This window comes from Gopherus evgoodei, chromosome 2, assembly GCF_007399415.2.
Source record: "Gopherus evgoodei ecotype Sinaloan lineage chromosome 2, rGopEvg1_v1.p, whole genome shotgun sequence".
Classification (NCBI taxonomy): domain Eukaryota; kingdom Metazoa; phylum Chordata; order Testudines; family Testudinidae; genus Gopherus; species Gopherus evgoodei.
In genome coordinates this window covers 260,741,830-260,847,721 of record NC_044323.1, presented here as the reverse complement: position 1 = coordinate 260,847,721, position 105,892 = coordinate 260,741,830, and the positions used below count along the sequence as shown (strand labels likewise).

Sequence of the window (105,892 nt, the reverse complement as noted above, 5' to 3'; positions counted from 1 at the left end):
ATCCATTTCAAGCCGGACCCATTTCTAAGCAGCATAGCTGATACTAATTATTCAGCAATCTAAATTAAACAGAGACTTTCATCATAAGCCAATTCGACACAAACTCACATCCAAGCTTTCATCATATTAAGCAATAATAGCTCTACAAAAATAATTTTAAAATTGAGTATTTGAATATTGGTTCCTGAGCTCTGATCCAGTGGATTTGCCTTTCTGATTTAATATTGTTTTAAGTGTGCAAAAGAAATATCTTCACATAAAATAAAATAACCATTCACATAGGGACACTGGCAAAAACTCTAAGAAAAGCAGTTTACTTTACCTTGACTTCCACTGATTTATGTTATTTTCAGAGTCTTCTGTAGCAATTTATTTGGTTCTGGAAATGAAGAACATCATAAACACACGCATCCACAGTGAAAAATCTATTTGGTTTAAATTTTTAAAAATATTTTTAAAAATCAGCATATTTTAAATGTGTATTATTTAATCTGACTAGGATAAGATAGGTATAAAATTTGAAGACAGTTGGAAGTACGTACATGATGATGTGGATCTAACTTGCTTGCAAAGCCCTCATCTCAGTTCCTTTAATATATAACTATTTACATTCATTTCCCTGTTGAAACAGTGTAGGGAAGAGTGCCCTTTCTAAGTAGGCTTCAGCCAAGACCTATGTTTGCCGTAGCCAATATTTGTCTACTTCTCCTTCACCACATCTTCTGCCATTCTGCCTATTTATAAGCATTATAATATCATATCATGTAAGCAAAATCCTGGAAACAGGATATCAGCATTTTCTTTTAGTTCAAATAAAATAGAAAAATATTTAAGCTGATATGTATGCATACTATATAGAGAGTTTATATGCATGCACACAGTTTCTGTTGTCCTAAGTTGTAAATTCTATAAATCCCTACATATCTCCTTTAGCTAGTGTAGATTTTCATATAAGTGGCCATGACTGGAAAAAAGTCATTTTTAATATTTCTCGAATATCATTTAAAGGAATTGTGCATAAAAATAATTGGTGAACAAAGCCAAGTCCTCAGAAGCAACAGCCACTAGTTTAATATCCTCCATTTCTACTGGAACATTAGCATAAAATGACCTTTGTACCACTGAGCAAGGTACTGAAAATAAGCTGCCAGATAACATTCTAACAGAATAGTTGTGATTAAATAAAAAGCTGCAGCCCCGGAGCTTTCTAAAAAGGAAGATGTCAGTGGTGCTCAAGATAAAATACTAGATATGCATCCTGGATTTAATTGAATTAAATTAGAGTTCAAGACCCCAAAACACAATCCTTGCCACAATTTTTCCACCTGTAAGAACAGACCACATTTCAGGTGTCTGGTGACAAACTGGATTTTAAGAACACTTCTTGGAAGTACAATTTTTTTAAGCTTCTGCTATGGAGGTAGATATAGTTTTTCAAGTTTTGGTATGTAGGAAGAAAGGGTCACCAGATTGTTAAAGGAGTGAGAGGAACTGGCCAAGTTAATAATGGCCAAAACCCAACATCCTTATTCCTTTAGTTTGAAAATTGTGTAGGAAGAATCCAACTAAGTAAAAATGCACTGAACAACACATCAACCCAGTCCCTCTGCTTTAGTCATTGAGATCTTGATCCTGCTCCATTAAAATTAATGAAAGCTTTGCCACTGACTTCAATGAGCATAGGATCAAACTCTGAAATAATTAGCTGACAGACAGCAATAGAATATACTGGCTTTTTTCTTCTATCAGCTTCCGTGATAGAGAATCTCATGTTGTTTTCCAACAGTTTCATAAATATTTTATTTTTCTCCTCTTTTAAAAACGACATCATGCATGAGCCAATGACAAAATCTACCTCTGTTGTAAGTTGTGGTTTTGGTGGAGAGACAAACTATTCGACACTTCTATAGTAAACTTTTTGGGCAGGAATTGCCTTTTTGTTCTGTTTGTACAGTGCCTCGCACAATGGGGTCTATAGTAACTTTGCACGAATTTCAGAGGAGTTATTTTAACTTTTAATCTAGAAGAGGACCTATATTACCCCACCTGTTATAAAAATGGCTAGTGATAGCTCCATAATGGACCACACAACTGAGCAGTTGGACTAGAAGTCTGGACAGAGATCCAAACACACAAGCCTCCACCACTGAGCTGAATAAAAACCTGTTATAGTTAGTAGCTGTAAGAGGACCTCTAAATAGTCTAAGTTACAACCAGCCAAAATACAACTCCCCCATCATACCATAAGTCAATGGATAGGTCTTCACAACCTGTTGCAGAGAGCCTCCCAGCCCCAGGCATCAGATTTGGGGTTGCGGGGCTTGTACTAGCACTCTAAAAATAGCTGGGTAGATGGTGCTTTGACTCAGGCTAGAGCTCGGGCTCTGAAACCCACCCTCCTGCCTAGGCTTCAGAGGCCAAGCTCCAACCTGAGCTGCAACTTCAAAGCGCCATCTACACAGCTACTTTTAGAGTACTAGTGCAAGCTGAACAATCCCAAATCTGATGACCTGGATTGGTAGGCTCACTGCCTCTACACAGGCTCATGGGCTGTGTAGATTCAGTAGTACCCTAAATTGCCCTTGCATCAAAGGGACATGGGACGCTGCTGTGTGGTTACTTTGAAGTTACAAACTAAACAGAAATCAAGATGGTTGATACCTTTTGCAAAAACAGGCTTATATATACTGGCTGTGTAGATAAGTTGCTCTTGGATCAACCATGGCTTTGCCTTATGCAATGACAGTTAAGGGAGGTTGTGACTCAGTACAGTTCCCCCCATGGCTCTGGAGGAGGAGTAAATTGCATTGAGTTTACAACACAGAGCATGCTCCCAGGCGCACAGGCCAGGATAGCCCAAATCCTATCCTGTCACTCCCACCCAGCTGTGCATCACTCAGCAGAGCCTGCTTCCTTGATGCCCTGAGCCCTCTGATGTGGGTAGCCAGCAGAGCATGTGACATCACATTGCCATTTTTGTTGAGCCACAATTTGGCCCTTAGTGAGAATTAGGGACCTGTCCAGGATAAGGAAAAAAAGAGCAAGCCAGTGAACTCATGGTCTAGCGTACACAACCAACAACTGTAGCTTGAGACTGTTACGAAGTGCAAATTGACAAAGCTACTAGATATGTACGTGGCTATTAGTTTTATAAGATGAATTAGACAGCTAGCATGAACTACAGTAATAAATCCCGATTGATATTTCCCCAAATCTTACAGAAACAAAAAGAATGTGTTCTGGTTTTGTTTCCAAAAGGCTAACATTTGCAATTTAACTCAAATCGACTAATAGACTAATTCTGTGACATTCTTCTGAATGGACTCAAGACTAGAAGTCCCATATACAATGTTCATGTAACAACACATTCACATAGCATTTTTATCCCCAGAAGCAGCCACCAAAATCACTTTACAAACTAGTGACTGAGATACTGGTAGTGCAGTGACTGTACATATAGTACATTTAAAATTTTTAACAATACTATTTAAGTTTCAAAGTACAGCCCTCCAAATCTGGCATTTCCTAGCTTTTAAGTTGCCCATACCACCGTTGATTCTGTTCCCTTTAGTATCCAACCTATGCAACAAATAAGGCAGGAGTTCTGCAAGCGGGAAAAAAAACACAGTATGTGATCGTGTAATTAAAGACTGTCAAAATAAACAGGCAGTTTAGACCTTCTCAGAAAAGACTGCAAAAACTTTTATAACAGACAGGGTTCGGCAGCCTAATATGGGGGTTGCTACCCCTTAATTTGATGTTTGTAGAAGTCATAGATTCATAGACTCTAGGACTGGAAGGGACCTCAAGAGGTCATCGAGTCCAGTCCCCTGCCCTCATGGCAGGACCAAATACTGTCTAGACCATCCCTGATAGACATTTATCTAACCTACTCTTAAATATCTCCATGATGTCTAAGTTACTCTATAGAGATTGCAGCTCTTGCTTTGAAAGACTACTTTGTCCTGAGACTAAAAACAGTAATCTCTGTATCATCCAATCAGGCATTTCTTATTAGCAACTGCTTTTTATCTTCATGTGACAGATACTTTACTACTGCTTTGCCCATATAATCGAGTAAAGGGGAAGAATAAGGGGAACGAGATTACCACGCCCAATTGGGGTTTGAGCAGGATCTGAAGGCTAACTCCTCTGACTTTTCACTGAACGTGTCATGAAGGCATAGAGTTTTCAAAGGTGCCTAGAGTCACTTTTTAAAAAGTGACAGGCATTTTGTGGAATTTTCAAAAACACTTAGCACCTAACTCCTATTGAAATTAATGGGCGTTTGGTAGCTATCTGCTTTTGAAAATCCCTCTGGACCAGTGGTCCCCAAACTGTGGGGCGCCCCCGCCTAGGGGGGCACAGAGGAACACTCAGGGAGGTACATGGCAGAACCCAGGCCAGTTCCCATGGGGAGATGGGGAGAGAATGCCACCCAGCCCCCATGTGGTGTGGGGTGGGGAGGGGAGGGAACGCCACCCAGCCCCCAGTCTAGCTTCAGCCACAGCTTCACTTTCCCCCCAGCTCTGGCCCCAGCCACACTCCACCCCATTCCGCCCCCTAGTCCCTGCTCCACTCCACGTTCTGCTCCCAGCCCCTGCTCCACTCCACCCCCAGCCCCTCTCAGCCTCCAGGCCAGCCCCTCCTCTATCCCTAGCTCCGCCCCCAGCCCAGTTCAGCCCCCAGCTCTGCCTTCAGCCCAAGCTCCTCTGCTGAGCCAAGGAGGCACTAATGGGGTGGGAGGGGGAGATATTCAATTACTGGTAAGGGGGGGATGCAAGAGGAGAAGTTTTGGCACCACTGCTCTAGACACCTTTCTGTATCTTTAGACACCTCACTGTCTGTAAAAATTGGACCCTGAGGCATTTAGGCATCTAAGCCTCATTGAAAGTCAATGATGTTTAAGTCACATCTCAAAATGGGACTTGTGTGTTTTTGAAAATTTTACCCTGGATTTTTAATAATCAAAAGTGATTAGGGCCTCAGTTAATACTCACCCTAAAGGAAGTATCTCCAGCAGCACAGTGCTCCTTAACACTAAAGCAATGAATATTTGTGGTCATTAAATATCTCAAAATTTCTGCAAGGACAGAGGTATTAGATCAAGTAGCCTTGTTGAATTCCATTGTGGATAATTACAATCTGCCCAACTAAATTACTCTGTCATTTCAATAGGAAGCCACTTCCATTTCGCTGCTGGGGGTGAAGTGATATCCGCATACAAATTAAAGAACTTTGGGATGAAAGTATGTTATCAGAGTGGGGGGATTTTATGCAATCTTAAACAAAAGGTTTACAACATATCTCACATGAAGGGAAATTTCAAGGTTTTCTAAGACCTAAATGAGAGAGATACACTGAATCATTTTAAGAGGTTTTAATTAAGTTGAGAAGTAAAGACATTTATTCAAACAACTCTATTAATATTATTGGGATACAACAGCCCTTGGAGGTTTTGACTGGGTACACAGGAAAAAAAACCAATAAAGTCCTGTTATTTATGTTAGTCAAAGAGTGCTGTTGCATCCCTTCTAATCAAAGAGAAACAAGAGCATGTTGCGCGGTAACAAGTATCGTGCAATGTATAGTTATTGAGCATAATCCTGATTTACCTAATTGTATGCAATATTCATTTTCTTTACTTCTACCAAAAATGTTTTTCCTTTTATAATTACCATTGTAAAAAACAAGGTAGTTTGTAATTTCTAACATCAGGGGAAGTCTATTTGCCACAGGCAATGTTGAAGCACGTTCACCCTTTTTCTGGTAGGGAAGGTGGCAGGGGAAAGGGCTGATACACTGATGTACCACTCCTACGGTCAAATTTTCTGCTTGTATTACAAATGAAGTTCCACTGGGATATATAGGGGTGGATCAGTTTACATCAGCTGCAAGTTTGATTATAGGACTTTAAAGGAGCCAATTCTTCTGACCTCCCAAACTGGATGATGACCTGAGAAATGAAGGGGGATATACAGAGAAGAAAAGTGAGCCGCACCATTTGTGGCAGGGTCTGCAGCAGATCCTCTTACTTTTGTACAGTGTAGCTAATTATGTAAATAAAAAATTACACACAATACTGTAAGCCAGCAAGAAATTATTTCACTACAGCCACAATGTGCTTCTTCTTTTCTGACACAAACGGTAAGGATCCTGGCTTGCTGTGTTTACGGCGATTCAGTTCCCTGGAAACAGACAGGAGAAAGAGAAAAGTTAGATTGAGAATGTCAGCAGTAGATGTGTTCAAGTTCAGAAACACTAGCTTCTTGCTTGGGTACTACAGCAAGTGTTCCACCGCTTCTAAAAATTAATGTCTTCAGAGTCAAAATCAATTGAGATGGCTAAAATTTAATACATTTTTCCCTTTAAAAAGGAATACTGTACATCTGAAAATCCTTTAAACTGCAAATTTAGAAGAGTTCACATTTTTAAGAGTTTTCTTTCTCGAGCACGCCCAGCTTTATTTATTTATTTTAATTGTAAACAGAATTATCTGCAGGGAGCAGATATTTATAAGGGTCTATCAGCTGGGAAGAGTGCCCAAGCCAGAGTGTAACGAATGCATTCAGCCCCACCACTTCCCATTTCCTCTCCATGCATGTGCCAGCCAACTTCTCTTTCAATACCATGGCACCAGCCATGCACAGATGCTTTCAGCTCCCTCATTCCTTTCTGCTCCCAGGGACCTGTAGAGATGTCCTGGGGAACTGAAAAACTCTCACACTGATCTTGAGGCCTAGCACCAACAAGGAGCCAGAAGACCTTCATCCTCCCACACCAAGACTAATCCCTCTGATATGACGACACATAAGGCTGACAGGGGGTATTTCCTCCCCATATAACCTTATGTCCTTTCCCACCCTTTCAGAGGGCCTGGGAAGGAAACTAGTTCTTGCTACTACTGGCAGCTTGGTCTGCACTTACCACTCCACAGAGTCCAAAACAACCAGTCTAATAACTGATTTATTCACTTGGCCAAATTGATACCAGTCAGTCATTCATAAGAGCTGTTCCCTTGTTAGAGGCCCCATGCATTAGTGCCACAGCAATGGGACAGCATACGTTTTACTAAGACAAAATGAAAACAAAGAGTCGTACTTCCGCCGACGAGCTTCTCGCATGATGCGCAGCTCCTTGGCCTGGTTGTAGATGGGTTTGGGCAGGTGACGATGACGAGCTATGCGTTTGATCTGAGGGTGGTGTTGGAACTTCTCTTTCAACTTTTGGTTGTAATTCATAGCTGCTCTCTCTCGTGGTACAAGCTACAGAAGACACAAGCATGTTATAAACAGCATCGGTTGCAACGACGTGACCTTCTCTGAAAGCAAACTACAAGTTTAGGCAGCTTCAGTGGTTTCTTCTGGCCATTTCTCTCTATGCATTATAAAACTAAAAGCAGAGTCTTTAAGGCTAGTAAATATTTTTACAAGTGTTACATTTTGTCACCCTACTGCTCAAATGCAGAATATAGTACCATAATTTTAAGTTTAACAAAAGTTACAATGCAAGTTCATTTTTCTTAGAGCAGACTTCATTCTGCCACAGAGGAGGGAGAGGGAATGGAAACTGATGACCTGCCAGTATCTTGCAGAGCAAAGGATTTGCCCTCAACGTAGGGGAGAATGTGGAGCATACAACAGCAAACAGGGAAAAAATATTCATAACTCCCAGCTAGTGATGAGCTTTTCCTATGAAACAAAAAATTCACAGCCTTTTCAGTTCTTATGTACTGTAACTAGAGATGCTGCTAAGTGTCTAGCTATAGCCCCTCCTTACAGCAGGAATGTTCTCTTCACTGGGTTGGAGGCATGCTCCAACCTTACCCAGCATCTTCATCCATTTTAATGGAATTAGTCCATTGGGAACTGAAATGTGCACATGATAACTGTAAATTTTAACATGCCCATATTGCACATGCCATATTGCACATAATTTTTACTTCTCACTTCGCATTCTTTACTAAAAAGCATTTTAATTGGTCAGTCTCCTGCTCCATTTTCAGTCTATACCTTACTTCTATAGGAGAGGGAACAGAACCAGCTATCGGTGAGTTCTGCAGCTTTTACTTTGGTGAGTAATCCTATTAAGGATTCATCATGTATAGGTTGCTGAATCATAAGTTACCAAATGTCTTAACAATTCCTAGTTTAGTAAACATCTTCAAAGCCTCAGTGTAGGTTCAGTGTATACTGTTTTCGAAAATTCAAAAAAAAAACCAACAAAAACAGACCTTTTCGAAGATATATTTAGAGAAGTCTTACTTGTTTGATTCCATCAATGCTGCCTTTTCCACTTCTCAATTTAAATGCTCATTTCCTCCAAATCAAACTAAAGGCAGTCCCCTTTTAAATTCCTAGACCTTTACAAGACTAAGGTATGTGTGCATTAGAAATCACTTGAGGTACTCCAGATTATACGTTAATAGGACTCTAAAGTACCTGAATTGTAACTTATAGTTTTTATGACACACATGGTGAATGTTTTTTTACCCTACAAAGTCCTGTTTTAAAATGTATTTTTCTGTAGCTACTGAAAAGAGTTTAACTTCTATTTTGATGTGTCAAAGTGCTAAAATTGTATTTAAAAGGCCAACCTCTCCTGTGGCTCTAACGACTAGGTTTAATTTAACTCCAATCCATAAACAGAATCATGTAGATTTAATTGTCAGTGGAGTGTAGACATGGTATGCCTCTGGCTTCTGCAGAGACTTTTATTCTTGAACGTTTCACTGATTTTGCGTAATGAGAGCAATACCAAATGCATTAACAAAACAAAGGAAACATGCATGTCAGAACTGATGAATACTTGGCAGCCACAGTGCTGCAAGTACAACTTTCCAGTCAGACAAACTTTCACCAGCCACAAGACACAAAATAAACAGTGCACTTTTAGCCTCATTTATATTGCGGCAGAATGGGAAGTAAAACACTATGCACAAGCCAAAGAATAATTCTCCAATTAGAGAAAAAAAACCCAAAACTTAAATTGCTATTAGCAATAATAAAACATCATGATGACCCAGGCCTCCCCAGCATAAGTAAATCTCAATTCAACAAATTACCTCATTTTACAAGGTGCTGATATATTAGAAATGCAATGATATTTGTATGCATCATTCAATCAAATCCTCCCACCTAAGAAAATAGTGCAGCCCAAACACCTCCAGTATTTATTACAAATACTCTGACATTTTTTTTTATACAGAATTGAGTTCCACAGCCTAACTTCATGTTGTGTGAAAGAGTATTTCTTTTTACTGGTTACGAATTGACTTTCAGTTTCACCCAGGATCCCATTGTGCTTGTGTTATGAGACAAGAAGAAGAGGAGCTCCAAATCTAACTTCTCTGTACCATTCCTTATATCTCCTCTTATTTTTCTCCTTTCTAAGGTAAACAATCCCAACCTTTCCAATTTTTCTTTATCTGAGAGTTTTTTCATGCCTCTAGTCATTCTCATTATCCTTTTCTGAACCCCCTCTACATTTTGAAGTATCCTTTTTTGAGATAGGGACACTAGCGCTGCACACAGTAGTCCAGATGTGGGCACACCACTGATTTTCTGATTGATATACAACAGCATTATATTTTCCTTATTGTTCTTGGTTCTGTTCCTCGTGCATTTTAACAGATACATCTATGCACTGAAGTGACAAAGAACCTTAAACTCAGGGCTTGGCTACACTGGAGAGTTGCGGCACAGGTGGTGGGTTTACAGCGCTGCAACTTAGTAACTGTCCACACCTGCAAGGCACATCCAGCGCTGCAACTCCCTGGCTGCTGCGCTGGCTGTACACCTGGTCTGCTTGGGGTGTAACAATTGCAGCGCTGGTGATGCAGCGCTGCCCGACAAGTGTGGCCACCAAAAACGCTGTTATTGGTTTCCAGGGTATTAGGAGGTATCCCAGAATGCCTGCTCACAACAAACTGGAAGAATGGCTGAACTCCGAGCTCCCCCGAGCTGCTTATCTAAAAAACAAACACAGCTCCTGTTTGCTCAAGCGAGTGAGCGGAGGCAGGCAGGGGAATTGCTTTGGAAGGTTCACAGCTGTTTGCTTGAAGAGAGAAGTCACATGGCAGAGGGGGAGGGGGGAGTCCGTGTTGAGAAGCTGCTTATGTGGTCTGAAGGCTATTTAGGAGTGCGTAATTTGCATTTAGTGAATAAGAGAGGGGTGGGGGAAGGGCTCGAAACTTTTAAATTGATTGCAGGTTGGTGATGTGTATGTTGCAGTCCTTAGAACTTGCAAGGCAGGGAGCTGACAGATCCAAAAATCCACTCTCTCTCTCTCCCCCACGTTCTCCCTCACCCCCCTCTTTTGAAAAGCACGTTGCAGCCACTTGAACGCTGGGATAGCTGCCCACAATGCACCACTCCCAACAGCGCTGCAAATGTGGCCACACTGCAGTGCTTGTAGCTGTCAGTGTGGCCACACTGCAGCACTTTCCTTACACAGCTGTACGAAGACAGCTGTAACTCCCAGCGCTGTACAACTGTAAGTGTAGCCATACTCTCAGTTATACAGCAGGTGATGGGGCCAAATTCTAGTTAGCATACACCCCTACAAACAGTCATGCATACATGGTACAAAAGCTGTGTGAATAAGAACACGTGGTGGATTGGAGACTCACAAACAGCCTCCAATTTCAACGCACTACAATGCTTAGATATCATTCAGAGAGGCACATTAAGTATTAAACATCTAATCTGAACAGGAAAAAAATCTGTGCAGGGTATTTTCCACACAAGTTGTTGCTGGGTCAGGAGCGTAACTGCACTAAGTATGCAGACCACAGCCCAAAACCCCTTAGCCAGGCTTGGAGATGCCCCTTTTGTAAAAGCAGCTTCTCTACAGTCTTTGGGAGGCCAAAATTGGGGAAGCCAGCTTCCAAGTGCACTTCTGCTATCTAGCCTTGTGTTCTTTGAAATGTATCTATGCATCATACTGGCTAGAATTTAGCGTTGTATTCCATTTCAGAATTTAACTTCATCTCTCTCACTTGTATACACATAATTCCCTCTTTATCCTACTTTAACATTTTCAAAAGTGTCTAAGTGACTCAGATTCCTAAGTCCCACTGAAAGTCAATGGGATTTATGCTTTTTAAGATATTTAGGCACTTCTGAAAATTTCCCCCAGAAGTAATGCTCTTATACAATCATAGAAATGTAGAGTCGGAAGAGACTTTGACAGGTCATCCAGTCCACCCCTCTGCACTGAAGCAGAACCAAGTAAACCTAGACCAGGCCTGCATAACTTGTAAAGCGGCGAGGGCCACATTACTCCAAAGGAAACAGGTGAGGGCCGAATCCTCCCGGCCCCGCAGAAACACCCCGCCCCAGGGCCGCCCAGCCCTGCGGAAACAAACCCTCCTTTCCCAGCACCGCCCCACCAAAACAGCTGTGGGCAAAAAAGGAAGGTTGGGGGTGGGGAGGTGATACTTTATTTTAAATCAGCCAGGGACTGCCAGCTGAAGAGGTGGCTGGGAGCCCTCAGGGCAAATTAAATGGCCAGGAGCTCCGGCAGCTGGGGGAACCCGGCAGAGCCGGCTCTAGGTTTTTTACTGCCCCAAGCAAAAAAAATTTGGCTGCCCCCGTCCCAGCCCTGGGCTCCCCCCACCCCCCCCGTACCACCCTGCTGCCTCAGCCCTGGGCTCTCCCCCCACCTACCCACACCCCCTGCCGCCCCAGCGCTGGGCTTCCCCCTTTCTTCCCCACCAGTGCCCTCCCACCACCCCGCTGCTGCCCCAGCCCTGGGCTCCCCTCCACCAGTGGCCCCCCGGCCTCCTGCCACCTCAGCCCTGGGTCACTGGTAACTCGCTCCCAGGGCAGATCATTCAGCAGGAATTTTGGATGTGCACAGAACACAGACAGGATTGGTCCCCATATGGTTACAGAGCTGCAGTAAAGTGGAACAATTTTCAGCATGTCTGACTGGAGGATATCTGGATGCATATTATAAGACTGTCCTGCATAAATGAGGAAAAGTTGAGGTGCCTTTATTATACTTTTGTTCCACTCTTTCTTTCTATGGGGAATTTGCCAATGCAATATCACTGTCTTCCTTTCAAACAAACAAAAAGGCAATGGCTGTTGAAAATAGCAATTCCAGTCCTATTATGCATTTCTTGCTCAATTTTATCCTACTTTTTCTACGCCAAGTTACAGTGGATCAGTATATTTGATTTGGGAGAAATGAAGTAACAGCTGCCCAAACTGAGCTTGAGCACTCCTGAATTTTGTGGTGTTCAAATCTGGAAGGCAGGTGCTGGCAGGGGGAGGGGGAGGCAGGGAGCCTAGGCACTGCGGGGGAGCATGGCAGCAACGTTTCTGGAGCTGCACGGAGCCAGACACGCTGGTCTCAGTGGCATGGTAAGGGGGCTGGGGGTTGGAGAAGGGGTAGGGGGCTCCGGGGGGCAGTCAAGGGACAGGGAGCGGGGGGGTTAGATGGGGAGGAGGTTCAGGGGGGCAGTCAGGAGACAGGCAGTAGTTGGATAGGCATGAGAGTCCCGGGGCTTATCAGGGGACAGGTGGGGGGGTGGGGTCCTGGGGGGAAGTTGGGCGAGTCCTCAGGAGGGGGCAGTTGGGGACAAGGAGAAGGGAGGCTTAGATAGAGGCTGGGGTCCCAAGGAGCAGCGGCACTTAGATAGGGGGTGAGGTCCTGGGGGGCAGTTGAGGCAGGGGTCCGGGGAGGGGGTAATCAGCAGCCGGGGGCCGGGATTCAAAGTGCTCTGGGCTGCCCGCAGCTATGGGGAGCCCTGAGCCTTTTAAATCTCTGTGGGCGGCCCAGACCCCTCTGACTCCCAGCCACGGCTGGGATTTAAAGGGCTCTGGGCTCCTCGCAGCTGCTGGCAGCCCACATCCCTCTGACTCCTGGCCATGGCTGGGATTTAAAGGGCTTTGGGCTCCCTGCAGCTGCGGGCAGCCCACATCCCTCTGACTCCTGGCCATGGCTGGGATTTAAAGGGCTTTGGGCTCCCTGCAGCTGCGGGCAGCCCACATCCCTCTGACTCCTGGCCATGGCTGAGATTTAAAGGGCTCTGGGCTCCCCGCAGAGCGCCTTGTGCGGGGGATTTAGAATCCCCCCGTGGACCGCACAGTGAGGCTCTATGTTGTGCAGGCCTGACCTAGACCATCCCTGGCAGGTGTATAACCTCCAATGATGGGGATTCCCCAGACTCCTTGAAAGCCTATTCCAGTACTTAATTATCTTAATAGTTAGAAAGTTTTTCCTAATACTTAACCTATATATCTCTGGCTGCAGATTAAGCCCTTTACTTCTTGTCCTATTATCAGTGGATAATGAAGAACAATCAGTGACCTCTTTATAAAAGCCCTTAACATATCTGAAAAGGGTTAGTGGGTCCCCCCTCAATCTTTTTATCTCAAAACTAAATATGCCCTTTTTTAAATCTTTCCTCACAGGTGAGGGTTTTTTAAACCTTTTATCATTTTTGTTGCTTTCCTCTGGATTCCAGTTTGTCCACATCTTTCTTAAAGTGTGGTGCCCAGAACAGGACACACTACTCCAGCTGAGGTCTCACCACTGCCAAGCAGAGCAGAACAATTATCTCCCGAGTCTTACATTCGACTCTCCTGTTAATACACCGCAGAATACTAGCCCTTTTTGCTACTGCATCACACTGATGACTCATTCAATTTGTGATCCACTATAACTGCTAGATCCTTTTCTGCAATACTACTGCTCAGCCAGTTAATCCCCATTTTGTACACGGGCATTTGATTTCCCCTCCGAAGCATAATACTTTAGCTTGTCTTTAATTAATGTCATCTTGTTGATTTCAGGCTAATTCTCCAATTTTTCAAGGTTGATTTTGAATTCTAATCCAGTCTTCCAAAGTGCATGCAAACCTTCCCAGCTTGGTGTCATTTACAAATTTTATAAGGATACTCTCCATTCCATTATAGAAGTCATTAATGCAAATGTTGAAGTGTACTACACCCAGGACAGACCCTTGCCGGGGCGGGGGGGGGGAGGGGGCTCCCAGTTTGACAGTGAACCACTGATAACTGCTCTTTGAGTACTATGTTTCCAATTAGTTATGTGTACACTTTATGGTATTATTAGGGCCCTACCAAATTCATACTCCATTTTGGTCAGTTTCAGGGTCATAGGGTTTTTAAAATAATATATTTAATGATTTCAGCTATTTAAATCTGAAATTTCACAGTGTTGTAATTGTAGGGGTCCTGACCCGAAAAGGAGTTGGAAAAAGCACTGCAAAAGTAAGGATGGTATGATATGGTATTGCCACGTCTGCACTGCTGCCTGCAGAACTGGGCACCCCGTCAGCAGCTGCCACTCTCCAGCCACCCAGCTCTGAAGACAGCAGGGCAGAAGTAAGGATGACATGGTATAGTACTGCCACCCTTACTCCTGTGCTGCTGGCAGGGCACTGTCTTCAGAGCTGTGCGCTCAGCCAACAGCAGCTGCTCTCTGGCCGCTGAGCTCTGAAGGCAGTGAAGTAGTAAGGGCGGCAATACTGCAAGCCCCCTAAAATAACCTTGTGACCCCCTGCAACTCCCTTTTGGGTCAGGACCCCAATTTGAGAAACACTGGTCTCCCCTGTGAAATCTGTATAGCATAGAGTAAAAGCACATAACACCAGATTTCACAGTCTGCAACGTGTTTTTCATGGTTGTGAATTTGGTAGGGCTCTAGTTATTAAATAAAGATATATATATATATTATATATAATCTTGATATTCTGTTATTCAATTTTGAATTATTCAGACATATCAGCTTCTAGCAGGGATTTCAAACCCCACATATCCTGTTATTGGGATATATAAATTCCACAAGGCATTCGTACTATGTGTTTGTAGAGCACCTGGCACAAAGTAGCTAGACCATGATTAGATCTGTTGGACACTACAGTGATACAAATTATAAAATAGTAATCAATGTAGCATCCTCAAATTAAATAATACAAATGGTATAGAAAATGGCAGATTGTATACCAAGCTTACAACTTAACTATTTTCAAATAGTTCAGAATACACTAAAAGCTTTGTTAACCAGCATGTTGGGGGAATGGAGGGTGCTGATAAGTAAAAAATTTTGGTTAACTAAGAGGGAGGGAGTTTGGGAGTGGGAGGGGGCCCAGGGCTGCGATGGAAGAGGGCTTGGGGAATGGGCTCTGGGAGGGGTCTGAGCCATGGGAGGGAGTTCGGCATTCCGGTTCCCGGCCAATAAGAGCTGTGGAGCCAGCACTTGGGGCAGAGGCAGCACATCCGCCTAGGAGACAGCAGAGACATGTCGCTGCTTCCAGGGAGCCACACAGAGCCAGGTAGGGAGCCTGCTGACCCCGCACCAACCCGACTTTCAATGAAAATTAGAAATGCCGGTTTACAGAGTGTTCCAGTTGGTAAAGTGCTGGATAACACAGCTTTTACTGTACTTAGTGTTAAGTAGCAGTGTTCATTACATGCAAAAGATATGCTGCCTTTGTCCATAATTTCTTAAAACCAAGTACCCATCCTATTAAACTCAAAGCAGCAGTTCTTAGACTGTAATCCATTGCCACCAGTAGTTAATAAAATGAATCTCCAGGAAGCTGAACCTAAAGATTCTGCAAAAACAGCCTAACTCCAGATCATGTATTCTGCCTCTGTCCCTCTACCAGGGATAATGGAATATTCTACATTCTGCAACAAAAATACCACATCATCATTCCTATCAAATGTTAGTCATTCTATATGTATATCAGTGGTCCTCAACCAGGGGTATGTAGAGGTGTTCTAGGGGGTACAGCAACCCATCTAGATATTTGCCTAGTTTTACTAAAGGCTACATAAAAAGCACTAGTGAATTCAGTACAAACTAATATTTCATACAGACTATGATTTGTCTATACAGTTCTATATACTATATCAGCAGTTCTCAAATTGTGGGCAAGTTTGTTTTAATGGGGTCACCAGGGCCAGTGTTAGATCCGCTGGGGACCAGGGCAGAAAGCCCAAGCCCTGTGACATGGGGCTGAAGCCAAAGCCCAAGTTTTTAAGTGAGGTGAAACTTGGGATATGCAAGACAAAGCAGACTCTTGAAAGGGGTACAATAGTCTGGAAGGGATGAGAATCAGTGCTTTAGCTACTCATCCATGTCCATTGTGTGAGCGTGCAAAGTAAAGGTGCACATCAAACCTGTTTCTGGACAGCACCTGTTTTAGAGCCATATGGGGGATGTAGAAGGTAGATATAGTGCTTTTCTCAGTCAGTATACAGATGATGAATGAAGCAGATAGAGTTCTGGCTCATACTGTGATGCAATATGTGACAGGGTGCATCTGTATTGTATATGATGAACAACCAGTTGGATAAACAAGTTATTTTTAGCGTGTTGTACTTCCGTCCATCACTGCAGTAGCTGCACCCCTTCCACACTACATCAGCAGCAACAGAGAAGTACACAGTGGATGTCACACAGTCCCTACAACTAGAGGTGGTTTTTTGTCTGATACTTACAAAAGACACTTATATGGACCGCTACATATAAAACTCCCTATAAATACAGCCAAAACATAGACCAAAGTGACTACTGCAGTAGCCTAAAGAAAGAAAGTGGCCAATCAACATTTTATAGAAATTTAATTTCAATGATAATTTGTTACTATATAAATGTTCATAGGCTACATATATTCTGCTGGTCAGATTATAGTTTAAGATTCCTCCCTTCCTGGCTTTTACAAAAGAAAAATGCATTACTGTGAAAAATATCAGACTGACAGCTTTACAGACTGATATAGAATAAGCAGTAGCAGCGCAAGCATCTCCTAAGTACCCTACTAATATGCCAACACCAGGACCTGAAGGGACTACTCCAAGAGAGGGAGAGGGCAATTTCACTCTCCATACCCGTTCAAACCTTGACCTTCTTACTAAGTCTGCTTAGGAGTGTACAAAATTAGCATCAACTGCGATATCAGATTTTGCCTTTTACTGTATTACACAGCTTGCACTGAGGTAAATAAAAAGTCTGTCTAGTTATGCTGGTATAAACCTCTAACTGATATGTTTAAATCAGTTTTAAGTCACACTTAAAACAGATTCTGTTCAGTGTAATAAACTAATTACACATACTTGTATTAGGGGTTCAGAAAGACTAACTAGACAGATATTCAGTTACACCAGAGCAAGTTGTTCAGTATATACGGATCTATCCCACTAGGAACTATACAAAGGGCATGATCTTACTTCACACAGATCACAGAACAGTTTTTGGCAAATAATGACACTGCACTCTAATAGACATAGGTCATGCCAGAATGTGTATGCAGTGTTGTTGTAACCATGCTGGTCCCATGATATTAGCAAGTCAAGGTTGGTCAGGTAATATCTTTTACTGGATCAACTTCTGTTGGTGAGAGAGAGAGACAGACAGACAGACAAACAGAATCTGGTCTTTTGTCACTACTGCTCAGGGCTGAATTCATACCTGCATCGTAGATGTGAAAGGCTCAAATCCTGTTCAGACTGGTATCAAGCTGAATAGTATACTTTAATAAAATATAACAAAAAAAGCTTTACAGGGCAAAAATGCATGATTCTAATATTATAAACAATGGAGGAAGCAGTAAAGGTCACAGTGAGTGAAATATTTGCCCATACTGAGTATGCTGATTTGCATATTATTTCAATTTTCAAAAGAAATTTTCAATTAAGTTTTCCTTTTACAAGTTCTGAATTTTTAGACGTTTATTTTTAATTTTGAAAAAATACTGTTTCATATCTTAATCTGTCTTGAGATAACTGGTAAAGCTAGCACAAAATCTTACCACGCCCAGTTTTTCAGAAGCATTAGCTTTCCACAGACGAATGTTCATCTCATCTGAGCCACACAGAATATACTTGTTGTCAGAGGTCCACTTGACAGTGATGACATGCTGCATTCGCTTTGTATGATATACCTCTCTAAAAGAAGGCAAAAGAAACATTAGAAAATGTGTTGTAGTTATTTTCCTGGTCATTGCTGCCTTTCAAATATCATGACGTTCTCTCTTCAAGGTCTGAATATTGTTCTACAATAACTATAACTGATTAAAATGGTTTTGTTTACAGGGGAATAGTCTCCAAACTGATAAATGGCAAGTTCTCCAATTAAATTCTGCCTAGAATATACTGACAAAACATTGTCTAGATAATACTTAAAACAAAACAAACCCTCATCTTTTCCATAACATCTAATTAGAAGAAGAATTGCTCTCTTTAGATTACTAAAGTCGGTCATACAGACATACACTAACTACAAATCCTAGACAGCTGTTTCTTTATAAATTTCACTCAATATTTTTTAGTATAATGTCCTGTGTAAGCATTACAGATATGGGAAATGTAGCGCTAAACTCAGTCTGTCTGACACCAATACCGTGAGTGAGAAGATGTCTGAAACCTAAAAGCATTAATACGAACGCGGAGATGTGTCAGTTACTATTCACAACAATTTTCCTCCTTTATCCCCCAAAAAATAGCCTCCTCCTTTGTCAGTCAATGAGGAATTTGCAAACCATACGAGAAAACAGCTTAAAATAAAAATGCTTCAGCACACACTGGGGAGTGACCATTGTTGACAAATAGGTGAAGGATTTAGAACAGTAATGTTGCTTTTAAACCAATAACTAAATTTCTGTAGACAAATAACAGATCAACCTTTTGTTCAACAACGCTAGCAATATTTGAAAAATAAATTTGCACTGACCTTCAGAAATGCTTCATTTCTTTGTTCAACAAACTATAGATTTTTCAGCTAAATTATGAGTGAATGCTTCTAAATGTTACATTTAAATCACTATTTAAAACAAACTCCTATTTGGATTTCATTCAATACTTACCAAGCGAACAAATGGATCAATAACGTTCACATAAAGCAATAACTTGGTTTCAGCTACATAAATAATTAAACAAACATTTACTATGTCTTATATATTTACCAATGTTCTAGAGTTTAGAACATTTTTAGTTTAATCAAACTTCATGTTTTAACCTTTAAACTTTAATTTTTGTATTATTTAAATCTATATTACATCAATAAGCCAGATAGAAAATAGTTTTAACAGATAATTAGCATGTATTGTGCCTTTTACACAAACATGTGGGGTCTAATTACCTCAGTGGACCTCAGATCAGGCCCAAAATACACTACAGTGGTGGCCAAGTATCATTATTGCTATTTTAGAGTTGGCAAAATAAAGGCTTATGTACACTTGAAAATTAATTTAATTTAAGTTAGGGTATGATTTAAAAGCACAATAGCTATTCCTGACCAATTCCATTTGTGCACATTCTTATTCCAAAGGAAAAGTGCCTTTTTTCCCTGTTTTGCTTAATACTCTGGGCTAAACTAAATAAGACCAAGGCTCACTTATTATGGAATAAGAGGACACATGGAGCTAGTCCTGAATAACTCCATATATAGATAAGCCGTAAGGCACACAGAAGTTAAGTGATTTGAACTAGCTACACAGGAAAGTAATTGCAGAGCCAAGAAAATGCCTAAAGTCTTTTGACTCACTGCAGTATCCAATACACTGGACCAGGCTGCCTCCATTAAAGTCCAAGCTACTGGTCTTGTAAAACAAGTCAACAACTATAAAAAGTTAGTTAGTATCCTGTATCAAGGGTTACAACCTCACCTGGTGTGAACAGACGTAGCTCCATAAACTTCAAAAGAAATACAGATGCTCCCTGACTTATGCAAGCATTCCATTCCAGAATGCCTTGCGTAACTCAAATTTTGTTTAAGTCGGGAATGTATACCTGACCATTACGCAAAAAACCCACCACTTTCTAGCTTACGGAACTTACAGAACTTTTTCCCTAAGTGTGGATTTGCGTAACCCGGGGAGCGTCTGGACACCAATTTACATCAGCTTAGGGCTTGGCTACACTTGCAAGTTAGAGTGCATTAAGTCAGCCCTGGGTGCCCTAACTCCCGAGGTGTCCACACTGGCAAGGCACATAGAGCGCTCATATTCCGCAGCTGGAGTGCCCTGGTAATCCACCTCCACAAGAAGCATAAAGCTTGCTGCGCCCTGGCTGGAGTGCCGTGGTACCAGTGTGGATGCCCTGGTCTATTAATGTGCTCTGATCAGCCTCCAGAAGTGTTCCACAATGCCTGTTCCAGCCATTCTGGTCATCACTCTGAACTCTACTGCGCTGCCCTCAGGTGACCAACTATCAGACCCACCCTTTAAATTCTCTGGGAATTCTGAAATTCCCCTTCCTGTTTGCTCAGCAAGGCATGGAGTGCTCTCAGCACATCTTTGCATGTGACCATGCCTCCACGCGCCAGGTGATCCCCAGTATGAAGCAACGGTGAAGTACTGGACCTCATCAGCATTTGGGGGGAGAAAGCTGTCCAGTCCCAGCTGCACTCTAGCCGTACGAATTACGATACCTTCAGGCAGATATCAAGAGACATGATGGAATGGGGCCATGACCAGGATGCACAGCAGTGCAGGGTTCAAGTGAAGGAGCTGCAGAATGCCTACAACAAAACGTGGGACGCAAACTGCTGCTCCAGTGCTGCCCCCACGACCTGCCATTTCTACAAAGAGCTGGACACAATACTTGGAGGCAGCCCCACCTCCACTCTGAAGACCACCATGAATACTTCAGAGGCCGTAGCAGTAGAGTTCAACAAAGCAGGAGCAGGAAAGTGGGAGCAAGGGTGCTGAGGAGGAGGGGGACAACCCAGCATCCCTAGATGCATGCAGCCTGGAGCTGTTTTCAAACCAGGAGGAAGGGAGCCAGTCGCAGTGGACGGTCTTGGGGAAAAACAAACAGCAGAGGAGGTACCCAGTAAGTGGCTTTTATTCTGGGAAGGTAGTTATTTGGTGCGGGCTCTTGGGGCGAGGAGGGTTGCAGAAAGAAGGGTTAGGGTGGTGTGCATGCCTAGATGCGGAATAGCACGTTGATGTGCTCTCTCACATCATGGTAATCAGCCTCAGCACTCTTCAAAGGTCTCATGCAGAAGCTGGGCAATCCACTTGCGCAGGTTCCTTGGCAGAGCTACTGTGCTCCTTGTCCCAGTAAGGCTAACATGTTCACGCTACTGTGCCGTGACGGGTGGAGGGACCATTGCTGCACACAGGCAAGCGGAATAAGGGCCAAGGCAATAGCCGCATTGTAGTAAAAGACCCTCCCTTGCTTCCCAGGCCACCCTCAACATTGAGATATCTTCCAGGATGAACTCATCCTGTGGAAAATGTGGGGACAGTGTTCAGTATGTGGGCCCCCTGCAGCTGCTGGCTCTCCCCAAGGCACTGAACCCCAGAGGATAGTACAGCCGTGAAACAATCAGTCCCCCTTTCCCCTGTGCTCACTCACCATTTTGGAGCTCCTGTGGGTCATGTGCGCTCGCTTTGGGATGGGCAATTTCTGTTATTGTGTACACCATACTTGTCTTCAAGTATGGCCAAATCATTGCTCTGTTTGGTGTGAACAATGCTGCCTCTGTTAAATGTTGCATTTTGGCTTTACAGATGCAACCCTGAGATCCAGCCGTCCTTGTTATCAATGGCCAAAAGACTCCAAAGAATCAGGAAACGTCTGTGAAGAACCAAAGAGGACCTGCTGTGCGAAGTCATGCAGCAGTCCCTGAATGAAAATCAAAAAGTGCAGGAGTAGTGGGAGACTGAAAGGAGGCTACACCAGCAGAATGCGGATCACCAGCACCATAGCACAGAGCAGCTGCTAAGCATCATGGAGCACCAAGCGGACTCAATACGGGCGATCGTAGCAATGCAGACGGAGCAGATCCGTGCCTGCCCCCTACTGAAGCCCTTGTCCCAAAACTCTATCCCTTGTGCCCCCATGTCACCGCCAACTCACTTTCCCCAACATCCAGGTTCTTATCGCCACCAGCTGCCTCCACCACCTATAGCTTCACCACCCAGCCCTGCAAACTACGACCCTTACCCACTACACTCAACCTCCACCACCATGCATTTTAGTGAGCCTGAAGTGTAGCACTCATTGCACAGCTCTCTAGACAGGAAGGCCGAGTATGATAACAGGACATACGCAAAACTGTGATTGTCCTGTTCCCTACCCCGCCCCCTTCCCTTCTCCTACACAGCACAGATGTGTCGTGCCTTTTCTGTTTCCCATGCAGTTGTGTTTCTTTTAAAAAAAATGAATTTTTTGACTTTGAAAACATTCTTTATTGCATTAAGTAAAAGATATTATAGCCCAGGAAAGCAACAGGCATCGCAAGTCAGTGCATCATACGTAGCAAACACAGATGCCTACTAGCACTGGAATCACTGCACTTCACTCCCATGCAGGGCACCAAACATTACTCGTGGCTTTCAGCATCGAATTGCTCCCTCACGGCATCGCTACAGCCCCAAGCTGGGCCCCTCTAATAGCCCTGGTCTCTGGCTGTTCAAATTCAGCCTCCAGGTGTTGAATCGCTGAGGTCCATGCCTGAATGAATCTTTCACCCTTCCCTTCACAAAATGTTATGGAGGATACAGCACGTGGCTATAACCATGGGGATGTTGTCATGGGCCAGGTCCAGCTTCCCATACAGACAGCGCCAGGAGCCCTTTAGATGGCCAAAGCCACACTCAAATCATTCTGCACCGATTCAGCCTGTTGTTGAACCGCTCCTTGCTGCTGTCAAGGCTCCCTGTGTAGGGTTTCATGAGCCATAGCATTGAAGTGTAAGCAGGGTCTCTAAGGATCACAATGGCATTTTGACTTCCCTATGTGATGATCTGGTCTGGGAAGAAAGTTCCTGCTTGCAGCTTCCTGAGCAGGCCTGCGTTCCGAAAAATGCATGTGTCATGAACCTTTCCGGACCAGCCTGCGTTAATGTCAACGAAATGCCCACGGTGAGCCACAAGCTCCTGAAGAACCATAGAGAAATACTCCTTCCAATTTATGTACTAGGAGGCTAGGTGGTCTGGTGCCAGAACAGGAATGTGTGTCGCATCTATCACCCCTCTGCAGTTAGGGAAACCCATTTGTGCAAAGCCAGCCACAATGTCATGCACGTTGCCCAGAGTCACGGTTCTTCTGAGCAGGATGCAAATGGCCCTGCAAACTTGCATCAACACGATTCCAACGTTCAACTTTCCCACTCCAAACTGGTTAGGTGTCTGAAGTTGCCAGCTTCCAGATTGCAATAGCCACCTACTTCTCCCCCAGCAGGGCAGCTCTCAATCTTGCATCCTTGCGCTGCAGGGTGGGGGCGAGCTCAGCATACAGTCCCATGAAAGTGGCTTTTCTCATCCAAAAGTTCTGCAGCCACTGCTCGTCATCCCAGACTTGCATGACGATGTGATCCCACCACTCAGTGCTTGTTTCCCCGAGCCCAAATGCGGCGTTCCACTGTGGTGAGCATGTCCATGAATGCCACAAGCAATCTCGTTTTGTATGCATTACGTGAGTCGACATCATTGTCGGACTCCTCACTGTCACTTTGTAGCTTAAGGAGTAACTCAGCTGCAATTCATGACATGCTGGCGAGACCCATCAGCATATTCCTCACAAGTTCAGGTTCCATTCCCGCAGACCGAAAGGGAAGACAGAGTGTGCAGTACAAAAAACATTGAAAGATGGCACCAAATGTGGACAGAAATACAGGCATTGCTGGGATGCAAAGTGATGCATCATGGGGCATTGCGACAGGACACAGAATGCTCTGCATGCCCCCCTTCCCACAAGTCACAGCGCCAGAATGAGAAGAGGTGCTCTGTGGGATAGCTGCCCATAATGCACCACTCCCAATGCTGCTGCAAGTGCCACAAATGTGGCCACACCACTGCGCCTGCAGCTGACAGCGTGAACACACTGCAGCGCTTTCCCTGCTGCGGTCTCCGAGGGCTAGTGTAACTCACAGAGCTCTACATCTGCAAGTGTAACCATGCCCTTAGAATCGAGCCATAAATTCTGCCTTTTCATATCTGTGTAAAATGGGAGTTGTGTCTACCTTTGAGGGCATATGTCTTCAAGGCTGAACTTTGGAATACCAACAAGAGTGTTTACTGCTTCCTCATATCATGTAAGGTCTTCCAAAAAGGCTCCCCTCCGCACTTAAGATATGTCTACACTACAAGTAAAGTGTGATGAGTAGACAATCTATTGCTAGTTTTAATTTAGCTAGCACAGGTAACTATAGTGTAGATGTGGCGGCACAGGCTTCAGCGTGGGCTAGCAACAAGAATATGTACACAGGAGACCCGGCAGGCTTGTACTGTGGCATCTAGCTGTGCTGAAGCCCATACCATCACATCTACACTGTCACTGTTACCTGTGCTTGCTAAATTAAAGCCAGCACAGGTATGCCTGCTCATGCTACAACCACACCTTCACTTGCACTACAGACATACACAAAAAGGAAAGTTCCCTCCATACCCCAAGTAGGAATAATCAGGTCTAGGTCTTCTCTACTGTTTCAACTTTCAAATTTAAGCTTTCCTTAAGAAAAAGAAAGAAAGAAAGAGTTCCTAACCCACCTGACTGTGAATCAAGTCTTCTGAACTAACTGTGACAAGCCTGTGGTCCTGGTTTAAAGATGTACTTAAGTCAAATTGTTCAGTTCTCAGAGCTACTAGTGCACCAGGGACACACACAACACAAATACTTCTGGATACACAAGTGGATACCTTCAGCTCAGACTTCTTTTGGCAAGCTTCCTGGTAGCTGGCACTTAACGCTTTCCCTCTCCCCTCTTCAGTGCTACACAGTTCTACCTCTTTTCCCTCTCTATAGATCTATCTGATGGACATAAGAGAAATAGCTACCACTTTGATTAGCAATACAAAAATAAAAAAAGTAGTCAAGGAACTGTAGTGGGTATCTGCAACATAATTCCAGGACTGAAGGAAAACTCAAGTTTTGTAGATCAATTATCAAGGACTCTAAGGAAAAAAAAAAAAAACTTAGCCTTTAATAAGACAAAGGGGCATATGAATAGCTTGGAGAGTACGCTAAGGAAGCTGTAAATAACCAAATTGACTCCACAGAGTCAGCTGGTCTGGTTAATATGCATTTCAACATCCTAGAGGAAATAATTAATAAACTTAAACCCTGGCAACTATTTTTGAGAAAAGGAAAAAAGAGTAAGTGTTGAAAACGCTTTGGCAAGTCTTCTCTAGTAAAATAAAAGCAGCAAGAATAAAAACCAGAATAATGGAACCAGACACAAACAGTACAGGTTTATGGAGAACAAATAATGCCAGACAAACCTGATAACTTTCTTTGATTTTGATCAAATTGAAAAAATAATTAAGGGAGTGCACAGTCAATGAAATCTAAACTTTAGTATAGTACTTAATATGCTTATGAAATCTTGCACGAAAAAAATAATCCAAACTGTGTTGGAGATAAACACTGTCACCTGGATAAAAACCCAGCTAGAGAAGCATGAACAAAAAGATAAGTGGAAGTTAATTAGATGGGAGAAGTGTCCAGAATGCTTCCACAGGAATCTTTTACATCCTGTTGTATGTAATCAAAGGAGGAGAAAAAACAGCCCATAAAAAGGCAAATGCTACAAAATTGTGGGTGTTCCACACATCAGCGGTGACAAAGATATACAAAGGGACCTACACAGATCAGAAACAAAAGCAGGAAATAAAATGAGATTCTGCCTGGACAAATGCAAACTAATACATCTAGGAATAATAATTCAGAACGGATATTCAATGTAAGACATATTTGGAAAGCAATAGTGTCAAGAGAGGTCTGAGGTGACAGCAGAAATCAAAGGTGTGTTGGCTACAAGATATATTGCTTGACAGGAAAGTAACATTAGCCTGCCTTCCCAAAGGACATCACATCATTAAACAAGGAGTGTATGTATCCCCTGTTCTGTATGAAATGGTCAACTGTTTTGTATGAAATAGACTACTTCTGTCCTTGGCACCTTAGTACCAGAAACATCAGTCAGAGGAGAAAAACAAATGATTTAACAGGCTAGAGAAATTTCATCCATGGATTCCACTTATAATTTTCACTCAAAACCAGAACACAAAATTCACTACTCATTAAATAGGAGTTTCACTCTAATATATTTAATAAAAATTTAGACAGTGATTTAGTATTTGCATTCCTTCATATGATGAGACCCTACAGACATACAATAAGAATCTATTGATTATATAGGTTAATGAGAGCACTAAGCATCTTTTTTGGGGAAAAAGACCCAAGAGAGAGATTTGAAAAAGAAAAAAAAAATCACTGACCTGCTGTGACCTTTGTCTACAGGAAAAATGCGAACAGATTTATCAAAGCTGGCAGATACAAATTCTTTCCCAGTGGGGGAGTAATCCACATCAAGAACTGCAGACACATGATCCATGTGAACCATTACAGACGAGTCAAGAAAGCGCATGTCAAAGGTATATAAGCTGTAAAAGAAATTTGCTATTTAAAAGCAGGCACCATGCTTTAAATACCATCTCATATAAACACGTGAAAAAGATTAGTGCTTTTCAGATACCAATTTCCAAATAAACTGAATTATCAAACGCATGTCATATCGCCATACATTTCTTCGAAGTACATGATTATATGCACTCACAAAGCTCAGCTTTTAGATCCTAGGCCCTAAAGCTGTTTATTTCAAGCCAGACAACTGCTAATAAAGCATGAAAAGAAACTTAGGACTTGAAGAACGGTACAGAACACATACTAGCTGGTAGGTTTAGCTGTACTGCTGGAGTTAGGATTCCTTCCCTGTTCCTACAGGAAAAGGGAGTCTCCATTACTCTACTTCTCCCTCAGCCTGTTTTTGGATCTCTAGCTCAATCTGCTTCATAAGCTACCACATCGTCATCCTCCACTCTGCCCACCTGCAGACTCAAACGTACCATCTACAACTGCTGAGTGTTTCTCTCACTCCATTTGACACACCTTCTGCCCTGCCTGCCACCCTTTCTTCTCCGCTACAATGCCCTCATTTTTGTCAGGTCTACACTATACATTTATATCAATATAACTAAGTCACTCAAGGGTGTGAAAAATCCAACCCCGAGCCACGCAGTTAATCCAACCTAACTCCTGGTGTAGACAGCGCTTTGTCGATAGGAGGGCTTCTCTCATCAACATAATTACCGCCTCTAGCAGAAGTGGATTAACTACACCAACAGGAGAAGCTCTCCCATCAGCATAGTAGAATCTTCACTGAAGGCAGGCCAGCCAACTCCACAGATTTTCCCAGTAGGAGCCTACAGGGAAATCTTTGCCTGCTTGAAGAATGGGGATGGGAACCAATCTCCTGCAGAATGTAGGATGATTAGAATGGCTGCAGATGCTATGGGACAGCCTGGGCCCCCAGCATGTGGAGCAACTACTGACTTTGCAGCTTCATTCTAGTTCCTAGTGTGCTGGTCCTCCTGCCCTCAAAGCAAGGTGGTGGGAAAAAAATTCTCTGTGCGGGCACCTCTAGGCTGACAAAAATACGAGGGAAAGCTATTTAGTATTGAACTGGATTGGGGATGTGCATGTGTGTAAAGTGTCTTTATTTTATTTTTTTAAAACAAAATACAAATTTAAGGGAGGGGGAGTGTGGTTTGTTTGTTTTTTAAAATAAAATCCCTGGCTTTTGGGTCTGTTAGTTAAAAATAAAATTGGATTGAGATTATCTTTTTATAATGAATAAAATTGGTTTATGGGAGAAGAATTTTTCAAACATAAGTTCATTATTAGTGACAGCGAGGAGTGTATTTGAAGAATGAAATGGTCTTTGAGGGAAAAGAAGAATGATGTACTTTGGCAAAGAGAAAAAAAAAGCACTGGGGTTTCTCCCTAGGGGGACCTTTCTCTTTCCTTTCCTGTATCTAAGTATATCTATGCAAACGTATGAACATGCAGATTTACATAAATCTGCCTCCTATTATTTTTGTTTTTGCAACACTGGCAGGTATGACAAGGTCTCTAATTAGTGAGACAAAGTGGCTGAGGCAGTATCTTTTATTGGACCAACTTCTGTTGGTGAGAGAGACAAGCTTTCCAGCTTCCATAGAGCTCTTCTTCAGGTCTGGGAAAGACACCCAGGCTATGTCTACACTACAAAATTATGTTGATCTAAATTACGTAGGCATACAGCCACCACAGTAATTAAACTGCTTTTGCGTATGCACACTACATTCCTTGCGTCACTGGTGACAGTCCTCACCAGGAGCACTTGTACCAATTGTATGGTCTGTGTGTCTGCATCACCTTTGTAACTGCATCAAGTTCAAATCCATCTTTAAAGCCTTCCCCTTCTTTGATCACTTCCTCCTGCTAAACACATCCCTCATTTATGTGCCTCACCACAACTGTCTTCTGCTTTCTTCCACTTCATCCTTTACATATGGAATGCCCTTGAGTGGGCTCACAAGGCCCAGACTCCCAATTCAAACACCTACTCAAGACCACTTTCAACCACGTCATCTACAAGACAGACAGTAATGACTTGCTAGAGCTGAGGAAAGGATAATTAGTACGTGGTTTAAAAAATAAAAAAAGATGGATCCTATAGCACCACACCACCTGGCCTCTCCTCCCCACACATAACATTCATACAGAGTTTTTCTTGATTGTAAATAGCGTGCAGCAGGGACTGTCTTCCTAAATTTGTGTCCAACATTTTGCTCTCTCTGAATACTACTTTAATACATACAGAAACAGCAGTAAATTGCTGCACTGCAAGGTTCTGAATTGTATCAGTAAAAATGAAGTCTTGTTAATTTCATCCTGTTGCTCCTTGAAAAAGATAGCAGGAGTGGAACTTAAAAAAAAAATAATAAATAAAAGCATCTTCACTTATACAGAAATTGGCTTACCCTTCCCCAGTCACCAAGGAAAGCGCCCCAAAAGAGTGGGCAAGTAGATTTTTTCAAACCCTGTCTAGATGGGTTTTGAGAAATTAGTAAGGGCTTGTCTACACATACAGTTATTCTGGAATAGCTACTGTACTTTAAATTCACACCCTACCTAAATCTAAATTAACTTTGCACCCAAGCCCTAAACTTTCAAATATGAAAAAGACAGAACTCTTCACTGAGAGAGAACCTGACACATATCAATCTGTAACAACTAACTGGATTATTAATGTGCATAGTGCCAGCATTCAAGGGTGCTTTATAGACACTGATACAGAACATTTATTGCAGCTAATATTAAGCTATGATCTTCACCCTCTTCACCACAGATGGATAGATAGCTGGAATTAATTTGATGCATAGTCTTTTTTCCTATGTACTTTTTCCTTCTGAATTCTCCCACTCACACCTGCTACTCCACTATTTAATTAACTAATGCTTGTACAATGTGTTGAAGATATACAACAGTACACAAGCACTATTACCCACTGTATTTTTTTAAACACAAATTAGAGGAATTAATAGTGGTTGCCAACTTCATAAAGTTTTGACCACTTCAGTGGTGCCACAAGCTATGAGATGTACTAAACTGCTTAGGAGGCCTTACTTTTCCCGTCACGTGAATAAGGAATAAATAGAGCATCCAATGTATGCCCCTTTTCAAGTACATGGCCAGTTACCGGTTCTTTGGAAGAGTATCCTCAAGAAGAGTCACTATATTAATGTATTCTGGAATAAAGCGGTGATCTCTGTTTTTGGACCACTTGCAAAGAAAGGTATGAAGTGCATCTAGAATGCTTCTGGGTTTAAAACACCCTTAGAGAGAGAAAAGGCTTTTTTCCAACATTAGGTTGACTGTTCAAGTGGCCAATGCCATCCAAAAATAAAAAAGTGCTTTAGGAGACAGGAAGAGCTAGCAAATGATAAGTACTAAAACCTTTTGTAGAAAAAAGAAAAAAAAATCAAGACTTTTTTTTTTTTTTAAAGATATGTTCATGCCAAAATAGCTGATTAGCACACTATGCCAGGATTCATGATAGCTGGCAAGTAAATAAGCACTTCCATTGCGCTGGTGGCTGGATCAATGATGTTTAATTTCCAAGTGCCACTGTAGGTTACACTTACATCAACTCACTTTTTCTTATTGTGAGCTAAAATGGTGACCGAAGAGCTGACCGAAGAGCTGTCATCTTATATTCCCATTTCCTTCTCCTACAGAAATAGTTACCCTGATTTTGATGATCATGCATAACTTTCAGTGCAGATAAGTTACACAGGCATATCAAGGACAGACAGACCTTGTAAATATATGAACAGCGGATTTAGTTTGAGAAAGCAAGTTCAGAGTACAACAGTAGCTGGTGGGTACATAGTACTACAGCCCTCTGTAGTAGTACTATCTTTTGGTCTTGCAAAGGCAGGGGACAAATCATGCAGTCTTTCAACACTCTCACTGAGTTAAAGCCAAATAAGGTCTGCTTCAATAGGCCCTTAGAGAACAAAATGGTGGCTAATTTTTAGTAAAAGACAATGTATTAATTCCAGCTACTGATTCATGTGGAAAGAGTGGTATGTTACTTAATACAAGTTTTATATCCAACAAACCTATGATTCTCTAATTAAGCATTTACTTAAGTGACTCAAACATAAAATGTGAAGAGATTTTATAAAAATAAGATTTAGGTAAATAAACTAACAGGGATCACCAAAAAGTGAGATCATGCTTACTTGTGGTCCTCATTTGCTGAAGTGAAAATAAAAGCTTCCATGGGGTTCCAACAAAGTGTATTTGTCCTCATGTCCAAGATAACCTGAAGGAAGTTATATGTTACTACATCGTTATAAGTAATAAATAGTGGCCATTCTCCACACACATCAAATCTCCAAACACCTCTGGGAAGCAGGTAATCAATTCCATTCTACAGATGCAGAAACTGAGGCAGAAGGGTGAAGTGACATACCCAAGGAGCATTTCAGTAGCAGTGCAAGGATCAGGACTCAGGAATTCCTGTCCCAAAATATGAGGTCTTTCCTTCAGATTATGCTGCAATTAAGTTCTCTGTAGAGACATGTCATGTAACAAGGGCTTTATGCCATGCCATGCTGCCCTCTACCCAGGGAATACCATATCTGAGCTGGTCCACCAAGCTACTTTTAAATTTCCCCTGCAGGCCCACTTCTTCCATAATACCAACAGGAACCTTTCAAATCTATTATCTATTCAATATATTTATTTCTTTAAAAGACATCTTTAATGGATGATGAAATGGATTAGTCTTGCTAAGTAATCACATAAAATTAATACTGCCCTGTCCTTTCTGCAACTACTCTTCGCCCCAGTTGTTATCTTCTTACTATGGCAGAAATTATTGTTCATTAATTCCTCAGGCCAAGATGATACCTTGTCTGCTTTGAGAAGTGCCTACCAGTTTTTGGGTCGGTGCAGTTAGTATAATACCATAGATATACTAAGTAAAAATGGGACCTGTACCGCTGGCAATAAGTTGCTTCACGAGTCAGAAATTTTGCATCCTGAGCTTGTGAAAACCACATGGCCACAGAAGAGACCAGCTTCATCTTAAAGTAGTAGAGATGGAGCTGACAGCTACCCTCGTAAGACAACCCACACATTTTGCTGATAGCCAATTAGGAAGCCATGTGTTCTATTCTCCTACCCTGAAGTGGAGTCCTGCAAGTGTAAAGACAGCTGTGGAATTGTTGGGGGATGAGGAAAAAAAAAAGTCATCGGTCATGTGGTAACAGAGTTAGCCCTGGTCTCTGCTGAGGCTTGGAGGAACTTCCAACCACCATATCAAGAGAGTTATTTGCACATAGTGATTCTTCCTGCCACATATTAAATGGATAACTACACAGAAGTTATTAATAAGTGAGCAATTCAAACAGAATGTTCACAACTCAATGGGTCAACTCTAATCCTAGTCAAAGTTTTGTATTTAATCTTTATTCTCTCTCTCTCTCTCTCTGTCTCCCCCACCCCTTATTATAGGTGGATGAAAATTTCAGGGTCTTCAACTAGTTAACAGTAAGTGAATACTGCATGGCTTATATCAAAGTCACAAAAATAAATTTATAGCCAAATTTTTATTACATATATAATCAATATTCTAAATTTAAAATTTTGGTAAAAAAGTAACTATTTGGTATTACTGGTGAATCAGCAGTGGCTAAACATTTGTTGGTTTTATTTTGGGTCTTAGTATGGGTAACTCCCTCTCAAAAGGAGCCAGATTTGGTCAAAGTCTATGCCTTTGCCTCCTGTTTCATAATAGTTCTTTTCCAACTGAATGTCTAGTATATCTTGAGTCCACTGTTTCATACATGGCATCATTCTACATTTTTCAAGTAAAAACACCAACTAAACAAACAATGTTACCATACATATCTAATATTACGCCTGACCACAGTTGGAGAAATCAGTCTGGGGCTTGAAGAGATTTGAGTTACTGTGGATGTGATTTTTCACACAGCCACTATAGCCAGGGCCAGCTCCAGACACCACCACAGGAAATCTGGCATCTCTGTCTGATAATCAGGCCAAGAGTTCATCCATTCACAGTCACTTTGTTTTAAAGATAGCACAGATTTTTCTACTGATTATTTCTCTCTTAAAAAATAAATCATTTTCAAAGACTTCCAGATATTCTTGAATTGTATCATCAATGTACCACTTATCTTTCTTCAGCAGCAGTGCTTCTAGTTTTGAATTCCTTTTTTTTAAAAACTGTTTTTCTATAAGAAAACAGCACCTCATCATAATTGCTTTAAAAGCTTCTCATCTGCAAGCCAGGATTTTGTGGCAGAGTTTTTTTAATTTTACCTCCTATCATAGTTTTATATTTACTATTGCTAAAATAATTTAGCCACACAGAGCTCTTATCATAGAATATCAGGGTTGAAAGGGACCTCAGGAGATCATCTAGTCCAACCCCCTGCGTTATATCGAACTTGCTTTGATCTGCCGGAGTACACAGCCCCGCCCCGCCGAAGCACTGCTTTACTGAGTTATATCCAAATTCGTGTTATATTGGGCGGCGTTATAACAGGGTAGAGGTGTAATACTACCAAGACTAAGAACTTCTTTTAAGTATGAAAAATAAACAATAATGATGGCTTGGAATAGAGTGAATGTAGAGCTATAGTTATCTCCCACTGAAAGCACTCTCTTACATACTAGAAATCACGAAGTATTTCCATTCTCTTACGAGACCTATTCTGCTGTCAGGATTTTTTAAAATCGATTAATTTATTTTAAATCAAAGAGCAGATATACTGTTCTGTTAGGAGTTTCCAGGCAGATTATTTTGGATCATCACTGAGGATCTACTGATCATTCTGTGCTTGTTTCCCCAGACAAGGCTCCCACTCACATCAACAACAGATTTTTTTTTTTGTGGGGACAAACTGCATAATATACCATAGGGACTCTCAAGTGCATAACAAATAGCCAGAACACTGCGCTCCCATAGAAGCAAAAATGTCATCCAGCTGAGTCAGTCTTTGAACCCAGTAACCACATTATTGGTTCATAAATGCTCAACGGTGAATTAACTTACATTTAATGGTTTGCCTAAAACATGAGTAGGCAACCTATGGCACGTGAGCTGATTTTCAGTGGCACTGACACTGCCGGGGTCCTGGCCACCGATCCTGATGGCTCTGCATTTTAATTTAATTTTAAATGAAGCTTTTTAAGCATTTTAAAAACCTTATTTATTTTACATACATACATACATACATACATACAACAGTTTAGTTATATATTACAAACTTATAGAAAGAGACCTTCTAAAAACGTTAAAATGTATTACTGGCACGCAAAACTTTAAATTAGAGTGAATAAATGAAGATTCAGCACACCACTTCTGAAAGGTTGCCGACCCCTGGCCTAAAATGTTTTTGTAAAGGCAAGTGACAACTCACATGTTGTGTATAAAATAATTTATATAAATATAAATGTTATTCAACAAAGTATTTATTCAGTTTTAACTAGAAATGTATCAATCATACCATTTAACTCAAGCAAGCTCAAGAAAAACTTGTCATTTCCATTTGTAAAATATGTGTAAGCTCAATTTTTCAGCACGGCTTAAACTGGATCTTCTTTTCTGAGTGAAAATCTTTTAAAAGTTAAAAAAATTACTTTGTCTCCCCCTCTGGCAAGAAAAAATATCACGTGTCGGAGCACTGCATTAAATGAACACAACTAAGGGCTTGTCTACCACACCGGGTGGGGTCGATCTAATATATGCAACTTCAGCTATGCAATAGCAGAGTTGAAATCGACGTATTTAGATCTACTTACTGCGGTGTCTTCACGGCAGCAAGTCGACAGCTGACACTCTCCCGTTGACTCCGCTTGCTCTTCTCATTCTGGTGGAGTACTGGAGTCAATGGGAGAGCACTCAGCAGTCGATTTATCACGTCTATACTAGATGCGATAAATCGACCCCTGCTGGATTGATCGCTGTCCGCCAATCCGGCGGATACTGTAGACAAGCTTTAAGACTCTTATGTCCAGTCTGACATCATTCACAATGATTTACAGAGAGAGTATGACCGTCAATTTGAAATGGAAAGAGGACCCTTTTTAATCCCTTTGCATGTCTTAAATCATAAAAATTTACACTCCAGATTAGGCTAAATTAAAGAGGTGACACTCACAGAACTCCCACTTGGTCCAAAATCCCCAACGCTTAGTATGTCAGGGACTAACTTGAAACTGTCTGGAGCCTCTCCATGCTAACATGCTACTTAAGTGTTGATTAGCAGTTTTGGTAATAGAGCAACATTTTATGAACAAAATCATTAAAACAGCAAGAAAACAAAAAGTTACCTTCTTTAATGGAGTTGATTGCCTCATGTCATACAGCACAATATTTCTGTCTGAAGCACAGCTTCCTAAAAGATGCGTCTAAAAAATAATCATGCCATTATATCAGGTACTACCTTCTAAAGTTATGAAAACAAAAAAAATAGGACAGTGAGTATATATTTTACACTAAATATTTAAGCAACTATTTTGCTAACTTAAGTACAGACAGAACCACTTTTTTCCAATATATGACTCTTAAAATTTTAAGAAAATTGTTTGAAGAAAAGCAATCATAGAACAGAAACATGATCTAGAAGCTCCTTTGACAAAACAAAATGTTGGTGTCAAATGTGTTCTATTTGCGTTAGTACTAATGAACCCATTAGTAAAAGGGTTCAATTTTCTTTATTTACAGCTGAACAGTCAATTCGAGGGCTTTTCTCAGAAATAGCTTTGTTTTTGCCAAACAGAAATCAGAATCAATCCATTTTTCCCTACTTGTGAAGTGGTAATTCTCTCACATATTCACCAGCTAATCTAAAGGACAGTACATCCAAAATTCCCCTTAACACGATGTTGGTCATTGATTTAGTATGTATACAAACGGCTATCTTTAGTATTATCTACTGAAGCAACATCACCACTTTAAATCAAATTAAAAAAAAAGCTATAACAAGTGTTAAAAGTACTGTTTTGGAAATTTACAGTTGCAACAAATGGTTGGAGAGTTTCATATGAATCTCTGAATGTTAATATGATTTAATCCTCATATTAATCAAATAAAATATTCACATATAGTATGTATAAAGAACACATTACCTCAATTGGATTAAATTTAACGCTGCTGATGCTATCAACACCCCATGTCAAAGAGCATATGGGACTGTTCCTTTGTTCATCCCAGATGTCTACTTGATGCCCACAAGTTGCAAATACAGCTTCCTTCCAGTGGTGATCAATGCCTGTGTACAGTGTCTTTAAAGGCAAAAAAATTAGTTACAGGAATGATCAATTCAACTTTGTATAATAAGTTTTTCAAGTTGTTACATTATTTAAATTACTGATGACCAAATTGTCACCCCTTGCTGAGCAGTTAACATGTAGTCTTTCACATTTAGCTATTTTAAGAATATTGTAGCCTTTAATTTTTTATTTGCAAGTTCTTCTTTGTAAATTTTCATTGATGATATTTATAGTGAAACCTGTATTAAGTGGTCACCAGTCTGAGTGAACATTTTAATTTGAAGTACAACATATTAAAAAGTGTGGTAATATAACCTACACACACAAAAAAAGAAACCCTTAAAAATGTTTAATATATTTCCAGAGGCAGTCAAATAGGTCCCATATGTTACACAAAAGTGTATAGCTGAATCTTGTTAGCAATTTTCCTTATGGCTGTACCCATAATTCATTTTAAAATCTCTCTCTAGCTCACATACAAAGATAATCCACCAAAACATGTGCACTGTGGTAGAGGATGCCATGGAAACCAATTTTTTTTTTTTTTTTTTTGCATCTCATGGCTGCAGGCCGGAAGGAACCATCATCATATAGTCTGATCTCTTGTATAATGACCTATGATAATTTCACCCAGTTAACCCAATATTGAGCCCAATAACTTCCATCTAACTAAAGAATAACTTGTATTTGACTAAGGCATCCAGTTAATAAAATGACATCAAGAGATGGAGAATCCACCACTTGAATAGGTAGTTTTTTCTAATGGTTAACCACCTTCACAGTTAAAAATCTGTCCTAATTCAAATTTCTCTAGCTTCAGTTTACACCAACCAGTTCTTGCTATGCCTCTCTCTGTTAGAATAAAGATCCCTTTAGTACCGGTATTTTCTCCCCATGAAGGTACTTATATACTGTATTCAAGTAATCTCTCGATCTTTTTGATAAGCCAAACAGATGGAGCACTTTAAGGGCTTGTCTTCATAGTAACGTTAACTAGAGGTATAACTCAAGAGCCACCTCTAACCTAACTCCCCTCCACACATATATAAGAAGGGCCCTACTTGGTCAGACCAAAGGTCCATCTAGCCCAGTATCCTGTCTTCTGACAGTGGCCAGTGCCAGGTGCCCCATAGGGAATGAAGAGAACATATAATCTTCAAGTGATCAATCCCATCGCTCACTCCCATCTTCTGGCAAACAGAATGGACCTATCCTCCATGAATTTATCTAGTTCTTTTTTGAACTCTTATGGTATTGGCCTTCATAAAATCCTCTGGCAAGGAGTTCCACAGGTTGACTATGTTTCGGGTGAAGAAATACTTCCTTTTATTTGTTTTAAACCTGCTGCCTATTAATTTCATTTCGTGACCCCTAGTTCTTGCGTTATGAGAAGTAGTAAATAACAACACTTCCTTAACTACTTTCTCTACACCAGTCATGACTTTATAGACCTTAATCATGTCTCCCCTTAACCATCTCTTTTCCAAGCGGAAAAATCCCCGTTTTATTACTCTCTCCTCATACTGAAGCTGTTCCATACCCCCAATTGCTGTTTAATTTATTAATTTGTTCCAAAACCTCCTCTAATGATACTTCAACATGGGACAGTTCCTCAGATCTGTCAGCTAAAAAGAATGGCTCAGGTTTGGGAATCTCCCGCACTTCTTCAACCATGAAGACCGATACAAAGAATTCATTCAGTTTCTCCACAATGGTCGTATCCTCCTTGAGTGCTATTTTAGCACATCGATCGTCCAGTGGCCCCACTGGTTGTTTAGCAGGCTTCGCTATAACTTTTTGAGTCTTTGAAAAATATAAAACATTCCCAGGAGAAAATGCAGAAAATGTAAATCCCAGACCCACAATCAATCAGCTTCCACCCCACTAGTCGATGCTTAAGTAACCTAAGTAGTAACAAGAAAATAGAAGTGTGAAACCAAAACTAAAGTTTTTATACCTTTCCAAGAATTGTATGCAGTGGTTCTTCTTTTCCCCCATATCCTGGGCCTTCCATTTTCCACTGCTTCACAGTTTTATCATCACCAACCTAGAAGTATTGGAGAAAATGTATACAGCTAGCTCTTTCAGTATTTAACATACATGTATTCTATTTACAAGCTTCAAGCTCCTATGTTATGCAACTACCCGAACCATTTTTTTTCCTCCTCATGACACTTATCTACTTCAGAGCAGTGGATACACACTCCATTGTCAGTAGATGGACATGCAAGATTTTTGTTAACAAGAGGACCCATCAACTCTTTCTGTTCTCCATACTTCATTCTTTTCATTGTTAGATGTTAGTCCTGTTTTCATTTGAACACCAAACACTGATATTTTATCACAGGCAGTATATGTGCACTTGAACCCATTATACTTGATATAAAGTGACAATGAAAGGATGTTTTACTGACAGAACTTTGACTTTACTCACTCATCTGAAACCATCTTGAATCATAGTAACTATTAACGTTTTTCAATTAACACAATTTACCATCAAAACCAGTATGTAAAATAACATACTCAAATTAATTGAGCTGCCCTTATTAAAGGGAGAACACCAGAAAATTGCTAGTCTTGGTTAACATGAAACAGAAAAGGATAGGTTTGCATTATAAATGGAGTTTAGTGGACATTATTCCTAAATATTACTGACATTTTAAACATTCTACCATAGAGAAACTCACCAAATGATTACAATAAGTTTCTGATTGGAAAATCAATGTGGAAGTACACTCTATACGTCATACCAACATTATACTTACAGTGAAGAAAGAGGTACCACAAAAGCGGGTACATATCCCTCGTACAAAGCCCTCATGCGCTTGTAAAGTACGGATGCATTCTCGTTTGGTCAAGTTCCAAATTTTAACCTGTTAAAAGCATACCAAAACATTTTTCCATTTAGTAGTTTTCTAGCTGTAAGATGTTATGAAAAGTCATGTCAAATGGCACCATCAGTCTGAAATCTAGCTAGTTTTAGATAATGCATTCCAATGAGTTTGAAACAAACCTTCCCCTGAATATCCATGTTTATTTTTTGTGGGCTTACAATCACATTTCCTTTATATTTTTTTAAAATTTATTTATTGAAGTGAGTGTCACCCCTACCACTAGCAAGAATTCAATTTTACAAACCCAGTACTGGAAGCTGCTCCACATGAGTACACCTGCTTGCAAGATAGGGACCATAGAAAGTGCAGTGTAAGGATTTACTGTATAGCACTGTTCCTATCCAAGAGTTCATGATATTTTTAAAAAGTTGTAATCTCTCACTGTCCACAAACAAGTTTTTAGAAATTTCACTGTGAGTCACCAATGATCTAGCTCCTTATATAGCCACACTTCAACATAGTAGTTGTAAAAGACGGTTACTCACCTTTGTAACTGTTGTTCTTCGAAATGTGTTGCTCATATCCATTCCAGTTAGGTGTGCGCGCCGCGCGTGCATGTTCGTTGGAAGATTTTTACCCTAGCGACTCCAGTGGGTCAGCAGGTCGCCCCCTGGAGTGGCACTGCTGTGGCGGCAGATATATACCCCTGCCGGCCCGTCCGCTCCTCAGTCCTTCTTGCCGACTACTCCGACAGTGGGGAAGGAGGGCGGGTGTGGAATGGATATGAGCAACACATCTCGAAGAACAACAGTTACAAAGGTGAGTAACCATCTTTTCTTCTTCTTCGAGTGATTGCTCATATCCATTCCAGTTAGGTGATTCCCAAGCCTTACCTAGGCGGTGGGTTCGGAGAGAGATGTCGCAGAGTGCAACATGGCAGAGCCGAAGGCTGCGTCATCCCTAGATTGCTGGACCAGGGCGTAATGGGAAGCGAAGGTGTGGACAGAAGACCAGGTTGCTGCCTGGCAGATTTCCTGAACGGGCACCTGAGCCAGAAAAGCAGCCGATGAGGCTTGGGCCCGGGTGGAGTGTGCAGTCACGTGGCCCGGGGGGGCGTGCGCCAATTCATAACAGGCACGGATGCAGGACATTACCCACGAGGAAATCCTCTGGGAGGAGACGGGTAACCCCTTGACACGTTCCGCCACCGCAACAAAGAGTTGGGGGGTTTGCGGAATGGCTTAGTCCTCTCTATGTAAAAGGCAAGTGCCCTACGGACTTCCAGTGAGTGCAGCTGCTGCTCCCTGCAAGACGAATGGGGTTTTGGGAAGAAGACAGGTAGGAAGATCTCCTGGTTAACATGGAAACCCGATACCACCTTGGGGAGGAAGGCTGGGTGTGGTCTCAGCTGCACCTTATCTCTATGGAACACAGTATACGGGGGATCTGCCGTGAGGGCTCGAAGCTCGAAATCCTTCTCGCTGACGTGATGGCCACCAGGAAAGCTGTCTTCCATGAGAGGTAGAGAAGAGACCAAGTCGCTAATGGTTCAAATGGAAGGGACATGAGCCAGGTCAGAACCATGTTAAGGTCCCAGGTAGGGGCAGGGCGGCGAACCTGGGGGTAGAGATGCTCCAAGCCCTTAAGGAATCTAGTCACCATAGGGTGAGAAAACACCGAGCGGCGATCCCAGCCTGGGTGAAAGGTGGAGATGGCTGCCAGGTGAACTCGGAGAGATGATATCGCCAGGCCCTGTTGCTTGAGAGACCATATGTAGTCCAAGATTTGAGCAATGGAGACCTCGGTGGGAAAGAAACTCCGTTTCACACACCAGCAGGTGAAGCGTTTCCATTTGGCCGAATACGTCGCTCTAGTGGAAGGCTTCCTGCTGCCCAGGAGCACTTGCCGCACTGGGGTAGAGCAACGGAGCTCAGATCGGGTCAGCCACTCAGGAGCCACGCCGTGAGGTGGAGCAATTGAAGGTCTGGGTGATGGAGCTTGCCGTGGTTCTGAGTGATCAGGTCCACATGAAGGGGCAGCGGGACAGGGTTGGCTATGGAAAGGTCCAGCAGCATGGAGTACCAGTGCTGCCGAGGCCACGCTGGAGCTATCATGATCAAGGGGGCCCTGTCCCTGTGCACCTTCAAAAGGACCTTGTGGATGAGCGGAAACGGTGGGAAGGCATAGAGCAGGTGCGTCGTCCACAGAACAAGGAAGGCGTCCGCCACCGAACCCGGTGAGAGGCCTTGGAAGGAGCAGAACATCTGGCATTTCCTGTTCCCGCGGGATGTGAAGAGGTCCATTTGGGGAAACCCCCACCTCCGGAAGAGCGAGAGAGCAACATCCGAGCGAAAGGACCATTCGTGAGACAGAAAGGACCTGCTGAGACGATCCGCCAGCGTGTTCCGCACCCCCGGGAGAAAGGACGCGATGAGGTGAATGGAATGGGCTATACAGAAGTCCCAAAGTTGTAAGGTCTCTTGACACATGGGGGAGGATCTCGTGCCGCCCTGCTTGTTTATATAATACATGGTCGTCGTGTTGTAGGTGAACACCAAGACACAACGGCCCTGCAGATGGTGACGGAACGCTTGACAAGCAAGGCAGACCGCTCTCAACTCCCGGACGTTGATGTGGAGGGCTAGTTCGCGAGGTGACCACAGGCCTTGTGTTTGCAGAAGCCCGAGGTGAGCCCCCCAACCCAGGGAGGAGGCGTCTATTGTCAGGGACACCGAGGGTTGGGGTGGATGGAACGGAGCCCCGCACACACCACAGAAGGGTCCAGCCACCACTGAAGGGAGTCCAAGACATCTTGTGGAATTCTGACAATCATGTCGATTGGATCTCTGGCCGGACGGTATCGGGCGTTGAGCCAGGACTGAAGGGGTCTTAGGTGGAGCCTTGCATAGTTCGTTTCGAACGTGCAGGCTGCCATGTGGCCCAGGAGGGTAAGGCAGGTGTGCACTGAGGTTAGGGGCGCTGCTTGCAGTCTCCGTATGATGGCTGCCAAAGTTTGGAACCTTGAGGGAGGCAGAGAGGCTGTGGCAAGGGTGGAGTCCAGGGTGGCGCTGATAAACTCTATCCGCTGTGTGGGGATTAGAGTTGATTTCTCCACACTGATCAGTAGGCGTAGGCTTACGAACAGGTTCGTGACCATGCGGATGTGCCTGAGGACTTGCGCCTCGGAAGTCCCCCGGATAAGCCAGTCATCCAGGTAGGGGAATACGTGAATATGACTGCGGTGAAGGTGGGCGATGACTACAGCCATACACTTGGTGAACACTCTTGGGGCTGTAGATAGGCCGAACGGGAGGACCGCGAATTGGAAATGTTGCCGGTTGACCACAAACCGGAGGAACCTCCTGTGGTTTTACCTCTGTAAAAGTATAATTAGGCAGGCCAAAAAAGAACAAATATGAAATTGCAGAGCTAACTGTGGCATGTAACCTATCACGGAAATCAGCCTCTGTACCAGATGACGGGAGGATAGCTAATGTAATGTCAATTTTTTTAAAAAGGCTACAGAGGCGACCCTAGTAATTACAGGCCAGTAAACATAACTTCATTACCAGGCAAAGTGATTGAGTTTATGGTAAAGAACAGAATAATCAGACATACAGATAAACACAATATGTTGGGGAAGAGTCAACACAGTTTTTGTAAAGGGAAATCATGCCTCAATCAATTAGAATTTTCAAAGGAGGTCAACTAACATGTGGACAAGGATGATCCAATCGATACAGTGTGCTTGGACTTTCAAAAAGATTTTGACAAGGTCCCTCACCAAAGGCTCTTAAGCAAAGTAAGCGGTCATGAGATATGCGGGAAGATCCTGTCATGGATCAATGATTGTTTAAAAGATAGGTAACAAAGGGTGGGAATAAATAGCCAGTTTTCACAGTGGAGAGAAGTAAATAGCAGGGTCCTCCAAGGATCTGGCCTGGGATCAGTGTTGTTCAATATATTTATAAATGATCTGGAAAAAGGGGTAAACAGTGAAGTGGCAAAATTTGCAGATGCAAAATTTGCAGATGATACATAACTACTCAAGATCGTTAAGTCCTAAGTAGACTGCAAAGAGCTATAAAAGGATTTCACAAAACTGGGTGACTTGCCAGCAAAATGGCAGATGAAATTCAATGCTGATAAATGCAAAGTAATGCACATTGGAAATATAATTCCAGCTATTCATACAAAATGATGGGGTCTAAATTAGCAGTTACCGCTCAAAAAGAGATCTTGGAGTCATTGTGGACAGTTCTCTAAACATCCACTCAATGTGCAGAGACAGTGAAAAAAGCTAACAATGTTAGGAACCAGTAGGAAAGGGACAGATAAGACAGTAAATATCATAATGCCATAAATCCATGGTACGCCCACACCTGAAACACAGTGTGCAGTTCTGGTTGCCCTATCTCAAAAGAAATATTAGAAATAGAAAAGGTACAGAAAGGGGCACAAAAACAATTAGGGGTACGGAACAGCTTCCAAATGAGAAGAGATTAAGAAGACTGGGAATGTTCAGTTTAGAAAAGAGATGACTTAGGCAGGATATGGTAGAAGTCTACACACCAGACATGATTTTGGAGTAAGTGAGTAAGGAAGTGTTATTCACTGTTTCACATAACACAAGAACCAGGGGTCACTCAATTAAACAGGTTTAAAACAAACAAAAGTACTTTTTCGCACAACACACAGTCAACCTGTGGGACTTGTTGCCAGAGGATGTTGTGAGGGCCAAAGATATAACTAGGTTCAAAAAAGAAGTAGATAAGTTCATGCCAGGTCCATCAATGGGTATTAGTCAGAATGGTCGGGGAGGAAACCCCATGCTCTGGGTATCCCTAAACTTCTGACTGACCGAAGTTGGGACTAAACAACAGGGGATGGATCATTCTTTAATGCCCTGTTCTGTACATTCCTCTGAAGCATCTGGCACTGGCCACAGTTGGAAGACAGGATACCGGGCTAGATGGACCACTGGTCTGACCCAGTATGGCCATTCTTATGCACAAAATATTTTTTAAGAAGTGGGGTTTTTTTGTTTGTTTTTTTGAAAATTCACTTACCTCTCCATCACAGGCCCCAGAAAGTACTGTAGATAAACTCTGTGGATGCTTAGCCATACAATTAACTCCATCCCTGTGACCATCCAGCGAAGCAAGAAAAGGTTTTGCAAACACACGTTCTAATTTTGTTGCATTCAGGGCTCGCACATACTCTCGAGGAACCTCAAACGGATGCAATGCAGGATCATAGTTTCTTGGAACTGGAATAAGATGGATAATCGTAAGAACCCATAACATCCTCTGTGGTGCAAGTTAGGTTGAATTAAGATAAAGTCCCCTTTGATTTTCCCTACCATTCTGGAAACAATACATTTTCCTGTAACACTGGAATTTCTGTCACCTTGATAACTGCAAAGTGAGCTGTAGGATCACCTGCTACTGAAATGTTTAAGTTTAGAGTTAGTCCTACTAGCTTTTTTTAAATTAAGAAGTTAAAAGGACAGTGTCAAGTAATGTTTAAAAGATCATACTTTTACATTAGACTTCTAGCTATCAACATTTGTCTTATATTTCAAAAAGAGCTGAAATTCAAATGCCCATAATTTAACTAAACTTTGGATTTATGCTAGTTACGTGAGCAGGCTAAGAACAGAAAGTTAAAAGGCTCTTGATTGTCAAGAGACATTACCTGCTCAAAGAACCAAAAACAAAGCCAGTATTGAGAATACCAATGGACAAGGATATTTTGTAATTATTTTGTTTCTTCCATGATGTTGTGGTTTTCAGTCCTTCCCTTCCCACCCACAAGAATAAGGGATTAATAATTTTCATGCTATCTGCAGCAAGAACTAAATGTCATGTGTTGTTAATACACACACACACCCCACTATATAACCACAACTCTAGCCATCTAAAGGCTAGTTGTGGTTCTAAATACCTATGGCTATGCCTACACTACAGCCAGGATCGACGCTTTGAGATCGATCCACGGGTGGTTGATCTAGTGAAGACCAGCCAGATCAACAACAGATCGCAGATCATTTTCCAGGCGACCCCTGTACTCTACCCCCAACAAGAAGAGTAAGGTAAGTCGATGGGAGAGACCCAGTGGTAACTTGACCTAACGTATGTCAACTCCAGCTACATTATTCACATAGCTAGAGGTGCACAGCATAGGTCAACTTACGGTAGTGTAGTGTAGTGTAGACATAGCCTATGAGACCTCGTCTTCTGCACAACCAAAATAGCCTCTGGTTTAGTTGAGGTAGATGACCATGACTTCTAACCCCACTTCTTCCAAAGAGCAAAAATATTTCCCTGCATTTTATAATACTTTTATTATAATTATAATAATATAAATATAATATAATTACTGAGCAAGGTACCATATCCCTACATTATGAGACTTAGTTTCTTTCTTACCCTATTATACAAATGAGATAACTGAAGGGCAAAGAGTTTGCATACATTCATATCTGACAAAGCTGGGAAAAACCATACAAATCGAATATAAAGTGGAAAACCCAAATCTCATCCACTAGACCAGTCATTTTCAACCAGGAGTCTGGGACCCCCCGGGGGTCCACGAGCAGGTTTCTGCGGTCTGCCAAGCAGGACCTGTGTTAGACTCGCTGGGGCCCAGGGCAGAAAGCCCTGCCATGTAGGACTGAAGCCCTGGGGCCCTGGGCCCCACCACCTGGGGCGGAAGCAGAAGCCCAAGCAACTTAGCTTCACGTGGCATCCTGTTGGGTGGGGTTCTGGGCAACTGCCCTCCTTGCTACCCCTTAATGACTTTGAATATTACTCCTGAGGGCATTTTGTGCCAAAAAATTACAAATTCTGCACACAATATTTTAAAATTTTGCAAATTTTGTCAAACAAATGCAGAGTCTCCAGCATGGAATTGGGGAGCACAGGCCACTGGCTGCACAGAGGTGGGAGATCACTGTGCAGCTCCCCCGGGACACTGACTCAACATGAGGCTACACCTAACCTGACACAGCGTAAGAACTGGACCTGCCCCAGAACACCTCAGGGTCCTGCCCCTCTGTGCCAGGTGCGGGCAGGCAGGCCTAGCAAGTGTGAAAGGCTCAGTATGGGGGGAATCTAGGTGTGGGGTGAGAGGGTTCTGTGTGGGGCAATCTGTGTGTGGGCGGCTCAGTGGGGGAGCGAGCTGAATGCACAGGGGTTTGTTGGGGGGTTCTGGGTGCAACAATAATGGGACTCTGCAGGGGGGTCCAGGTGCAGCTGGTCATGGCTCAGTAGGGTGTGGATCCAGGTACAGGTGTCTTGTCAGAGTGGTCCAGGTGCAGTGGAAGTGAGGCTCACCAGGGAAGTTCTGTATGTGTGTGGCAGGGGTTAGGCTTGGCAGGAGGGTCTGGATGCACGGTGGTTGGGCGGATAGGGGAGCAGCTCCCTGTACAGTGATCCCTCCCCCTGCAGCTGAGGAGCAATGGGTGCAGGAAGGGCAGGAGGGGTGGAGTTGCAGAGCTTCCTACAGCCGGGGGAGAAATCAGGGGTGAGTCTGACACAACCCTGGGTACCACACAGGGGAAAAGGAAGTCTGATCCTCCTCAGCCCAGCCAGGACTAGCAACTGAGCCTGATGCTGGGTAGGCATCACCAGCTGGGTCTTCCTCAGTCCTGTCCTCTGCCCCACAGTGATTAACTTCTTTGTCTGCTGCCCTGGGCACCCAAAATAATACTGTTGGGATGGGTCACATGACCGCTTTTGTAGCATGCCTTTGCTTCCCCATCAGAAAGTCATTTTTCTGCGGGGAAGCAAAGAAATCTGTGGGGACAAATTCTGCGCATACACAGTGGTGAAGAATTCCCACAGAAGTATTACATGCAAAAAACCATTTGTGGCGGCACAGGTGGGCAATGGAGTTTTTATAGCATGTTGGCAGGGCCTCAGAAATAAAAAGGTTTAGAACCCCTACATTAGACCACGTTCACAGCGTCTCTCAAAAAGAACGTGTCAAATCTGACCAGGACAAGACTGTCCGTAACATGGTAATATTCTGACACACCCATCTTTACTAGATGCCATTGGATCCATAGATAAACAAGCATTACATAAGGGCAAACCATCACTGAAAAATAAGTAGCAGGCTGGAGTCATAACTCCCAGACCCTTCCTCTAACCTCAGGGTAGCCAATTAATTTTTGTCAATGTCCAAATTTCTTGGTTAAGGTACAGTCAAGGTCCAGACTCCAGAGAAAAATAGTAACAAGTAATAAGTAAATAAAAATATTTCAGGGTCCATTCAAAACATCTGGTGGTCCAGATTTGGCCTGTGGGCCGCCTGTTGAATATCTCATCTAGATCATGATCCATATCAAGAATCAGAAACAGAACCCTGCATTCCCAATTCCCAATACATTATCGGGGCATGTCCTTATATAGAAAGAGGCAGTCCTCTTCCTATTGGGTAATGCAGAACATTATACACCTGTCTAAAAAAATAAATGCACAAGATGAAAACTCAGCCTGGGAAATTTAACAGAAAAATATATCCCTACACTAAAAGAATACTGATGCTCCAAAGCGAAGCATTCAACTGTTCAGAAATGTCAAAGTTAAGCTAGTATACATATCCTTAATTCTGATATCCTATTCACTAGCATTAGACACCATGATCACAACTATTTTTTCCATAAGACCCCTGACTCATTCAGAACACAGTTTCAGTGGTGAATGAGTTCTTGTTGGGAGTAAGTTGAACGATGGATAGTGGCACAGACTGCAGAAAGGGAATGTAGTGTGTTCTGGTGAAGGTACTTGGGCAGGACCCAGTAGAACGAGTTTCTAATCCAGGCTTTGACACAGACTTTCTATGCCATTGTAAGGAAATTACTTAAACCAGACTTTGCAGAGGAGAACACTAATTTTACGTTCCTCAACTTCTAAGTATCCAATCTGAAACATCAGGAATCTGATTTTCATTCTCAACTCTGACTGAAGTCAATAGGAACTGCATTTCTGTATCAGGCCATAGGTGCCTTGGGCACCAAGCTACTGAGCTATCCAAAATCAGCAGACACTTTCGTAGGTGTTAGCTTTAACCTCCTTGAATGTCATTTACTAATCTATAAAGCCTGCATAATAATACCTCCCTGTCTCACTCAGGTGTTGAGATGGTAAATTCATTAGTGTGTGAAATGCTCACACAGGACAAGGATGTTGGTGTCATTGGCCCACTCGGGAGGGTGGAAAGCCACTGTGTCTCAATGAAGCCCCCTGTTAAGGCCTCAGTGAACCAAAGTCCTTCCATGTTTGAACTCTCAGCGACCTGACAAGCTAGCTTAAAGAATGGAATGTAAGGGGGGCTAACTATCAGCTACAGTGCCGGTACCAAGAGGCACTAATGAGGCCTGTAGGCACCTGGCTAGGGGAGTAGAATAACAAACTAGGATGAGATAGTAGTTTAGAGAAGAGTCACTAACGAAGATAGATCACTCCTGGCACCTACTAATCTATCTACATGGGATAATTGCTTTTGTAACAGTCACAGGAAAGGCGGGAGGGGGGGAAGAGGGGGGCATGGGGGGTAGTAGAAACGGCTTGGCTAAAGTATGTATAAAAAGAGAGAAACTGTTTGTATCAGTGTGCATGATCTGAGACGTGCCTGTCTCCGTGCATCAGGTTTGCTTTGAGATCTCAAATAAACTTAGTCTGCTTCTCCACCTTGGTGTGTTCTTTGGCGTGAAGCACACCGGGCGACGAACACCCCCACTGTTGCTGTCCTCGGGCACCCTGTGTGCTGGCAACAAGGAGAACCACAGAAGAGCGCAAACATCCTCAGGCATTACAGCACTTGGAGGTGCGCAATGAGCGTGGCACCATCACTTGCACCAGACCAGGGGTAGGCAACCTATGGCACACATGCCAAAGGCAGCACATGAGCCGATTTTAGTGGCACTCACACTGCTCAGGTCCTGGCCACCGTGTCCAGGGGGTGGGGGTGGGGCTCTGCATTTTAATTTACTTTTAAATGAAACTTCTCAAAACATTTAAAAAAACTTATTGACTTTACACACAACAATAGTTTAGTTATATATTATAAAGTTATAGAAAGAGACCTTCTACAAACATTAAAATTACTGGCACACTAAACTTTAAATTAGAGTGAATAAATGAAGACTCAGCACATCCACACCACTTCTGAAAGGTTGCTGGCCCCTGCACTAGACAATGACACCAGATGCCAAAGCACAGTCCAGCCAGGCGCTGAATGGGGGCCGGGCGGCTGCCAAAACCAGCAGGGGGTCGTAACATATAAGGGGGGCAGGGAAGTCAGTTTGGCACTGCATCCGCCCCCCGACAGTATTATCATTACTTACTTGCAGCCTGGGACGGCGCCACGTGCGGGGCCCGGGCCCTGCTATGCCAGGCGCTGTACATACACGCACCCCAGTCCAAGAGACTTCTAGGTCAGACCCTCGCCTAGCCCAGCACAAGGCGGGCCCCGGGGAACGCGGCTGAGCACCCGGCCGGCACACGCAGCCATTGCGCCAGGATCAGCCCAAGCCCCTGTCCGTCGCGCGGACCGAAGATTTCCCCAACCAACCGCCTGCCCGCGCGCTCACCGCGCTGGAGATCCTGCTTGGTCTCGCGGATGTAATCATCGGGGTTCCGGCTCAGCACCTTCACCCTCATCCTGCCGCCGCGCCGCGCCGCGCCGCGCTCCTCACGGCGGCACAGACCGGAACCGGCCCGCCACGCTTCCGGGTCGAGTCAGCGCTCATTAGCCACACCAACCACCGGAAGAGCTCACGTACGGCTCACGTGACACGCTCCCCAAACCCTACGTAGCCGCGGAGGCAAAGGTCTTCGTGTCTTACCTCTGCCCACGTGCGTGGCCCGGCTCCACGCACCAGCCAGGGTGCTCGGCCGGCGCCGCGGGCTCGCCCGCCCACGCCCCGTGTCTCTGTCGCGGGCCGGTGGCCGAGTGCTGATGAGTGCGGCTCCGGGCGCGCGGGAGCCGGTGTGCGCGGTGGAGTCCCCGCCGGCCCCGCCCTTGCGGCCTCTGTTCAGACACGTGCGGTACGAGAACCTCGTGGCGGGTCTGAGCGGCGGTGTCTTCTCCACCCTGGTGCTGCATCCGCTGGACCTGGTGAAGATCCGCTTCGCAGGTGAGGCGGGCCCCCTGCTCCCTCCGTTCCCTGCAGACGGGGCCCCCACGCCTGCTGGAGCCACTCCCCCTGGGGAAACTGAGGCATAATTTGTAGCGCAGCCTGGTTTCCGCTCTGCCGCTTCCCACCTTCACTTCAGAGCACAGATTTGCTATGCGGCTGGAGTGTTTCAGCTAGCTGCAAAGGGGCGTAGTGCGTGTCCGCTCTCCTTCACCAGCGCCTGCGGGTGTCGGAAACCAGCCACATCTGAAGACAAGGTTGAAGGGACGGGGAGAGGGGTGCAATTACAGCAAAACCTGAGCTTGAGACTCTACTAGAAGCATGATCCAGCACGAACAAGTGACACTAAACTTTAACTCAGGGATTCTTTGGGGGTCGGGACTCCTAGGAGGTCACAACGTTATTACATGGGGGATCCCGAGTTGTTAACCCCAGCCCCAAACCTTGCTTTGCCTCCCGTATTTAAAATGGTATTAAATATATTAAAAAGTGTTTTAAATTTATATAGGGGGTTGCTCAGAGGCTTGCTGTGTGAAAGGGTTCACCAGTACAAAAGTTTAAGAACCACTGCAATCTTCTTACACTGACTAGGTCTAAGCACCCATCAAAATACACTTAACCTTAATACATCATTATAACAAGTATTTGGCTATCTTGTTTGGATGTGATATCCAATATTAAATTCATATGCATTACATTCACTTCCCCGTGGTACATAGCTGGGCAGTTTTACTGTCTTTAGAGCCAATAAATTAAATAGTAGAGGCAAAAGAATATTTAATTTAGCCCCATTGTTATAGGCTGTGGTGCTGGTCGGCAGAGAATGAAGTTGGAATTGCAGTTTTTCTGCGGGGAAGGATGCCATCCTCTTCTAGATGAGCTATTGTTGGTGTGGCTGATGAGTTGTTCTTCTGAAGCCTCTATTTTATCACAGCAGTTTATATATAGGTTAAATAACTGCTCCATTTCTTTACATTTATTTTAAATGGATTTGTGGATAAATTAGGCTCCAAAATTAAATGTGAATTTTTGAAGAGTTTTACAAAATATGTTTTCTGTATCATCTAAAGATTCAAGTGGAATTGTATTTTTTGGTGTGGATTTAAACTCTCTTTTTCTTACAGTTACAGAGAGAGCATTGTGCCTAGCATATGGACACTGGAAAATGCAACTGACTAAGTAGAAGCAAAATTTACTAGATTTATTTTTATTATGAAAATTTCATTGATACATTAGCACTAGATAGCATAGGTGGTGAATAATAAACTAGTTTCAGTAGTCTTAAAGGTCTAGTAACACAAGATATTTTTTTTAACAGGAGAGTGTCTCTTTCTCTAAATCTTGTCTCCTTCCACCCTTCTAAGTCTTACTTTCCCTGACATCTAATATCACATTTTTGCCTTAGTTTGGCAGTGATAGCTAGCTAAACTTCTCTATCCCTCAGCCCAGCTGTTATTCCTAACTGCCATAGACCCCTGTAAGTTTTGCATTCCATCTTTGTTCTTGAGCTTTGACCATTCCATTTTAGATTGTATTTGTGATTTCCCAAGCCTTGGATGCTGTCTGTTTCTCAAGAGCTTTATTGTATGACTGGACAAAAGTCTGTATCCCAGACCACTGAGACTTGGACTCCTTCCCTCACCGGAATGGCCCCTTCACACGCTCTTTTCTGATTCCCAGAAATAATAGGTGGAGGGAGCATGCTGATGTCTCAGGTTTTTTTCTGAACCAAGGCCTCATCCAATGATGAAAATTCCAGTGTTCCATGTGATTGCTGCTGCTTGTGGCCACAGGTGGTGGGTTTAAGCCCCACAACATCACCAGTCAACCCATGGGTTTTGAGCTGTCCCTTTGAATTATTTATTGGAACTCTGATGCCAAATATGTGTCCACCCAACCAAGATGGATTCTCACTGAAACAATGTAGATGGAATGGAGGTGACAGTTTTCATTTACCTAATAAAAATAATAATATATGGAGATATAGCTATCTCATAGAGCTGGAAGAGACCTTGAAAGATCATTGAATCCAGTCCAGTCCCCTGCCTTCACTAGCAGGACCAAATACTGTCCCTGACAGAGTTTTTTTTTCTTCCTTTTTCCTCCAGATCCCTAAATGGCCCCCTCAAGCATTGAGCTCACAACCCTGGGTTTAGCAGGCCAACGCTCATACCAGTGAGCCAGGGTTGAACCCAGAAGAGTCTCCAGCCTCTGCCTTCAACCAGGAAGTGGAATTAGGGACTGAGAAATTAGGATAGTGATTAAAAAAAACTGTTATTTAAAGTTAAAGTTTAAAAACAGGTTTAGGGTAGGAGCTCCTACACCCCAAAGATCTAAGTAGGTTTAATTAGGATGGTTAAGAAGATGTTTAAAGTGAAATTAAATTGATAATCTGAGATTAAGACTATATGGGTATGTCACAGAGTGTGGGGAAGTCAGGGCCCTGCACCTCTGTTCCTGAGATTCACCATGACTCTCAGCCAGCCAGTAAAACAGAAGGTTTATTAGATGACAGGAACACAGTCCCAAGTGGAGTGTGTAGGTACAACCAGAACCTGTCAATCAAGTCCTTCTGGGGAGGGTTCTGGGAGTTTAGACCCCAGCTTGGATTTCCCTGCATTGCACCACCCGTCCCAAGACTGAAAACAAAAACTCCTCCAGCAGCTCTCTCTCCCCTCCCCCCAGCTTCTCCTCTCCTTCGGTCATTCTCCCAACCCTCCTCCTGGCTCAGGTTACAGCTCAGGTAGCTTCCTTCAAGGGAAGTTCCTCATCCGCATTGTAACTCTCCTGCAACATTCCCAGGTCAAATCTGCCCTGCTTCCTGCACCATCACAGAGTAAACAACAACTTCATGGACCCCCTAATGTATGTTCCAGGCTATGACATCCCTGTTGTTTTGAGGTCCTGCTGAGTCATTTATTTTTTCAAACTTGGTCTTTGTCAGAACATATTATGTACATGAGGCAAGTCAGAGGATGGATGTAATAAACAGAAAATGCTGTCTGTGTTTTAGTTACCAAACTATCATTTCTGATGGGGGCATAGTTCCTCTGCATAAGCAGGGCAGGAAGCCACTCTGGTTGCAAAACTGTGAGCTGATTTCCTAGTTGTGACACAGTCTTGGGAAAGTTTTTGCTTTAGTTTGAAGTTTAGGTCACCCTGAACCCCACCTGTGGTTCCTACTTTCTAGGTAAATTCCTGGTATTGCAAATACTGTAGCCATCAATTTTACCGTCTTATATTATAGTAAGAGCAGTAGCAACTGCTATAGTGGCTATAGTCAAGGCTACACACACATTTCTGTTCCATCTGAAATCTATCAGGCTAAAACTCTCCATACTTCCATCTTTTCTTAAGGTGAATGTCTTTGAAAGTTTGGGCAAAAACAGTTCAGCTGTTGAATAAAAAAGGGCCAAGGATACACTTTTCCAATTAAAAAAAAAAAATTCAATGCAGCCCAGCTAGTGAGGAGTGACAGAGAAAAAATTAGAATTTAGCATGGAAATAGCCTTTGATCTGGTAAAGACTGATTTTGAATTCACTAGCTCATGACTTGTTGAAAATCATACTTCAAACATGGATGATGCATTTTAAATGGGGGATTCTTGCTAAAGTCATAATAAAAATTCCAGTGAACCAAAATCTTCTGGGGGCGGGGAGTACTATTCGTAGAGGACCACAAAAATCTCAGATTATAGGTTAGATGTAGCATAAAACTCTTAGGACCATTAAGAAAAGAAGACAAACTCCATCCCCTATAAAACTGACAAAATGCTTCAAGTCAAGGATGCTACGCATCTATGGTATGCTGCAACAGAGTTACCTTCTAAGTGAGAGGCACTTCCATCCTGTTGACCATAGGCGGTCTGCAGGACAACTGCATCAATCTATTGTAAAGTTCTCCTAACTCTAAGGCCATGTCCAGACTAGGTATTAAAATCGATTTTAGATACGCAACTTCAGCTACGGGAATAACGTAGCTGAAGTCGAATTTCTAAAATCGAGGTACTCACCCGTCTGGACGGCGTGGCATCGATGTCCGCGGCTCTCCGTGTCGATTCCGGAACTCCGTTCGGGTTGATGGAGTTCCGGAATCGATGTAAGTGCGCTCGGGGATCGATACATCGCGTCCAGACTAGACGCGATATATCGATCCCCGAGCAATCGATTTTAACCCGCCGATGCCGCGGGTTAGTCTGGACGTGGGCTAACTCACATACACCTTTGGAATACAGCTACAGTAGAACCTCAGAGTTACAAACACCAGAGTTACAAACTGATCAGTCAGCCACACTCTTCATTTGGAACCCGAGATATGCAATCAGGCAGCAGCAGAGACGGGAGGCGAGGGCCGGGAGTAAATACAGTGCAGTAGTTTATTAAATGTAATGTGCTAAAAATATAAAGGGAAAGTTTAAAAAAAGGTTTGACAAGGTAAGGAAACTGTTTCTGTGCTTGTTTCATTTAAATTCAGGTGGTTAAAAGCAGCATTTTTCTTCTGCATACAATGTTCAGTTGTAAACCTTTGAAAGAACAACCATAATGTTTTGTTCACCGTTATGAACATTTCAGAGTTACAAACAAAACCACCATTCATGAACTTTTTGTAACTCTTGAGGTTCTAGTATAAATAGCTATGCCAGCTGTTTCACTACAACTTTCTTTAATATTGCACATTTCCCTGCTCAGCCTAGAGAAAAAGTTATTTATTTTATAGCTTTTATACAGCTCGCTTTCACTCTTTATGGAATGATGGGTTTTTTTTCAATGTAATCTTTTTTTTTTTTTTTTTTAAATAGTAAGTGACGGGTTGGAATTGAGACCAAAATACAATGGGATTCTACACTGTTTGACCACTGTCTGGAAACATGAAGGACTACATGGCCTGTACAAAGGGGTAACTCCAAATATTTGGGGTGCAGGTGCCTCCTGGGGACTCTACTTTTTCTTGTAAGTGGATCTGTAGAATATTACTATTCTATGCAAAGTGATCCTTGAATGTAGGTTGCACTTTGATTTTTGGGGAGGTGGTGTGGGTGCATAAATATAAACATTTCCCTTTGTCATCACTTGCTATTTTAAGTCTTATTTAGACTGTAAGCAGTTTAGGACAGGGACCTGTAACTTTTGTAAAATATAGTGCATGCCTAGGAGGGTAGCGTGACCTAGTGAATAAAGTAGTGGATTGGAACCAGAGTGGATTGATTTAAATCAGTTTTAGTCATCCTTTAACCAACTGTATTCATTATTTATTTTAGCAAGCAGGAGACTCAGATTTAATTTCATTATTTTTAATGTTGTCTTGCTTTTGTACTTTCTTTATTTTCCTAAAGAAAGTTCATTCTCATTGGTTGGTATAACTATTCAAAAATGTTGATTTACAGCTAGATAAACCTTGACATGCAATGTGGTAGTTTTTGCTACTCAGGAGAATGCACTATTTCTGTACACTTAAGCAATTATTTAGTGTAAAACACATTCAGTGTCTTCGGTTTCTTATGTTTTTATTAGAAAATTGTGAATGATGCATTTTATTTATTAGATTAATTTTTATTTGCATCTTTTCTAAGTATTTGAATGGAAATTGAAATTCAAGTAAAAGTACACAAAACCAGCATTTTAAAGTAGTTTTTATTAGTTAAATAAAGCTAGCTTAAATGTACTGGATACATAAGGAAAAGATTATCAAAACATGTTTTGTATTTAAAACTTATAGCTTTATTAAGGAAATACTGTCTGTAGTTAGTGAATTGACACAATTATTTCTGGTCACCATGTCCTTCAAGATCTTAGAACTAGTAGATCTCATCCTCACACCCCATTTTTATTCATGGATTAGAAGAGGGGAAACAAGTTTTCCTGTTTTTTTGTTTTTCCAGCTTCCAATCAGATTCTTAACTTTGACTGAACTAGTCATTGAACTATTTGAATAGACCAAAATGAAAAATATAGTCTCTACACCTGCAGAAGAGGGTACTGCTGTCAATAGCTGGTTTATCACTTCAGCAAACTCTGGCTCCAGGTGCTTAGCTATTGACTTTGACCAGATCATTGGTTCGACTTTCTTTAAAACTTTGTCAGCAAACATAGAAAACATAGCAGTATAGGTGTAGAACGGTCCTGAAAATCATGTAGTCCGTCCCTCCACACTGAGGCAGGAACAAGTATACCTAGAGTATACCTAATAGTTGTTTGTCTAATGTGTTCTTAAAATCTTTCCATGACAGGGATTCCATAAATTCCCTTAGTAACCTATTCTAATATTTAATTTCCTTAAAGGTAGAAAGCTTTTCTTAATTTGTAACATCTAACCTAAATCTCCCTTGCTATAGCTTAAGCTGATTACTACTTCTCCATATCCACTGACGGTAGGACAACAATTGATCACTGTCCTCTTTATAATGGTGCTTAACATTATTTTAAGACTGTTACTGTATCATGTGCCCTCCCTTCTTCCCCTCTTGTCTCAGGGCTAAATGTAGTCAGTTTTTTAAAACCTTCCTCATAGGTCAGGTTTTCTAAACCTTTTATCATTTTGTTGCTCTCCACTCTCCAACTTGTCCATGTTGTCTTGATGCCTGGTGCACACAACTGGGCACAGTACTCCAGCTGAGGCCTCACCAGTGCTGAGTAGAGCTGAACAATTACCTTCTATGTACCACATTCCTATTAATACACCTCAGAATAATATTAATCTTTTTCACAACTGCATCACATTGCTGGCTCATATTCAATTTGTGATCCACTATGCCCTAGAGTGCCTTTTCAGCAGTACTGCTGCCTAGTCAGTTATTTCCATTTGATTTTTCCTTCAAAGTATAGTACTTTGCACTTGCCTTTACTGACTTTCATCTTGTTGTTGTCATAAAAATTTCCCAGTTTGTCATGGTCATTTTGAATTTTAATCCTGTCCTCCATAGTTCTTGCTGCCCTTCTCAGCTTGGTGTTATCTGTGGATTTTACAAGCATTTTCTCTGTTCCATTATCCAAATCATCATCAGTGAAAATGTTGAGGCGTTCCGGACCCAGGACAGACTGCTGCAGGGCCCAGCTAGATACATTCCCCTGGTTTGACAGTGAGCCATTGGTAACTACTTTTTGAGTACAGTCTTTCAACCAGTTGTGCACTCACCTTATATTAAATTTCATCTAGACTATATTTCCCTAGTTTGCTTATAAGAATGTCATGTGGAGACTGTGTCAGAAGCCTTATTAAAATGAGGTATATCACCTCTATAGTTGTCCCCAACCAGTAGGCCAATAACTGTCAAAGAAGGAAATTAGGTTGGTTTGGCATGATTTGTTCCTGACAAATCTATGTTGGCTGTAGCGTATTACCCAATTATCCTCTAGGTGCTTACAAATTGATAGTTTAATAATTTTGTTCCAGTATCTTTCTAGGTATCAGAGTTGGGGTCACTGATCTATAATTCATTGGGTCCTCTTTGATTCCTTTTTAAAGGTAGGTACTATGTTTGCCCTTTTCTAGTCCATTGGGATCTCATCTGTCTCAATAAGTCTTTGAAGATATTCATTAACGGTTCTGAGATTGCTTCAACTGGTTCCTTAAATACTCTAGGATGGATTTCATCAGGTCCTGCCAATCTGAACGGATTAAACTTATTCTTTTCTGGCCTGTGTGCCTTCCCCTGTTCATAGATTCATAGACTCTAGGACTGGAAGGGACCTCGAGAGGTCATCGAGTCCAGTCCCCTGCCCTCATGGCAGGACCAAATACTGTCTAGACCATCCCTGATAAACATTTATCTAACCTACTCTTAAATATCTCCAGAGATGAAGATTCCAAAACCTCCCTAGGCAATTTATTCCAGTGTTTAACTACCCTGACAGGAACTTTTTCCTAATGTCCAACCTAAATCTCCTTTGCTGCAGTTTAAGCCCATTGCTTCTTGTTCTATCATTAGAGGCTAAGGTGCACAAGTTTTCTCCTTCCTCCTGATGACACCCTTTTAGATACCTGAAATCTGCTACCATGTCCCCTCTCAGTCTTCTTTTCCAAACTAAATAAACCCAATTCTTTCAGCCTTCCTTCATAGGTCATGTTCTCAAGACCTTTAATCATTCTTGTTGCTTTTCTCTGGACCCTCTCCAATTTCTCCACATCTTTCTTGAAATGCAGTGCCCAGAACTGGACACAATACTCCAGTTGAGGCCTAACAAGCGCAGAGTAGAGCAGAAGAATGACTTCTCATGTCTTGTTTACAACACACCTGTTAATGCATCCCAGAATCACATTTGCTTTTTTTGCAACAGTATCACACTGTTGACTCATGTTTAGCTTGTGGTCCACTATGACTCCTAGATCTCTTTCTGCCATACTCCTTCCTAGACAGTCTCTTCCCATTCTGTATGTGTGAAACTGATTGTTCCTTCCTAAGTGGAGCACTTTGCATTTGTCTTTATTGAACTTCATCCGGTTTACCTCAGACCATTTCTCCAATTTGTCCAGATCATTTTGAATTTTGATCCTGTCCTCCAAAGCAGTTGCAATCCCTCCCAGTTTGGTATCGTCTGCAAACTTAATAAGCGTACTTTCTATGCCAACATCTAAGTCGTTGATGAAGATATTGAACAGAGCCGGTCCCAAAACAGACCCCTGTGGAACCCCACTTGTTATACCTTTCCAGCAGGATTGGGAGCCATTAATAACTACTCTCTGAGTACGGTTATCAGCCAGTTATGCACCCACCTTATAGTAGCCCCATCTAAATTATATTTGCCTAGTTTATCAATAAGGATATCATGCGAGACTGTATCAAATGCCTTACTAAAGTCTAGGTATACCACATCCACAGCTTCTCCCTTATCCACAAGGCTCATTATCCTATCAAAGAAAGCTATCAGATTGGTTTGACACAATTTGTTCTTTACAAATCCATGCTGGTTATTCCCTATCACCTTACCACCTTGCAAATGTTTGCAGATGATTTCTCTAATTACTTGCTCCATTATCTTCCCTGGCAGAGAAATTAAACTAACTGGTCTGTAGTTTCCTGGGTTGTTTTTATTTCCCTTTTTATAGATGGGCACTATATTTGCCCTTTTCCAGTCTTCTGGAATCTCTCCCGTCTCCCATGACTTTCCAAAGATAATAGCTAGAGGCTCAGATACCTCCTCTATTAACTTCTTGAGTATCCTAGGATGCATTTCATCAGGCCCTGGTGACTTACAGGCATCTAACTTTTCTAAATGATTTTTAACTTGCTCTTTTTTTATTTTATCTTCTAAACCTACCCCCTTCCCATAAGCATTCACTATGTTAGACATTCCTTCAGACTTCTCAGTGAAGACCGAAACAAATAAGTCATTAAGCATCTCTGCCATTTCCAAGTTTCCTGTTACTGTTTCTCCCTCCTCACTGAACAGTGGGCCTATCCTGTTCTTGGTCTTCCTCTTGCTTCTAATGTATTGATAAAAAGTCTTCTTGTTTCCCTTTATTCCCGTAGTTAGTTTGAGCTCATTTTGTGCCTTTGCCCTTCTAATCTTGCCCCTACATTCCTGTGTTATTTGTCTATATTCAATCCTTTGTAATCTGACCTAGTTTCCATTTTTTATATGACTCCTTTTTATTTTGTAGATCATGCAAGATCTCGTGGTTAAGCCAAGCTGGTCTTTTGCCATATTTTCTATCTTTCCTACCCATCAGACTAGCTTGCTTTTAGGCCCTTAATAGTGTCCCTTTGAAAAACTGCCAACTCTCCTCAGTTGTTTTTCCCCTCAGTCTTGATTCCCATGGGATCTTACCTATCAGTTCTCTGAGCTTACCAAAATCCACCTTCCTGAAATCCATTGTCTCTATTTTGCTGTACTCTCTTCTACTCTTCCTTAGAATTGCAAACTCTATGATTTCATGATCACTTTCGCCCAAGCTTCCTTCTACTTTCAAATTCTCAGCGAGTTCTTCCCTATTTGTTAAAATCAAGTCTAGAACAGCTTCTGTGTCTGGTCACAATTAACCTTTTTAGTGAAGACTGGAGCAAAATAAGCATTAAAGAGCTCAGCCTTCTCAGTGTCAACTGTTATAAGCTCTCCTTTTTCTTGCTTCTAATATATTTATGGAGCCTCTTCTTACTGCCTTTTATGTCCCTTGCTAGGTGTAATTAGCCTTTCTGATTTTTGTCCTTACATGCTTGCACTATTCTTTCGTACTCATTCTTTGCAATTTTTTCATGTTTCTGTGTTTTGTCAGATTTCCTTTTGATTTTCAGGTCATTAAAGAGCTCCAGATGGAGACAAACTGGCCTCCTGATATTATTTTTAGCTTTCCTTGGCATCAGGATAGGTTGTTGTGCCTTTAATATTGTCTCTTTGAGAAATTGACAGGTCTCCTGAACTCCTTTAACATGTACTACTTATTTTTTAATGTTATGTTTATTTGCATTTTGTGGTTATAATTGCAAATTTTAAAATTGAATTTTTTAAAAATTAGTCTAAATCAGCTTTTTCATTTTTTTAATTATTGATTTTTATTCACTCTGACTGGGATTCAGGAGATCGGGATTCTATTCATGGCTCTGCCATTGGCCTGCTGGGTGGGTGATCTTGGGCAAATTATTGCCTTGATGTGCCTCAGTTTCCCCATCTGTAAAATGGGGAGGGTAATGATATTGACGTCCCTTGTAAAAGACTTCTGAGATGTGATGGAAAGTACTATATAAGAACTAGGTTTTATTATTATGATGCTGCAGAAATATTAAATAACTTCACTTGTAGTTTGTCTTACTTCAGTGAGAAATGGTGAACAGCAAGTTCCCCAAGAATCTCTACTGGTATATGTGCCGTTCAACACATTCATTAATGATCTGGAAAAGGGAGTTGTAATGGGGGCACCTCCTGCTGTCATCCTAGGAATTAGCTCTTTCATAGCCTTGGAATGCCCTCTGCAGGCCCCTGTCTTGCCTTGCTAGGGCCCCCTGTTCCTTCTAGACCCCAGTGCCCCTTTCCACTGGGGTTTTGCCCCTTGCAGTACCCCCACAGTCTTGGTGGGTCTTCCCTCCCCAGGGAATCCCCACCCCTCCATCTTGCATAAGTCTTGGCTACTGCCAGTCCCCATCTAGCCACCACTCACTGGGGAAGACTGCAGTCTGATTGCCTGTCATCACTGGCAAGGAGGGTTTGGGCCTACTGCCTCTGCCTACCTGTGGGCTGCCCTCTCTGCAACCCCTTTTGGCCTTGCACTAGGCTGTAGCCTGGGGGGCTTCCAGGCAGGAGCTCCCCAGCTCCTCTTGCCTTCCCTCAGCCCTGCTCCACCATAGGTACCCAGGTACGCTCTCCAGCAGCCAGGCCCTTCTCCCTCTAACGGCAGAGAAATAGCATCTCAGAGCACCTGGCTCACAGCCCTTTTATAAGGGCCATCTGTGTTCTGTTTGGGGCATGGTCCCAGCTGTGGCTGCTTCCCCAATAACAGCCCTCTCCTGGGCTGTTCTAAGCCCTTTCAGGCAGGAGCGGGGCAACCACCCCGCTACAGGAGTGAACTGTGAAGTGGCAAAGTTTGCTGCTGATACAAAATTATTCAAGATAGTTCAGTCTAAAGCAGACTTTGAGGAGTTACAGAGGACTCTCACAAAACTGGGTAACAAAATGGCAAATTAAGTAAGATCTTGGCATAACCATAGATAGTTCTCTGAAAACTTCCACTCCATGCGCAGCAGCAATCTGAAAGTCTCTCAGTATGTTAAGAACTATTAGGAAGGGGATAGAAAATAAGGCAGAAGATATAATACCACTTTATAAATCCATGATGTACCCACACCTGGGATACTGTGTCCAGTTCTGTTTGTCCCTTCTCAAAAAGTATATAGTGGAACTGGAAAAGGTTCAGAGAAGAACAACAAAGATAATCAAGAGTATGGAATGGCTTCCATATGAGGAGAAACTAAACAGACTGGGGCGTTCAGCTTGGAAAGGAGACTTCTAAGGAGGGATATGAGAGAGGTCTATAAAATCATGAATGGTGTGGAGAAAGTGAATAGAAAAATGAAAACTTTTCACACTATCCAAAACCAGGGATCACCCTATGAAACTGATAAACAATAGGTTTAATACAAATGAGGAAGTACTTTTCACACAATGGCAATACATTCCACAGATTAATTGCACATGGGAGGTTTTGATGGCCAGAAGCATAACTGAGTTCAAAAAAGAACTGGATTGGTTTGTGGAGAATAGGTCCATCAATGACTATTAACCAAGATGGTCAGGGATGAAACCCCATGCTCAGGGTGACCCTTAACCTGTGACCATCAGAAACCAAGTGTAGAGAACAGGATAGAGTGGATCACTCTTTAATTGCCCTATTCTGTACTTTTCCCCCTGAAGCCTGGTACAGGCCACCATTGGGGACAGGATACTGGGAAAGATGGACCATGGTCTGACCCAATATGGCAGTTCTTATTGTTAAGTATCATGAATCTTTTCTTCTAGAACCTGAAATAATTTATGCCAAATAAAAAATAAGAACCTAAACTTGGACAGATATTAGGAATTAAATAGGCACTTTAAATTATTTAGTCTGCTGAAGCTGAAAGCATTTAAGATATGCATAAAGAAATCAATGTGTGCAAGTCAGCTTCTCAGAATTTTTTGTGAGCTGATGGTTTTTTGCTCTTTGGGGCCTTTCCTTCAATGTAAAGTGTCTTAAATTTGTTCATTAACTATAAAATGGAAAACTGATTTCCTGTTGATTCAAACAAAGTAGAGGACAGTTATTTGTGCAAAACTATTCTAGAGCTCTATTATCTAGAGCTTATTCTCTTCTGACTTCCACTTGCTCAACTCCCAGTGAGAGTTCATTCAAAATCCAGAATGCAGGCCAGAGGGCATAAGGTCAATCCAGCAGATAAAGACTGAGATAATGTAGTGCTAGAAAATAAATACCTACCACCTAGGGTTTATGAAGAAGAAATCTTTTGTCTTATAAACATCTCACACAGACTAATTTTTCAGTTCTGATCAAAGTTACAGAGTGCTGTCCCATTGTTGTTGTCTAGGAATATTCTGGCACTTTAAAGGGTACTGTTGTAAAAGATATTTCAATAGCCTTGAGCTGCAATTCAGCAGCTTGTATTGCATCTGACTGAGACAGGTTAATCTCTGACTGTGTGTGCTCTCTAAGGGCAATGGTGCATAAAGTAATATATAATCTTTAGAAACCTTTTCCTAAATGATCTGTATTTCTTCTATCTAAACATGGTTTACCTCTTCCAGCTATAATGCCATCAAAGCCTATAAGGAGGAGAGAAAGCTAGAAAGTCTTGGTGCAACGGAGCACCTAGTGTCAGCTGCTGAGGCCGGTGAGGAAAATGCTAATGAGATTAGTGTTTACCTTCAGCCTGTCCATATGCTGTTTTTGCCTTTTGTCTGTCAATGTTGCTTTTTCTTCCAGATGGCAAGTGCAAGTGTTTCAGTCCAGCTGCATTCACTTACAAAGTAATAAATAATTTAATAATGTTTGGTTGGACAGCTGTGTCTTACATTTTTATTCACAAATAGCAATCACTAAAATGTTTTATGGCTGCATAGCCCTCTTTCCTTAATATTTTATACAAATTCTAGTGCAAAACCTATATGCAGCTGTGCAATAAAAGGCCAGAATTTATTAAACACATCCTTGTAATATAATGTATTAATGTTAATTTTGAGTACTTAGAAGATATACAAAAGCAGATATAGGACCCAATTAAGCACCCATTGAAGTCAGTGCAATAACTTGATTGGCTTTAATGAGAATTGGATTGGACCTGTAGTGTCAATCAGATCTTGAATACAGATACATTTAATACTTAAAGAATTAAATGGATCTGAATTCCAGAAATATTAAATGGATCTGATCAACACTACAGGTCCAGTCCAATGCTCAAAATAGCTTACCTACAAAATACAAATATCTGATCTCTGCAATTTTTAATCTAAATCATTTCTAATGTTTTTGTGTTCTTGTATACATTTCTCTGATATAGATAATAATCTTGGCGCTTTGGAGGAGTTCTTGTTGCAATACTACACATTAAGTTGTATCATTAGTTTGTCATTAATTTACAGTAATCTGTAAAGCTACATCAGGTTAATGCAGGGGTCGGCAACCTTTCAGAAGTGGAGTGCCGAGTCTTCATTTATTCATTCTAATTTAAGGTTTCATGTGCCAGTTATACATTTTTACATTTTTAGAAAGTCTCTTTCTATAAGTCTATAATATATAACTAAACTATTGTTGTATGTAAAGTAAATAAGGTTTTTTAAATATTTAAGAAGCTTCATTTAAAATTAAATTAAAATGTAACGCCCCCCGGACTGGTGGTCAGGAGCCAGGCAATGTGAGTGCCACTGAAAATCAGCTCACATGCTGCCTTTGGCATGCGTGCCATAGGTTGCCTACCCCTGGGTTAATCATTCTGACAGAGTTAGGTGGTTCATTACATGGACAATTTATTTCTGTGCACCCTTTGTTTAATTTTGAAATTTTGTATACCATAAGGCTAAATTGAGATTATTAAAGCACATATAAAACTAGCTTCTTATGTCCAGATTCCACCATTTGGACCATGGCGGAGTAAAGGAGGAGATTACATTGGGGCTAGTGGATGAGGATACACAGGGAGCCCTGTGGTCTGCAGCATGCACTTCTGCACAGACTCCCCAAATTATACAAGTTTCCCCTCCCATCCTCTGTTCAGCAGAACTGTTGCAGTAGGATTTGGCTCTCAAAGTTAACAGGAGAAGAGGTGGAATGCCTACATTTTTCTTGTTTAGTATTCTTGTAGGATGGGTGTTTGTTGTACTGAATTGAACAAAATGGTACAAACTTTCAGCGTGGCATTCATAATATTACCCTAACTTCCATCTGTTCTTAGGAGTCATGACCCTCTGTATCACAAATCCAATATGGGTAACAAAGACGCGGCTTGTGTTACAGTATGATGCTGGCATTGATTCTTCAAAGCGCCAGTACAAAGGAATGTTTGATGCTCTTATAAAGATATACAAGCTGGAGGGTATACGTGGCTTATACAAGGTAATATAATTTGACAGAATGGATAAGAATTCTGGAATTTATCATGGGTGTAATAGCACTATGGCTCTTGTGGAATTGGGAAGTTGTTAGGTTACTATAAAAGCTACCTTTCATCGTCTCATAAGCCTATTTCTACCACACCAGAGAATTGCAACAAAAAAGGCTTATAATGGTAAGTAAAGGTTGCAGAAGGATAAGCAGTAGTGGAACTGGAAGTGGGGAGACTATGAGGTACATGGACAAAAACATTGTGGGCAGAAACTCCGGTGAGAGGAATACTATGGCTAAAATAGAAAAGTTGAATCAAGAACTGCTTTTGTTGAATAATCGTGAATTTTTCCTCTGTAGTATTCTCTTCTAATCATTGGAGGAGAGAGGTAGCAGCAACAGGGCATAATTTCTAGGGCAGATTGAGACTGATATTGATCAAACTGTTCCTTCATCCAGTTTCGTGTCTCTGCCTGTCTTTCTGACAACTCATGAATGTCCAACCATCATCTTAAATGCAGTATGACTGAAACAAAGTTATTAATCTTCCCTCCATTACTGTGGACAATACTTCAGTCACCTCTCACATCCCATTTCCAGGCATTTAGGCCTGTAATGTGTTGTCTTCAGCTCTGGATCCACACATTTTGTAGGATTTTAAATTTGACTACAACAACTAGGCTACACAATTGAAAATGTGGCTCTTTTATTCTTTCCATGTGAGAATTTATTTAGGGAAACAAAATAATAGCTTGATTTGAACTTCATTTTGCCTCCCTCCCTTCCTTCAAGCCATGACATTAGGACAGTCATCAGTACCTTGGAGACCTGAAGAACTCTGGTTCTTTTAATCCAACTAATGTGGAGGAACAGGCTTGCTGGCTCTTAGCAACTGTGGGTAGGTTACTGAATGTTCATCTCCCTTATTTGCTGAGGGAAACCTGATCCCAGTACTCTGAGATTGTTCTAGCAGGTACCAATGAATGCCAAGTTCTGATAACTCTGAAACAAAATATTTCACTTACTCCTTAAACTGAAGTTGCTGGGATTCTTTGATGTGCCTCGATAAATGTTTGTTCTGTTCCATGTAGATCCATTCTAATTTCTTGCATCTGTTAGGACTTCTTAAATTCTGTTCCATTGGTGTACTTTTCAGATTTTCCATGTGTTTTGGCCCTGGATGCTTCTCTCTAGTGCTAACCTTACCTGCAAGCATAGGGATCCAAGCTAGGCTCTTCCTTTGGAAGAGTCTATAATAGCTGTTTTCTAAAGAAGGTTACCCACATAACTATCCACATCAAGCAACTTTTGCTTGAGATTAGGGCTGTCTGAGCCTGTTATATTCTAGTATAGAGTACTTCAGGCCTTTTTTTAAAGAAATTAAAGCACAGAATGACTTTCCCTGCTTCTTCCCCCTCTGTGTGCCATGTTTGAAGCTTTATGAATGGTGGATGAGTGGCTTGGAGTCTAGCCCTCCAGCCAAACCACAGTAAAGAGTTCTCCCATCTGGACTCTAGTTATCCCAAAAGCAAAATGCATCTCTTTCATAGCCCACTGACGTCGGGTTGCCCTCCCTGAACTGAACAGTTTCTTTTGCACTCCCTGAAACAGCTTTCTCTTTAGCCTGTTGTGCAGATGACCTCACATCCACAATTTTCAGCCCTGCCTGTGATTGGTAGTTCATTTGCCCTGTTGATACAGGGTTCCTCAATAACTTGCCTTCCCTGAACTAAGCAGTTTTTTTCTTGATCCTCCCCAGGCCCAGTAAGTAGTCATTCTGTTGATGCGGGGTAAAGGAGGCTTCATTCAACCCTGCTTGCTGTCCCAAAATAAACGGAAGTGACCAGTGCCAGGTCTCAAGCCTGCACCCTTACTGTATTGCCTCAGGCCTTTTCCTTCAGATACCTGACTTTAGAGTTCTGTTCTGTTCACCTGCCTGTTTCTCTAGTCCATCCACTAGGTTGTTTCTTTGGTGAAGAGACCAGAAAGAGAGGCTCTGCCAAACTGATGCAAGAACAGCTCTCTGTGTATAGCCTAGCCGTCACATAATATGCCCTGCCCATCATTGCCTCCTGGAGACTTCGTCTGCCAGAATTCCCTTGTTTGAAAGGGTGAGGCCCAGTAAACCGTAGGCTGGTCTTGCCGGGTCTTAAAAGAGCCAGCACAGTAATCCCAGGCCTGAGCATGCCAAATCATGATTTAGGCCCCCAAAATATCATGAGATTGGCTTAAAAATAATGAGATTTAAAATTATACTAATTTTTTAGTTCTCTTTATTTGACTTTGAGATTTCAAGGTTTATGTTCTCTAGTTTTTCTCCATGACCATTAGGGCTAAAAAATTAAAAAATAAAAACAGATTCTCATATAATCACAAGACCCCAGGTGCTGGAGTTTTAAGAAAAACAGCAAATATTGTGAAACTCATGATAAAATCACTTGAGTTAGCATGTCAGCTTTTTAGCCCATTTTGGTTGTTTTTTCTTAGATTAAAGCTGCTGATTAACAATAAATCCTTTTGTCAAGAGGATATGTAAACATATCTTGAAAGAGACTATAGCAGAGGTTTTTTTAAATCTCATGCCTTGGCTACTGCAGTCTCCTGTGGCCTTGGTGCCTCCAAACCTGCATCCTTCAAGTTCATCCTCGTTCAGTGGTGAGGTGACAGCAGCAATTACAAATAAAAAAGCAAAATGTAACAAATGGAAAAGGAGGAAATAGATAGCTTCCTGTATCAATTTTCTGCACTTCATAATTTGTAATTCATTGATTCCAAAGAATACAAGGAAAAAATCCATGGTTGGCAGGGCTAAGGACAATAAGACGACATTTTTCATTATATTAGGAACAAAATCCTAGCAATGGTATAGACTCTTGAAATAGTATAATTGTTAATGATGATGGAGAAAAGGAAGAAGTGTTCAATAAATTATTTCTGTTATGTATTTGGAAAGAAGCAGGATGATCTCATATCACATGACAGTGCTAATACTTTCCAGTCCATTAGTAACAGAGAAGGATGTTAACATCTGCTAGCGGTAAATATGTTTGAGTGCAAGTTATCCAGGCCAGTTGAAGTAAGAGTTCTAAGAGAATTGGCTAAGGAAGTCTGGCCCACTGATGTTCTTTTTTCAGTAAACCTTGAATATCAGGGAATTCCAGAGGGCTGGAAGAGTGCTAATATTGTGCCAATATTCAAAAAAGAGCAAATAGGATAACCTGGGTAATGATAGACTGGTTAGCCTGACATCAATATCTGGCAGAATATGGAAAAGATGATATTGGATTTAGCTGATAAAGTAGTCAAAGATGGGACTATAATTAATGCTAGTCAATGTGTTTTAGGGAAAATAGGTCTTGTCAAGCCTGATATTCTTCATCTTTGAAATTACAAGTTTGGTTGATAAAGGTAACTGCGTAGATATACGTAGTACCACACAACATTCTCATAAAAAAAATTTAGCATTATATAGTCTCTATAGAATTCACATTAAATGGATTAAGAAGTGGATAACTGATGGATCTCAAAAAGTAATGCATAAGGAATTGTTGAATATAGGGGTGTTTCTAGTGGGGTTCCACAGGGATTGGTGGTAGGCCCAACGCTATTCAGCGTTTTCATCAGCAGCAAATAAATATAAAATCACTACTGATAAAACTTGCAGAATTGCTGGGCCCAGCTTCCCTTAAATGGCCAGCGATTCTGTGATGTATTCACAAGAACGCAATCTGATAGGCTAAGAACCTGAACCCATTCTGTTGGATTTGTGACCTTGTTTCCCCTGGCCAATTATTTGTCTTGTCCACTTGTAGCATAGTTTAAAAGACATGACTTCTCCCTGCTCTGCACCCCCCAAGCACCTCAGAGGGTGCACCCTCAGGAGGGGTGGGGTGTGCTTGACCTCTTGAGGTCCAGGATCATTCTGCCATTGTGGGTCTCCGTGTTTGAACTCATGACTCCCTGCACTGGAGATCTGGATTATTTAAACTGCTACTCCATTGGCGGTGCTTCCTGGGGAAAAATGGGTAATCCACCCTAACGGGATGTCATACTCCATTCATAAATAAATACATAATTCTCAAATTACCAAACAGCTCCAAAAAGCTTTATATAAACAGTAGAAATTATAAACACAAAAAAAGTCAAGAACAAGATATGCTAAATAAATATATATGAACATGAATAGATTTTTAAAATATATACGCAGCCATCTGTAGAGGATGCCATAAACCTGTTTTTATTTCTCTTGGTCACTTAACACAACCACCCCCAAAGTCTCTCTGACTCTTAGTTGTTATGTCAGTCCTCTAGCACAGGGGTTCTCAAACTGGGGGTCAGGACCCCTTGGGGTCACAAGATTATTACATGGAGGGTCGCAAGCTATCAGCCTCCACCCCAAACCCCACTTTGCCTCCAGCATTTATAATGGTGTTAAATATATTAAAAAGTGTTTTTAATTTATAAGGGCGGGGTTCGCACTCAGAGGCTTGCTATGTGAAAGGGATCACCAGTACAAAAGTTTGAGAACCACCACTCTAACGTGTCAGTCCCACATCCAGGTACCTGTCAGTGGTACACTTGTAGACATTGCAGGCACTGTGGCCTAGTGTCTTGTCTGATGGGTCCAATGATCCACAGAGCAATCTGAATCTTGGAAATAATTTTGCAGCTCCAACGGCTGATCTGAATCCTTCTCTGGGGTAACAATCTTAGATACGAGGTTTTCACTTTTCCTCCTGGCTGAGGTAACTGTTAGTGATCAGGCTGTTAGCTGTGGCAGCCAGCTGAACTGTCCCATCAAGCAGTCACTGCCCTCCCAGTGTCATGGCAGGCCCTGTGGGAACCCAGTTTGATGGAGTTTCCCTACTGAGGATTGGGAAAATTGAAAAAAGGTCAATCTGTGAGGGGAACTGGATGCTCCCTTCCTCTCTGGTGCTCTTTGCCACCATCTCTCTCGACCCTTTCCTCTGTCACCTCAAAGGAGGAGCTACCTCCTCCTTGTGTGTTTCTCAGTGGTTTGCAGTGGTTTTAGCCATGCTGGTTCCAGGATATTAGAGACACAAGGTGGATGAGGTAATATTTTTAATTTAATTTTATTTAGAAGAACTCTGTATAGCTGGAAAGCTTCTCTCTCCCCCCAGCACAGATTGGTGCAATAGAAGATATAGACAAGGTGGATGAGGCAATCTAAACTGTCACCCCAGAGGAATACAGAACCATTTTCTCTCTCCCTGATCCCTGGGGTAGAGAACCAATCAAAGTCCTCTCTGTCAGGACATCTGGGGCTGCTGGTTTAGTTCCCTCCCTCCAGCCTCCTCTCTGCTTGAGAGGCTTGCCTGACAACAGAGCAGCAACACTTCTGGGAAGCAATCTTTGACCCTGGCTGGCCCAGATAAGTTTCACCCCCTTATGGCAAGGAGATGGGGTTACTGCTGTAAACTCTTTGTGGCAGGGGCTGACATTTAGATAGATGTGTTTGTACGGTGTGTAGCACAACAGGACCGAACCTGGTTGTAGTCTTTAGGTTTTACAACAATATAAATGTCTGAGTTGTGTGTCTTGGGAGGGGAGTGCAGAGCGTGTGTTGGAATAAGAAGATGCAACCAGGTTGTCTAGCTTTCAAGGGTTACAGATTAACCTGTTTTTTTAAAAAATGTTTTAGGGATTTGTGCCTGGTCTGTTTGGAACTTCACATGGAGCACTTCAGTTCATGGCATATGAAGAGCTGAAATTGAGATACAATAAACATAGAAACAGACTACTGGATACAAAATTGGTAAGTTGACTTAAGTGGAAACATTTATCTTTTATAGTTTGTGAGTATTTGGAAACCAGAACTGTCTAGAAATGTCTAGAACACAGATCAGATGAGATTGTACTGTTGTGCAATTGCCACAAACTACCAATTTTATTAGCTATTAATGTTATATTAACTTTTGGCAGATCACTCAGGAAAAAATAAATAAAGTACTCATTGTTCTTTTCACTTTCAATTTTTAGTACAAATTACCTCATCACCAGCCAATTAACACTGTTTTTACATGTTGGGGAAATCCACTTTTAATTTGAGAACTTGGCAAATCTTGTTTGTTTTTGTTTCATTTTTAAATTAACTTTTGGGAGAATGTTTGTAGTTCCACAAATATAAACAAATAAATAATAACTATACCAAAAAAGTAATTTATAATATACTTTTTAGGATATTACTTAAGTATGCTATTGAACTTGCACTATAAATGAGAACATCAGTATAATCAGTTTTTACACCAAAATAAGTACCTCTAATGCTAGTATTAATGTGTAATAAACATCAGCACTTGTTGGAACTTGTATAGCCTTCTTACAGAAAAAAAAATCTAGAGTTACTGCTCTATTCGTGCTTTAAAAAGCAGTTTGATAGTTCCCAGCATTTTATTTAGTTGTCTGTAATTTAACTTAAACTAACATTGGTAACTTTTTCTTATAATTTTAGACTGCTTTAGAATACATTACCATGGCAGCACTATCCAAGATATTTGCTGTGTCAGCAACATACCCATATCAAGTAGTGCGAGCTCGTCTTCAGGATCAACACAATAGGTACTCTGGAATGATTGATGTTATTCGCAGGACATGGAGGTAGGCATAGAGAAGTAAAAATGCAATTCTGAAAATGACATCACCTTAACCAACAGATCTGCTCCCGGTGTATAGTCAGTGTTGTGGCTGCTGACTTCAGTGACACATTTTTATTACTGTTTTTTTCTGTTAGCTGTATCAGTTCTGCAGGGCCAAGTGTGAATTGGATTCTGTTCCTCCTAGTGCATCACCTACTCAACAGTTATTTACTTATGCCTTGTCTTCCCGTACAGCACTACATCAGCACAGCTGCACTGGTGTGCCATTGCACCACTTTAGTGAAGACGCTAACACGCTATTGGGAGAGCTTCTCCCCTCAGTGTAGTTAATCCACCTCCCTGAGAGGCGGTACCTATGTTGATGGGAGAAGGTCTCCCATTGACATAGCGGTTTCTACACAGAGGGTGTCATAAACAGATGGTTAAGGGTTAATGTCTCTTTTACCTGTAAAGGGTTAAGAAGCTCAGTAAACCTGGCTGACACCTGACCAGAGGAACAATAGGGGGACAAGATACTTTCAAATCTTGGTGGAGGGAAGTCTTTGTTTGTGCTTTTTGTTTGGTTTGTTGTTCGCTCTCGGGACTGAGAGAGACGGGACATGATTCCAGGCTTTCCCAATCTTTCTGAATCAGTCTTTCATGTTTCAAAATTGTAAGTAATAGCCAGGCAAGGCGGATTAGTCTTATGTTTGTTTTCTTAACTTGTAATGTGTCTTTTTGCTGGAAGGATTTTTACCACTGTTTGCTGTAACTTTGAATCTAAGCCTGGGGGGGTGTCCCTCTAGTCTATATGAATCTGAGTACCCTGTAAAGCATTTTCCATCCTGATTTTACAGATAATTTTTTTTCTTTCTTTAATTAAAAGCTTTCTTTTTAAGAACCTGATTGATTTTTCCTTGTTTTAAAATCCAAGGGATTGAGTCTGAACTCACCAGGGATTGGTGGGGGGAAAAATGGGGGATGATTAATTCCTCCTTGTTTTAAGATCCAAGGAGTTTGGATCAGTGTGAAGCCCCTGAAGGCAACCCAGGGAGGGGAAAGTCTGGGGGGAAAAGGAGGGGGATGGTTAATTTCTCCTTGTTTTAAGAGCCAAGGGTTTGGGTCTGGGTTCCCCAGGAAGGTTTTGGGGGAACAGAAAGTGTGCCAGACATTAAATTCTGGCTGGTGGCAGCGTACCAGATTTAAGCTAGTAATTAAGCTTAGAAGTGTTCATGCAGGTCCCCACTTCTTGTAATGTAAAGTTCAAAGTGGGGAAAAAACCTTGACAGAGGGTGGATTTTTCGAACCCCTGAGTGACGTAGTTATACTGCTATAGACCTATAGTGTAGACCTGAACTTACTTAATCTTTACAAACTCTTTGTAGTCAGTGGGGTTGCACAGGTGCAAAGGCTAGAATTTGAAGACACGGAAGAGGTGTAAGACTGTATATTGGGGCGGGGAGAGATATCGTGGGCTTCCACGTTTGTTTGTCTCGGTGATTTTTTTCATTAAAATGTGCTTTAAAATGCCCTTTTTTTCCCCCCCCAAAGGAAAGAAGGAGTTCATGGATTTTACAAAGGAATCATCCCCAATGTGATCAGAGTGACTCCTGCCTGCTGCATCACCTTTGTAGTGTATGAAAATGTATCCAATTTTTTGCTTAATTTTAGAAAAGAAACTAATTAAATTAAAACTAGGAGTTTGCATCCAGAGGAGTTTACTGTCCTTTATTTTTTGAAACGTAATCTGAGAGAAATATTGTACAACTGTCTAACTTAAGATTGTGAACAGTTCCAGTAATCAAAGCAAGAATTTGGGGATCAGAAAACCCAAACTACCTTCTCTTCTATTGGAGCTCTTCTGACCCCTCTTTTCCCTTCTTCTCTGTGAAACAGCAGCCTCTGTCTGAAACAGCTGTTCCCATCCCAACCTTAAAACAGCCCAGTGACTGGATAAAGGCAGACTTGCAACAGCTACGTCCTTCGATGAACTGATTTCTCTAAATCATCTTTTCCTATACAAGAGCAAGAAGCTGATGATGTCCAGGGTTAATTGAGTGAGGTTGTGAGGACATCAAAAGTTGTGATAGGTTCCAGATCTATCAAACACAGGGCCTCTCTTTGGCGGTCTCCCCACAGAACTGTGTACACGTTTGTCCTCATGGTGGTCTGGAGTTTTCTAAATCCCATCTATGTGTAATTTGTCAGGTTTCAGAATTACAAATGCCTTGATTGCAGTGTGTGCACAGTGCAATCCCTGACTCACTGGAGGAGACTGCGGGGGTGGGGACAGCACAAACATTTAGGGTACCTTTTAAGGTACAGTGTGGCTGGAGACAGTGAGGAAAATGGCTGTTCACCCAGTCCATTATATTAAAATCTAATAAACCTCCAGTTTTAGTGTAATGTCCAAGGCATCTTGCAAAATTTTTGTAGCATCAGACTAAATCAGCAGTTAATGTGTCACTGGCCAATTCTCCAGTTTTTCCTCTGAGGGAAAGACAAATTCTCTCTCTTAGTTACAGATATTACGTGGAAACTCCAGGTTGAGTTTACATTGAAGTAAAAGGACACGTGCAGACACATAGACATGTTTAGCAAATAGCTTGGTCCTTTTGCACTAGTGTTTGTAAATAACAGCATTTTTCAAAGTCTTATTTTAAAGATGGCTTTTTCAAAATGTTGGGTCTTATTTATTGACAGTTTCAGAGTAGCAGCTGTGTTAGTCTGTATCAGGAAAAAGAACGAGGAATACTTGTGGCACCTTAGTAACTAACACATTTATTTGGGCATAAGCTTTCGTGGGTAAAAACCCACTTCATCAGATGCATGGAGTGGAAAATACAGTGTGTTTTTATACACACGCGCGCGCGAAAAGATGGGAGTTGCCATACCAACTCTAACGAGACAATCAGTTAAGATGGGATTTCAGCAGGAGAAAAAAAGCTTTTGTAGTGATAATCAGGATGGCCCATTTCAAACAGTTGACAAGAAGGTGTGAGTAACAGTAGGGGAGAAAAATTTAGTATGGGGAAATAGTCTTTAGTTTGTGTAATGACCCATCCACTCCCAGTCTTCATTCAAGCCTAATTTAATGGTGTCCAGTTCGCAAATTAATTCCAGTTCTGTAGTTTCTCGTTGGAGTCCCTTTTTGAAGTTTTTTGTTGTTGTTGAGGAATTGTGACTTTTAGGTCTATAATTGAGTGTCCAGGGAGACTGAAGTGTTCTCCAACTGGTTTTTGAATGTTATAATTCTTGACGTCTGATTTGTGTCCATTTATTCTTTTGCATAGAGACTGTCCGGTTTGGCCAATGTACATGGCAGAGGGGCATTGCTGGCACATGATGGCATAATATCACATTGGTACATGTGCAGGTGAACAAGCCCCTGATGGTATGGCTGATGTGATTAGGTCCTATGATGGTGTCTCTTGAATAGATATGTGGACAGAGTTGGCAGCCGGCTTTGTTGCAAGGATAGGTTCCTCGGTTAGTGTTTTTGTTGTGTGGTGTGTGCAACCCCCATCTTTTCTCGTGTGTGTGTGTGTGTGTGATCTTCCTACTGTATTTTCTACTCCATGCATCTGATGAAGTGAGTTTTTGCCCACAAAACTTACGCCTAAATAAACTTGTTAGTCTCTAAGGTGCCACAAGTATTGTTCTTTTTATTCAAAGTATTACTTGACACCACAGCAGAAATGCATGAGTCCATATGTAGTCTTCCATCATAAGCAGTGTGCATGGGAGAAGTTGCCTTTTTTAAAAGAAAAAAAATGCCGTCTTGCCTCTTAATTTAAGAGTGTGATTGTCATAACTTGCATCAGCACTTTTCCCAATAAACAAAGATTACAGGACATTTTGTAGAAGAACACTTGAAACAGCAGTGGCATTCCAGGGTACAAGTTTTTCGGAGTTAGGAGACTTTAGTTGTTCTTTATTTTGCATCAGGAAAATGCATTCTTTGCAAATATCCACGTTTGTAACAGCATTTAATTGTTTTGTATAAAGTATCGAATGAGAGGCAGGAGTTAATAAAGTTAATACAAGAATTATTCAGCCTGTAAGTTAAGTAACTTGGAGCATGGCAACTGGTTTACCTTCTTTATTGCTTAGGAAATTGATTATTCCAAAAGCTCATCTTTTCATAATAAGCCAGCCTAACCTATGGCAAGTTCGTTATACATAAGAAGTAATTTTGGAAAGAGTCTGGATTGAGTAATTTTATGATCCTGGAATTTAGGACATTGCAAAAGGTAAAATGTTGTTGAGCATTCTTAATTCAACTATCTGAAGAGTAGCTTGATATTGAGAGGAATGTTTGTTTCAATTGACTAATCTTACTGCCTTCTTGGTTAATCTTTCCTGCATGTTTAAGTCTTTACTAACTAAGCTTCTTGGGGCAGGGACTATCTTGGTGCTGTGTTTTTACAGCACCTAGCACTATGTGGTCCAGGTTTGTGACTAGAGCTCCCAGGTGCTACAGTAATACAAATAATAAATAACTCATTCCTACTCCCATTCACACAGACCTGAGAACATAAATGTCTAAATTATGAAATTAGTGGCATTCAGCAGAGATGGGATACTATTAGGGTTCCATTAGCTAGCCTTCTTTATTATCTGGGCATTTTTAATATTTACATTTCATTTGTACTTGAATGATAACTGAACTTACTCAAAGGCCATCATGTGAATTACGAAACTTAACATCTCTGTATAATGCAGTTGTTAACTTCATGTGCCTTATGAAGTTGTTGTTTTAAAAAAAAATCAAGTACATATTATGTAGGATTAATTCAATAGGGCATTGCATTATTAACCACTTGAAGATGAGAATATACTCTGAAACCCCATGAAAACAGTGGCAATGAACAAAGTTCTAGGGAGATATATCTGCTGTATAGCTTGCTGGACCTCAGCAGCAACACTGATATTGTTTCCAGATAGAAGAGCCTGACAGCCCTCCTAGTTTCAGATTAGTTTATATGATACCAACTCACTGCAAAATGGAGGTAGAAATTTGAGAGGGAAATGTGGCAACAATCTTAAAAAATATGTATTGCATATTCTCTTCAGAACCTGGCTGAGCCAAAGTGGTGGTCTTTTTTTTAAAGAAATAAAGTTAAAACCTGAATCTAAGCTGTACAGGTTTTTTTTCTTTTTAATTTTAGGGAAAACTAGTTATTACACTTTCACATGTTATACATGCTTTAGTGACTTTTCCTTTGGATTGTGTCTTCAGTGGAAAATTTGAGTTCTTCCTAACCACATAGCTTTTAAATTGTAAAACTTTAAAAACAAATTGGGTGCGGAGAACTTCTTAATGAGTTATTTAACTTAGTGGTGAAAAAGCCAAAATGGTATGCTGAAAACTTAATCTTTTAAAATGAGATATTTTCTGCTGCTTATCGGCCTGGATCCAACTTTCACTAACATTAATGGGAGTTGAATCAGAACTATAGTAAAGTTGAATAATCTGGTGCTACAGTAGTACAGTCAAGTTCGAATAATATGATTTGATGCTTTTAAATAATGCTCTTGAAATCTAAAATGAAGAATAAAGTATAGTATTTTCTCCACAGATACTACTTTCATGTCTGTCAAGCTACTCTAATACACCTGTTTCGTAATAGTCATGTAAAAAGTAAAACCCTTTGCATTTTGCTGACAATAAAATAGCCTGGATTTTTGCTTCTCTTTAAAAAAGGTCTTATTTATTTAACCGATATAAAAAGATTTAATCTCTAGTTTTTACAAAGGTGATAAATATTCAGTCCAAATTATAATAAAACAACTGGACAAACTTGTTTCTAATATTCTAAACATATATTGTAGAAGAACTTGCCAGGTGTGCTTAACAGTGATGTGCCTACATGTTAAACAGTTCAGCTGGAAAAGCTCAACTACAGTGCTTGTAAGCAAGTCTGTGTATTCTGGCCAGATGCTTACAAAGCTCTACAGAAGTATTCAATTTCAAAGTTAATTGTACAAAATCTGTATAAAAAATTGATAGGGGGGCTTGGGAACGATGGGTTATAAGGAAGTTTAGAAAAAACTTCTATTTCGGCAGCTCTTCAATGATGATACGAGAGACAGAATTCCATCCAGTAGAAGCATCACCTCTTGGGTAATCTGCACAAGTACCAACCCAAATAGCAACATCCACCAACCCAGCGCTGATTCCTTCACACAGTCCTTCCACTGTTTAAAGACAAACGTATCCTATTTCAAATAATCAGTATCACTTATTTCACTGATTTTTTTTCCCATATCCTGACTTTCATATAGTTAACATGCCAAAGAACGTTAGTTCAGTGGAACTCTGTATAGAAACTCCATTAGTTAGGGTTACTATGTTGCTACTGTTTAAGTCTTTGCGGGGCAGGGGATATTGTCTTCCAGGGTACCATGGCCTCGGTAGAAACTATCTGCAGCCAAATGTTTGTTAAACCATTATACAAAGTTTTTAAAGTAATTTTATGATCTATAGGACTAGTTTAACCATACACAGTTCCTTATTTCTGTTCACTTTTTCAACAGTCTCCATTGTAGTGGCAATGCTAATGGGAGACATGAATACAGGGGTAACAAACCCATTCTGATACTTCATGGAAAGGCCTACTATGGCCACACAAGTGGGTTTTCATGGATTTTCTTGTTACTGTAGTGAAATACTGCTCCAGGGGGAGGAGAGACAGAGAGTCAGAGACCTTCTGTCGTAGGCAAAAAGCTGAGCTGCTAGCTTCCCAATAACCTTAGGCCTGTTACAAGCAGCAGTTGTTTTCCTGTGAAATCTTTTAGCCTATTTGCTGCGCTGTGGTGAATATTCTCTGTGCTACAACATCTGATAAGTTAGATGTTGCAAGCCTTTGCTTTTATATATAATTTCTCTCAGTATATGTTTATAATTCAGGGTATTAAGGGGACATATGGTGTAGGTATATTTTAGTTGTTACTCCCATTTTCCCCATATCATAATCTTTTGATATTGAACAAGAACTGTTGTTGTGATTTGCCCCTTTCTTAGAAGAGGGCATCATATAAGATGTGGATAACTAACTGTTCCTGAATATGATTTGGTTTTAGCTTTTAACATGATAGACCTCACTGGTAAAGACGAGTTTGTGCTGGAAACTCCAGCAGAAATTAGTCTGTCTTCCCAGGAATATTGCATGCAATTCCATACCTGATGCACATAACTGCACAAAAGACAATACAGTCTAATAACATACACTGCCAACTTAAAAGGTGGTATTCCAATTTCACCAAAGCACTAGTGCTATTTAGTTATACTGCAGTTGGGCATAGCGTCACACATGCCTTTTTTATCCTAATTTGAAGCAGCGGTAGTTGTTCAATAGAATCCTATTGAAGCTCAGTGGATTGGACTGGATAAGGTAAGTCTCTTCATCTAACTTCTTGCATTTATGTAAAGTATGACTAAAGCTAGTAAAACCATAAAAATGGAGTGGCAGTAAACCCAAATCCACAAGAAAATCTGCTCTTACTGTATTTTTAATACTGATACTGAATTCCAACAAAGGTGGGAAAAATCATCAACTAGCAACTGTCTTTCTCTGCCTCCCCTTTATGGACCCTAGACTTCTAAATGGAGGTCCTTAAGAGGTTCCCCGTGTCACTTGTTAACTGCATCCTTATCTTGAACTCCAGTCCTAAGCACATGGCTTTAACATACATACCTGAAGAAGTGCGATGTATATTAATAGTTGAATTCAGCTCTGGGCTTCCTTGGTCTAAATAAATTATGGCTTCAATAGGAAGTGGCCCAGAGCATTCGGCTCCATTAAATGTAAAATACCACCGCTGGCAGCATGCATTTTTGCATTTGAGTCGAAGTGATCCACTGAAGAGAACTCTTAGAGCACTGTTAGAGCGCATCTTTGTGAATGTACATTCCTAAGGAAAATAAGAACGAATAGTTGGCTGTGGCTTTTGAACTCACTTCACTAATTCTTTCGAGAATATGTTAATCACCTTCTGTTCTCCCCCTTCATTCCTCTGCTCCTTTTATTAAAAAAAACAGCACCTGACAAGTAAGTCGATGCCCCAAAACACTGATCTATGTTTCAAACATCCCAGAGAATGGGGGAATGTCAGGGAACGAGAGCCTATATTTTAATATGAGACGATGAATGCTTTCAGGTTAGGTATCTAAATATCTATCTTTCTTCTTTCTTTTCCCACACTCCCCTTCCTTGCAAGTAAGGATAGTATTACCAGGTCTCTCAAGCCAGTCCATACTCAACACAAAATGTTAGCCAGAAGAGGTTGATGAAAAGATGCAGGATTATCTTGGTGCTGTATAAGGTGGATAAATTCGTTTTTTTAAAAAAGTTTTAATAGGGATGATTTAGTTAAACCAGATTTTCTAAAATGTATTTGCTTTTAAAAATTACTTAAAATTATGACATTATATTAAAGCCTTCATTAACTATTTATTAAATATTTTAAAGTGATCTTAATATTAAGTTCTACTTATTTGCTACCGAAGTTTTAAAGAACATCAAACCAGTGGCTCAGCCCATGGACATTAGAGATTGCTGAGGTGTTAAACCAGCCTGTGACAACAGTAGCCTCTTCTGTGGTTGCAGAGAATTTTTTCTTCGTTACAGTTTATTCAACTTGTTCATTCAAAGTTAAGAAACTGATAGGAAAAGGAAAACAGGTTCCTGCTTTTTCAACTTCCAATCTATGAATAAAAACTAGGTGTGAGAGGATGAGATCTCCTAGTTCTAAAATCCTGAAGGACGTGACCAGAAACAATCACTTCATTTACATAAGAACATTAAAAACAGCCATACAGGGTCAGACCACAGGTCCATCAAGCCCAGTATCTGTCCTCTGACCGTGGCCAATAGAAGGTGCCCCAAAGGGAATGAACAGGTTATCATCAAGTGATCCATGCCCTGTCACCCACTCCCAGCTTGTGGCAAACAGAGGCTAGGGACACCATTCCTGCCCATCCTGGCTAATAGCCATTGATGGACCTATCTAGCTCCTTTTTGAACACTGGCAAGGAGTTCCAGAGGTTGACAGTGCATTGTGTGGAAAAATACTTTTGTGCTTGTTTTAAACCTGCTACCTATTAACTTCATTTGGTGGCCCCTTGTTCTTGTATAATAAGGAGGAGTAAATAACACTTCCTTATTTACTTTCTCTATACCACTCATGATTGTAGACCTCTATCATATTCCCCCTTAGTTGCCTCTTTTCCAAGCTGAAAAGTCCCAGTCTTATTAATCTCTCCTCATACAGAAGCTATTCTATACCCTAATAATTTTTGTTGCCCTTTTCTGAACCTTTTCCAATTCCAATATATCTTTTTTGAGATGGGGTGACCACATCTGTATACCGTATTCAAGGTGAGGGTGTACCATGGATTTATTTAGAGGCATTATGATATTTTCTGTCTTATTATTTATCCCTTTCTTAATGATCCCCAACATTTTGTTTGCTTTTTTTGACTGCTACTGCACATTGAGTGGATGATTTCAGACAACTATCCACAATTACTCCCAAGATCTTTCTTGAGTGGTAACAGCCAATTTAGACCCCATCATTGTATATGTATAGTTAGGATTATGTTTTCCAATGTGCATTACTTTGCATTTATCAACATTAAATTTCATCTGCCATTTTGTTGCCCAGTCACCAGTTTTGTGAGATCTTTTTGTAGCTGTCTGCAGTCTGCCTGGCACTTAACTATCTTCAGTAGTTTTGCATCATCTGCAAATTTTGCCACCTCACTGTTTACACCTTTTTCCAGATTGTTTATGAAAACAGATGCTCCATGGGTTACGCAAACCTGACTTATGTAAATCCGCACTTGTGGAAAAAGTTCCGTAAGCTAGAAAGTTGTTCTTTTGCATAATGGTTGAGTATACGTTCCTGACTTATGCAAAATTCGAGTTATGCACAGTGTTCCGGAATGGAACGCCTTGCGTAAATTGGGGAGCATCCATATGTTAAATAGGACTGGGCCCAATAAAGATCCCTGGGAGACACCACTATTTACCTCTCTCCATTCCGAAAACTGATCATTTATTTCTTCCCTTTGTTTCCTATCTTTTAACCAGTTACCAATCCATGAAAGAACCTTCCCTCTTATCCCATGACTGCTTATTTTGCTTAAGAGCCTTCGGTGAGGGACCTTGTCAAAATCTTTTTGAAAATCTAAATGCACTATATCCACTGGCTCTCCTTTGTCTGCATGCTTGTTGACCCCCATCTCCCTCAAAGAATTCTAGTAGAGTGGTGAGGCATGGTTTCCCTTTACAAAAACCATGTTGACTATTTCCCAACAAATTATGTTCATCTATGTGTCTGACAATTTTGTTCTTTACAATAGTTTCAACCAATTTGCCTGGTACTGAAGTGAGGCTTACTGGCCTCGTTGCCAGGGTCACCTCTGGAGCCCTTTTTAAAAATTGGTGTCACATTAATTATTCTCCAGTCATTTGCTACAGAAGCTGATTTAATGATAGGTTACAGATAATAGTAGTCCTGCAATTTCACATTTGAATTCCTTCAGAACTCTTGGTTGAATACCATCAGGTCCTGGAGACTTATTACTGTTTATCAATTTATTCCAAAACCTTCTCTAATGACACCTCAATTTGGGACAATTCCTCAGATCTGTCACCCAAAAAGAATGGCTCAGGTTTGGGAATTTCCCTCACATCCTTAACCGTGAAGACTGATGCAAAGAATTCATTTAGTTTCTCCACAAGGGGCTTATTGTCTTTGAGTGCTCCTTTAGCATCTCAATCATCCAGTGGCCCCACTGGTTGTTTAGCAGGCTTTCTGCTTCTGATGTATTTAAAAAAATGTTGCTATTACTTTTGAAGTCTTTGGCTAACTGTTCTTCAAATTATTTGTTGGTCTTCCTAATTATATTTTTACACTTCATTTGACAGAGTTTATGCTCTTTTCTATTTTCCTCATTAAGATTTATCTTTTTAAAGGATGCCTTTTTGCCTCTCACTGCTTTTTCCTTTCAACAACTACAGTTATTTCTTTTGTTTAATAACTCAGTTTTAAATGCAAATCATGTTTTGATTAAAAAAAATTTTCCTTATGTATCCTCCACATTTTAGTTTTAACTAATAAAATTAAAAAGCTGTGTGTATGTATTTTACTTGAAGTCCCATTTCCACTCAAGTCAAGCTTAAAATAAATCGCAAGTAAAAAAACCCACAATCACCTACTAAATAAATACACCATTCATTATTTTCTGACCTACAAAATTTAAAAATTTGAATAAATTTTGCAGTATAATTTCTTAAATATAGATAGATGTGGTTAGCAAAAAGAAGTATCAGATTTCATGTAAATGCTACCTTTAGTTGCCAATCAACATGTTTTAATGGGTACCTACTACTGAGAATCAACTTTTCTTTAGAAAAATAACTCAAAAGTATAAATGCAAATCAAAACTCAAATCAGTTATTGAAATCAAGGTTTTCTGTATGCTAGTTTAAATCATGATTAAAACTGGTGACTTACAATCAGTCCATCCTATTGCACTACTCTAATGCAAGGAGACAAGGGATGTGTTTGAAACCTGACTCCCTACATAATATAATTTTATGATTTCTCTATCATTTATGCTCCCTGGATTTAGCAGTCACAAGACACTGTTTTTGTGAAAACTGAAAGAATCTTAATATTGACAGTCTATACAATTTAGTAGAAAACATTTTCAGTTGAATTTTTAAGTGTGCCTCTTCTACCCAATGCTGAATAACTTGCTGATTGGGCTCACTAAGGGGCAGTTCTAAAGTAAATAGAAACTAGATATTTATTGTATCTATTTAATTAGTTCTCACACTTAGGCCTGGTCTACAGTGGGGAGGGGGGAGGAATCAATCTAAGATACACAACTTCAGCTACGAGAATAGCGTAGCTGAAGTTGATGTATCTTAATTAATTACTTGGTGTCCTAGCGGCGCTGGATCAATGGCCGCGGCTCCACCATCGACTTTGCTTCCGCCTCTCACACTGCTGGAGTTCAGCAGTCGACAGGAGAGTTATCGGGGATTGATTTATTGTATCTATACTACATGTGATAAATCAATCCCCAATAGATCGATCGCTACCTGCTGATCCGACGGATAGTGTAGACGTACCCTGTGACTGCAACTGTACTACTTAAACAAAGTAGGCCTACCAATTTCAGGCTTGATGTATAGCTACTATGGAGTTGGGAGTTTTTTTCTTCTTTCTGGCCATCTTGCATACCTATTAATGTCTTGTTTTTTTCTTATTTTAAAATCTCATGCTCAGAGGCCTGCACTAAGGATCACAATATCTTTGTTGAACCGATTAGGACTTGTCAATGCTGCACAAATCTTGCCAGTAAGTTAGCCAATTACCTTTATAATCCATGCAGCAAAAACCTTGGCTTCCAGTTTTACTGCTTCAAAAGGGAAAACTGAATACAGGTCTGCTGTATGTACCCAGAACAGCCCAGCTCTCTCACCTGCAGCTTTATTGCTGAAATGAGCCACCTTCAATGTCCAATCAGTTATTATGCATAATAGAAATGGGCCTGAACTAAAACTCTATATGGCATCAACCTTGAAGAAAGTTTCCATCAGTGTCTGCTATGGTGTTGCTTTACATCAGACTGCAACATCACGGGTGCTTACTTACTGCAATTTTCCCAAGATCTATGCCATAATTCAGTGCACTCCATGAACACTGTTTAAAGTTGGGTGTCCAAGACTCCTCAGTGCTTTCTCGCATACATTCTCCTTTTTCTCCTTTCAACCCATCCCGACCAGGGATTCCAGGTGTCCCAGGAATTCCATTGATGCCGGGGTTTCCATCTCGTCCAGGAACACCACCAGGTCCTTGTAAACACATTCCATTGTACTGAAAAACACAAACTTTTCTTCACACTTTGTTTATTGATTCTAAGGCTTAAAAATAGTGTTGCTTACTTTGTACAAGATAGGAGTCTTTTATAGAGGGCTATGAACATTCTTCTATTAGTGAGGAAAGAGTGGCAAGAAATCACATTGCCTCTACTGAAAATTAAATGAATATGTTAAAATTGGCAGCTGAGTTTGCTGTTGTTGGGGTATCTAAGACATGCAGGACGGCAGTTTCATTAATAGAAAATATTAATTTATGTTAACTACAAAACTGCATGGAAAAGTGTACAATGTCCCCTACCTTCCAAAAAAGTTTCCCCGGATTACAATATTAATATGATCAGTTGTTGGCCTCAAACTACAATGGTACACTTTGCTTTCACATTTGAACAGGGTGACCAGACAGCAAGTGTGAAAAAGCAGGATGGGGGTGGGGGGTAATAGGAGACAAAGACACAAAAATCGGGACCATCTCTATAAAATTGGGACATCTGGTTACCCTACATTTTAAACAACTAGACTATGATATTTAACAGTATAAACATAACATTTGGGAGAGAGGAAGATGAAACTCAGATGGGACTATCTCTTCTCTGCCTTCAATCCCAAACTATTCTTTGGACCCAGAGCTGTGCAGGGTGGACCCCATGCAGTTCCATCTGTCCCCCACCCATGCAAGCTCCAGGGAATAACTCCAGGGAGGAGACAATTTGCGGGGTGCAGACAAAGCCAGGAGAAGCAGACATAGAAGATGCTGCAACAGGAGCCTTCAGACAGTGCTGATGTTCACTACTATTTTTTTATCTTGAACATTCTTTCCCATCTGCTGACTGGGTGCTTATTCTAATCTTCATCTCTCCATGGAGCCCTGGTCTATGCTACGGGGTTGGGTTGAATTTAGCTGTGTTAGGTTGATTTAAAAATGATTGCATCCACACAACCAGCCCCATTCCGTTGACCTAAAGGGCTTTTAAAATTGACTTCTGTACTCCTCCCCAACGATGGGAGTAATACTAAAATCGACCTTGCTGGGTCGAATTTGGGGTAGTGCGGACGCAAATTGATGGTATTGGCCTCTGGGAGCTACCCCAGAGTGCTCCATTGTGACCGGTCTGGACAAACCCCTCATCCATGGCCCCACCCCAGAGCCTGCATCCCCGGCCCAGAGCCCTGACCCCCTCCTGAACCCCCAACCACCTGCCCCAGCCCTGAGCCCCCTCCTACATGCTGAACCCCCTTATTCCTGGCCTCACCCCACAGCCCTGTGCCCCAGCCCTGAGCCCCTTCCACACCTCAAACCCCTCATCCTCAGCTCCTGGGTTGCCAGGAAAAAAAGTCTGAAAATCAATGATATAGAGCAATATAAACAAGTCATTGTCTGTGTGAAATTTTAGTTTGTGCTGACTTCGCTAGTGCTGTTGATATAGCCTGTTGTAAATCTAGGCAAGTAGCTAGATGAGTTGCTGTACCCCCCTGGAAGACCTCTGCTTACCCACAGGGGTATATGTACCCCTGGTTGAGAATCACCACTTTAACTGGACATTTTAGTTTTCGATTCCACCAGGGGGCAGAGCTAGCCAAAAAGAGGGTGCTCCAAACTGATCTAACATTAAAGAAATTTTGAATATTTCCAGAGAGGGTGGTTTAAACTTTTGCAAACCCAGAAACTCACATATGCAAAAGAATTACATGGGCTTTGGTCTCCTCTTCAGCCAAACCGATCTGTACTCACCAGATCAATTATTTTCACATATGGTATGCTGCTTTTGAAGTGGAATGAGCATATTATTGTAAAATGACAATGTTGTGTCTGTTGAAGCAAGGCGGCCCCTAGTCATGTTTTTGGTTCTATTTTTGAAGGGGTCTGTGTCAAAGTTATTTTAGCTGACACAGTTAGCATACATCTACTTAAGTATGTTTCCTTCGCTTCCACCAATTTATCTGAGTTATAGATCTCAGCCCGCCAAGGCTGAAAAGCAGGATGCAGTGCCAGGCAAATATTCAAGATGAGAGAGACACAAAAATATTTGTTCATATAGAAAACTTAAGATGTGGGATTCGCTCTTTTAATTTCCCATAACCTCAGATTCATTATTCCTTATTTTTTTGGTATAAAAAATGTCCAATGAAAGTGAGATGGCACCAAAGCTGTGTTGAACACAGATGGGTTTAGGACTGAAACTAGTGATACACCTCAAACTGAAGTACATTTGAAGGGTATGATTTAGGTACATCTGCTGACAACGCCATCTATATACCAAAAACAGCAGCATCCTCTCCATCCTAAAAAAATATAGTTGTTAGTGAATACATGTGGGAGATCCCTGCAAAGACTTACCTTTCGCTGAAGGGAATTAAAATCCATACCATTGGTTTTTCTATGGCTCTATAGCCTTCAGTGCATTTGTAGTTGCAATGAAACAGCATCCAGAAATGTGCCATGTATAAGCACCAGTGTGAATTTGTTTACACACAGGAAAGTGGGATTTAATAAAATGAGAGTTTTTCAGTGCTTGTGGCTCTTTAGTTTAAAAGTAACCTTTTTTCTTTATCTTGTCCTTTATTTACTATGCTAGTTTAGTTAATCAGGACCTAAAATTTTCAGTTTTGCATAGGTGATGTTTTAGTAAGGAAGGATAGCAGTTCACAGTTCACTCTTTTTTATTGAAACAATCCAGCCACATTAACTTGGCCTTGCTTCCTCATGCGGACATGACTGGAGAGAAGAGTATGTATTACTTTAACCACAGACTCCGGACTCTGCTATGTAAAAATCTGAGGAACATAATCTGCATCTGGAAAGAAATAGCTTCCATGAAAACAAATCCATTCTAAACATCTCCCTGAATCATCACAATTAGTGAGCAATAAAATGTAGAAAAGAAGATAAATCGAATTACTCATCCTTCCTGCAAAAATGACCCAGCATAACTGAGACTATGGTCAGATCTTCAAATTACGATTGGGTTTGGGAAAGGGGAACTGTCCTGGCTGGCAGAAAGGAGCTGTTCTCCCAACAATAGACAGAGATTGGCCCCTAAAGACTGCACTAGCCTCTTCTTGGGCTAAAGAAAAGGAGAGGATTGGGTGGTTCCAACCCTTTGAACAAAAAAGCAGCAGAGAAGATTCTCCAGCAGCTCCTTACTTGCTACTGTCACCTCAAATCCACAACATCGCTCCCAACCTTGTCCACCAGCTCCCCTCATATCAGACCCCTCTGTTCCCAGGTTCCCAGTCCAGTCCTCCTAATCCCTCTCCAGGCCCCCTCTACCCCATCATCTAGTCCTAGCCCCTCTCCAAGCCCCCTCTGCCCCCAGACTCCCCGTCCAGCCCTCCTAACCCCTCCCCAAGCCCCCTCTGCTCCCAGGCCCCCACTCCAGCCCTCCTAACCCCTCCCCAAGCCCCCTCTGCTCCCAGGCCCCCACAACCCCTCTCCAGGCCCCCTCTGCCCCATCATCTACTCCTAGCCCCACTACAGTCCCCTCTGCTCTGTCCCGCTCTCCCGAGCCCTTGCTCCAGACCCCTCCATTCCCAGCCCCTATTGCCGAGGCGCGCGCGGCGCGGCAGACTCACCAAGTCCACCACCTCCCTCTGGCGCAGCGGCTTGTGCTTCCCCTTCGGGCTCTCGGACTCCCCGAGCGGCGGCGCAACCAGCAGCAGCGCGGCCAGGAGCAGCGAGGCGGCGGCGGCAGCGGCGGGCGGAGAGCGCATGGTGCGGGGCTGCCGGGGGCGCGGGGCCGGGATGGCTGGGAGCAGAGCGAGCCGGAGCGGGGCGGGGGTTAGTCAGTGTCTGCAGCGCCCCGCAGCAGCGCTCTGGATAAATGAGCCTTTCACAGCCCCGAGCCCGAGCTCCCTCCCTGGGGACGCCTGGAATTTCCATCCTGTAACCCGGCAGCAACTCCCAGCATGAGCCGTCCGGCCACAGCCACAGGCCCGCCGGGCTTCCCGCCCCCGCATTCCCGCCAGCCTCAGGCACCCGCAGGGCAAGTGTGCTGGGGCTGTGTGCCCGGCCCTTAGCAACTCGCATCCCGTCTGTGCCCCTGGCCCTTAGCACCCCGCACAACTGTCCCGTCTGTGCCCCTGGCCCTTAGCACCCCGCACAGCCGTCCCGTCTGTGCCCCTGGCCCTTAGCACCAGCACCGCACAGCCGTCCCGTCTGTGCCCCGGCCCTTAGCACCAGCACCGCACAACCATCCCGTCTGTGCCCCTGGCCCTTAGCACCAGCACGGCACAACCGTCCCGTCTGTGCCCCTGGCCCTTAGCACCCCACACAACCATCCCGTGTGTGCCCCTGGCCCTTAGCACCCCGCACAACCATCCCGTGTGTGCCCCTGGCCCTTAGCACCCCGCACAACCATCCCGTCTGTGCCCCGGCCCTTAGCACCCCTCACAACCGTCCCGTCTGTGCCCCTGGCCCTTAGCACCCCGCACAACCATCCCGTCTGTGCCCCTGGCCCTTAGCACCCCGCACAACCATCCCGTGTGTGCCCCGGCCCTTAGCACCAGCACCGCACAACCATCCCGTCTGTGCCCCTGGCCCTTAGCACCAGCACCGCACAACCATCCCGTCTGTGCCCCTGGCCCTTAGCACCCCGCACAACCGTCCCGTCTGTGCCCCTGGCCCTTAGCACCAGCACCGCACAACCGTCCCGTCTGTGCCCCTGGCCCTTAGCACCCCGCACAACCGTCCCGTCTGTGCCCCGACCCTTAGCACCAGCACCGCACAACCATCCCGTCTGTGCCCCTGGCCCTTAGCACCCCGCACAGCCGTCCCGTCTGTGCCCCTGGCCCTTAGCACCCCGCACAGCCGTCCCGTCTGTGCCCCTGGCCCTTAGCACCCCGCACAGCCGTCCCGTCTGTGCCCCTGGCCCTTAGCACCGGCACCGCACAACCGTCCCGTCTGTGCCCCAGCCCTTAGCACCAGCACCGCACAACCGTCCTGCCTGTGCCCTGGCCCTTAGCAACCCGCACAACCATCCTGCCTGTGCCCTGGCCCTTAGCACCAGCACCGCACAACCATCCTGCCTGTGCCCCGGCCCTTAGCACCCCTCACAACCGTCCCGTCTGTGCCCCGGCCCTTAGCACCCCTCACAACCGTCCCGTCTGTGCCCCGGCCCTTAGCACCAGAACCGCACAACCGTCCTGCCTGTGCCCTGGCCCTTAGCACCGGCACCGCACAACCGTCCTGTCTGTGCCCCTGGCCCTTAGCACCCCGCACAACCATCCAGCCTGTGCCCCGGCCCTTAGCACCAGCACCGCACAACCGTCCTGCCTGTGCCCTTGGCCCTTAGCACCAGCACCGCACAACCGTCCTGCCTGTGCCCCGGCCCTTAGCACTCCGCACAACCATCCCGTCTGTCCCCCTGGCCCTTAGCAACCCGCACAACCGTCCCGCCTGTGCCCCTAGCCCTTAGCACCCCGCACAACCGTCCCGTCTGTGCCCCTGGCCCTTAGCACCGGCATCGCACAACCGTCCCGTCTGTGCCCTGGCCCTTAGCACCAGCATCGCACAACCGTCCCGTCTGTGCCCCTGGTCCTTAGCACCGGCACCGCACAACCGTCCCGTCTGTGCCCCTGGCCCTTAGCACCGGCATCGCACAACCGTCCCGTCTGTGCCCTGGCCCTTAGCACCGGCATCGCACAACCGTCCCGTCTGTGCCCCTGGTCCTTAGCACCCGCATCGCACAACCGTCCCGTCTGTGCCCCTGGCCCTTAGCACCGGCACCGCACAACCGCCCCGTCTGTGCCCCTGGCCCTTAGCACCCCGCACAACCATCCCGTCTGTGCCCCTGGCCCTTAGCACCCCGCACAACCGTCCCGCCTGTGCCGCGGACCTTAGCACCGGCACCGCACAACCATCCCGTCTGTGCCCCTGGCCCTTAGCACTGGCACCGCACAACCATCCCGTCTGTGCCCCTGGCCCTTAGCACCGGCACCGCACAACCATCTGTGCCCTTAGCACTGGCACCATCCCATCTGTGCCCCTGGCCCTTAGCACCGGCACCGCACAACCATCCCATCTGTGCCTCTGGCCCTTAGCCCCAGCACTGCACAACCATCCCGTCTGTGCCCCTGGCCCTTAGCACCGGCACCGCACAACCGTCCCATCTGTGCCCCTGGCCCTTAGCACCGGCACCGCACAACCGTCCCATCTGTGCCCCTGGCCCTTAGCACCAGCACCACACATCCATCCCGTCTGTGCCCCTGGCCCTTAGCACCAGCACCGCACAACCATCCCGTCTGTGCCCCTAGCGCTTAGCACCGGCACCGCACAACCATCCCGCCGTCTGTGCCCCTAGCCCTTAGCACCGGCACCGTCCCATCTGTGCCTCTGGCCTTTAGCACCAGCACTGCACAACCATCCCGTCTGTGCCCCTGGCCCTTAGCACCGGCACCGCAGAACCGTCCCGTCTGTGCCCCTGGTTCTTAGCACCGGCACCGCACAACCATCCCGTCTGTGCCCCTGGCCCTTAGCACCCCGCACAGCCGTCCCGTCTGTGCCCCTGGCCCTTAGCACCAGCATCGCACAACTGTCCCGTCTGTGCCCCTAGCCCTTAGCACCGGCACCGTCCCATCTGTGCCTCTGGCCTTTAGCACCAGCACTGCACAACCATCCCGTCTGTGCCCCTGGCCCTTAGCACCGGCACCGCAGAACCGTCCCGTCTGTGCCCCTGGTTCTTAGCACCGGCACCGCACAACCGTCCCGTCTGTGCCCCTGGCCCTTAGCACCCCGCACAACCGTCCCGTCTGTGCCCCTGGCCCTTAGCACCAGCATCGCACAACTGTCCCGTCTGTGCCCTGGCCCTTAGCACCAGCACTGCACAACTGTCCCGTCTGTGCCCCTGGCCCTTAGCACCGGCACCGCACAACCTTCCCATCTGTGCCCCTGGCCCTTAGCACCAGCACTGTACAACCATCCCGTCTGTGCCCCTGTCCCTTAGCACCGGCAGTGCACAACCGTCCCGTCTGTGCCCCTGGCCCTTAGCACCGGCACCATCCCGTCTGTGCCCCTGGCCCTTAGCACTGGCACCGCACAACCATCCCGTCTGTGTCCCTGGCCCTTAGCACCGGCACTGCACAACCATCTGTGCCCTTAGCACTGGCACCATCCCATCTGTGCCCCTGGCCCTTAGCACCGGCACCGCACAACCATCCTGTCTGTGCCCCTGGCCCTTAGCAGCCCGCACAACCGTCCCGTCTGTGCCCCTGGCCCTTAGCACCGGCACCATCCCATCTGTGCCCCTGGCCCTTAGCACCAGCACTGCACAACCATCCCGTCTGTGCCCCTGGCCCTTAGCACCGGCACCGCACAACCGTCCCATCTGTGCCCCTGGCCCTTAGCCCCAGCACTGCACAACCATCCCGTCTGTGCCCCTAACCATGCCGCCTGTGCACCTGACCCGTAGCACTGGCAACATACAACTATACTGCCTGTGCCACGCAGCCCTCCTCCCTGGCTTCAATTGTACCACCTGTGCCACTGACCCTAAGTACTGACAACATACAACTATCACCTGCGCCACGCACCCTCTCCCCTCCCTGGAGTCAACTGTACCGCTTGTGCCACTGACCTTTAGCACTGGCAACATACCACTGTACAGCTGTACCACACAGCCCTTTTCCCTGGGGTCAGTCAACTGTACCGCCTGTGCCACACAGCCCTCTTCCCTGGGGTCAGTCAACTATAATGCTGATACCATGCAGCTCTCTTCCCTGGGGTCAAACAACTGTACTGCCTGTGCTACACAGCCCCCTTCCCTGGAGTCTACTGTACCACTGACTCTTAGCACTGACAACATACATCTGTACAACCAGTGCCATGCAGCCCCCTTCCCTGCAGTCAGACTACTGTTCTGCCTGTGCCACACAGTCCCTGGAGTAAGACACCTGTGCCATGCCACCCCCATCCCTGGGGTCAGACAACTGAAATGCCTGTGCCACGCATACTACAGCCCTTTCCTATGGGGTCGGACAACTGAACTGTCTGTGCCATGTAGTCTATAGCCCTTCCCATGGAGTTGGACAACTGAACTGTCTACACCACGCACCCTACTGCCCCTCATGTGGAGTCAACCAATTGAACCATCACCTGGAGTCAAAAAACTGAACCATCAGCACCATGCAGCCTACAGCCCCTTCCATGGAGTCAGACAACTGAACCATTTGTGCCACACAACCAAAACCCCTCATATAGAGTCACACAACTATACCATCTGTGTCACGCACAGGCATACACCCCCCACACATGGAGTCAAATAACTGTACTGTTTGTGCCATGCAACCAGAACTCCTTCACATGGAATCATGCAACTGTACCAGCTGTGCCACAAAATCTACAGCCCCTCACATGAAATCAGACAACTGTACCATCTGTGCCCAGTGGTGCAGGAATAAGAGGTGCCAGGAGGCCATGACCCTCCACTTTTTGAAAGTGGTTGGGCCTGGCCTGTCCATTTTTTGCAGGGGGCCCTGCCTCTGCACCTCCTCTTTCCCCCACCAAGGCCCCACTCCCCACCCCCAGACAGTCCATTAGCTGTGGGGCACTGTGGACCCTCCACCTGCCCGGGGTAGAGTGTGGTTGAGAGCAGCCCCCGGCCTATGTCCACACGCCATGGGCTTCCCTTCTCCAACTTAGGGCAGGAGGGTTTGCAGCTCCCCACAGCGGCCCACGCGCAAGCTCTTACCTGGCCCCAACTCTGGCTGGGGGGCCATAGCACGGCCATGGTGAGAGCCACGCGGGCAGGCATGGGGCTGCACTGTGGACCCTCCACCTGCCCGGGGCAGGGACATGGGCCAGGGGCTGCTCTTGACCCTCCCCACCCCAGACAGATGGATAGTCTGCAGCTCCTGGCCTACTCTAGTTTCGCTGGGGGGGGGGGTGTTGCCCTGGATTTAAGGGGTGTGTATATTCCAGGATGTAATTAAGTGAACTGCAACCATATTATGTGCATTCAGCCACCATGTAGTAATGAAATAAAACACCACATAGCTGATGGTTAATTTAAAGATAGGCTTTCAGAAGCAAGGTCAAAACTAGTTAATAGCTTCTGCTAATCAGAATGGAAGGAGGGGACAGACAAGTAAGCAAGTGAAACTGAAAACCTTGGTGGCTGGAAAACCTTGAGCCTGGGCTCCTCTGATACTAGAAGTTTATTGAAAGTTAGGGAAAGTAACAATTCAGTAGTGGTCATTGTAACTAAGGCTTAGCTTTTGTCACAGATATTTTCAGTTAAAATCATGGACAGGTCACAGGCAATAAACAAAAATTCACTGAAGCCCGTGACGTGTCCATGATTTTTATTAAAAATATCCCTGACAAAATGGGAAGGGAGGCTGTGATGGTATCTTTCCCCAATTTGAACCTTAGAGTCCAAAAGTTGAGGTACCAGCATGAATTCCTCTAAGCTCAATTACCAGCTTAGAACCTGTAGCGCTGCCACCAATCAGGAATTCCAGTGCCTGATACACTCTGGTCCCCCCAAAACCTTCCCTGGGGACACCCAAGACCCAGACCCCCTGGATCTTAACACAAGGAAAGTAAACTCTTTCCTTCACCAGTGCCTTTCCTAGGCTTCCCTCCCTGGGTTACCCTGGAAGATTACTGTGATTCAAACCCCTTGAATCTTAAAACAGGGAGGGATGTTCCTTCCCACCTCCTCTTCTCCCTCATCCAGAGGCAATACAGATTCAAGCTCTGTGAACCTAAAACAAAGGGATTCCACCCCTCCCCCTCCCTTCTCTTTCTTCCCTGTTAAGTACAGACTCAATTTCTTTGAGCCTCAACCAGGAAAAAAAAAATCATACAGGTCTTAAAAACAAAACTTTTAATAAAAAGAAAAGAGAATAAAGAAAATCACTGTAAATTCAAGATGGAATATTACAGGGTCTTTCAGCTTATAGAAACTGGAGAAAAAAACCTCCTCCAACAGAAATACAATTTAAAATACTTTCAGCCAAATACACATTAGAACTCTACCAGCCAGATACACATTTGCAAATAAAGGAAAAAACAATCAAAAGACTATAACCGCCTTCCTTACTAAATACTTACTATTCTGAATATATAAGAGACTGTAGCAGGGAGATTGGCAAGAAACCTGGTTGCATGTCTAGTCCCTTCCAGGACTCAGAGAGAACAAAGCCAAACCCAAAAACACAAACAAAGGTTTCCCTCCACCGAGGTTTGAAAGTATCTTGTCTCCTGATTGGTCCTCTGGTCAGGTGTTGCAGGTCACTGTTTGTTAACCCTTTACAGGTGAAAGAGACATTAACCCTTAGCTATCTGTTTATGACACGCCCCCCAAATCGCAGACAGTGGGGAACGTCACTGGCGGTGATTTCTTCCTAGAACTTTAGAATAAACAGATTAATACAACACATGCACCTTTACATATTTACTAAGTATGTAAACTACAAGACTTTCTACATTTTTAAGAACAATTTTTAACCAGTGGATTCTGGGAAAGTTTCACAAGAGGGTGCATCAGCTACTTTGTTAGAAGCTCCTGAAATGTGTTGAATTTTAAAATCAAAATCTTGGAGAGCTAAACTCCATCGAAGCAGTTTTTTGTTGTTTCCCTTGGCAGTATGAAGCCACTTTAGCGCAGCATGGTCGGTTTGTAGCTGGAACCGCTGTCCCCAAATGTATGGGCGTAGCTTTTCCAGGGTGTACGCAATGGGGTAGCATTCCTTCTCACTGACTGACCAGTGACTTTCCCTCTCAGACAGTTTCTTGCTGAGAAACACGACAGGATGGAAGTTGTGATCCGGTCCTTCCTGCATGAGAACTGCTCCTATACCATGCTCAGATGCATCTGTGGTTACTAGGAATGGTTTGTCAAAATCCGGGGCCCTTAGCACAGGGTCAGACATGAGCGTCGCCTTAAGCTGGGTAAAGGCCTTCTGACATTCATTAGTCCACTTGACTGCATTCGGCTGGGTCTTTTTGGTCAGGTCGGTCAGTGGGGCAGCGATTTGGCTGTAGTGTGGTACAAATCGCCTGTAATACCCAGCCAAGCCTAAGAAGGATGGACCTGTTTCTTGGACTTTGGGACAGGCCACTTTTGGATAGCATCCACCTTGGCCTGTAGGGGGTTTATGGTTCCTCAACCCACCTGGTGTCCCAGGTAAGTCACTCTGTTTTAGCCTATTTGACACTTTTTGGCCTTAGCAGTTAGTCCTGCCTGCCTGATGCGCTCAAAGACTTTTTCCAGGTGTTCTAAGTGTTCAGGCCATGAATCTGAAAAAATGGCCACATCATCGAGGTAGGCAACTGCATATTCTCCCAATCCTGCTAGGAGACCATCTACCAGCCTTTGGAAGGTGGCGGGTGCATTTCGCAGCCCAAAGAGAAGCACCTTAAATTCATACACCCCCGCATGGGTGATGAATGCTGACCTTTCTTTGGCAGGTTCATCTAGCGGTACTTGCCAGTACCCTGTGGTTAAGTCTATTGTAGATATGAACTGGGCACATCCCAACTTCTCCAATAGCTCATCGGTGCGTGGCACTGGATAGTTGTCTGGACGAGTTACCGCATTTAGCTTATGGTAGTTCACGCAAAAGCGTATTTCCCCATCTGGTTTGGGTACCAGAACCATTGGAGATGCCCATGCACTGGTAGATGAGCGGATTATACCCATCTGTAGCATGTTCTGGATCACCCATTCTATAGCAGCTTGGGCATGAGGAGACACCCGGTAGGGTGTGGTTCTAATTGGGTGAGCATTACCTGTGTCAGTGGAGTGGTATGCCCGTTCAGTCCATCCTGGGGTGGCTGAGAACAATGGGGCGAAGCTAGTGCACAGCTCCTTGATTTTTTGCCGCTGGAGACGTTCCAGGGTTGTGGAGAGGTTCACCTCTTCCATGGCACTGTCACTTTTTCCTTCGTAGTAGACACCTTCAAGCCACTCAGCGTCATCTCCTCCCTGGGCTGCAAACTGACAAACCTGTAAGTCTTTGGAATAAAAGGGCTTGAGAGAATTAACATGGTACACTCTCGGCTTTAGGGGGGAATTGGGAAATGCTATGAGGTAGTTAACAGCTCCCAGGCGCTCTTGGACCGTGAATGGCCCTTCCCATGATCCTTCCATCTTATGGGCCTGTTGAGCCTTCAAGACCATAACCTGGTCTCTTACCTTGAAGGAACGTTCTCTGGTATGTCTGTCATACCAGGCCTTTTGCTCTTCCTGAGCATCCTTTAGGTTTTCTTTAGCAAGGGCTAAAGAGTGTCAGAGGGTGTTTTGTAGGTTGCTAACAAAGTCTAGAATGTTAGTTCCTGGAGAAGGCGTAAACCCCTCCCATTGCTGCTTCACCAACTATAATGGCCCTTTAACCTTGTGGCCATACACAAGTTCAAACGGTGAAAACCCTAAACTGGGATGTGGTACAGCCCTGTAGGCAAACAGCAACTGCTGCAACACTAGGTCCCAATTATTGGAGTGTTCATTGATGAATTTACGTATCATGGCCCCCAAAGTTCCATTAAACCTTTTGACCAGGCCATTGGTTTGATGGTGGTAAGGGGTGGCAACCAAGTGATTCACCCTATGAGTTTCCCACAGTTCTTTCATGCTTCCTGCCAGGAAATTAGATCCTGAATCTGTAAGGATGTCTGAGGGCCAGCCTACCCTGGCAAAAATGTCTGTTAGGGCCTAGCACACAGCGTTAGCCCTGGTGTTGCCTACAGCTACTGCTTCCGGCCATCGGGTAGCAAAGTCCACGAAAGTCAGTATGTACTGCTTTCCTCTGGGTGTCTTTTTTGGGAAAGGACCCAGAATATCCACAGCTACTCGCTGAAATGGGACCTCAATTATGGGAAGTGGCTGGAGAGGGGCCTTGACCTGGTCTTGGGGTTTTCCCACTCTTTGGCACACCCCACAAGACCGGACATACTTGGCAACGTCCTTGCCCATCCCCTCCCAGTGGAAGGATTTCCCCAACCGGTCTTTGGTTCTGTTCACCCTGGCATGGCCACTAGGATGATCATGGGCTAAGCTTAAGAGCTTTTCCCAGTACTTAGCTGGAACAACTAACTGTTTTTGCAGATGCCAGTCTTCCTGGTGTCCACCAGAAAGAGTCCTCTTGTATAAAAGTCCTTGTTCTACAACAAACCGGGATCGATTAGAAGAGCTGAGAGGCGGTGGGGTGCTCCATGCCACCGCCCAAGCTTTCTGAAGGCTGTCATCTGCTTCCTGCTAAGTCTGGAACTGTTCTCTTGAAGCTGGAGACACCAGTTCTTCCTTAGACTGTGGACTTGGGCCTGGTCCCTCTGGAAGCGATGTAGGTGATGGGGTTATTTTCGTTGATGGTTGTATTTCAAGCTCTGGCTGAGCCTCTTGGGTGTGGTTGTCTGCTGCTTCAGCCGGTTTAGGCTCGCTGGTGCCTTCTGGCATTGGGGTTAAAGATGGGTTTGCAAGCGCTGGTGTCAGTGCTGGCAACGGTTCTGGTGCTGGTTGCTTTTCCAGTTCCTGGTCTGGGACTGGAGGCACCGTGGCTGTTTCAGTCATTGGTAGGGGATTCGGGTCCACTACCTCGGTCTGGATTTCTGGTAACACAGAGGGGCCCCTGTGGATGGCTCAGGAACAGGGATGGGTCAGGAAGCTTGCCTGGTTTGGCTGCGTGTAACCATTCCCACCCTCTTGGCCTGCTTAACCTGGTTGGCCAAATCTTCCCCCAGTAGCATGGGGATGAAATAATTGTCATAGACTGCAAAAGTCCACATTCCTGACCAGCCTTTGTACTGGACAGGTAGTTTAGCTGTAGGCAAGTCTACAGCTTGTGACGTGAAGGGGTAAATTGTCACTTGGGCCTTTGGGTTGATGAATTTGAGGTCCACGAAGGATTGGTAGATAGCTGACACTTGTGCTCCCGTGTCTCTCCACGCGATAACCTTCTTTCCGCCCACTCTCAAAATTTCCCTTCGCTTCAAGGGTATTTGAGCGGCATCTGGGCCTGGGGATCTTTGGTGTGATGGTGGTGTAATGAACTGTACTTGGTTGGGGTTCTTGGGGCAGTTGGCCTTTATATGTCCCAGTTCATTACATTTAAAGCATCGCCCAGCTGACTGGTCACTGGGCCGAGGTGGGTTACTGGAGACTGGTGAGGTGGGAGAATAGGGCGTCTGTGGCTTCCTTTGGGTTGTAGGTGGAGTCTTGGGCTGCCCTCGGTTATAGGGTTTATTGTCGGTGTGCCCCCTGGGGTATTCGCTCCTCTTGACAGTAGCTTTTTTCTTTTCTGCCACTTCCATCCATTTGGCTCCAATCTCCCCCACCTCGGTTACCGTTTTGGGTTTCCCATCTAGGATGTACCTCTCTATTTCCTCAGGAAACCATCTAAGAACTGCTCCATTTGTATCAGGAGGTGCAGCTCGTCCATGTTGTTAACCTGGGTTCCTGATATCCAGGCCTCATAATTCTTTGCAATGTGGTAGGTGTGTCAGGGGAATGACACATCTGGTTTCCATTTTAGGGCTCTGAACCGCCGACGGGCATGCTCAGGTGTTATCCCCATTCTGTATCTGGCCTTGGTTTGAAAAAGTTTATAATCGTTCACGTTCTCCTTAGGCATATCAGTCGCCACCTCTGCTAAAGGTCCACTGAGCAGTGGCCTCAGATCTATCATGTACTGGTCTTCAGAGATGAAGGCAGGCCCTTTCAAAATTTTCTAAGAAGGCCTCAGTGTCATCACCTGCCTTGTAGGTGGGAAATATCTTGGGATGTGGAACCATAATTTGAGAAATGTTGTTAGAATTGGCTGGGTTCTGTTGCTTAGCCTTTTCTAATTCCATGGCCTGCTGGTTGGCCTCACTCTGGAGTTCCCTCTCTTTTTCTTTTAGTTCCAGCTCTTTTTGTTGCTTCTCCATGTCTCTCCTGTGGGCAGCCTCTTCCCTGGCCATTTCTGCCTGAATTAGTTCCATTCGTCTTTTATGTTCATTGTGTTTGTTTATTGCTTTTAATTTCGCTATTTTTAGTTTGCTTGTTGCTGCACTGGTGCTCATTGTTCCTGCTTTCTTGTACTGGAGTGCCCTCTGCTGTTTACTGCCTGAACTACTGTTCCTCTGCTGCCTGCTTGGGGTTGCCTAGCAACAGTGCCTTTTTTAACTTCTTCTACTTACTCTTTCACGTTTATATTAAAACAAAAGAAAACCCTTTGATATGCAATTGTGTTCTTCTGGTGTAGCTGACTCACAGCTGGAATCCTATTGTTTAACAAAAGACCCTTGTTAAACCTTAATCTCTCTGCCTTCAGTGTGCTCAGAAGAGAGAGACCAAAAAAACTTACAGACCTTTGCTTTTAAAAACAATCTCCTCTAGCCTGCTTACACACAGCTAGCAGGGAAAGAGAAAGAAAAAGTCCTACTGGCTTTTGCTTCTAAACCCAAACCTCAGTCTGCCTGCAAATAGCTAGCAGGGAGAGGAATAAAAACCTCCCTGGCTTTTGGATTCTTATCCCAACGCTGCTCACCATGTGATGGTATCTTTCCCCAATTTGAACCTTAGAGTCCAAAAGTTGAGGTACCAGCATGAATTCCTCTAAGCTCAATTACCAGCTTAGAACCTGTAGCGCTGCCACCAATCAGGAATTCCAGTGCCTGATACACTCTGGTCCCCCCAAAACCTTCCCTGGGGACACCCAAGACCCAGACCCCCTGGATCTTAACACAAGGAAAGTAAACTCTTTCCTTCACCAGTGCCTTTCCTAGGCTTCCCTCCCTGGGTTACCCTGGAAGATTATTGTGATTCAAACCCTTTGAATCTTAAAACAGGGAGGGATGTTCCTTCCCACCTCCCCTTCTCCCTCACCCAGAGGCAATACAGATTCAAGCTTTGTGAACCTAAAACAAAGGGATTCCACCCCTCCCCCTCCCTTCTCTTTCTTCCCTGTTAAGTACAGACTCAATTTCCTTGAGCCTCAACCAGGAAAAAAAAAATCATACAGGTCTTAAAAACAAAACTTTTAATAAAAAGAAAAGAGAATAAAGAAAATCACTGTAAATTCAAGATGGAATATTACAGGGTCTTTCAGCTTATAGAAACTGGAGAAAAAAGCCTCCTCCAACAGAAATACAATTTAAAATACTTTCAGCCAAATACACATTAGAACTCTACCAGCCAGATACACATTTGCAAATAAAGGAAAAAACAATCAAAAGACTATAACCGCCTTCCTTACTAAATACTTACTATTCTGAATATATAAGAGACTGTAGCAGGGAGATTGGCAAGAAACCTGGTTGCATGTCTAGTCCCTTCCAGGACTCAGAGAGAACAAAGCCAAACCCAAAAACACAAACAAAGGTTTCCCTCCACCGAGGTTTGAAAGTATCTTGTCTCCTGATTGGTCCTCTGGTCAGGTGTTGCAGGTCACTGTTTGTTAACCCTTTACAGGTGAAAGAGACATTAACCCTTAGCTATCTGTTTATGACAGAGGGGGGTCCAGCACCCACAGCGGCTGGGCTGCTGCAAGGTCCAATCCCTGCCCTGATGACTGAGCAGCTGCAGGGGCTCCTGCCGCCCCCCTTGGCTGGGGTGCTGTGGGGGTGGGCTCCCACCTCTCACTGCAGCTGGGCTGCAGCAGGGTCCCCCTGCCCTCCCCTGTCACTTGCCATGGCTGGGTTGCTGGGGTGGAGGGCTGCTGCCAACTGCTGCTGTTGGGTAGCTATGGGGAGCCCAGCTGCCCATGGCATGTGGGAGCACTAGGGGACCCCCAGGGAGCTCCAGAGTCCCACTGCTGCCCAGCAGTTAGGAGCTGCTGGGGGCCTCTGCCAGCAGTGGCTGAGAGCTGCGGGGCTGCCTGCTCACAGCACTCCAGCTCCAGGGCAGAAAATGTCACAGAGGTCTCTGAAAGTCATGGCTTGCATGACTTCCATGGCTGCAGTGATGTAATTGTAGCCCTAATTATAATTTATGTGTTTTGCAGAAGTTAAGTATAAAAAATTAGCTAATACAGCGTACTTTGGAGTAGTCTTCTAAAGCCATTTTGAAAGACATTTTTCCCAACACCTTTGATCCCCGGTGGGTGAGCAACAGGCCGCTGCAAACTTGCTGTTAATTACTCAGTACCATTCCACATGTTAGATTATATCTGGGATGTTCTAAACCTATTGCTTATGTCTCTGTGTGCTTAAACCTAATAAACTGCAGTATTAGACAAAAGCACGCTTATTTGCATTTAATCCTTAATCAGAAAGAACTGCTGTGTTTCTATTGATTTATTCCTGACACCGCCTGGAGTGAAATAGTTAAGTTACCACTGTTGAGGGTTCTGAAAACCCAAGGGCAGAAGAGGGAGGGCGGGAGTGGAGGCCCCTGGCCCTCCCACTTTTGGTCAGGCTCTGCCACCCTTGTCTGTGCCACTCAATTAAAAACATACACTGGTATCATGAACTAATTCTGAAAATAGGAATGGTCTACCAAAGCTATTGTCAAAAATCTTGTGCACATTCATATTTAGACACCATTTTAAAAATAGATTTATGGAGTTGTTACTGTCCTGTGAATCAATATGGCTGCCATGCAGAAAACAGATTAATACAGAAAATTGCCACATAGGCCTATATTTGGAAGATGCTTTATACTTTTCATATCTCATCCATTATTCCATCATTTGTCTGACAACCCTAGAGATCCCACTATTATAATCCTCCTTTTAAACCTTTGAGGCCCTGTTTTACAGTTAGTATCTTTCTGGTTAAGGAGCTGTTTATCCAGGAACTCACAGAACAATTCTACAGAAGGCAGAATAATGCTATTTTAGCTGCAGCAAAGATTCCCAGCAGAGGTATAATGTGGCATGAGTATCATTACTTTTGAAAATACTATCTAAATATAAATGTTTAGATGACAGGAGCTATTTAATTTTAACAGGTGTGGAACACAGAAGATAAAAAATATTTTTTCCCAGCAGTAGAAAATTAGACTTTTATGAAATAACATTATATTGCCTCTCACTAAGTACTTTTGATCTTGTGCTCAAGGAAATGCCACAATACTAATGTCGGGGATTTCTCTTACCCTGGACGGCTCAGGTTTCGTTGTCCGACCGCAAAGAGACAGGCAACACCAGCAAATATCTAACTATCAAGCTCTTTACTGTAGGCATGCAATTTACAATAGAGAACTGCCCATCTCATTCCATACAGAACCAGCCCCCCTTCTGCAAAATCAAACTGCCTTTATTAGCCACTTCACCGCGTCATAGGCACCTCATCACGTCATCACTGTATTTTCCTAGCTATATTTTCCCAGCATACAAAGGAGGAACAAAGAACAACTGTTACGTTTTGATAAGCTTCATGGTTAGTACAAAAAAAATACAAGTCGCTTCAAAAAGCACCAGCAAGCATTTTACCCAGCCTCTGCAAGCATCTTTTATCTAGCAAGGTCAAGCAATCAAGTGCCTGACTGTTTCAACTAGTATATTTTTTCAGTAGGCGTTGCTGGTTGCTAAGCAGAACTGGCCATCAAGGCAAACTCATCACTAAGAACTAAAACCAATATAATTCATCTCACAGTGCATTAATTAAAATAATATTTTATTATGAAGTCGTATTAGAAATAAAATCAATCCAAAACAAATTATGTTATATATTGCCACTCATTAGGACTGAAAGAGTCAGTTACTTGAGAGATAACCCATGCAAACATCAGCCTGAGTAGGATTATAGAGGTAAGGTATCTTGAATATTCTTGAATAGTTCACATTACTATTTTGTATTCATATGTGTGAATGCCTGTGTGCAAGGCTTTTTAAGTGAGAAGACCATTGCATGTGACTCTCTCAGCTGCTGAAGTCAAGGACTAGTGGCACAAAAGGTTGCAAAGACTGGGAATTTCATTAGCTGCTGTGGATAGCCATTGACATGTTTTGTGCCTTGTCAAGTCTTATGTACTCAACAATATGTTGTTGCAATGCCTTTCCAACCATTGCATCAATAAGTCTCCTCCACCCAGCCTGCCAAAGCAGATTTAGTATATTGGGGGTAGGCATTTCCCCTCATGGCTACCCTCTACCTGTTTTATCCCACCAGTTGAAATTCATTTAGATACTCAGTGCCGGCTGTGTTTGGACATTGCTCCTGGGAATCTCTGTGCTTTATTTTCATGCAAGAACAACCATCACAAAGAGAGTGAATATATGTGTGTGTCACTCAGTCATTCTTCCAGCCTCCTTTCTGGCTGAAATGTCTCCAGGAAGCATCAGCTTGTCAGAGGCTTTGGTGAAGAAACAAAGCTAGACCTCATATGGCAGTCTGTGTACAATCAGTGCCAAATAGGGTGGTGATTTTGTGATGTATGGTCCACTGGGAAGTGGACTGAAACTTCCAACTCATGTCACAATGGCCAAACAACAACTAACAGATAGTAATGATTTGGGACTACTACTTACCTGGTCCAGCTATGTACATTTATGGCATTAAATAATGCTTAATAATATTTGCATCCACGGTTGAAGTAATTGTTTCCATTGTGAACTGTGTTATCCTCATCTATTTTTGAGACCCTTGAGATCTGAAACCACTAACTCTTACAGATATTTTTTCCTTACTATGAGGAAACCCCTGAGAACTTCTTTTATAGTGAAGGAATTGACTGTTTCCACTAGTTGTAGCATGCACTCTATTTATTTAATGAACATTGGATGTTTTTGAGCATTGAGCGAGAAAAGTGAGTCACCGAGGAATAGTGTAGAAAATGCTGCACGTTCTAATAAGTATACCTGCTGTAAAATCCCCAGTACTCATTTGTCTGCCATTTTGGGTTGCTATCTGGAAGAAATTAAGGTAGACATAGTCCCAAACCTAATCCAGTCTGCAGGGGCGGCTCCAGGCCCCAGCACGCCAGGCGTGTACTTGGGGTGGCATGCCACGGGGGGTGCTCTGCGAGTCACCGAGAGGGCGGCAGGCAGGCCACCTTCGGCAGCATGCCTGCGGAGGGTCTGCTGGTCCCGCGGTTCCAGTGGACCTCCTGCAGGCGTGCCTGCAGAGGGTCCGCTGGTCCTGCGGCTCCACCAAAGCCATGAGACCAGCGGACCCTTCGCAGGCACTCCTGCGGAAGGTCCACCCGAGCCGCGGGACCAGCAGACCTCTGCAGGCACGCCTGCAGGAGGCCCACCGGAGCTGTGGGACCGGCGAGCGGCAGAGCGGCCCCCATGGCATGCCGCCGTGCTTGGGGCAGCAAAATGTCTAGAGCTTCCCCTGACAGTCTGAACCCTATTCTCTGACAGTCTGCATGGGATGTGATTTTTGACTTATTTAAATGCTCTCTATTTGTGTGTCTGAGGACAGTCATCATTGTGCAGGTTTAGCTGTAATACTCAGATGGCATGAAATTCAATCAAGTAATATAGATAGATTTTAAGGCTAAAGAGAACTATCTGATCATCATTCTAGGATGACCTCTTTCCTATCACAACCCACAGAATTTCACCAAGTGATTCCTGCATCAAGCCCATAATTTCTGGTTTAGGTAGAAGGTAGGGACTGGTTTTGTTCAACATCTTCATTAATGATCTGGATGATGGGATGGATTGCAAGTTCACGGATGACTTTAAGCTGAGGGGAGAGGTAAATACACGGGAGGGTAGGGATAGGGTCCAGAGTGACCTAGATAAATTGGAGGATTGGGCCAAAAGAAATCTGATGAGGTTCAACAAGGACAAGTGCAGAGTCCTGCACTTAGGACAGAAGAATCCCATGCACCGCTACAGGCTGGGGACTGACTGGCTAAGCAGCAGTTCTGCAGAAAAGGACCTGGCAATTACAGTGGACGAGAAGCCGGATATGAGTCAACAATGTGCCAGGGTTGCCAAGAAGTCTAATGACATATTGGGCTGCATTAGTAGGAGCGTTGCCGGCAGATCGAAGGAAGTGATTATTCCTTTCTATTTGGCATTGGTGAAGCCATATCTGGAGTATTGAGTCCAGTTTGGGGCCTCCCACTACAGAAAGGAGGTGGACAAATTAGAGAGAGTCCAGTGGAGGGCAACGAAAATGATTAGGAGGCTGGGGCACGTGAGTTATGAGGAGGCTGAGGGAATTGGGCTTATTTAGTCTGCAGAAGAGAAGAGTGTGGGGGGGGTGGGATTTGATAGCAACCTTCAACTACCTGAAGGGGGGGTTCCAAAGAGGATGGAGCTAGGCTGTTCTCAGTGGTGGTAGATGACAGAGCAAGGAGCAATGGTCTCAAGTTGCAGTTTGGGAGGTCTAGGTTGATTATTAGGGAAAACTATTTCACTAGGAGGATGGTGAAGCACTGGAATGAGTTACCTAGGTGGGTGGTGGAATCTCCATCCTTAGAGGTTTTTAAGGGCTGGCTTGACAAAGCCCTGACTGTGATGGTTTAATTGGGGGTGGTCCTGCTTTGAGGAGGGGGTTGGACTAGACAACCTCCTGAGGTCTCTTCTGACCCTAAAAGTTAGGTTGTTTTTTTTTAAAGGTTACGATCAGAGAAGACAGTTGGGTATTTCAAATAGTACTGTGCAGCCTGTGTGTCTGATTCAAGAAAGAAAGAACCGTCTGTACTTCAGTAGTAGAAAACCAAAATATGAGTTTTCTAGGAACTAAAACTTACTGTAGGCTAGGAAATATATTTTATTTTCTTACAAAGATCCTCAGAACAATATAAGAAAATGACTGTGCTCTTCATTGGTGAAAACTTTCTTTTCAATAGCTATATTTGAAATTTTAATTAAATACATTTCATGTGCGCACTTGATTTGAATAAAACACATGTAATAGTAATGTAAAGGACACTAGAAAACTGT

The 105,892-nt window shown here is 43.2% G+C and overlaps 3 protein-coding genes across 4 annotated transcripts; 1 reads left to right on the top strand and 2 right to left on the bottom strand.

Annotated features, from left to right (window-relative positions):
- Window positions 1-5,365: 5,365 nt before the first annotated feature.
- DCAF13 (DDB1 and CUL4 associated factor 13) lies at window positions 5,366-49,220 on the bottom strand. 2 transcript variants are annotated; one of them, XM_030553640.1, is made up of 11 exons: window positions 49,068-49,220; window positions 43,537-43,736; window positions 38,399-38,506; window positions 37,591-37,680; window positions 35,490-35,645; window positions 34,692-34,769; window positions 30,566-30,648; window positions 26,213-26,377; window positions 17,795-17,930; window positions 7,102-7,265; window positions 5,366-6,188 (listed from the first exon to the last, which is right to left on the bottom strand). In XM_030553640.1, exons 1-11 carry the CDS (start codon window positions 49,135-49,137, stop codon window positions 6,101-6,103), a joined length of 1,338 nt encoding a protein of 445 aa, XP_030409500.1. In that variant the 5' UTR covers window positions 49,138-49,220; the 3' UTR covers window positions 5,366-6,100. The 2 variants fall into 2 exon arrangements, with proteins under 2 accessions (XP_030409500.1, XP_030409501.1); XM_030553641.1 differs by lacking the exon at window positions 43,537-43,736 and having other exon boundaries at window positions 49,068-49,212.
- A 71-nt stretch (window positions 49,221-49,291) lies between these two features.
- Window positions 49,292-72,939, top strand: SLC25A32 (solute carrier family 25 member 32). Its single transcript, XM_030553642.1, has 7 exons — window positions 49,292-49,613; window positions 54,413-54,563; window positions 62,841-62,926; window positions 64,484-64,644; window positions 70,295-70,408; window positions 71,105-71,250; window positions 72,780-72,939. The coding sequence occupies exons 1-7, from the start codon at window positions 49,436-49,438 to the stop codon at window positions 72,913-72,915; spliced, it is 972 nt and encodes a 323-aa protein (XP_030409502.1). The 5' UTR covers window positions 49,292-49,435; the 3' UTR covers window positions 72,916-72,939.
- A 1,877-nt stretch (window positions 72,940-74,816) lies between these two features.
- On the bottom strand, window positions 74,817-87,838 carry CTHRC1 (collagen triple helix repeat containing 1). The gene is made up of 4 exons (XM_030553643.1): window positions 87,701-87,838; window positions 83,904-84,125; window positions 78,929-79,145; window positions 74,817-77,429 (listed from the first exon to the last, which is right to left on the bottom strand). The coding sequence occupies exons 1-4, from the start codon at window positions 87,836-87,838 to the stop codon at window positions 77,287-77,289; spliced, it is 720 nt and encodes a 239-aa protein (XP_030409503.1). The 3' UTR covers window positions 74,817-77,286.
- Between the last annotated feature and the right edge of the window lie 18,054 nt (window positions 87,839-105,892).

Excerpts from the sequence above, each read along its gene's own strand:
- DCAF13 (XM_030553640.1), bottom strand. The coding sequence starts at position 49,137 with ATGAGGGTGAAGGTGCTGAGCCGGAACCCCGATGATTACATCCGCGAG. Across the intron at positions 37,681-38,398 it reads GTGGTACCTCTTTCTTCACT|GTTGGTGATGATAAAACTGT; the intron begins GTAAGTATAATG and ends CAATACTTCTAG. Across the intron at positions 34,770-35,489 it reads TTAAATTTAATCCAATTGAG|ACGCATCTTTTAGGAAGCTG; the intron begins GTAATGTGTTCT and ends ATTATTTTTTAG.
- CTHRC1 (XM_030553643.1), bottom strand. The coding sequence starts at position 87,838 with ATGCGCTCTCCGCCCGCCGCTGCCGCCGCCGCCTCGCTGCTCCTGGCC. Across the intron at positions 79,146-83,903 it reads TAGATCTTGGGAAAATTGCA|GAATGTACATTCACAAAGAT; the intron begins GTAAGTAAGCAC and ends TATTTTCCTTAG. Across the intron at positions 77,430-78,928 it reads TATACATCGCACTTCTTCAG|TGGAAGGACTGTGTGAAGGA; the intron begins GTATGTATGTTA and ends GTCTTTAAACAG.
- SLC25A32 (XM_030553642.1), top strand. The coding sequence starts at position 49,436 with ATGAGTGCGGCTCCGGGCGCGCGGGAGCCGGTGTGCGCGGTGGAGTCC. Across the intron at positions 64,645-70,294 it reads GTATACGTGGCTTATACAAG|GGATTTGTGCCTGGTCTGTT; the intron begins GTAATATAATTT and ends AAAATGTTTTAG. Across the intron at positions 70,409-71,104 it reads GACTACTGGATACAAAATTG|ACTGCTTTAGAATACATTAC; the intron begins GTAAGTTGACTT and ends TTATAATTTTAG.